Raw genomic sequence first — 144,179 nt, forward strand, 5'->3', positions numbered from 1 at the left:
AGAAGCTGGTTTAGCCAGCTTAATTAAGGACTGAACAAGGACAAGAGATTCCTTTTCCTGCCCCTTTTTGTGGTTTAAGGGAGTGAACAAAAAGACAGAGACAGAGACAGAGAGAGAGAGAGAGAGAGAGAGAGAGAGAGAGAGAGAGAGGGCATAGTAAGAGTAAGAGAATGGGCTCATAAATGTAGGTGCGGTTGTGTGTTAAGGGTTGGGGCGGTGGGAGGGCATGAATTTGGGGGGGCGTGGCATTTCTCTGCATAAAACACCGTCTGTTCCTTCACTTCCCACTCACTCGATCCTATTTTCTTTCACTACTAGCTCGCCGCGAACCCCAGAAACACCATGTCAGGTAAGAGAGTTTTTAGTTTTGTACTGAATTGTTTTACTGCTTAAAATGAACTAATGCATCTCACTGCTGCACTATAAAAGTTTGATTGCTTCAGAATTTGTAGATCGATGGCATTCTTTGAAGGGAAGTTTGGTTGATGTCGTATGCTTTTCGGCCATTAATTGAGTAGTAGAATAGTTAAAGTTTCTTTCTGTTTGAGAAGGCAGAGGCAGATAAAGGAGGCAGTTGATGGTGGACTTAATGACCAAAGACAAAATCGAGTAGATTTCTTTCTGTCTGTCTCTCTATTTTGACTTAATGAAAGGGTATGTTCAGGGTGTTGGCCATAATCCGATTGTGCTTAAATCAGACGGAGGGGGGGGGGGTACTTTTGACATCTCTTCTACTATCAATTTTGGATGTTGTAAACCATAAGTGTCGTTTGATTATTATTATTAATATTTTTATTTATGATACACCCACTTTGTATCACACTCATTTTACAGATATCCAGAAAGGAATGGCTTTGCTGATTGGAGCCTTCCACAAATACTCAGGAAAGGAGGGAGACAAACTCACCCTGAGCAAAGGCGAGCTCAAGGATCTGCTCACCGCAGAGCTGGGGGATCTCCTCGGGGTGAGAGGCACTGCAAAACTGTTTCATAAACTGACCAGTTGAAATATAATTTCTCTTTTCATTATGACATTTTAATTAAAAATGCTTAATTCTAAATTTAGTTATTAAAACTGTTCCATATATATATATGAGATAATATTGATGTAAGTATCTCTGATCACACTTTTCGTGTATGTTAAAGAAATCCCAGGACAAGGCGGCTCTGGACAAGATATTTAAGGATCTGGATTCAAATGCAGATGGCTCTGTGGACTTTCAGGAGTACATCACCTTGGTCGCCTGCATCACTATGCTTTGCAATGACTTTTTCGCAAAGAAATGATCTTGTCCTTACAGAAAGGGTTTATCTGTAAAGCTATGGTATATCTGAAACCAAGAATAATGTTTTGAATAAAATCTGTATTCTTACAATATGTGGTGGGAGTGTGTTCTTATTTGTAAATGTGTGTTTAGGGTGTTGGTATCTGCAGTTTACATACACATGAAAAAATATATTAGAATTATATGCTTCATTTTCATATGGAAACGTTCACCTACCATCACCATCCTCCTAACATAATGCTGACATACAGTGAATTGTCAAATTACACAGATTGCAGTACCTCATACTACAGTATACACATGCATATATGGACTGCAAGAAGCTTGAAAACAATACCACACTATTACCATATAAACCATACAATACTTACTGTGTATATATATATACATGAGGAAAATAAATACACATTTGCTGGCAATTTATCTGTTATAAGTTTTTCTGCTTCTGCAATTGCCGGTATTTTCATAAGTATAAAGTATATTTATGACGAAATGTTAAACAACTTCGCCTTTATAAGGGTATAGAATACTATATAAACACATCTTCTGCCTCAGTCTATGATAAGAAGCCACATCAGATCACAACAACTGTTATTGTCCCTCTATTGCAATATTAAGCTAACACCAAAGTTTATTCGTTTTAACAACTCCTTTCTCTATTTGATCAGCTTTCTTAACATATATTGTTTTTTGTTGTTGTTTTTGTTTTTTTTCTGGGTATTTCATAGATTTTTTTGATGTATTTATAAAACGCGCAAGGTCCACATTTTAGTGATAAGACAAACTGCAAATACCTACATTAATACTAATCTTTTGGAGCGCATAAAATGTAACATTTTCCATTAAATGTCTCCATCTTGTGGTGGCCCTAATAAGGGATCTTAGAACTGATACTTTGGCCATGGGCGTCAGTTTGGTTTGAAATGTGGTGGGGACAGAGACGCATTCAGAAGTGCATTTTCAGAAGTGGTGGGTACAATGATGCATTTTTTTTTTCTTTCGCGCAGGTCATGTTTTGAAATACGTCCTGTATCTTATTAATGTAAATAAATAAAAATGTATACAAAAATGTGATGATGTCCGACTTGTTTTATGAAGAAGAAAGCCGTACAAAGCATTAGACATATGATATATGACCCACTAATCTGCTTCATATCATCATATAAGTACCATGTTGACAATATGACATGGCCATGACGTGGTTTAATGTACCTAAACAATGATTACCAATTTTCTCTTTCATGTTGCTTTGTTATAACCACTGAAAACGGGGAAAAAAATCTAACCCAAAATCGGGCCTCGCTCTACATTATCCCGCTTATTACATGGCTACCCACCAAATAAATCAATAATTTGACACAAAATATTGATTTAAAAAAGAGTTTATTGATTTAAACACTTATTTGTATTGTATTGTATTGTATACAATTGTATTGCTTCCGCTAAAGAAAATAGTTCCGTCTCTACGATTAGAATCCTGCCGCGTCCACAGCAACGCTCTGTTTTTCATGGCAACGGTGTTATTATCAAGAAATAACAGACAACACAACTTAAGCACTACAAATTTTATCAAGATTGAAAAAGCAAAAATACGTGTAGCACATGAACACTATTGACTATCACACCATGATCTGAATGCTCTCAATTCACAACAACATGCATCCATCCAATCTACATCAGGCATTTTGACTAAAACTTGATCCATTCCTCATCATCATCATCATCATCATCATCATCACAACTATTTCAGAATTCAGCAATAGATTCAAGCAATAATTAAACAAGATACTGACTACTCAACAATCATCTCCCCCAACACTTGCTGTATGAACGCAAACCGTAACTAGCTAATTAAGTTGGTGGCTAAGGAAGTCCAACGTAACATTAATTGCAAGAGAAGAATTAAAACAGCCGATCCCTTGTGTGCAAATGCACAAGACCTAGCTATAATACCAGCAAATCTTAATAAATATAAGTTATCGCGTCTTACCTTTGTGTCAATGGTCTGCAGACCCATGCTGTGTGTACAACAACATCCATTTGTTCTACAGGTTATCACTTTGATATGTTATAGTCCATGGCACTAGGATGCAACCTTGTGATATTGTATGAAGGCTAAATGACTTGCTCGTCTATGATACATTCGCCAGAAATTCTGGCCAATCCCAACAAAGACTAGGTAGCCTCGTTCCCGCTCGTTCACTGTCCATTTCAAACTGTCAACTCATTTGAAAAACATTCTTTAAAAAAAAGAAGCGCGATAGTCATATAGACGGTTTTATCGGGCGCACGCGCCTGGACCTAAGTTAACTTCCGGTCTGTGTTGTGTATATCGGTCTGGCTGCAGTGCCTTCTACAAACGCGGTTAAAGTCAAGGCGATGAGTAGACTGAGGGCTCAGGTGGTTGTGCTGCGGGATGTGTTTCCCATACATTTATTTATTTTTGGAAACTCACCACAATTTTAAAACTGATCGATTTTCAAAAAGGCTTCGCTGAATAAACATGAGTAACGTTATGTACTGCACGTTTAATAATAATAATCCCTTACATTTATATGTTTAAATATCAAAACGAGGCACAGGTGTTTTTTATATCGCTGTATTTCTGAAGGAAGACTTGCATGTTATATGCCTGATAAAGCAGCGTGTGTGCGCGTACTTTGTTTACAGCTGTTACTGGGGAAACCTCCATTTCTCGCGCTTTATGTCTATGCTTTAAAACATCTCCTATTGGCAAAGAATGGATTTGCATTCTCATTAAGTCCGCCTGATCCATGCAGCAAACATATTTTGTTTGTTATCAAAAAATATCTACTCTAGAGGGACTTGGCTGTTGTTATTGATTCTATTTGGAAGTCTACCGGAAGTTAAGTTAGGTCCGCAAAAGCGCGCATGCGCAGTAACGTTTGTTTATGTTGTTGCCGTTGAAACCGTCTATAGAGAAAATAATAACAGTGACACGATGACTCCCCCTCCCCCAACCTAGAACGTATCCCAATGTTACAGTTGTTGCAGTTTTAATGAACAGAAAAGCGTGTAGCCATCGCAGCAGCAGAACTCGAGGTTTAAAAACCCTCGAGTTCTTTTACTTTAAAAAAAAAAAAAAAAAAAGTGGTGGGTACAAAATGACTCATGACGAAATCTGCCCCGTCCCCCCCGAAATCGACGCCTATGACTTTGGCCCTCCTAGCCAAAAATAATGAACTGTTATCTCAGGTTCATAGAAAGATCCATTTCAAACTTAATCTCACAGAATGAATTTGTTTTTATAGCATTCATAATTTTTATTAATTCCATTTTTTAGTCACTCACTTTTAACCAAATAAAAACTCTTTATTGTTTTAAAACTAATTTACTACAGTGCACAATGCCTAAATTGGTTTCCAGATTCTTATGGTTGGATTGTGATTTTTTTTTATAAGCAGTTTTAGAAAGACGTGTGTCCTCAAAACACCCCAGTAAACCAACCAAAGGAGATACTATACATTCCACTCCATATTAGTAATGGTCGTGTTGCAATTATATGCTGGATCATAATTATATTGTTAGGTAGAGACTTTTAGAGTAGAGAATTTTATTCATTGGTGCCAGGAGAATGCATCAAAAAATAAAGACTTTGTCTATGTTTCCAACGATGCATGATTTATATCCATTTAAGTTCAGATACTCCAAGGACACTTTTTTTTTTTTTTTGCGCATTTCTTTATTTGGTTGTGCTGTGAGCATTAAGATGGGTTCTTCATTTGCATGTATTTATTTTATTTTATTTATTTATTTCTTTATTTTGCCTTAATTTTTTTTTAACCAGATCCTTCATTATCTAACTAACTGTCAGGTCCTTAATCAAAAGTGTAATCAGAGACACAGTCAGAACAGTGATGTGAATTAAACACCACACATTAGCATCAATATTAGCTCACAATATATTTATTATGATAATTAATGCAAATTAATAAGGAAACATTTCATTGTTCCTGAAACACACAGCGAGAAGTTGGGGGGAATAAAAAACATTTATTTTACCCCATCTTCACATTTGTAACCCACCTACCCCTTAGTCTTCACCACAGTCACCATGTTTGCCTCACAGCATGTATTTTTTGAGAGCTGTCTTTGATTAGCGGTGCCTGATCAGACACAAACATGCTGGCATCAAGATAGATGGAATATGAATGTTTACTTTTACAGAACTGTGCACAAATCTTAGGCAATGTTAGATTTTTATTCAGTTATTCATATTAGCATTATTGTGCCAATCAGAAATATTATAAATATTAAATTTCCAAATGTTTATTTTGCCATTAATTGCATTATTATTATTATTATTATTATTATTATTATTCCTAACATCCCATTGAGATAAAACATATCATCTTCCAGGGAGTCCTGGCTAAAATGGCAGCAACAACAAATAAGTCAATGAAGTTTTTGTACACACAAGAAGTCTAACAGCAAACAGGATGACCTGCACACAGATTTCATCTCACCATCATCGAGTCCATATGGTGACTGCTGAAATAATTGTCTGGTTTGGTTCAGCTACAAAATCAGACATGAGAAGACTACAGAGAACGGTTTGGACTGCTGAAAGTATTATTGGTGCCCCCCACCCCCTTCAACAAAGTGAGGAAAAGGGCTTAGAAAATAACTTTTGGATCCCTCACATACAAGTTTTCCCCTTTTTGAACTTTGAACATCTTTTGAACATCTGGCAGGTGCTTCAGAGCCACAAATACCAGGACAGTCAGGCACAAGAACAGATTCTTCCCCCAGGCAATCTACCTCATGAGCAGTGAAATGTTCCACACTTATGCAATAAAAACGTGCAATAACATTAGATTTATTTTTTACCACCTCCACCCAGTACATCCCTGCATCTCACTCTGTTCTATTCAATTTTATCATCTATAGCACACTGTTCATACAATTTATTTATTTTTCGATAATTTTTTCAACATTTGTCTATTTATATGTACATATATGTATTTTTATTTAATTATTTGTTTTTCTTTTTTTTCTGTGTGTTGTTGTTGTATCCACCTTACCGTGACAACGACGTGGTCACCCAGAATTTATAGTTTACCCACCTCTGTTTTTTATACCACTACACCACTGGTAACAGCCACTGATTAGATAACCGGCTTTACTGACGAGATGCGCATTAATTATCGGACGATATTTATCGCGCACCCCTAGTCTATTGGCAATAAAGCTCTTTCTGATTTCTGATTCTGATTTCTGATTTATAGCCCTTTTAAGACCAAGTTAAAAATATATATAGGTATAATAATGTGAAGGGAATACTATGCCAGCATGTTTTCTAAATGTACATTTACACACAGTTAAAATCACTTCAAGATTTGAAAATACAATTTTGTGAGTGAGTAACAACTAATGGAATAAAATATTTTCATATGAATGTCTCCCTCTTGTGGGGGCCTACACAATGGATTTTTGGAAAGGTAGACTTGAGTATGTTAAAGAATTAACTTTATCTCATGTGTTGTTTTTATAGCATACACATTGTTTCAAAATATAATATAGGCTAATCTAAAATTAGGTTTAGAGTGTATTGCTTTTTTCAAAGTAAAAAATAAACATAAGGAATATTGAATGGATATTTGAAACATCTTTCTGCAATCTGCACCAGTTTGTTAAACATGAAAAAAACCCGGTCGTTCCTGTCCAAAAATAATACAGTGCATACAGACCTGTTGACCTATGATAGAGCTTAACGATTAATCGTTAAAATATCGCGATCTCGATTCAGACACCATCTCGATCTCATTTCTAAATGACAACGATTCTCCGAGTCTGTTAAACCTTTGACAAAGTTTTACCGGATTATTCAAATATGTGTTCGCACCAGGGCCGTATTAAGACAGTGTGGTGCCCCTTGAATTGCAGCTTAACGTCTAGCGTCCTTGTCTTTCTTTAACTTTCTTTTTCCAAAACCACTCAATTGATGTCTGTCCATTTTGATTCATTTTCTGTAGCAGTTAAAAAAATTACACATTTGCGCGTACTTGTTGTGGACCGACTCAACTCTGACAGATTGGGGACGGAAGGGGGGGGGGGGGGGGCTGATAGTGGTCATGTAGCCTAATCTTTATTTATTTAAAATTTATTATTATTATTATTGTTGTTAAATTAGTGTTCATAAACGAGTTATTTATGGTCTTTCAAGTTTATAATAAAACAATTTATGAAAAATATTTTTAAAGCTTGTGTCATGTGGTGCCCCCCTAGTTGTTGTGAATGGTTGGTGCCCCTGGGCACTGGCCCAAGTGCCCTTATGGATAATCCGGCTCTGGTTCGCACTGCCGCTGACACAGAGAGAGCAGTTAGCATGTTTAGTTAAAAAACATCTTCACAAATGGTCTTATCAACTACACAGTATTATTTCTGTCGTACAGTCATTTATATTATCACAGAAATACTGGGATAAAATTTATAGTTCAGATATAAACATTGATGTCTATATTATAGCGATCAAAATAGAGCAAATCCCCTTTTGAAAGTACTGCGCTTCAAATAACGTTCGTGTCGATTGCATTGTTTCACCACTAGGTGGCGACAAGTGTCTTAAAAAATGTATTTGTGAATTAATGAATTTTACAATCAAGAGAATCGTTCAAAAACGCTGATTCATCCAGTAATGGAACAAGTGAAGTAGGTTTATAAGTGAGTCGTTGAATCAGTGATTTAAACAACTTTTTCATCATTCTAATATAAAAAACTGGGGTTTTAAATGTATTATATATACACTACCAGTCAAAAGTTTTTGAACCATAAGATGTGTAATGTTTTTTAAAGTCTCTTCTGCTCACCAAACCTGCATTTATTTGATCCAAAGTACAGCAAAAACAGTAAAGTTTTGAAATATTTTTACAATTTAAAATAACCGCTTTCTACTTGAATGTATTTTAAACTGTAATTTCTGTGATGCACAGCTGTATTTTCAGCATCATTACTCCAGTCTTCAGTGTCACATGATCTTCAGAAATTATTTTAATATTCTGATTTTCTGTTCAAAAAAACATTTATTATTATTATTGTTATTATTTTTCAGGTTTCTTTGATAGAGTTCAGAAGAACAAAATTTATGTGAAATAGAAATATTTTGTTATAAATGTATTTGTCACACTTTATCAATTTAAAGAATCCTTGCAAAATAAAAGTATTAATTTATATACTTGTGATTATGATAATAGTAATAATAATAAAAAAATAATCGTAGGAGAATCGTGATCTCTATATGAGACCAAAAAAAATCGTGATTCTCAATTTATCCAGAATCGTGCAGCCTTAGTCTATGACTGGCTGTTAGTTCCGTCAGTGTTCTGCACTACATTTTCCATGGTGCACTGCTTTGTTGTTACATCTTTCAAGGCACGCACGCACGCACGCAGACGCAGCAGTGTCTCGTGATGGGGGCGTTTTGTCGTCAGTCTTTCCCGTCTGGAGTCTGACGCATTCCGACAGCCAATAAACTCATGTAGCACTTCGGCGCCGGAGCCCGCTACTGTGGAGGCAGGATTTCTTCAAATAAAAATGGCAGACGTTGTCGAAGGAGACGGCAGTCGGTCCTCTGGCCCTTCCATGCTTGCCTCGGCGGTTCGCAACGGCTCTGGCATGTGCTCGGTAACGTGCGCCGGGGGCCTGGTCGCGACCACGGTCACCTCCGGGCCTCGGTTGGTCCGCATCGTCAAGTCGGACTCGGGCTATGGCTTCAATGTCCGCGGGCAAGTAAGCGAAGGAGGGCAGCTGAGGAGCATCAACGGCGAACTTTACGCCCCGCTGCAGCACGTCAGCGCCGTGTTACCGGGCGGCGCGGCAGACCGAGCCGGAATCTCAAAGGGCGACCGTATTCTTGAAGTGTAAGTTTAATATGTAACAGTTAAATGAACTATGGACTATACCAATACGCCCACCTTCACCGTCATCCCTTGTTAGACAGAAAGCGGCCAGTTTGCTCTTAAACTACAGACGAAAGTCAACAGTGTGCTTTAAAGCCATTCGAAGACTTGTGAAGAGAGAAATGATGCCGTGATCCAGTGCAACTGCTAACGTGGCTGATAAGTGGGTTGATGTATATTGAAGTGAGAAGCTGAAAGTTAGCCAGCCTCATCACTGCAGCACTGCAAACCATCCGTTCAGGCATGAAAAATACGGGATATTAATAAAAATGTACGTCATTTAAATGCCACACTGATGTAATAGAGCTTTCCTAATAAGACACATTTGTCCGTTTGTCATGTTCACAGCAGGATTTGAAATTCTGAGCACATGCAGGCTCGTCATTCAGACATCTAGTATTACAATCACCCCATATCCTTTAGGTTTTACAATAAATCTCCTTGTTTTAAAAGCTGTCTTGATACATTCAATGACAGAACTGAATTTGTTTTCCAACATTTTCAGCCTCCTTGATCTTAAAAGATATGGTTACTCAGAAGTAAAAAATTATGTAATCATCTACCAGCCCTCAAGTTTTTCCAAACATTTATTTTGTGGACCATGACAGCCTAGCCAGTATGACATCCTCAATCAATTCACTTTCCTTGAATTAAAAAGAAAGCAGAAGTGAATAGAGACGGTTAGTCTAACATCTTTTATTACATTCTTTAGAAGTAAGTCATATACATTTGGAACAACATGAAGGCGAGTAAATGACACGCTTTTTCATTTCAGGCTGAACTTTCCCTTTAACGCATCTTTGCACACAGTGTCACTGCCTGTCATATGCATCGATGTATGTCTCTGCTTGAATGGCTGCTTCATTTCCACTAGATAAAGGAGGTTTGTGTTTGGACGCGTTTGTCTTCGTTGCTAATTCAGGTCACATACAGCACCGTGAACAGACAAGCTCTCTCATTCCTTCTCATCTTGCTGTAGCTGCCTGCGCACTGTTCTGAGCAATACTTGGTCGAAATAAAAAAAAAACTGCCCTGGACAATAGCACACACCTTCTGAATGATCTAAAAGATTTGTAGCACGATTATGTAAACACAGACTCGTTGTCTGTGGACTTCCGACTTCATAAGGGGATATCTGTTAGAAGGGAATGTCTCTTGTTTTATTTGGTATGCGATTTATTGCTTGTTGAGTTTGTGTCTCAATTTTCATTGGAGCGGTTTCGGTTGCATTTTAATATTCACAGGCTACCTCATTGATGCTGGCGTTGGTTGCCATGGTGTCCAGTGGTTTCCGTGGCGCTGAAGGCGACAGAGCTCAGCATCAGCATCAGTCAGTGTAAACTCAGGACAGAGAGTAGGGCATAGCAGGACGCATCCGTCTTATAAACACCAAGCCTTTCTATTTGTTGATGCTCCTAAAAACATTCTGCATGCACCGTTGGAATCAAATGCAACGTTTTGCAAAGCTCCCTTAGAGACGACTGAAAGGGCCGTTTAAAAAGATCAGTTTTCACATTAATTGCTTTCTTCATTTGACCAATCCTCATATTGAATTTTTTTTAAGTGTAAAGAGCAAACCATTACACTATGCTTATTTTCAGTGGCTGCATGAAAAAGTGCTGCAGGGTCCCCTGCGTTCTGCTGATCTAATCTATGCAACTGGACAGTTTGGGTCTTGTTATATTTTTTAATTAATAGTTTTGTAATATATATAGTTTGCCATCTGCATTTAATTGAATGCAACATAACAAAATATCAGCCTCAAAATATTGTTAACCGATATATGCTACGGTGCATAAACACATACAAATTTTCATAAAAAATACCTGACTGAATCAAAATCAAATCGAGTGATTTGGAATTGACAACACATTGAAGGAGGGCTGTGCCTTTACAGTTCATACCTCAGATGCTCTACTAAAAACATCTGTTTGGTTTTGATTATCATGTCTATCATGTTGAAATCATGCATTTTAAACCATATTAGTCTAAACTTCTGTTATATACGGTTTTCTGAACGCACACATCCGAAGAACAGAAAGTGAAAACTAAGTTCCCTTTCATGTCTTATTGCGCTTAAACTGACAAATACACACACGTTTATGTTAAAAAAAAACACAAGTTACAAAAACAGTTGTGTCTGTGAATCTAAACGGCTGGGAAGGAAATCGAATGTTTAAATAAGATCTGTGTCGCAGCAATGTAATATATGGTAAATAATCAATAAATCCACAGCTTTTGTTTTGTGTTCTCTGAGTCTGGGACTCTAAATGGTGTTCTGTGCACATCAGTGCAGTCATAGACAGAACAGTTGGCATGATTTGCTCAAACCTTCACCTTGGCATTTGAACTGATACACAGTTTTTGCTTGCGAAAACACAGTGGCGGTGACTTGGGTGGATACCTGCAGATCAAGGGGTTAAAATATTATTATACAGATCTGACGTGCTAATCTTTTCTCAAGCTTGCAGAGAAAGGCTTACCAAAAAAACTTTTTAACGTTTTCTGCATCGGTAGATGCATTTGGGACCCGATTATAGCACTTAAACATGGATAAAGTTATGATTTTTTTTTTCACCTTTCAATCGCTTGGTTCTCTGTGCTCCATTTTTGCCGTGTTATAAATATACTGTAGAATGTCATGACAAATATATAATGGAGGGCTCAGCTTTCAGAGAGTGGAAGTACATTTTGGGCTGTTTGGAAGCAGGTCATTCTGCTCTGTCTTGTGTTTAATGGAGCGTCAAAAGGAGGGAAATGGTGTGAGGACACATTGTAGGTTGGAGCTACAATCAAAATGTTTTCATTGGAAACATACAACTCTGATTTAGTGGCATGATTTTTTACACTCTTTTTTTCATGTACAGTAAGGAGGAAGAATGAGCATTTAGTAGACTGAGCTTTTCTTTGAGTGTCCATGAGAAACACGTGATGGAGAGAGTATGTGAGTGTGCTGCAGATTGCTGTTGAGTAACTCTTAAGTACTTTGTTCCATTGATCTTATCTTCCTGCAACGTATTTGCTGGAAACTCTTCAGTTCACATTGGATTGGATATTTAGACAGCGTTTGCTTTCTGCCCTGAGTAATCTCCAAAACCCACATAACAGCCAGAATGAAATGTATTAACCATATAAAACGCATACATATACCACATCCATCACACATTTTGAGGTCACACTCAGGTTTTCAGGGCAGGCAATGTGATACTTTGAGTAAGCGCTGTTCAGTCATCTCCTGAGAACTCTCTGCTGTAATAAAACCTGACGTTTAGTAGAGCTCAAAAATAAGGATTTTTTTTTTTCTACTAATCATTTGGGCCATTGTTTTGATTTTTACAAAAATATTAAATTTTTGCCTATGCATTTTAATATTTGATATATGAATTGTTACTGTAAAGAAGTCTGTAATATTGTGAAATATTATCACATTTTAAAACAACTATTTTGGTTTAAAATTAATTCCTGTGATGGCAAATCAGAATTTTCAGCATCATTACTCTTCAGTGTCACTTGATCCTTCATAAAACGTATAAAACATACTTGTATGCTTAGCCTATATGATTTTTTGCTCAAAAATATTTCTTATTTTTATCCTTTGATAACATGTGCTGCTTAATATGTTTGATGGAAATAATGAAATTATGAAATTTTATATATATATATATATATATATATATATATATATATATATATATATATATATATATATATATATATATATATATATATATATATATATATCGATGATAATTCTCGGATAAATGCAAAATTTGGGGATAAAACAGGGATAAATTTGGTTTGTAGTTTTCAACATTTTCTTACTGATTCTTTCCAGATTATCACTAGTAATTTTTGCAGTGGAAAGAGGAAAAACATATCCATGTTAACTAGTCACAGCAAGCCAACCAAATATTTCAATCTGCAATGCAAAAAAAAAAAAAAAGAAGAAGAAATTGTACAGGATCAGTAAATGTACAATTTTCAGTAGTTCCACAGCACTGGGATGAAGAGGCAAGTAACTGTTCTGTCTACTGGCCGAAACATGATCACACATGGATGTGGGCCATCCTTATAGTTGAGCACTGAAAAGATTAGACCAGAAAATAGAAGCTCCAGCAACTCTGCCTAAGTAGTGGTTCAGGATTAGTAGATATCTGAGCTGACATTAACCCTCAAAAAGTTCCCCGAAACACAAGGTTTATAGCTTTAATCGTTTAACGTCACTGTTATTTGCTGTGAGTACAAGTTTAATTCTGAAACCAGATCCTTTCTTCTTTCCTTCCTTCTGCAGAAATGGGGTGAATGTGGAAGGGGCCACTCATAAGCAGGTGGTAGATCTCATCCGAGCAGGAGAGAAAGAGTTAGTCTTGGCTGTCCTGTCGGTTCCTCAGCCAGAGACGGACAGTCTTGATCCCGGGGATGATAGCTCATCGCAATCCTGCTATGACTACAGTGACAAGCAGGCCGTGCCCATCTCCGTGCCCACCTACAAACATGTGGAACAGAATGGAGAGAAGTTTGTGGTGAGTGTTGTACCTGCTGTAGCCACTTATGCCTATGTTTGATTTGATACTTTTTCTGTTGATGGTTATTTCTGACTGCGTAGTGTGTTTGTGTCAGGTCTACAACGTGTACATGGCAGGCAGGCAGTTGTGCTCAAAGCGTTATCGGGAGTTTGCCATCTTGCATCAGAATCTGAAGAGGGAATTTGCCAACTTTGCATTTCCCAAGCTGCCAGGGAAATGGCCTTTCTCTCTGTCTGAGCAACAGCTAGACGCTCGCAGACGAGGGCTGGAGGAATACTTGGAGAAAGGTAAGAGAAGATGACACAGGAAGGGCCTGTGAGATGAAAATCTAGAAAATAAGTGTTTACGGATGTTTCCAACATTCACTCTCTGCCTTTGCCTCTTGATCTCATCAGTGTGTTCTGTTCGGGTGATTGGAGAGAGCGACATTGTGCAGGAGTTTTTGTCGGAGTCTGATGAGGTAAGGTTTTATGTATATATTAGGGCTGTCAAGATATCAGATTTACAATACATGATTATTGAAGGCAAAATTATTCTCAATCACTATATTATTGTGATATTTATAGTATATTCGGGAATTCTTTTGGCACTCTAGTGGTTAATGAACAGAACTGTGTGCATCTTCTCTTAGGGAGCTACTTCTCTCAGTTTATGTCTATGGCCTTCACGCAGGTACAGGGCTACTAAAATGTACCTACCCGAACCAGTCTAAATAGTCCAAATATAAACACTTATTATAGGTGTACCATAGTGATTCGTGACAAATCAAAAACACGGTTTAGAAAGTGGATTCCTGGTGTCCTCGCTTATTAAATAAATTATGTACATTTTGAACACAAAAAAAGTTACAGAGTGCAGCTTTAAAATAAGAGTGTAGGGGGAAAAAAAGAGCTACCTTAAAGTGGGGCTGCGCGATGTGGACAAAAAAAACCTATCATGATTTTTGTGATCAATTTTGCGATTTCGATTTAAATCACGATTTTGACACACACAGACATGCTTTACAGTCATAAATGCATTCAGTATAAATTTTTATATATTCAGTATTAAACATATTTCCAAAAGAAAACCAATCAGAGCTTTATCAAAATTGTGTAACATGTCTCTAGGACAGACTAGTTCATTTTTGGGTGAACTATCCTATACTACTTACAGTTTTAATAACTAAGTTATTAAATTAAAATAATCACTAAGTAAAGATGTCACACTAAATTTCTAGACAAATGGCAAAAAAATAAAACTGCATTTTATGGACAACCGTTTCGTGAACCTAGGAGAGGAGGTAATTCTGACTTTGCAATGACAGTCTGGCGCTTCTGAATCAGCTTCGGCAAGTATGTTTTATTAATATAAGTATTTACTATTGACTGTTCAATGCAGTTTTGCGTCGTGTGTGTGTGAGAGAGAGAGAGAGAGATTATTAACAGTCTTTACATTTATTTAGAAAGATAAAGCTTGCGTTTATGGAAAGGGACGTTACACTTCCGACTACTGCTTGCAGTGTTCGGCCAATCACAATGCACAGGGTCAGTTGGCCAATCAGAGCAGACTGCGCTTGTTGGAAGGAGGGACTTTGTAAAAAAGTGACTTTGAGAGAAGTTGGGCATAGAGGACCTACTAGTGTTGTCAAAAGACCCGGTACTTCGGTACCAAGTCCGTACTAAAAAAAATGAAAATTTCACAATACCAGGTTTCTTTAAGTACCGGTGGTACCGAGTACCCGGTCAACCTGCTTCTTGAAGTGCTATGATTTCCGCGAAGCAGAAAACGCGGACGGAATCTCAAAATCCAGACATGAAAATGAAACTTACATTTTACTATGGACAGTCACAGAATTTGTCAAAGTTAGCATAAATTAATCAAATCAAATCTGTAATTGTGTCTGTACTGTACAGTATCTGTAAATGTTAAGCCGCATAAGTTGGTTGCAATATGAATCCTGCATGTTCTGTGCATCTCTGTGTGAATGAATGAATGGCAGAGACCTGCGGGTTTGTTTACTACATAGACTGAAGCGCGTGACGTTGGCAGTAATTTCAGCATCTGCCGTCTCAATGGGGACATAAATGCATAAACAACATCACCAGAACTGTTCTGAGTCACTTCACAAGCATTTTACTGTTGCATTTGAGTAAAACCAGTGTCAAAATAAAAGTTTGTTTTTACATAAAGGCATTGTGCTAGAAATATTACTATTATTTAGTAGAATGTATGTGATACTGCTACAACTGTTGAAAAAATTTATAAAACTTTTTATTTTTTAAAGAAATAAATCACACAATATTTCTTCCATGCTTTAATTTTAATAGCAAATCCCCTTTATTTACCCAAAAATTAAATGTTTAAATTTAATTAATTAAGAGACAAATTAAATTTGGGTGAAACTTGTTTACTGTTTTTCATAATTATATTACTCGTAGAAAAACTTTAAACACAATTGTAAATAAGTATAAAGAATGGTATTGGTTTTATTTTTAGAGATAGTGTTTTTTTTTTTTTTATTAAAGCATGTCAACATATTCTGTTACACCAAAAACACAAAATAATGATCTTTTAAAAAAGCATCATATGAGCCCTTTAAACTGCATTTCCAAATGAATAATTTATGTTTTGATATTTAATAGTAAAAATAAAAAACTTGAATACTGGTATTTGGAATGATTTGGGGGGGGGGGGGGTACTGGGGAAAATATACTTTAAAGGGGTGGTTCGGGATTTTTGACATCGGACCTCATTTTTAGGTGAGCCTGGTTGTTATTCATCAGTGGAGACATTTTTTTTTTTAAATTATCCAGTCCTTATATTTGGATAGTTGGCCGATGCTAGGCTAGCGCGAGTCAATGGGTATATGTTAGCCAGCCATTAAAAACCGTTTTACCCACTCCACAGTGCACCAAACGCAAATCAATTATAACACTAGACTATCGATGCAAATGTCCGTTGAGAGAATAATTTTAGAAATCAAACTTACCTTTCATCTCAATGATCCTAAAGGAACTAGTTTCTCAGCCGCTGCGGAATTTTACTTTGCTCCGGTTAGTAATGATCAGTGTGCCAGCGGCAGGTAAATACACTTGCGTCATGTGTGGACCGGCTCACTCGGTTGCCTAGGTAATCAATATCACTCCGCTGCTGCTGTCGACAAGGCTTATGATTACAGGGAACAAATTATAACTAATGCAATGTGATGAAAGGTAAGTTTGATTTCTAACATTATTCTATCAACGGACATTTGCATCGATAGTCTAGTGTTATAATTGATTTGCGTTTGGTGCACTGTGGAGTGGGTAAAACGGTTTTTAATGGCTGGCTAACATATACCCATTGACTCGTGCTAGCCTAGCATCGGCTATCTATCCAAATATAAAGACTGGATCATTTTTTTTTTTTTAAATGTCTCCACTGATGAATAACAACCAGGCTGACTTAAAAATGAGGTCCGATGTCAAAAATCCCGAACCACCCCTTTAAATGTAAACCTAAAATTTCCAGTAGACATAAACAGGAACTTTTTTTTTTTCTCTAAAAGTCAATTAGTATTAACCTTTATTTATTGGACCTTTTTTTTTTTTTTTTTATCTTTTTCACATTTGCAGTTATTTAGAGAAAAATGGCAGTGCACAGATATTTGATATTTATCCACAGTATACCCAGTGATTCCTATTAGGGTCACATGATCTTAAAAAAATAGGAAGAAGGGTGGCTGGGCGGTTTACTATTATTTTTGTTGCACTCATTGATCCATTGCAAGCAAAAATGTACCATGGGCAATGTCTATGGCCATTCATTAGTAATCACATGACCGCTCTGTCCGGGCATGCAGGGTTTGTCCTCTGGGACAGAGTGGCCAGGCCTAATTTTAAACATATGAGGATGATAAAAATATTTAATGACCAGCTTGATTCTATTCCATTTATTTGTTGTTGACCAACAGAGTGCTGCAGTGATTACATATTTTTGTAGGCCACCCCAAAAGTTAGCATCACCCTGGTTCCCTCATCAAAAAACCTAATAGGATTTTTCCATTGACTTTGGGATATTTATAGAAAATAATCACAGTGACCAACAAAAATTTATGATCCTTCTACATCATGATGAGTTTTGCAAATGAACCTTTATGAATTTTAAAGCCTAAATATAATCAGCAGCACACATTAAAGCCATACAAGTACATGTAAATCTACTTGGACAAAGAGAAGGAGACTGTAGAACTGCAAACATTTGCTTTATCTGAATGATAACTGCAGCATTGCATTCTCACATGATTTAGAAAATGATTGAATCATGGACAATGGCCCCCTATCAAAGAATGTGACTGTGTCACAAAGACACATCAATGAAAATTGATTAAAAATATGCCTTTAACTCACAGTAGTAAAAACAAACTGATGAGTTGTCACAGAGAAGATGATATACATCACAGTCCATTCAACTAAAGACTGTTCAGCTCAATTTAGTTCAGCTGTTTTTATGTTCACCTTAAATGCAGTCTATTTATTCTATTAGTGTGAAAATTCACTATTATATGATGCTATGGGAAACACAAAGGGTCAGTCAATTATTAAGTGACCCTTAAAGGGATAGTTCACCCAAAAATGAAAATTGTAAGACATTTGTGTCACACTATAGTGCCATTTTAGAGAGTATTACATAAACAACATATGTACGCGAATAAGTTGTTTACTTTCAGATCAAAGCATAAAAAATGTAAACGGCGTATCTGCGTACAGTGCTGCCGACACAGAACAGCATATGTTTTTGACCTATGTGATACTCTCCAAAATGGCGCTATAGGGTGATGCGGAGGAGACAAATCCTTGAATAAAGTTGTAATATTTGTTTTCTTTCTTTTCAAAACAGATTGATTCTATGAAATTGTGTTTAATCAGTGTAAAGAAACCGCTTTTGAAAATGAGGCAGTCATGATGTTATTTGTATACCCATTTGTGTGATGCATTGCTCGGCTGTGAGTGTGAGTCTGTGCCTGTCAGGGTGCTTCTCAAGCACACGGTGGACAAGCAGCCTGAAGTCTGTTTGGACTGTATTTTTAGGTCTTTCTCTCATTCCTCCTAGAATTATAATGGTGTTTCTGATGTGGAGCTAAGGATAGCCATGCCAGACAAAACTACAGTTACCGTCCGAGTGCGAAAGAATTGCACAACAGACCAGGTCTACCAGGTACTGCATTTAATCATGCAACATTTTATATCAAACGCAGCAGATGCCAAAGCCATCCATTGCATTCTTCCTCCTGTCTTTTTCAGGCTGTGGTAACAAAAATTGGAATGGACAGCATTACTGCAAGTTATTTTGCCCTGTTTGAAGTCATTAACCACTCCTTTGGTAAGAGTTTCTCTTTTTCTAGTATAACAGTATTTTTATGCCTGTGCTGGTTCAGATTTCTTAATTTTGGTTTATACAAATATTTAAACACCATATTTCCAATCTGATTGTTGATATATTTTAAAGAGCACATTGTACCACACTTTTTTCCACAAAATGAAAATTCATTTACCCATAACCAAATAATTTCTGGTCCCGTTGACTTCCATACCATTTATAATTCATACTGCGCAAGTCAATGTGAACCAGGCTTTGTTACACATCTTTTGTGTTCAGCAGAAGAAATAAATTCATACAACTTTGAAACAACTAGAATGTGAGTAAATGATGACTGAATTTTCACTTTGGTGTAAACTTTCCCTTTAATGTTCATATTTTGAGACGCAGCCATAGACATGAGTTGACATTTAACTTCTGTCATTGAGTGAAATGACCGGGTATGTTCACGTTTTGCTGTTGTTGTTCTTCTGAATAGGATTTTTATGGAAACCAATTTTTCTAAATTCACACAATTGCAATTTTTTATTTCCTTTAATTTAAATGATGGTTCTTTTACACTTTTAAAATTTTACTTTTACCTTTTTATTGTGAAGTAGAAACAGCTTTTTATAGATTTGATATAAAACGATCACGGCCGATCGTGATCGGAGCAGCCTTAATTTACTGTTTAAAGCAATCAGTACTCCAGTCACATGATCCTTCAGAAATCATTCATATTTTCTGATTTGCAATTTTTATTATTATTATTATTATTATGTTGAAAACTGAGTAGAATTGTTTCAGGTTTCTTTGATGGATAGAACGTTCAGAAGAACAAAATTAATCTGAAATAGAAATCTTTTATAACTATATAAATATGCTTTATCACTTTTGAATAATTTAAAGCATAATTGCTGAATAAAATTATTTTATTTAGCAATTTTTTTTATATAATATATATATGTGTGTGTGTGTGTGTGTGTGTGTGTGTGTGTGTGTATCAGTGACGTGCGGGTTCATCCAAAATTAGTGGGTGCCTGCGGTTACCCGCGGTTACGAGTCATCCAAAAATATTTTTCATGATATTCGGGACGCGGTCGGGTCGTTTTAAATAAAGATGCCAATTAAACCTTTGTAATTTATATAGTACTAGACACAATTTTTAAATACATAGGCCTACACTTTATTGGCTGAACAACTGGCGCGAAGATGACGCACAAGCTCAGTCTGCAGGTAGAGATGGAGACGGCAAGAGAAAAGGTGAAGACTGGGGAGCAACAGCGCTGTTTTTGGTAAAACAGGATTTTGACGACTTCATTAAGTTTTGTTTTATAGAAAACTCTTTTTAAAAGATTTTAGTTTTGTATAAATTGTATCTTAATTTTGATCAATGTTTTATCAATCAGTTGCCCGTATTTAATAAATAAGAAGCAAATATATAGCAGACAATGTAATGAGGCGCCGGCACGATCACTTGCATTGCATGTGAACTGGAGGGCGCCTAAACTCAGCTTGTGTCTCACATATTTGAGAAATATAGGCTATATATTACAGAAAGCTTGAAATGTCTACTTTTAAACGAAAATATTCAAACCAAAATAAATAGGCTACTCTCTGATTATGTAATTCATATGAAATGTGCATTTCTCTCTGGCGTTCATGGCGAGTTTGCATCGTCAACTTCATCTTTGCAGCGACACAGAAAACACCAGTTTATTACTAAATTAAATGTCTCCTTGCTAATTTAGACACATTCATAATCATTACTTTAACCTGGTTCTTTGTTTCAAGCTTTATGCGTGCGGTCACAACGCTTATTATCCTGTAGGCTATAGCCTATTTAAGTAATTAAATTAATATAAAGGGGCGATTTGTCCACGAATGGCTTAAATGAACAACTACTAGTCGACTAGAAAAAAAAATTAGTCCGAGGCAGCACATATTTTCGAACCAGCATCTGGGTTGAGTGAGCGACCCCACGGAATGAGTGAGCAGAGTGGAATATTCAGAAATGCGCTCTTCCCCCATGAGTTATGATCGGAACAAACCCGAACCTCACTGTCTGCTGAACTTGCAGAAACATCAAAATAAACATGACATGACATAGACATTTATTGTTATCTTAGTACAAAGTATGAGCTTATTGGCGATTTTTGTATAATTTTTGACAAAAATAGAATATATTAAGGTTTTTTTTTTTGTGTGCCTAGTTCCTAATCTATGGCCCAATGACACAATGATGAGCATTTACTACTTTGAAAAAAATGTGGGTCAGGAAGCGGGTTGGGTACAATATTTTCTTTTTTTGCGGTCCGAGTTGCGGGCATTTTAGTTGAAAACGTCGGTCGGGTGCGGGTTGTTTATACATTGACCCGCACATCACTGGTGTATATACTATATACTATATATATATATATATATATATATATATATATATATATATATATATATATATATACACACACACACACACACACACACACACACACACACACACACACACACACACACACACACACACACACACACACACACACACAGTACGGACCAAAAGTTTGGAAACATTACTATTTGTAATGTTTTTGAAAGAAGTTTCTTCTGCTCATCAAGCCTGCATTTATTTGATCAAAAATACAGAATAAAATGTAATATTGTGATATATTATTACAATTTAAAATAATTGTTTTAAAATTTATTATACTTTAAATTATCATTTATTTCTGTGATGCAAAGCTGAATTTTTCGGATCATTATCACATGATCCTTTAGAAATTATTCTAATATGATGATTCATTATCAAAGTTGGAAACAGTTCTGCTGCTTAATATTTTTTCAGAACATGTGATACTTTTTTAGGATACTTTGATGTAGGGCTGCACGATGTGTCGTTTAAGCATCGATATCGCGATGTACGAATCCACGATAGTCACATCGCAGGATGTGCGATGTAGGCTGTCGTAGTTGATCCGTTATTCATTAACTGTATGGGCCAGCTACTCCCCTGCCCTTGACAGTGTGATTCGCGGATTAATTGCACAGCTTAACCATCATAGAGTGAAAGTTTATAATTGACAGGACTGAAAACCACATGCAAGTTTAACAGGGCAGAGAGAGAGGGAGCGCGAGAGAGACAGAGAGAGAGAGAGAGAGAGAGCGCGCGCGAGAGAGACAGACAGACAGACAGAGAGAGAGAGAGAGAGCGCGCGCGCGCGAGAGAGACAGAGAGAGAGAGAGAGAGCGCGTGCGTGCGAGAGACAGGGAGAGAGAGAGAGAGAGAGAGCGCACGTGCGCGAGAGACAGGGAGAGAGAGAGCGCACTAGAGAGACAGACAGACAGACAGAGAGAGAGAGAGAGAGAGAGAGAGAGAGAGAGAGAGAGAGAGAGAGAGAGAGAGAGAGAGAGAGAGAGAGAGAGAGAGAGAGAGAGAGAGAGAGAGAGAGAGAGAGAGAGAGAGCTCGCGCGAGAGAGACAGACAGACAGAGAGTACATTAGAAGTACCATCAATGTTTATTGAAATGTATATGGATTTATTTTGCATGTAATTTTTTTTTTCTTATGAATATATATATTTATTTTTGTTTTGTTTGTTTCTATTCTGCTATGTACAATGCTTTGGCAATATGTACCTTTGTATGTCATGCCAATAAAGCAATATGAATTGAATTGAGAGAGAGAGAGAGACCGAGAGAGAGCGAGCCGTTTTCAAACAACACGAAATGAGAATGTAAGTGTGCTCACCCCATTTTTGTTTGTAAGAAAAAATATCGCAATATATATCGCAGAAAAATAAAATATCGCAATGTCATTTTTTCCCAATATCGTGCAGCCCTACTTTGATGAATAAAAATAAAAAAAATTAAAAAAAAAGAAGCTATGTTTTTAAAATATAAATATTTTGTAATAACAATATACACTACTGGTCAGTAATTTGGGGTCAGTAATTTTTTTTTAAATAAAATCGATACTTTTATTCAGCAAGGATGTGTTAAATTGATAAAAAAGTGATAGTAAAGAAAGTATATTATTATTATTATTAGAATTTTTTTTTTTTTTTTGAATAAATGCAGTTATTTTTAACCTTTTATTCATCAAATATATTAGACCGCAGATCTGTTTCCAACACTCATAAAAAATCAGAATATTCGAATGATTTCTAAATGATCATGTGATAGACTGGATGTTACATGTGACACTGAAGGCTGGAGTAATGATGCTGAAAATTCAGCTTTACATCACAGGAATAAATTATTTTTTAAAAGTATATTCAAATAGAAAACTATTATTTAAAGTTGTAATAATATTTCACAATATTAAAGGAGTCATACCCTCATATTACCTTGGATACCTACTGCTGTATTATAGTCTTTTTCAGGCCCTTCTAATAAAGAAAAGTGGAAAAAAAAATAAACCCAGAGCTCCTCAGACCCTTATTTCTGTAGGCATTATTGTCTCGCTAGATCTGATGCGATATTTTGACGGTCATTATAATAATGCAAATGAGGGGTGCGTTGATTGGTTGCAGGAAGGGGGGGGGGGGGGTTGACAACGCAGGTAACGCTTTAGCATATCATTACAAACTGACATCATGGCGCAAGTTGTGAATGAACGCGACCGGCTTCCCGGCCAGTGTATAAGTATGAGGCGCCGTTTAGGGCTTAAATCAAACTTCATTCACGCACACATATGAAACACGCTTGCATATATACTAAGTGGTCACACATACATGTATATGAACTCACGCACATAAAGTTACTCATATGAGACACGAGCACAGCACACACACACAAATGTAAGACGAGCACAGCGCACACACACACAAACTAGACGGCGCCTCATATATGAGCGTTAGGCAACAAATAAACAATAACCGAATTCATGATGATCTCAGTCATTTGTTTTTTGCAAAGTACGTTAGCAGCCATTCCCCATACCTCGAAGCTAATACTCCTGCCAGTGTTGTGCCTGAACGCGTTCATTGAACGATAGTTCATGAACTCGTTCATATCTTGGGCGAACATGAACTGAACGTACCGCATTACTGCCTGATGAACGTTACTGTGAAGTCGTTCATTCTGGTGTCTGTGAACGCCACGCTCTCTCTCAGTTTAACTTCGTTCAGTAGGATGCCAGATTTCTATAAAGCCTTCTAGGCGAAAACACACCGTAAACCGGCCTTAATATGTAGCGGAAAAAACACCCAATCTGGCAACACCAGACTCTCTTGTTCAAACTCGTTCATCAAAATGAACAAATCTTTTCGATTCATTTCGTTCACTTAAGGGGCTTTAAATGTTACTATTAACTGGCAAATTCCCCGAACACATCAACCTACGCAATCTTGATCATATCCTGAATTAAGAAATCATTATAATGTAGTCAAAAGTCCGTTTTTGCTGTCAGTTTACAGGGAACATAAATAATTACTTCACCACGAGTCTTTCGTTTATTTGTCTAGTGACAGACGCAATAGCAGCATACAATAGCCGCATTAGCAGTTAGATGCTTGCAGTTAGCAGTTTGTTACACACAGTAGAGCAATAAAAACACAGTCTTACCGTTTCAATTGCAGGCAATTTTGTTGGAATGGCGCTTTTCCCGAGCTTCGATGCCAACTTCGCCTGATATTGCCCCAAATTTGTGAAGGATTTCGGCGTACAATGTTTAGCACAAACACGTAACGATAAGCCAGTGGGAAGGGTTGAAGGAATCGCGTCATTAAAAATGAATTTAATCCACTGGTCTCTGATAGGTAGGTCCGTTCTTGGTAGAGAAAACACATTTACATGTTGATTCTGGCAGTCAACCACAGAGCAACTCACGTGTGCACTTACGTTCCAGCATCTTTCGCGACTGAATATGAGGGGGAGAGGGGAAGGGCGAGCTTCCTGCTGCGGTGTCCATATATGGTATATCCTGCCGCGTCTTGACGTCAAGACGGGGAAGAAATCAAAATCTCGTATTTGAGTGCGCGTGCACGTGGGCTATTTTACAAACCCTGAGGTAAACAAACGCTTCACTTTTAAATATCGGCTTCCCGGCCAGTGTATAATCGTTAGGCAATCATAACATACATTGATTCTCGTGGAAAAGTGCAAATTGTGTGTCATGACTCCTTTTTCTGTATTTTTGATCAAATAAATGCAGGCTTGATGAGCAGAAGAAACTTCTTTCAAAAACATTACAAATAGTAATGTTTCCAAACTTTTGGTCTGTACTGTATATATATATATATATACATACATACATACATATACATACATACATATACATATATATACATATGTATGTGTGTGTGTGTGTATGTATGTGTATAATTTCTTGAATGGCAAATCAGCATAATTAGAATGATTTCAGAAGTATCATGAGACGCTGAAGACTGGAGTAATGATGCTGAAAATTCAGCTTTGATCTCAGGAATAAATTCCATTTTGAAAGTATTCAAATAGCAATTATTTTAAATAGTAAAAATATTTCACAATATTGATGCTTTTGCTGTACTTTGGATCAAATAAATGCAGGCTTGGTGAGCAGAAGATAATTTTTTTAAAACATTTAAAATCTTATTGTTCAAAAACTTTGACTGGAAGTATACATGTATGTACACACATACACAAGATGTGTTTATTTATTTCTCTGTTTGCTTTCATTTAATGTTATGGCAAAGCTCAGTTTTCATCAGCCATTTCTCCAGTCTTCAATGTCACCTGATCCTTCAAAAATCATTCTAATATGGTGATTTTGTGCTCAAGAAACATTGTGTTCTTTTTATCCATGTTGAAAAACTATAATTATTTTGAAAGCATGTAAATGTTTTTAATGTGATATTTGTTTAATTTAGTGCACCTCCTTGCTGAGAAAGTATTTATTTTCCTTACTATATACATTTTATATTTAATCTAAATATATATAATATTCATGATATAAAGTGATATATATAATGATGATAAAGTACATAATAAAGTCTTTCTATAAATACTCTGACTTCTCATCTTCTACACTTTGCCTATTTCTTGCTGCTTATCGACCTGTATATCTCTGTTTCTCTCGATCTCTTAGCACGCAAGCTGGCTCCTAATGAGTTTCCTCATAAGCTGTATGTACAGAACTATACGTCTGCCATCCCAGGCACCTGCCTCACGCTTCGCAAGTGGCTTTTCACCACAGAAGAAGAGATTCTGCTCAATGATAATGAGCTGGCCATCAGCTATTGCTTTCATCAGGTCTGCACTGTGTGTGTGTGTTTTCAAGTAAATTTGAGCTTGTGGCAGGGTGCTTTTAATCTGTAACTGCTGTATGTTTACTTGTGTCTTCTCTCAGGCTCTGGAGGATGTGAAAAGGGGATTCATCAAAGTGGGAGAGAAATCCTACCAGCTCCAAAAGCTCATTGAACAGAGGAAAATAACCATGGTCAGAAAACAAACAATGCAGTTTAACAGTTATAGCAAGTAGTGGAGCTCTAGGGGTAAAAAAAAAAAAAAAAACTTAATTTAATTAATTAAATAACCCTGCTTCCTTTCCAGTATTTAGGTATTCTGAGGACTTGTGAGGGCTACAGTGAGATCACTTTCCCGCACTGCTCCTGTGACTCGCGCAGGAAAGGTCATGTGGTCACTGCGATAAGCATCCACCACTTTAAACTCCATGCGTGCACAGAGGATGGCACTCTAGAGGTGATTGTGTTTGATCTGACTGTGTAAAAAGTTGCTTATTGATTTTATGAATTAGAGAAAGGTTCAGAAGATTTCTAAATGATCTGTCATTACAGAATCAGGTGATAGCTTTTGAATGGTCCGAGATGCAGAGATGGGACACGGATGAAGAGGGAATGGCTTTCTGTTTCAAGTATGCGCGAGGGGAGAAGAAACCTCGCTGGGTCAAAATCTTTACTCCATATGTGCGTTCCATACATCCATGTGATCTTACATCATGCACAAGACTGTGTTGCCATGAAAGTTTATCATTGGCATATGTGACCCTGGACAATAAAACCAGTCATGAGTGGCACAGTTATATTTGTAGCAATAGCCAACAATACATTGTATGGGTCAGAATGTTTTGATTTTTCTTTATGCCAAAAACCATTAGGATATTAAGTAAAGATAATGTTCCATGAAGATATTAACTTTCCTACTGTAAATATATCAGAACTTCATTTTCGATTAGTAATATGCATTGCTAAGAACATCATTTGGACAACTTTAAAGGCAATTTTATTAATATTTAGATTTTTTTGCACCCTCAGATTCCAGATTTTCAAAGAGTTGTATCTCAACCAAATATTATCATATCATAACATACATCAATGAAAAGCTTATTTATACAGCTTTCATATGACATATAAATCTCAATTTTTAAAAAAAAAAGTAACTCTTATGTCAGGTTTTGTGTCCAGCGTCACATATATATATATAATTTAAGCCTTGCCATTTTAAACATCCATAATTGGACATTTACAATTATATTGAGCACTGGCTCTAAAAATGCCTTTTTTTTTCTTTCCAGTTCAACTACATGCACGAGTGCTTCGAGAGAGTCTTCTGTGAGCTCAAATGGAGAAAAGAGGTTGGTACTTCAGTTTTGCATGAGAGTCTTCTTACTCTTCCTGCTCTTATTGTTTGATATATTTTTTTTTTCAGGTTGAAGAGGAGGCCACAGACAAGGACAATAAGAACTGCAGTAAAGATGGTATGTGCGGTAAGGTAAGGCTCTGCCTGCCTCTATCTTGTACACTGGATGTACTTGTGGCTGTGCTCTAAAAGACCATCTCTCTTTCACAGAATATCTTCCAACTGTTGAGACACAAAAGGGATGGAGGCACATAAATGAAGAGATCATCTCCTCTTGAATTTTCAAATACACTTACACTAAAAGTTGCATACAGAGACTCAGAAAACATTTCAGACCAGTCCCATATGCTTATCCACTGCTGATACACACCTACTGAATTAAGAAGATAACACGACCACAGTACAACGATCAAAATATGGAACTACATGAGACTTTTTAGAAACTTACACCATCATTTTACTGGACTGGACAGATTTATGTTGGACGTACTGACTGTCAGCTAGGGACGGGAGAGGTGAAAACGAAAGGCTACAATGCTCCAGGAGACAGATGTGGTGAAGTGATGTCTGATGAACACTCCCTGGACGTTGACATGGCACCAGCATTGTGACTAATACATGTCATGTGACTGGTCAGATGCAGACAACTAAAAGCCTGCAGAGTGCGTCAATTTAAAGACATGGAAACGTCGGCGGTCTGACTAATGCATCATCCTGACACTAACACATGCACCTGTGATGGCAGAGATGCTCTCTCAGAATGTATCTATTAAAAAAGAAAAGCAAAAACCATTAGTACATATTCCACTTGGACAATCAGAGTGAGAGAGGGAAAGAGAAAATGAGCCTAGAAACAAGGGCAAGAGAGGCAGATCAATTCTTTCCATGCTTTTCCACATTAATTTGTCTCTTACCTCACTATTGCCACTGTGTTGGTAGTAAGTTTGTACAGATTTTCAGCCATTTAGCTGAACTGAGGTTTTTAGTTTAATTTTTATTTTTTGTGCTCTCATCTGTCTTTTATTCTCCAAAGCAGTATTTGATTGCGTTAGCCATCGCCAGGCCCAGATGGAATTTCTGTACTGATTTTATTGGAAATTTCTGTTGGTTAAATTGGTTAGTAATGTGATGCTCTTTTAAAAAAAAAAATTATTTATTCAAAATACATAAAAAAAAATCACACTCATATATAAAGATATCAATACGACCTTATGAATTATGTTTTTAATTTCTATGCTAAAATATTTTTGGGGATTAAGGTTCCAAATCATTCGTTCCATACTACCTCATAATTGTAAAAACAAAACTTTTCATCTTGAAAGATATATTCTGAATATATATATGATTGAAAGTTGTTGTTTTTTTTCAGTGGTTATCAACATTTTTGCCATATTCAACACCATATTTAAAGGTCCCTAGAATTAGTTTTACTAGTATTACTAGTATTTTTATGTTGCTTTAACATAAACATTCATAATTGGACATTTTTAAACATTGATCCCTGGCACTAAAAATACCTTTTTTCTTTCCTGGTCAACTACATGCAGGAGGCTGCTATTACAAAGCTGCTTGTTTTATTAACTAGGAGTGTCAATATATTAAAGAAATTAGCCACAGTTGTTTTAATGATTTGAAAAAAATAATATTAAAAAATATTACTCAAATCATTGCTGAGAGGAAAAGGAAATGCACATCTTATTCTTTTTATTTTATTTAAAGTAAGCATTTTAATTAAGTTAGATTATTTTAATAGAACTATAACTGGAATTATTTTGAGGCCATGTTAGTGGGCACCAGACCCCTGCTTGAGAACCACCATATGAAATATATGAATCTAAAAATATAAAACTTTTTAATAGGCACTCTTGCATGTCAAAGACCCAAACACCGCTGAGAGTAATTTTATTAGTAGCTAATGATCAAATAGAATGTTTAAATTGAACACTAAAGGGACGAGGAATATGATGAATCTGCAGAGATTCTGTGTGGGTCTGGCCATGGCTGCAGAACACCTGCCCACTGATCATCTGTACCAATCTGTACCAGTGCTGTGTGGGTGTTCGCTCTGCTCATATATGACTTGAGTTGTATTAACAGTGTTATAAATGTGAAGCACTGACTTGGAAAGCCAGCAGTGTTAGTTATGTGTGCATATTGGGCCAAGTACACCCAGCTGCAGCCTGCAGATCTACTCTGATTGGTTCGATCGTCTTTCAAAGACATACATGATAGAAAAATGTGTGCGTAGTTGGTGTAGGACGGAGAATGCTGTTTAAAAAGCTAAAAACGCTGTACAGTTTTACAAAGCCTTTACTATAATGCAGTTTTTTTTTATTGTACTCGACTCACTATTTCTGATTTATTGAATCAAGAGATGTTAGCTGCTGCAAGTTTACTCTTCTTGACCAAATTAATTCACGAATTTGGTCTTTTAAAAACACTGTTTTAATGCATTAAGCCACATTAAACGTAGAATGTCCCGAATCATTCCAGCTGATTGAAAAGAATCGGCTCAATGGTCACAAAATGGATATCGGAGAAGATACCAATTTAATATAAATAGATTTTATAAAGTTTATCTCAATATTTGACAGTGGCTGTGAGACTGCACTAAAATAAGAGCACAATTATCATGAAATTGTGTTCGTTACTATAGCAACGGTTTACAGGTATGTCCTTTCAGAATCATCACTGGCTGATAGAAATAAAAGTTTATCGATTTCTTCACTTTCAAATAACGAGGAGCAGCATATTTTCCTGAAATAAAGGGGGGGGGGGGGGGGTCTTATGTTTTGCAATGTAGTAAAGAAAATTAAAAGTTTCATAAAAATTGAATTGGCAGACACATTAGACTATTGCAGTATCATTTATCAACTGCATGACGGATAATAATATGTAACAATAATTGTCTTGTCATGCTATATAAATTAAAACAGTAATGATACACCCCTTTCATTTTCCTTTCTCATACTCTGGTGATATGAAATAATCAAATTTTCTGAAATTATTTAATTCATAATTCATTCTATCTGATCGTCTTACTGTGGATAATCAACCCAATTAATTTACTATATTCGTATGTTAGTCTAAAGAGCAGCTTAATTTAACAAAACAATCATTTCAGCGACATGGCGAGTTACAGGGTAATGTTTGTTTCTTCTTCTTCTTTTGTGCATTATGAAGACTTTATAAAACTGTACAGCGTTTTTAGCTCAGCATTCTCCGTCCTACACCAACTACGCACACATTTCCTATCATGTAGGTCTATGAAAGACGATTGAACCAATCAGAGTAGTTATGGGGCGGGGCTGCACGTGCAACGTGCTTCTCTATTGGGCTGCTTTGTTTATGAGTTTTAGGATGTCTTGTCTTCATCCGGCAGTAGGTGGCTCTGACCGCACAGGAAGCCGTCTCCAACAAACCACGTGTGAGTGCGATTATGCGTTTGACACTTCACTTTTACTTCAGTGTTACTTTTATTGTAGCGCAGGCGCATACAAACCTGTCACTCCGGACCAGTCATGACATGTTTTGTACTTTTTAAAATGAAAAGACCGAGATGCAGTTTCTGTTATGTTTCTCTGTTATCAAATTCATTGACTTTAAAGTAATGTTTTGCTTTTAATACAAGCTCAACTGACAGCACTTTTGCCATAAAGAAGATTACCACGAAATCTAATGTAAAAAACAATTGGGTTACAGTGAGATAACTTAATAGTACAGACACAAGCAGTATATTGTCAAATTATGGGAAATTTCTGTTATTTCCAGTCCAGAATTTTCTGGACTGGAAATGACAGAAATTTCCCATAATTTGTTATCTGTTATTTCATATATAAGTTTCATATTTTTGCTTTTAAACCAAACGTTAGCCCCACATAACCTTTATTTGAACTTATTTTTCTTGTTTATATATATATATATATATATATATATATATATATATATATATATATATATTCATATAACTATGAAAAAAAACTTGTACTGAACCTGGAATATTCCTTTAATAGACAAACTGAGTGAGCGGGCGATTATGAACCGAACGATCAGCGGATGTGATTGTGTTGGATTACCATAGCTGTTCTATATAACAGTATGTTGGTTCTCATAGGATTCCACAGATTCATGCAAAGCCTCTGTACAAGCATATATGGTTCAAATCTCTCTTCTTCCTTTGTCAGATGGCCTAGACTTTAAGATGAGACCTTTATATTTGTCTGTTTCATCTTTTCCCCTCTCATTCTTAACTCCTCCATTATCTCCGTTCATTTGCTCTGGTGTAACTTTAATTTATTTGAATATGAAACTAATATCTCTGTGTACAGTATTTTCAGCAGTGTGAGTTTTTGAGTAACCTTTTCAAAAATAAGGCACAAATACATTTACCAAGTGACTCCGAGGTGTAGTTTAAACCAGAAATGCAATGTAGGGCACATACCGCATAGAAGAAAGAAAAAAAAAAGCAAGACAAACAGAATAGAGAAGGTTTTTAAAAATGAAAATTTCAAGTTGACACGACAATGTAAAAGCAAAATGTTGTGTCACAGCATTATAATTAAATGTAACATATTCTTTTAAATAAATTGATTTATTGACTCAATGGCTCTGTCTGTGTGCCTTTGTTTTACCCTTTTGGTGGCCTCTCAGTGAGATAAGGCCTGTCTGAACCAGTGACAGATGTTTTTAGAGGTGGAGGGGAATAATCCAAGTACATCAGAAAGATGTGGGCACGAGGTGCCAATGCGTAAATAATTTAGTAGCCGTATAAATTGTGAATGGGATTAGTAACAGTAGTGTTGCTCTCTGTGGGTCATGTCACTGACCTTCACCCTGGTGATTTTATCAGGCACTTAACAATTAAAGAACAAATGGGGCCTGAAACGCAAGCCGGCTTGTGTCACTTCAGCAGCAGCATGAGCATCAGGACTAGTATGGGTCGTTTTGACTTTGCCAGCTGAGGAAGTTCAACCTGTCACCCAAACCTATACCGGTCTATTAAGTAGTAACCAAGTCTGTCATGTACACCTTTGTAAATGTCTGGTTAGGGTTGCTCATCAAATCAGACTGAAGAAGTCAGTCAGGATAAACACCTCCAGAACAGGGGTTTTTAATCATTTAGATAACATGAACCCCTAAATATGATTGTTCTTCAGCAATGGATACCATCCTATTCAAAAGGCAGATATATAGACTCATTTATAAAGACCCAATTAATACTATGGAATAATTCATATTTATTTCCTGTAAAAATTCATTATTGTGTGTTTTAGTTCCTGCACACGTTTATTTATTTATTACCTGAATGTGTAGCCTATATAATTTTTTTTAATGTAGTTACTTGTTTGAACTAGTTGTATCTCATTTACTTATTTTTATCATTTTTATTTTGTTAAAAATTTCATTCATTTCAAAATCATATTATATGTATTTATTCAACTTCACAAATTGTTATACAAAATATATATATATATATATAAAACACTTGTCAGCAGAGTTTTGTCTGACATCTGAACATTATGTCATGCTGTGTTTTTATTATAAAACCATGTAACTGTTGCAATGCTACAAAATGATTACATTTTATTACACACAACAAGAATAGCAATCTACAGCGAAAGACCTGCAAAATTTAACAGTTAGTCATTAGCTAATAATTGTAATCGCGTTTAAAAAATATTTGACACGAAAATTCAAATATTCTATTTATCTGTAAGTCTGCATTGCTTGAACATCTGTTATTTCTTCAATTAAAAAAGGGAATCCCGCATTTATGAGAGGAATCTCCAGAAATAGCCCTTAGCTAAACGAAAAACAAAACTTTTATTCAAAATATGAGCGGATTATATTTAGCCTAGAAAGTGCGCAAAATAGCCCTTACTTACTTTACAATCACTAAAAATGAGTCTCACTCTGAATGTTTGAGTGTTGGCAGTCCTGCATAAATAAGTTTCAAGTCATGCATTACACAAATAACTATTTCATATTTCAAACAACCGATCGTGCTTTTAGGATCACTTTTTTTATTTATTTTTTTTTTATTAGCAAACAAACGTACATACAAAATAGGTACTGAATGAACAATATTAACAATTCTTCGAGGCAGACATAGTTGCAAATACAATATGTAATAGTTATGTAATACATTAAATGCACAATCACGAATAGAAAGAAGGAAAAAAAAAATAATAATAATAATAATAAAATAAAAATGCAATTATAGATAGCTAATTTCTTACAAGGGGTAGCAAGTAGTTATTGGGCACTTAGTTCACTGAAGAAGCTGGCAACTGCAGTAGCTTTTTCATTTGAGAGAGCATCAAGAGAAGCAGCAAAAAGTTTAAGTTCATTAGAAAAGTGAGGAAAGGATGGAGGGGTTTTTAGCAACATCAAAAAGGTTGTTAATCAAGTAATGTTGTGAATAGTCTTTCTTAAGCACACCAAACTTAATTTGTTTGTATTCAAGGGGATTTACCCATGTAATTACACATGACATTTTACTGCACAATTGAGCCCAAAACAACTTTGAGTAATTACAATTAAAAAATATATGTTCAGTGGTTTCAATATCACTATCACAGAATTGACAAGAGTTTTCTCCAATATCAAATTTTGATTTCAGAAGTTCCTTAGACGGGTATATATCATTTATTATTTTAAAATGAAGCTCTTTCACTTTAGGGAGACTTGGAAAGGTAAGATAATTCATTCTCATATCCTTCACCTCTTTAGGGTTAAATTCTTTGAAAACATAATATCGTTTAATTCTATTTGGATGAAGTTTATTAATGAAGACATTTCTAATATATTTGTTATTACATTTATGATCTCTAATAAGCAATTCACCCAGACAAGGAGATGGAAGAGAGAATGTTACAGAGTAATGTGAAAGAATGCTTTTAGGATCACATTGCGGGTTTATTGCGAAATGCTACGTCATCAGAGAGCGTCAAAAACACCGTCGCAGCGACGCGCCATATTTCATTGTCATTCACCAGCGCTCTGTTTTCTGCATGTGGCCTCTTGCTGGGACGTTTGCAGGACAGTGTACCTCGTCTGCGCATGTAAGTATATCTACTCCCTGAAATGTATATAGCTGTTAATTATTTGGGATTTTATTGCGTTTCCGGAACTGAATAGGAACTGTATTGTTCTCGAGTGAGAGAGACGCGTCAAAGCTTTCCAATCCCTGTTTTATCGCTGACTGTCGCGTTAAATACCAAATCCTTACTGTAAACGTTTTCCTTATTTAGGTTCTTGTAGTATTTTCCTGCTGCATGCTTGCAGATAAATTAAGCGAGTAGCAGGTTGTATTTTCTTAACGTTACTTGCCGCGATATATTAATGTAAGCTGATCAACCTCCGGTGTCCTTGCAAGTAGTTTTCCCTCTTTTTTTACTTAAAGGGCTTGTTTAAACTAGCTAAATAAGACTATGCACATGGCTACTTAATAAAGACATGTCTGTGTTGAGCAAAAACAAAACTATGAAATTACCATGTAACCATAATACCACAATGTTTTTTCTACGAGTGTTTTTAATTTAACGTTAACGTAACGTTACTCATTTTCATCGATTTATGTAAGTTAGTCTGCTATCTATTATGTCAGTGACTAACGTTAGATACATTTATTTATTGAAACTATTGATTTGTGTATTGTAATATTCAAATTCTGACAGAGATGCTGGACCGTAACAAAAAAGGACTGTAATATCACCGAATACAGTCACTTTACCGTAGTACCAACACAGTATAACGACACTAATTTCGAGATACGTTATTGGTACAAATTTTTTTCTTAATTTAACAATGCATCAAAACACACACACACACAAATGCAGTAACGGAACGTTAAAAAAACAAACATGCATATAATATTAATAATAGATTAAAATGAGCTTGAAAGAACACTGTTATAGATTATCTCCTGAATATGGTGATGAAAGCAGTGTCTTTGATGCTGTGTATCCTAAAGCCCTGAGCTACAGAAGTTGCAACTTTGCGTGACTGTGTGTTTTGGATGGATAAACCGGGCTGTTAAGCGCCCCTGGGGGACATTAGTTCGTACATGACCTGTATTATTTGGGACTTTTTCTTTTAGGGGAGCGAAGTCGAGGCACGTGCATCCTCAGAAGCGTTTCGCACTCACGCGCTTCTGAAGACGCTGTTTTGCTTTTCACGCTTCGGGAGGAGGTTATAAACTGCAGTGCAGTGTCATGTCGGTCACGCTACTGTAACCTCATGTATTATGCATCTGAGAGGGTCGCAGGTGGAGGCTTGCTTTCAGTCTGCTGGCTGGTGAAATCTGAAACGAAACCAATAGTTCAACGGCTATGATAAAATGAGTAGTGCGATGCAGTATTAATATGTCGTGCTGTTAACTGATATGCAGTAATATGAATTCAGTCGTCCCACGTGAGTTTTTTTCAGGTTTTATATTCACAGGGATGATTGCTTGGTCTATATAGATACATAATCGGACAAGTTTTACTCGGTTGTCTTAGAATTATAATAAATGGTGTAATTACAGTTTGTGAAGCTGAAATAACTTTCGAGTGCTTTTGACTAATAGCGCCCCCTGCTGTCAGTTTAGAGTAATGCGTGTTTTCCGTAAGTTGCTTGTAGCAGTATTAAAAGCTTGAAGAATGGAAAGCGAAACCTAATGTGATCTGTACCTAGTTCGCAACATTCCGGATTTACGCGCGTTTTCTTTTTTCCTTTCATTGCTGATATCACTTTCCAAACCCGCTCTCCAAAAGACATGTCTCGGGATCATCTCGTCTAGTGGAGTTTATTGACCCAAACACTTGCAAAAGGCGAACGGAGACAAGTTGCTGGAGTGTGGTCGGTCTGGTTCAAGTGCAGGTCTCACAGTGTTTAGTCAGTGCATGAGTTTGGGCCTCGTTTGGGAAGTCTGCGTCAAGTTTAATGATCTTTTATCTTCAGTTGTTTTTGAGGTATGTTAACTTTTTTTCATATGACCTCTTGTGTTGGGTTCTTCTGAACGGGATTTCACTAATGTAGGTTATATATTGTTCTAAGCTGTCAAAGTGACCGAACTGCAGTATCTGAACTAGAACTAGGAATTGTAAATCATTGTAAAGATTTAAAGGCTTTAGATACAAGAGTTTTGTAATAAACACCCTGCTGTTTTCATCTTTTTAGGTCCCACTTGTGCCTTTGGGTGATATAATATATCTGTTGCATACAGGGTTCTTCTGAACTTCCTATGGTCACAGAAGACCTGGAAATATGAAGGAATTGTAAGAGCAGACCAGTTTCAGTTTTCCAAAGTCATGGAAATGTTTAAAATCTTAAGAGGTTGTAGAAAAGTCATTTTGATTCATCAAGCTTTAATCTTTGGAGGATATGCAGTTGTTTTGTAGGTAAGAAATGGCTTATGCAATCGCTGTGCACATAAATGATTAAAAAAAAATTGAATCTTATTATGCTAATGTATAGAAATCACATCCATACTACTTTAAAATAAAATAAGTGATTTAAGTGCAATAACACATCTACTTCAGTGCACTTTTAAAGACTTAAAAAAAATTATACTCTAAACATTCTACAGGATCCTCCAAGCTAAACCATTTTAGATGTATTTGTTACTGTACCTTTTTTTGTTAGTGTGAGCTATGAGCAAGTGGTAAGATCATGGTGTTCTTGAAAATACCATGCAAGTATTATGATTTAATAGAATTACCTTCTGATGTATGTTAATAATAAAGTATATTTTTTAATGGATGGTCCCTTTAATATAGGAATATAAAGATAAAATATCTGATAAAAGAACACCAAAACTCCAGCATCCACAAGTATCCTCTCCTAATGCACATGGAGCAGCACGTGGAATGTGAGCGAGCTAAATCACTTTCTCTCTCTCTCTCTCTCTCTCTCTCTCTCTCTCTCTCTCTCTCTCTTCAGTTTATTTAGAGAGTAAGCTGTTATGTCTGAAGTTATGTTTGAAGCTGCATCAGGGTCACGGTAAGCCAGGCTCTGAGTGGAATTGCCTCTTGTCTGTCTTGGTATTTGGTGGAAGGCTGTGAGATAAGTTATGTGATTTTTATAATAAAAAGATTTTAATATTTAATTGTACACTTTAGGGGTGTAAAGATTATCTCTCTTAAAATAGGTCTACTTTATATTATGATATTCAATACAGTCCAGTGAGATCAAGCTTTAATCTTTGCACACATCACTAATGTAATATGTTTTGGATTTTTTGCATTCACTAATACATTTTTTTAACATTAGTAGTTCTACCCTGGTGAGCTGCTTTATAGCAGAAAATAGTTGTAATTTTAATTGAAATCTACACTGTCACTTTTTCATGGTTAATACTGTAAAGCTGCTTGCTTTAAAACAATCTATTGCGTAAAATGCTACACAAATTCTGTAAATGTGATTTGACATGAATTGACGTCATCTTTAATAAATTGGCCCTGGGTGTAGCAAAAGAATGCAGGTGTTTAAGTTAAAATTAGGGATGTCCCGATCAGGTTTTTTGTCCTCGAGTCCGAGTCATTTGATTTTGAGTATCTGCCGATACCGAGTCCCAATCCGATACTTCTATAATACATAAAAAAAGAATAAAGAAGAGCGAAAAAACAGATCCAGGATGTTCAATAAATTACATTTGGAAATATATTCAAATATAAAACGGCTATTTTAAATAGGCTAGTAAAAATATTTCAAAATCTTTCTGTTTTGCTGTACTTTGGATCAAATAAATGCAGGCTTGGTTAATAGAAGGGACTTCTTAAAAAAAAAAACTTAACAAGCTTACTGTTCAAAAACTTCTGACTGGTAGTATAGGCAACTTTATTTTTTCTCTAATTTCTAGCTTTTAATTGGCTTAGAAATCTATAAATGCTAGACAATAACAAATAATAATGATTTGTTTATATACTACAAACACTGTTTATCACATAATAATGCAGAATAGTTTCTATACTGTAATAAATACTATGTCAATCAGCACTGCATTGTTCATACTTTATTTATCACCTGCTGGAGATGACTTGAAGAACAATTTATTGTCGTGATCGTATATTAACGTCTTCGTGTTTGCATAAGTTTCTGTTTTCCTGTTCGCACCACAGCATAGCTGGACGCTTTTGTCCATATTAGGAATTTCCTGATATCAGCGCGAGAGCGCGCTCCGGCTTCGAGTATGAATGAAACACACACTGCATGAGAGTTTAGCGCTCTGTGATGTTCATCTCGCTGTATCCTGAGTCCGAATGAAATATCAGCAGAATAAAGCTCTTGAAAACAAAGTGATGTCATGCCGCACGCGTCGCTGTTTCTGTGTGGAGTCAAAAGGGTCTAACTCTGTGCCACCGCATAACAAAAGATGTTAAAAATTAATGAGAATATATATATATATATATATATATATCCGAGTCCTGATCGGGAGGTGAAACCACGCGATCGGGCCCGATTTCCGATCACGTGATCGGATCTGGACATCCCTAGTTAAAATGTTTATTTACAAATTAATATTCTTATGGAAATTTGTACTTTCACTTTAAGAATATTCCCTCTTAACTGGACTGTACCAGAATCGTTACTTCAAAACTGGAATATGCACCGAACCGAGAGAAACTTGAACCATTACACCCCAGCACACTGGTGTTCGAACAAATAGTAAAGTGGAAAAAGTATGTTTAGAAATGTAACGTTTTAGCTTTTTGCCTTATGTAATGTGTCATAACCTTGTTATTTTTCTGTGCTATTGTTGCCTGAAACCATTATAAAAAATGTATTTGCTGGCTAAGTGCTGCCCATTGACCTTTTTGTATTATGAGGACTGTATAGTCTTAATAAGCAACTTATTTTAAACTCTCAGTGATGTACACCAGACCTACACTAGGCTGCTGAGTACTGCATTTTCTAAACTAGTCTTAGGTTCACTGACATCTACTAAAGTTTGGCCAGTTTAGTAAAAAAAAAAAAAAGCCATACTCTCAATATATGTACTTTCCTCTAATACCCATGACCACTTTCTCTCACCATAAGGATCTGCAAATTACTCGATAAGCCAGAAATAAATTGGTTGTGTCACAATAAGCATGAATAATTAATCTGCAAGCCTTTTACAGAGTCCTCAAATTACAGTCTACTGGGTTGCCAAGAAATGTGCCGATGGGATTTAGGGCTGTCACTTTTGAAAAAATCTAATTCGAATGGATATCGAATATCATGCAATGTATTCAAATATATTCGAATATCTACTTCCCCGGCGCGCCACTGTCTCCTTCTCCAAAGCGCTCAGGCAGTTGCACTCCTGAGGCGTCTGCTGTTGCTAAGCCACCATGACCTACTCGCTCCATGAAGACGCGAAAATTTCAGCAAAGGATAAATGTATTTGCAGCACTGAAAATCGCTTGAAGTAGCTCTGCTACTAAATTTATTTCAAAATGGCAATCCATATATAGCTATTGTCAGCTGTTCCTTCATCTTGGCTGAGCTTTCAATGTTGTTACGGAAAGGATGAAGCTGAATGTTTAGTTCTTGTCACATGACCTGCGGTGCGCTTGCGGCTCTCTGAAAAGTTGAGATGTTTTAACTCGATGTGGTGCGGACGCGCCTGGAAAAAATGAGCGCGTCGCACCGCGTGCACGTCGCTTCCATTATGAGCGCGCATACCGCGCACCTACATTGAAAATAGCGAACATGAGCGTGCAAAAGACGTGATATGTGAACGGCCCCTAATGGAGATTCAATCACAAATGTTTAACAGTGAGTCATAAACAGGGCTATCTGGATTATTTTATTTTTTTTACTTAATGTTTGAAACAGCAGGTTATCAACTTAGAATATCAATTTATATGAAGTGCCACTATGCATATCCCACAACATTAGGCTAAATGAAAAAAAGAAAAGAAAAATCGATTCAGAACAGGCACAAACAATAACGTGACAACTTAAACATCAGCAGGAGTAAGGCATATAGCCTAGCCTAATTCATTTCTTAATACTGTTTGCAAGAAACACCAGTCTATCAACTTGATCTGGATCAAGTGCGGCTCTCTTTTTATTTACAATGTTCCCCGCGGTGGAGAACACGCGTTCGGAGCGCACAGACGTGCCTGCCTTAAAGCTTTTATTCGCTTGATTTGGTCATGGGCCTACACTACAATACGTCTAGAGTAGGGCTGCACGATGTGTCGTTTAAGCATTGATATCGCGATGTACGAATCCACGATAGTCACATTGCAGGATGTGCGATGTAGGCTGTCGTAGTTGATCCGTTATTCATTAACTGTACAGGCCAGCTGCTCCCTGGCCCTTGACGAATGTGATTCGCGGAGAGAGAGAGGGAGCGCACGAGAGAGAGAGGGCGTGAGAGAGAGAGAGACAGAGAGCGAGAGAGAGAGAGAGCGAGCGAGCCCCGGCCGCAAGCTCACCGTCTTCAAACAACAAGAGGGCTGTCTTGCTCTCTCTCCTTCGCGCATATTAATCAATTGACACGATGGTGTCGATGTTTAAATCATTTAAAATGAGAATGTAAGTGTGCTCACCCTATTTTTGTTTGCAAAAAAAATTAGATTAGATTTCATATTGCAATATATATCGCAGAAAAATAAAATATTGCAATGTCATTTTTTCCCAATATCATTCAGCCCTAGTCTAGAGTGCCCTCTACTGGATAAGATGGCAAAGAATAAAATAAAAAAACAAATGGTCTAATCATAGACTGTAAAAAATGCGATACACATGGCATTTTAAAAACCGGATATTTTATTTATAGTTCGATCACTGATATTTCACGTCATGTTCAAATGCATATTCGAATATCGAATAAAAAGTGACAGCCCTAATGGGATTTGTGTGTCTGTACTGTGACACTGCGACATCAGAAAGCCTGTTTCCCCTTTGCATTTTTTCATGGATTTCTCTGTTGTTCTCTATCTCTCTGCAGATGCAGTGCACAGACTAAGCCTTTGGTATTGTTGTGACGTTACATCCAGACAGCTGAGACTCATCCTAAAACGTGCACCCATCCCATTCACCAAGCCAGACGCTAGGCCCTTCTCACCTCCCACCCCTGCGCTATGAGCAGAGGTAGAGGAGGGTTTCACAAAGATTGTCAGCGATTCTATCTCCCTCCCCAACAGGGAAAACCTCGGTTTCATACCCACCAAACTACTAGTCACCTTCGTGTCCAAAGCCCAGACTGTGTATCTGACAGTTATCCTCACGCTTCCCTTTACTCCACCCGCCCAGCTGCTCCTCGCGTGCCTCCACGTGGTGGTCCTTTTCATCCTAGCCCCTCTGATCCACCCCTGTGGGCATCCCCTCAGCACGGCAGTGATCAGATCTTCGACTCAAATAGTCTAAGCTTCCGACAACACCAGGTGAAGTTCCTCAGGGGGCAGAGTGCACAGGCTCCGCAATTTAAAGCACCCCAGCAGCTTGGATCCCAAACCTCAAACCTAGGGGAAGAGGTCTCTACTGGGCCTACCCAGTACCAGGCAGGTTATCGTGACTTCAAATCAAGTGGTAGCAGTTTTGGAGGAAGAGAAGGCTACGGCAGAGGCCAAGGAAACTGGCAAAGGCAGCAGAACTTTGGAAATACACCTGGACCTAAAAGAAAGTCACACTGGAATCACTATCTCCAGAAGGGACAGTATTATCCCAATCAATACACTAAACACTACTGGAATACACAGGTAGATGATGTGTCCTCAGACCTTCATAATCTGAGTTTGGGTGACCGGGTAACAAGGGTAGACACCTCTGACACCTCGTCCTGCAGTAGCCTTGCCAGCAACGTTTCCATTTCTTCCAGCTCGGTCAGAGAGTCTCTGTATTTGACCCCTGAGATCCAGCAACAGGTCTTCACTTTTTTGACGTCACTTGGGCCAGACGAGACAGTTCAGGCCAGGGTCTTGGGTAAAAAGCTTGGGCTTCCCAAGAAGATTGTTAATAAGGCTTTATATGCCCTCTTAAGGACAAACCAAGCAGTAAAACAAGGTGAGATTCCTCCTCTGTGGAGACTCCGCAAGGAAAAGGACAGTGAGCCCATCAAAGAGAGAGACCAAACACAGTTTTCAAAGGATTCTGAGACAAAGCCAGGTCAGAAGTCATCCATAAACCAAGAGGCTACCGGGGATCTCATCAGCACCAGTGCTCCCTCTGCATCAAAGCTCCTTGTTGAGGCTGATAGCCATTCCACTGACCAGTCAGAGGACTCAGAAGGGGAAGATACCTGTGAAACGTTGCTTCCTGACCAGGTTCAAAAGACTCTTTTACCTTCTGTGCAGTCAGTAACCTTGCCAACAATGGCCGATACTAAAGATAGCAAAGAGAAGATCCTACAGTACCTCTACGAAGCAGGTACAAGCAATGCGCTTGTGATTGCCAAGAACCTTGGCCTGCGAAGTGCAAAGAAAGTAAATCCCACACTCTATGCAATGGAGAAACAAGGTGACGTAAGGCGTGACTCTGAAGTTACACCACATACCTGGTCACTTAGTGTACACCGGCAGGAAAAGATGGACCGCCAACGAAAAGTCGCTGCAAATGCAAAACAGGATGAAAACAGTGCAGAGATGTTAAACTTTGCAAAAGAAGCGATTGCAAGCGTAAATGATACACTTGAGTTTTTAAGTGGTACTGCAACGGAGCCGATGGATGGTGGTGAAAATCTATTGGATGAGATTTTAGGCAACAACACAGAGCTTGACATGCCTGGCCTTGAGGTGATGCCACCCAAACCCAGTGAACCTTCCTTTCCACCCCACTACTTCCAACCTCCTTCCCATCAGTTCTCCTACTATCAGGATATGGCCAGTAATGGAGGAGAACGTTCACAGTGGGCATCTGACGACATTCCAGAATTCCTGAACACGATTCGCTCTGAGGTTGCCGTTTCATTGGCTGCTCCTCTTCACCCAGCCCAGAGCCTGGAGTCAAGCAGATTGCATAAACTGAAAGAGGCCCGCAGTAAGAACCCAGTTAGCGGACTGATGGAGTTTGCTCAGCAATTTGGACACACTTGTGAATTCCTACTTCTGGACCAGTCTGGACCCTCACATGAGCCCAGGTTAGTTGACGAGAAGCTTGTTTACGGGTGCATTTGAGCATTCCTTTTTCTGTGTTTAAAGCCTCCAGCTTTTTTGGAAGAGAGTATGTTTGGAAATGGCTACACAGCAGTGATATTTAGGCTTTTTGGAGATGCTACAGAAATTCTCTTGCTAAGTGAATTTTGGTGAAATGGGGTTGCAGGATTAAGAATTAGTAAAAACACAGTGACCGTGTTTTCATGGATTTATAGCTTGAGGTTTTTCTTTTCGTCTCCAGGTTTCGGATGCAGGTCATGCTAGATGGTCGTATGTTTCCACCGACTGAGGGTCCAAACAAAAAAGTGGCCAAAAAAGATGCCGCAGCCATAACCCTGAAGATTCTTTGGAAGGAGACGGACGGAGCAGGTGATGGCGAAGAGGAAGAACAGAGTATTGAGAGTGCGGAGTCAAACACCTACCTGGCAGATGATATGCAAGTATGTTTGTTTTTGGTTTTCATTGTCAAAGTTGCATGAAACCTATTCATTTAATCTCTCATAGCAGTTTTGAGTGGTTACAAAATATTGTATATAAAAATACATTTAGTTTCTCTTTGTCTCATTTCTAAAGGGTGGTACGGATACTCCGCCCCAGGCTCTGGCTCGGTCTTTACCTGGAGGAAAGAACCCTGTATCTGTCCTAATGGAGCATAGCCAGCGCAGTGGGCATGCCATCCAGTTTATCAAGACAGGACAGGAAGGGCCACCCCATGATCCACGGTAAAACACATCCCACAGTAAAGGCCTTTAGGTTACATCTCTTTAATCCTGCTACAGAAAGTCACACGCTTTTTGTACTGATCTGTTTTCCCCTCTCACTCTTTCTTAAAGTCCTTTACTCTCCTTTTTTTTTTTATTTTATTTTTTTTTTTTTTATACAATTTCCCCTTTTTGCAGTTAATGAACCTACTGAGCTTTATGTTGTTGTTTTGGTAGTGCTATTCTTTTCTCTTCCCAGACTCTTTTTCTGTTCCCCTTTCCTGCTATCTGTGTTCTTCTGTGTCCTTAATTCCCTTTGCCCCTACGATGTGACTTTGCTGCCTATAAAATACAATGTCTGCTTTGAGTAATCCTCGCCCAAAATGTTATTTTATCAGTATATATGAAGAGTTTGGTTCCAAAATGCGATAAACGGCAATTTTGAAAAAAAAACGAGTTACCGCCAAAACAAGCTCCCCATTGACTCTCTATTCAAAGTTCGATAATCAGTTTTTAACAAAACGCGATATCCGCCGTGTTTCGCTGCCCTGTTTCTTCCCTTTTTTCTCAAACAGAGACAAACGCCAGTCCTGTTTTTCCGCAAAGCCTTACAGTTCCATTCGACCAATCACAGCGCACCATTCCATGACGCAAACTGTCATGGCAGCACCCTGTCAGTAGAGGCCAGTAAACACTCGCCTCAGACTTTTAAGTTTTTATATAGGCTACTAAAATGAATAACTTTGATGGTATTGAGGAGCCAGTGGTCGTGTCGTCTGTGGGAAAGAAGCAGAAGGTTTTTGTAAAGCCACAGAAGTCATTCAAGCTCAGTGATGCTAGAATGCTGGAACTCAGGAATGACAAACTTGGATTCAAGACTGTGTACAACAGTGACTTCTGCTATCACTCGGTTTTGAAGCGAGGACTGAACTGGGCAAACTTCAAGCCGAGTCAGCTCCCAAATGTAAGCACAGTGAAGGATGCAAAAAGAAAGGATGTGCTTAACTTGCTTGCTGAAATTGGTGCCAGTGACACTGTGCGTGCCTTCTATGATAGAGCACTCATTGTAAATGATGCCGACCGTGACAGCCCTGAAGAATAATTCTGCCGATTGTGCCTTTTGAGTTCACTGTTTCAGTGCATAATAAGTGTGTGTGAACACGTGTGTGTGAGAAAGACCTGAGCAAACAGGAGGAGGAGTTAAGTGAGTGCGGAGAAAGTCTGTGTTTGGTTGGGTGTGTCTAGATAATGGCACTTCACAATGGCACTGAATTGTAGTTGTCCATAATAAATAGATAAATAGATAGATAAATAAATAAATAAATAGATAAATAAATAAATAACATGCACTACAACATGATTAATGTATTTCATATATCTGTGTTCCACTATAAGAAATTTGTTCAAGTTGGCATTATGTAAATCGACTGTCATGGTTGCTTATAGCCTAGTTATGTTGCACAATCTCACACAGATGTATTGTTTATTTAAAGTTATATTTTGCACAGAAATATTATGTTTTTTAATGACACAGAAATATTGTTTTTATGAACATGTTTTTATAAAGCATTGTGATGGATGTATTTTTTTAGAAATCTGTTGTCCAATTTTGGGACTTGTATAGATAACTTTCTATTTAATACTATTTAACCTTATAATTGTACAGTTTCGTACATTCTTTTGAAAATTTAATGATTGTAGTGTACAGAATAACAAGATGAATGCAACAGAAACAAAATTTTGCTCTAATGTTACGTATGAGTTCAGGATGAATTTGAAATGTTGCTATTAACAGCATTAATATCAGACTGAAATGAATGCAATCTGAAAAAGGCAGCGAGATGAATGTACTTTTAAAAATTGGTTTAATGGCTTAATATAAGTGATGTTGTTCAAGTTTTGGGGTTTGTCATATGTATAGACAACCTTTCCTTGTTATTTATTGTTTGTCTTTGCTCAATTTCATACAGAAAGTGAGTTTTTGTTGATGAAATGGATTTGTAGCATTTTGGGGAAAAACGTGTTATGGATATATTGCATTTTGGAGAAAAAAAAATGTCTTCGTTTAATAAATGTTTAAAATCAAAATATGGATTTGATTTTTTTATGTTATTACAAACTCATAATGATATATTACAGTTTGAAACAGAAAATAACAGTTTTCATCCAAACAGTCTTTTGGGAAAGAAAATGCCTTTTATCTCAATATAACAATTTTGGATTTATAGCGTTTTGGAACCAAACTCTTCATATTTTTTAAAATTTATTTTTCTTTTGTTTATTTTACATCGTTTTCCTAAATTGGGTTCTCTTCTTATAAAAGTATGAAAATAATATTAAAATCATGATATGGTCTAGTAGGTTTACATATAATCTGTATGCATGCTTTAGAGTAGCTACGGTGACCTCGGAGCGTTTTGTGCAAAGTTAAGTTAAAAATTTTAAATTGAGCGCTTATTAAAAATTATATTGTTAGACACTCATAATTTTATTTCCCAATGTGATTTTCTGCCTTGTCTTTTTTACCCTGAATATCTTAGCAGCAGCAATATGAGATATCAAATGTGTTATTGAATTTCCAAAAGCAATATTATTTTATAGACAAATTTGCTCTTCCTAAAGGTTGTACCAACGCTCAGACCCTAATTTACAACACAAAACACATACAGATCAGTGAAACTTGATCTCTATTGAGAAAAAGCTTTTGTTTTACTTTATGCTCAGTAATTTACAGTTCTTAAGATGCGGTAGCTGTATTTTCTCAGATATTAGATATGTGAATAGCAGATTGAAAACAAAAGTGACAAATGTCCCAATGAGAAATCTTGGTATTGGATTTCATTCATACTAGAGTTCTCTCATGTCTCAGTGGATATTCATGGCCTTTAGTAAAAGAGTGGCTCTGATTACTGGCCTTGATGCAAATGTAGCACTGCCTGCCAAATTAGCATTACCAGACAAAAATATATTTTAGCTCCAGTAGGCAAAATCATGAAATGACAGCATGATTGTTTGCATAAGTTCATTTTTTTTAGTTGTCATTCTCAATGTTTCAGTGTGTTTTACTGCAGCAACAAATAAGTTATACATTTGAATAGTTGAAGAAGCAGACAACTGTGATTGTTCAGAAATCATTCTAATATGCTGATTTATTCAGTTTCATTGTGTTCTGTGTGAAACTATGATTGGAGGATTCAGTCTTTTCTTGCACCGTCTTTTTTTTTGTTTTTTTATTCACTTCCTGTGTCAGGTTTATGTTCCGCGTAAAGGTTGGGGAACGTATCTTCCAAGAAGCCTCAGCACCCAGTAAGAAAGCAGCGAAGCAGCTGGCAGCGGAGGAGGCCATGAAAGAGCTGATGGGAGATGGACTACTACATCTCAACAAGGTGAAGAGAAGTTTGGAGACAGTACAAGAATGAAAAGAGGACTTTTTGAAAGACAGGAAAAGGAGAATTTGTTGTGCTGGTAGATTAAACCCAGTCTTTCTCTTTTAGCCTCCAGGTACTTTCTGCCCTGTGGGAGACAATGAGTCTCAGCCAGCGATTCCCGCATGCCCCTCGCTACCCCCTCTGACGGCAGCTGAGCTCCAGGCGGCCCATGAAGCAGGTGTGGGTGACCTTATTAACTACCTGAACAACAACGCTGTGTCCGGCCTGCTCGAGTACGCCCGTGCTCGAGGCTTTGCTGCTGAGATCCGCCTGGTGGGCCAGTCTGGACCCTCGCACGAGCCCAAGTACATGCGCACTCTTACTCTCAGTCATGTTTTTGTGATCTTCATGTCCTTATTACAAAAGCAGCAGGATTCCCATCTCAGTGTGTCTGACTCCCTGCTGCACGCCACACATTAAAAAGATCAAATCAACTTACCTCTCTCTTTAAGGTTTACATACCAGGCTAAATTAGGAGGGCGGTGGTTTCCTGCAGTTTGTGCAAGAAATAAAAAGCAGGGGAAGCAGGAGGCAGCGGACGCTGCTCTACGAGTGCTCATTGGAGAAGCCGAAAAAGCAGCGCGTACTGGAGAGCTCACGCCAGAGGTATTAAACATGCAGCAACTTTAACAAAAGTCCATAATAAAACTAGCAGTAGCTTTTAACTATGCATTTAACTTCTTATTAACAAAGTGCTATTAAATATAAATAGGGGTCTTAATATTTGAAAGCATTTCCAAATGTAATTGTTGGGAAATTTTTGCTATATAGATAAGCTTCTGATGGAAAGACAGTGTTGCGTAACTTTTCTGCATGCAACATTTACATTGCTAAGTGGTGTTCCTGTTCTGTTTTCTGTGTAAGAAAACCCTGAATTCAAATTTGTTTGAATTTTTTCATTTTGTGTAATTCAGTCATATTTACTCGCCACAACAAATGTTAATTTTGGATCCTATTAAAAGTTTTTAACATGTACTTAACATACATTTATATGTAGCTAGGTCGGAAATTAAAAGGGGCATGTGTCAAAAGTGCCACCAAAATAAACAAAAATAAAATGTAACAAATGAAACCCTGCAAATTATAGATGAAAATTAAAGGGCACACTATAGCACCATTTTGTAGAGTATCACATAAGAATGCAACATATGTACGCGAATCATTTTTTTTTACATTCAGCTCAAAGCGTAAACAGCGTATCTGTACTGTGCTGCTTAAAAGAACAACATATGTTGTTTACATATGTAATACTCTCCAAATTGGCCTCTCCAAAAATGTGACCTTAAATTAAATGAAAAGTGTCTATTCATGGAATTATATTTTAATTCACACACACTGCAACAGGTGGTTTAATCTTTGTTTATTTTGTTTTTTTATTTTATATATTTTTTTTACACCTTTTTCATAAAGTACACACGTTTCTGTTGAGCTTAGGAATACAATCTCCAATCATACACCGTTAGATTAGTCAGCACTGAAAAATCCCTCCTACTGAACAACACAGTGCAGATGCGATGTAAATGAAAGATTAATTCTGTAGCTTCAGTGATTATAACAGGAATTTTTGCATAAGGTGCACTAAACTAGTTTCGCCTGTTAGCTCCTGTTTTTAAATGTGCAAGATACATCGTCATTTGTTATTTCCAACAGTTTAAAGTATTTTCATGGAAGTAATGGGTTAAATTTAAGTAATTTTTCAATTAAGAAAACACATACAATTATTAAAGTGGTGATAAAAAAAGAAATTGCCCTCAGGAATGTAAAAATGTTTCTGGAAATCAATTCCATGGGACCAAAAAATTGGCCCTTAATGGAAGTGTTCATTTCTGACCCTGATGTGTAGTTCTATCGCATATTTTATTGAGTGAATTTACATTTAATGATCCTTTTTAAAACATTTATAAATATATACTTTTAAATGAATGCCATAATGTGCATGCCTATTTATTAAAGTTATTTATTATATACAAAACCAGTTTGCTATTAGTGACCAGTTTTACATTATTTCTTGAGAAATCACACGTTTTCCAGAAAGATGTGTGACAATTATTAAAATCGATTTTTTTTATGTTTCAGCTGCCGGTGTCAGGCAGTACGATGCACGATCAGATCGCCATGCTAAGCCATCAGCGCTTTAATGCCCTCACATCACGCATCCAGCACAGCCTTCTGGGTAGAAAGATTCTTGCTACCATTGTGATGCGGAAAGGAACAGATACTCTTGGAACAGTTGTCAGCCTCGGGACAGGTACAGGCACACAAACACACAGACACAGCCAACATGATGTGTGTGCATTGTAATTAGAGAAGTGCTGTAATTGTTGTGGCCTTACGCCTGTAGGAAACCGCTGTGTGAAGGGAGAGGAGCTTAGCCTGCGAGGGGACACCGTTAATGACTGCCACGCAGAAATCATCTCCAGGAGAGGCTTTATCCGGTATCAGCTTGCAGCAGAACTCTCTCGCTCCCTCACTGGCAATTGCATAATTCATTTTTCCTCTCATTCTACAGCCTTTTCCGTCTCATTCTTCAAGATGAAGGAGTCTTATTTCACAGCAGCTCATAAATATATTGACTTTATATTTAGTGTTCTGCAGATGTTACTGTGAGACGGACAGAATGTCTGCTCGAATGCCTGCTGTCTTTCTCTTTCTGTCTTTCTCCATGATTATGGTACATTTGAGTTCTAAATCTAGAGAGAATATATATGAATATTATATATGAGAATATATAAGGTGGGAGAGATGTGTAAAAAGCATCATCTGTTAATTCTTACTACAAAAAATATATATATTCACCAACCACCCTAAAAGAAGAATAGCTTAAATCTATGCTAAATAACGGGTCTTGTTTGTAAAATCTGTATGGCTCAGGTTTTTATACGGGGAACTGATAAAGCATTGGGAAAGCCCTGGTGATGAGACTATTTTTGAGTTGGCAGACGATGGAAAGCTGAAGATCAAATCCGACGTCACCTTTCATCTATATATTAGGTGAGACCTGCACTTCCTCTCCTCCGAGCTAGTTTTAGAACCGAGATTCATCTGCAAACATGAATGACACCGCTTTCGTGTGCTCTTTTCTTTGTCACACAGCACTGCTCCATGTGGCGATGGCGCTCTGTTCGATAAGTCATGCAGCGAGGCCGCCGAATTAGACGGCTCTCAGCACATGCCTCTCTTTGAGAACGTTAAACAGGGCAAGCTCAGAACCAAGGTGGAGAATGGTAAGAGACCAAAAAAACTCTATGAACAACATCTGAGATAAAAAAAGATACACAAACAAAGGCTTTCAGATTAATCAAGATCTTCTGAATGAATAAAAATTCAATTCAAAGACCCCTCCAAATAACATGAATCTTTGGAATTCCTGATTTGAAATGGACCGCTACTGTACACACATGCTGTGGCGTAGTTCCAGGACCTCAGGTACATTGAGTCTGGTGTGTTAACTGTTGGCTTAACCAAGATGCACTCAGCAGTGTTCATCAGTGCCATCTGGTTATGGTTATCTCTGTAGCCACGTGAGTGTGGCCTTTTTCCAGGCAAAACTGCCATTGTCTAGTGGGATAGGAGAAAAGCTATTACGTGGCCAAACGGTTGGCAGGTAAGCTGATAAGCTGATGTATTCCTGTGGATTTAAGTTGACAGGTCGACACATGATGCTGGCAGTTGTGCTTGGGTAGCTGTTGTGTTGAGTCTAACACTGCTGACAAGGAAGATAAAAAACCAGCCTCATCATGTATTGTGACATACTTTTCTGTAACTCCAGCAATAAATAAGATTGTGCTTACAGCTAATGCCTAGTTTGCTAGAGCTTCTGTAGACGGTGTAAAAAGTTTATCTGCTTATCTGTCACTTCATATGTTCTTGAATATTATTTTGAATGATCTAAGATTCCCCACCCTTTCTTTTCTCAGGCGAAGGCACCATCCCAGTGGAGTCCAGTGATATTGTGCCCACCTGGGATGGCATTCAGCACGGTGAGCGCCTGAGGACCATGAGCTGCAGCGACAAGATCCTGCGCTGGAACGTGCTCGGCCTACAGGGGGCGCTCCTTAGCCACTTCATCCACCCCGTGTATTTGCGCTCGATCACTCTTGGTAAACACCATGCTTTGAGTTGTGAAGTGCAGTGTTTTCACCCCTGTCTTTTATGTGCATTTTTAGTTATATTTACAGTAAAGGCTTTACACCCAAGTCCTTAAGGTCAGTTTAATTTAAATAAATGTATAGGTCAGGTAAAAATAGCTAATTAAATTATATAAACATGTCTAATAATTATATCAAATTCATTATAAAATGTATTTTTATTATTGGTATTTATTTGATATATAGTACTATTAGAATTATAAAACAAATACAAAATACATTGGTATATTATATAAAATGTACATCTATAACAATATGTTATATATGTGTACATGATGTGTACATTATCATTTTAAAACTCATAATGTATTACTACAATTGTTTAAAATTATATAAAGAAATTATTGAAATTATAATGTTTTAAATTTTTTTTTAAATAATAACATTAGATCATGCATTATAATAAATGATAGGTAAAAGATCATTTTAAAATTAATTGTTGTCATATTACGGTTTAAATCTGATCTATTTTATTCAATCTCTATTAAAATAATGTTTATTATTGATAACAGGGTTCCCACTGGTCCTTGAAAGTTTGTGAATTTAAATTTTTTTTTTTTTTTCAAGGGCCTGAAAAGTTTTTAAAAATAAACATACATTGATGCAGGTCCTTGAAAGTGCTTGAATTTATTTTGTGCAAGTTTTCTGGAAAGAAAATAAACATAATTCCATCTGGTCAACAATTCGTGGCCTATGCATAGAAGCTTGCTTGATTTACATTAGTTATGCGCAAGTTAAGTGTTTCGCGCATGAGGTACTTTGTGTTGTATGTTGCCATGAGTGACCATATTTCCTCTTTTTCCCGGAAATATCTTTTTTTTTTTGTTACCTAAAAAAAATTTCTGAAACACCCAAAATGACATAACCGTGACTGTAAAATATGTATTTTACGTACGAAAATGACATTTTCAGTATTGATATTTGGGATATGGTTATTCGCTAATTTGGGCACTACTTTAACCATCAACCAACCACAACCACGGTCATCCTACATGGGATTCATGCATGCACAAAACTACTAGGATGGTACTGCTATGTTTCACAGACACACCCGGAAATTAATGATGAATCGCTTTGCTTGTTAAGATAATGTAAACCCATGAGGCCAGAAAAACTTACAAGCATAATTATATAACCTAAAACGTCTGGTTACATGAGCCTAAGCTCTTTTGAATAAAATCCATACAAAAGTTAATATTCGATCGTTTTAGAATACAGTATAGGATGTACCGAATATTCTTCAGTTTTATGGAAAACAGAAATACAACAAATAAAATATCAGATCTGTCATATTGCCAAAAAATATTGAAAAAAAGCTCTTTTGCTTAACATGATGTAACCAAGATGTGTCCCCACATTAAGTCCTTGAATTTGAGGGGATTGGACCTGGAGGGTCCTTGAATCTGAAGTTATTCAAGGTGTGGGAACCCTGTAATAAGTATTATAAAATGTTTATAATTATTATTATTAAAATGTCTCAATGTTAGAGCTTTATTCCTAAACTATTTTTTATATGTTTGTTCAGGGTATCTCTACAGCCATGGTCACCTGACTCGAGCGGTATGCTGCCGATTGGCTAGAGATGGGGACGTGTTCAAAAAGAGTTTACCAGCAAACTTTACTCTTAACCACCCTGAGGTACGCTCACACAAAAAACACTGCGTTTAGTTCTGTGAAACTTTAGTTTTTACTTGGGTTTCACTTCATTTCCATATTGTTTGCAGGTGGGCAGGGTGAGTGTGTATGACTCAACACGCCACACAGGTAAGACCAAAGAGTCCAGCGTTAACTGGAGTCAGCCGGACCAGTTTACTGTGGAGGTGCTGGATGGCACCAAGGGCAAGGTGGACAGGTGAGAGACCGACCCATCCGTCACTTATCACCGTGATAAAAAGGAAATCCAGCTAATATTTTTCCAACCACTTCACCCTTGAACACCTAGATTTCTCTTCTCTTTTCATGCCAGTCCCAAGATGGAGATATCGCGGGTTTCCAAGTCCAATCTGTTCCGTCTCTTCCAAGCTTTGTGCCAGCATGCAGGCCGGGCCGATCTGTTGGCACAACCGTCCTACGCCCACGCTAAGATGGCCGCCACTTCATTCCAGGATGCCAAGAGGCTGTTCTTCCTGGCCCTGAGCCAACATGGATATGGAGCCTGGATCGGGAAGCCCTTGGAAGAAAAAAGTTTTGAGGGAGAAGACACAAGAGGAGGAAGCGGGGACAGACAGGCACCCGGCCCACCAGGTTGCGCTGTTGACCCCAATAGCGGCTCAGGCTCAAATAACAATTTTAACCCCGCGGCACAGGGCTTTTAGGGATAGAGAGAACAAATGAAGGGCTGAAGGGAATAGAAGAGTGGCCAGCAGCAACAGAGAAAGAATTGGAGGTTTGTCTTGTAGAGAGGGAGTACCAGGGTAAGCCTGTGGCTTTGGGATTTGAACTTTAACCATCATGACAAAGCAGAAACAGATGCTGCCATGGCAACAGAGCTATAAACCCAAGGCAGATTGGACTTGATGAGACATGAAGAAGTAGTTTGTTTTTTGTTTGTTTTTAGAAGGCTATAACTACAGGGTTGCAATTGTTTTAGTGGGTTTCCCTCTCATTTTTTCCCATTTGCTAGCATCACAATACTGTGTTAGGTGAATGCGTGGCCACATTGCTGTAGGGAAGTTCTGTTTCTTTTTGTCTCATCTGTTTTATTCATGATACATTTAGGTGTTTCTCAATAAAATTAATCAATAAAAAGATTAATGATAGGTGATGCTGGTCAGGTCATGTATTTAGAGACATTCAATTGAAGTGGTTTAAAGAGTTAGTTCACTCAAAAAAAGAAAAGAAAATTGTCATCAGTTATTCAGTCATGTTGTTCCAATTCTGCTTGATTTTATTTATTTTTTTCTTCTTCTTTGGAACATGAAAGAAGATCTTTTGCGAAATGTCTGTTGTTTTTGTATGTACAGAAGAAGTCAATGTTCACCAGGTTTTGGTTATCAGCATTATTAAAAATATCTTCTGTCGTGTTCTTGAGATATAAAGAAATGTATACATGTTTAGAATGACATGACCGTGAGCAAATAATGACAGATTTAACTTTTTTGGGTGATCTTTCACTCTTTAATTTGATCATCATACACTATAAATTCTCTAATCCCTTTCGTGAACTTCTGTATTTAAATACATTTTAATTTTTTTGTTTTATTTTGTTTTTTTGCAGTATGTGATGTTCCAAATCCAACCTGGAGTAGATTGCTTGAAATGTATACATAATGTACATACAGATACATATGCACACAGATGTATATATAAGGTCTGCTGAACGAGTTTATATATATGGGTGTGTGTTTATGTATGTGTGTATATTGTATGTATATATTTTGTACTGATTCGTAACTTTGAAATAACATTATTTTCTATCTTTTAATTTTTAGGATGTCTTTTTATATGAGGTGTGTATGCTCGGTTTTCACTCTTGTGTGTTGTTTGAGAGGCTTATGGTAGGTATTGCATGCAGTCAAATAGTCTACATTCTGATTCGTGATCGCTATAGTGGGCAGATAAATGGCACAAATCAATCATTTGCACATTTGTATGTGTGTGTACCTGCATCTTTGTGGATATAAATTGTTACTTGGAATATTATTTGCCCTGCTAATGTTTAATGCGTTCAGACACCTTTAATTGATGCACTGCTTCAAGTATAAAGCAATACTGACATTTCTTTCTTTTCAGCAAATGTGAATCTGTATGCCTCCAACATCTGTATGCCTACTCAAACGTTATTTTAAGATTGGTTCTGTTCTGTTGAAAGTAAAGAATATTTTCTTTTCATGTGCTGCAGATTAATATCTTATTTTCACAGCAAAGTTTGAACTTGTTCTGTTTTATAGTGGAACCGTAATGGCATGCGTTTTCCAGCATATTTGGAAGAGGATATTTAAGGGAGAGTGAGCTAAGTTGTGTCTCCGTTTACTTTATCCAAAGAAGATAAAACTAATCCACCTAATTATATTCAGATATCTACTAAAATAAAAATAAAATAATCTTGGAAATACGGCCAGAAAATGAGCAGGGAGAAACTGCTCCATTACATTTTTAAACAGCTTTTAAGACATTCAGGTTTATTAATCTGAATTTAAAGTTACATTTATAGAAAAAAAATAGCAGAATGGAAATATCTTATTGGACTGAAAATGAAGAAAATTACGTCACATTCCAACCCTCAATATTGCAGTGCAATATTATTGTTCCCTACTTGCAGTTTCTGAGTACATTACTTTGTGGGAACTATCCTTGATCGTTTTCTTGGAATGATTTCTTTTTCAGATCTTCTCCTTTTATGTATAGGCCCCAATATACATTTAGTTTAAAATATATACCTAATGAATATATTATACAAGGTGTGCTTATTTTCTGTATAGAATAGGCTTCTATAAAGATTGGACACCAACAACTATACAATATTTCCCAGTACAATACTACGAACAACTATACAATATTTACCAGAATTTCACAAAAATCAAAATCTACAAAAATATTGATAAATGTACGAGGTATTTAAAAATTGTAGACAATTAATGTATTTTCTAAATCATGCTATAAAGTAACATCTGAAAATGTGACAGTCTGTCATGGCCAATTTATATAAGCAAAATTAACTTCATAACATAGTAAAACTGAGCTTCATAACATAGTAGTTGTTTGCTTGAACGTATGCCAGTGACTTTTTACTGTGCTCAGTTGTTTAAACAACTATAGCACGTGTATGATATTGAAAGTGCTGTTTGGAGGCTTAAATTCACGAAAACAATAGATATTTTTAAGCTAGTTTATTACCGCTGGGTGGCGACCTTTCGCTGTCGCGTGTAGTTCACAGACGACAGGTTTGAGAATGATCAAACCCCTGAATGAGATTACAGCAAACGAGAAAGAACATTAGTATGATTATTCATTTTCCCTCACTAATTTCACTGGCAAGTCTGCTGATTCGGTCTGAGGGTATTTTTATAGGCAGGGTAAGGCGTAATATACCACCAGCTGTGGTAGTGAACTTTATTGCTAATTTCACACACTACTAAAAAACGTATAGTGTAGTCTCGCTATTAGCCTGCGTTATAAACGCAGATTATTGACAGCTGTCACGTCCACATCAAGGGTTCATCTACCGTCTGTGTCTGTCAGACTCCAAAAAAGTAGCTGATTCGGAACTGAGCGAATATTTCGAACGATATGTCGAACAGGCGTACAGCAGGAATATGAAATATTAGTCTGGTCTATAATGTGATCGATGCCCCAGAGATGAGGGAGTTCTTGAAGAAGTAGTGTGGGTAGCAGGAAAGGCCTCGGGAAAAAGAAACGGTGGGGAACACGGATCTGAAGCTGACTGCAGTTGCCTAATGAGTTCCCAAAGTAAAGGTCACTAAACGCCAGTACTGTGTTCATGGATGTTGCTCCCAGAGCTTGTGGCATCCTAGTGATGCATCATAACAGCTGACTCTGTTCTGAGCCCTGAAACAAAACAGTTAAGACTGCTCACACATAATAAGGTCGTCACATAGCTTTTACCCTCCCGTGAAAAGCACACAGTCTTCCACCAGCTGACTCAGTAGAATCAAAGTTGTTGCAGGTCTGCCTAGGCTAGAATGACAAATGCACTAATGTAATGTGAAATGTGTGTGTCTGTCGAGAGTGTGTTAGAGAGAGAAAGATCAACCTCTGAGGGCTTTCCCTTCTAACTTCAACCTACACACCAACTGTCGCAGCACAAGTGTTATTACTGTATTTAGAATTCTGTGCACATCTGAGGCTTACATAATGAGGTTATAATGTGCTGCTATACACAGTGCGTGCCAAATCTATGGAGTTTCTTTCATAAATTAACCAATTTTATATTGGACCGCTTGTGACCTTACCTCAAAGGACATCTTTTGTCTTTGTCACAGAAACGGCGAAAGATTTGATGGTAACACTGCACAATATAACAAGAGTTAATGCGTTAGGTTTCATGAACTAATAATGAACAGAGTTCTTTTTGGGACCCTCAGTGACTTTCACTGTATGCATAAAAACAATGCAAAATCCAAAAGAAAGTCATACAGGTTTGGAAAAATATGTGCGTGAGTAAATGACAATTTAGATTTTTGTGTCAACTACTGTAACCTTTATTAAACATCTTGTTAATTGTTGATATGTAATGCACAACTGATGTTGAGGACTTAAATCTTATAATACAATGTCAGTAATGTTTTAATGTAACTACAAGAAAGGTGCATGGTGAGAAAAGAGATTGAGTTTGCAATTTAGGCTCTATGAAATAACTAGAATTAGAACAGAGAATGTGTGCTAATGAAGAAATATGATCCGTAGGCATAATGCAGCAGCAAATGAAAACAGGCAACACTTAACAGAAGTTGAAAGCATTGGCTGGAAAAGGGGAGAGCTAAAATGGAGAGAGCAGGGAATGAAAAGGTGAGTGTAAGGTGAGAGTAAAGGGCAGGGATGATGGACTAGTAATCTGTTTATAGTAGGCTAACCCTGACCGCGTCACCTTTAGTTTAAGGAATTTTCCAGGGGCTGCAGGTGGTACGTGTGCAATGAAAAAGCTTTAAAGGTTTCCAGCTCTTACATAAGCCAGAGAGAGAATAGAGTAAATGTCCTGACATGTCAAAAAACAGCTGGCAGTAGTCGAATTGTGGCAAGGAGTCCCTGGTTTTTCTTTTAACCCGTGAAGGGTGCCACGGATTGTGACAGGTCTTTTATTTTTTTTTATTTATTTTTTTTTTGTCTAACGCATGTTTGTCTGCTTCAGTATAAAGTAAACCAAGTAAAAATTCTTATCAAGACTGTGTTTTTCTGCATTGAAACCCACCCATAAAGTAAAGTGGTTTAGCCTCAAAGCTGCCATTTTTACAAGACTACAGTAACGAGCAGAAAACAATTGTTAAAGATTTAAAAATTGGATTTTCATTGCAGTTATTACTTTCGGTTAGTGTCTGAACATCCTGATAGATATTTTACAACTAACACAATTTGTTACCCATATAAACCAATTTAATCCAGTGGTAGTAATGTACATTCATTTAGAATGTCTGTAATATTTAATTAGAGTGAAGAATAACAGTCAAGCTCAGCCCTGAGCCTCAAGCACAACATTTGCCATATATTCTAATCTGAGACCCAAAATGCAGTCATAGAGCTTTCATACATCTGTTTTTCTAAATCATGCAGGTTCTCTGGTGCCATGTAAACATGTTTGGGTTTAAGATTTAATTTAGAAAAAGGATTTGTTATATATCTGATTTAACAATATTTATAGATATAATTTATAATCATGGATTATATATTACATAGTGTTTAGTTTTAGCGATTAAATGTGAATATACAGAGATACTAATTAGCAGTAATTATAGTATTTCATTTAGAATTCAGAGTAATGTTAAATAGCATTTTCTTTGTATTTCTATATAAAGATGGTACAAAATTATCCGATTTAAATCAATATAAAACAAGTTAGGTCAAAAGGAATCTAAAAGTAGTCTGATTACCTAAAATGTAATATATTGGATTACGTCATTTAACTACAATTTCTGTCATGTAATTTGGAATCAGTAACAGATTACAATTTTACATAGTGTCAATTAAATTGGATTTAACTGAGAATGTGAATGAGATATTAATTAATTATTGTTACATCACAAGCATTTTAAACAAAACTTACAACAAAAAACTTGAACAACAAAATAGAAAAAAACTAATCTTATAGCAGTCATAGATCAAAGAGAACCTGTATTTTCACTCTTATAAGACAAGGATCTAGCATCATTTGTTACAAAACAAAACAAACCTTAGAACTTGAAATAAACTTCAACAGCAAAAAAAAATATATATATACATATATATATTCACAGATGAATAGTATGCGCTGTGTGTTTACAAACTTTCACAGCACACATTTGTTTAGAATTCTCTAATGAAAAAGTTAGATCACTTTTTTTTGTGGGGGAGAAATGGACAAAGTCAAGTTTGTCATTATTTAGACAGAAAAGTCTATAGAGCTGGTACAGGGACAACAAAAGCGATTGTCCTCAAAGATGCCAATGATCATCAATCATGCAGTAAGTGCGTCACAGATTGAGAGAATCTTTATAATGCCAGATATCGATCGAATTCTCCAGTACCACATAGCCATGTCCCCAAATTCTACTCTTTTGTTACTCTGTCAATTCAAAATTGTCTTCCAAAACAAACCAAGTTGGAACTTGGAACGATAGAGGAACATTGACCAAACCCGGCTAGAACATTAGGGCTGGACGGGATGGTTGCACTGAATGCTAGCACTGTGTAGCACTGTGTGGGTAGTAAGGAAGTCCATTAGTGAACATGAAGAACACTTCTCTCTGTGATTGCGTTGCACTTATCTGTGTGGATTATTTAGGCTGTTTTGAAACCTGCTGTTTCTTTATTTATTTTTTGTCTATGTAGCTATATTTTTAGACCGTGTGTGTGTTTTCTCCATGTTTTTCAGTTAAAGGTTATAGCTATTTGTTTGATAAAGGGATATATGTTTGTGTGTGTGTGTGTTCATACTTGAATGGGATCTAAAGCAAAGCATCACGCCAGACTGTTACTGTGGCACCCCTCTCTCTTTCTGTTTACTTGTATCTGTTTGTCCATCTGTCTCTCCTTCTCTTTCTCCCTCTGCCCCCTATCACTCACACTCTCTACTGCCTGTCATTTCTTCTCCTTATCTTCTTCCATTCTCTTATTATTCCTAGTTTCTTTCCTCGCGTCCTCCGGCTCCCGCTCTCACCCCTTTTATCTCACTCTCAAATTTCTCTACCTCCGTCAGTTCTGCGAACCCTTTTGTTCATTACCATTAAACAGTGTGGAAGCATGTGACTAAGGGATGGATGGAGTTGAATGGCTGGAAGGAGGAAAGACTGTGGGCCATGACTCAATTTGATAGATCGTTTCATGAGTTTAGCATGTCCACTGAATCATAGGGGTCACCAACGCCACCCACTGACTTCAAGAACACGGTGTATTTTCAACGGCCCGGCGGATGATGCATAGCTCAAGTGTAGTATTGCTGAGTTCACATTAGCAGTAAATAAGGTGGGTTTGTTTTCGCTTCGCTGCCCACTGAGTGATGCTGTTCTGCTATTGATTAGCACCCATGGGTGTGTGTGAGTGTGTTTCGGTCAAGGTGGAGATGATGTGTATTTTACGGCCTGTTTAAGATGCGTGGATGTGGTCATCCCCTTCGCACATACGTGAATCAAACATGCTGGACATTTATGTCTATTAGCAAGAAGAGCAATTTAAAATAAAAACAAGATGAAGGCGAGATGAAGAGCTCCTCCTCCCATGCCGATGTGGATTGTTTGGCATTTAGACAGAATGGTTTCATCCAACGGGAAAAAGAGAAGACAACTGTCTGTGTACTCTGGTGTTGGCATGGTAACCACTCTGCCTGTGATCATTCTGTTGTTCGGTCATATATATTTATCCAACCAGTGTTTTTCCAGCATTTATCATTCTCTCTCGAAATTTCTCGCTGTAATACAGCACTTCATAGATGTCCTTCAGGAAAGAGCTGACCTTTTCTCTTCACAAAATGACCAAAAGCACTTGTTTGGTGTCACTATCTCCCCATCTCTGTGTATCCATAACCTTCCCTGCCAGAGAGACTGAAAGCGGCATGACGGATTTCTTCATTTCTTTTTCGTGTCCTCTGAGCTGTGCTCTTAGCTGTCATCCGTCGTCTTCTTCAGCTAGAACGGGACAGATGTGTCCCATTATGTCACTGTCCTCACATCTTTGTCGCCTTTGACCTGTCCAGTGGGTTGCTGGCTTACTGCTGTAACTCCTTTCTCTGTCATTCCCTGTTTGTTTTATATCCCAAGTTTTCCTCTCTGTATCGTTGTTTTACTGTGGGTGGGTTTTGGACACTAGGGAATTCTGCATCTGTGTCAGTCACATGTGCAGGAATCGCTAGGAACGATGACTCTGTGTGTTCGCAGTGATGTCACCAGGGTGCCATATGGCTTGTCCTGTAACAGTCCCTAAAATCCAGGAAATCTTCTCTCCTGGTGAGATCTGTATTTAATTTATTCATACCTGTCAAGTGAAATAATCTCTCTCTTCACTGATGGAGCGTCATCCTGCTATATCCGGTTTAGGGAGCCTGACATTTTTTTGGATTTGACGTGGTAATTACTGGAGCCAGAACATAATGGCATGATGGAGAGGACACTGCTGCCGTGAGATAGCAAAGTAATGGGCTACTTTCACCTGTAAACTCATTTAAACAGTTTTATTTCTTTGTATCCCCCCTTTTTAAGTATCTAGCATGCATTAGCAAGGGTAAGCTTCCTGTGTGGTGAACATATAGGCGGCTGTGGTTTGTGCTCATCGTAAAAAGCGAATGTTAACATTGGCAATGTGGTCACATAAAGGTTTGCCTGAAAGGATTTGTTAAAGGGATTGTTCTTTCAATTTAGAAAATTCACAAAATAGGTATTTTGAAGAATGTTGTTAAGCAAGCGGTTTTAGTTACGACTGACTTAAGTTGTTTTTATGTGGATTTTGACCTGTTGTGGCAGCTGTGTGTTTATGCACATATGCTGATGAGACATTGAGAATATATATGTCATGATTTGTTGACCTGAAACAACCAAGCAGACTACAGCATGTAAGCTGACAGCGCACTGAAACTGAAATCTTTTAATTGCTGTCTTTGCTAACTTTTATGTCAAATCAAAGTGGTGCCAAAGTGACAGCCTGCAGTGAAAAGTTAATCGTAAATTATTATTATTTTTTGACAACTTTATCTTTAATGACTGACGAAGAAACCAAGCTGAAATTCTCTAAAAAATAAATAAATAAATGAATACATACATAAAAACACACACACATAAAATAAAGTAGAAATTACAAATTAATTATGAAAAGTTAGTTATTGACAACAGTTATTGTAACCTTGTGACTTGGAATTATACGTTCCATTATTACATAAATGCAAAATCTTATTTATTTATTTGGCTGCTTCTATTTAATAATACATTATTCTTTATCAACATTTATTTTAAAATAATAATAATTTAATTAATATCAATCATTATTTTCGTTATTATAATTGACATCAACTATATAATAATAATAATAATAAAAAAATCATAATGATTTATTTGTTTGTTTTTTTGTTTATTTGTCCGCTTTTATTTAATTATTATTATGCTTTATTAACATTTAATTGTTAAATAATAAATGTAATTAATATTAATAATCATCATTATCGTTATTATAATTAACAAAAACTAAAATAATAATAATAATAATAATTTATTTGTTTATTTGTTTGGCGTTTTTATTTAATTATTATTATTCTTTATCAACATTTAATTATAAAATAATAAATGTAATTGATATTAATCATCGTCATTATCGTTATTATAATTCACAACAACTATAATAATAATAATAATAAATAATAAGTGTTTTATTTATTTCAAACGTTTTTTTTTTTTTTTTTTTTTTACTATTTTTCCCAAAAATCTTTGTGCTAGGAAAGCAGGAATAGCAGTGGAGGAGACAGGTGTTTTATTTCTAAATTAAATGTTCTTTTCCAGATTATTTCAGAGATCATTCGTTTGGTTCAACGATGTGTGTCCAATGAGAGGAGCAGAGAGGAGGGACCAGGGCGGAGAGACGGAGCCCAGAAGAGAAGTTGAGAGAGAGAGAATGAGAGAGAATGAGAGACGTGCTGTCAGAGTGCGAGCTGGAAGACATGCATCCATTTCTACATAATATCACGCTATCGCTGCTTTCACCTTTACTCATATTCAGATGCTACTTTCAGGCGCTTTTCTTCACAGGAGGCTAATGATGCTACTTAACACAACGGGTGGATGAATTTCCTGAAATATTAAACAGCGCTCTAAATCCCTTTTCTCGATATTTTTTTCCGCTTTTATTTCGATCCTTGTTCAGGTGTTAATCGCAACAGCTTTCGTCTGTAGGAGTCTCATTTTAGGTAATAGCGGTTTATAGGCTACTTCTGTCATTAAAAACCTTCAATCTGGAATCACTGCTTGAAAACGGGGCGAAGAAATCCTGGCATGATTTTAACAACATGAAAAAGAAAAAGTGTGGAGGAATATTGTTGCACTGCTTTTGAAATCACCATATGAAGGTGGAGATAGACTGACAGGAGAGAGGTAAGAGAGACCGTTTGATTTTCATTTCATTAAACAACTTTCTTTGTCATCTATATCTGAAGTCTGACTATTTCTACATGATTATAAACGTACTGAATTACTAAAATTATGCTTTCTAGTGTGTATTTTAGATGCAACTCAAATGTCCAAATAATGCAGAACAGTGATGTTAATACGTTGAGTCTTGCATTTGTCACGGTCAGTCCAGAGGCCACGATTCAACCATTGCTTAAGTTTCTTAAAAAATAAAGAGACTCTCGCTTGCATTTATGTGACAGATTTTACTGGAAGGAGCGAGAGGAGGGGGGTGTCAGACAGAGGGAGAAAGAGAGAAGGCAATAGAGAGAGAGAGAAAGAGCTCTGAGTGATTAGTAGATGTGGATGGGTTCATAGGTTCATCAGTTGTCTCTTTTTGCACTCAAACATCTTCCACATGAACTCCTCAAGCACATTGCAACAACTCCGTGTCACCCAACACTTTCAGTCCATCCTTGGTTTATTAATATGAGGGGCGTCCCCCATTTAATCCAGCCTCCCTTTCACCTGTTAATTTTATTCAGTTATAAATAACATAATGCCTTCTTCCCTCTCTCTTCCTATCTCTCCCTCCAACTAAACTCCAGAGTTGAGGAGCAGAGCACAAACAAACCTGCTGGAGACTGGTTGCCATGGATCCCCCTCCCTCTCTGAGTCTGGCCCTTCTCAGCGGGAGCGAAGACGAAGAGCAACGTCTGCCCCTCCCTCTTGGTGGTCTCTCCCATGCCTCCCTCTCTGGCAGCTACCCTGGGACCAACCATTCAAATCACACAGTAGGCAACAGCAGCCTGGAGCGTCTCAATGGTACTCCGTCGCCCACCACGCCAAACCTTGTCCCGGCATCGCTGCCCAAGTTGCCCCTGTCCACAACACCCCAGCTGTCCACGCCAATCCCCAATGCACTCCACCCCACCAGCACGCCGCTCTCCTCCTGCCTGGGCAGCCAACATAGCCTGAGCGGGGAGACCTCGCCCGTCTACAATGCGCTGTTCTACTCCTCTCATTCACCTTCCACTGAGCGAGAGCAGAGGGAGAGGGAGCGAGAGAGGGCATGTAAGCACAGGCAAGCCAGTCCCCTGGTGCACAGGCGGGACAGTAACCCCTTTACCGAGATTGCCATGAGCTCATGCAAGTACAGCGGTGGTGTGATGAAGCCACTTAGCCGCCTCAGTGCCTCCCGCCGGAACCTCATTGAGTCCGACAGTGGAAGTGACACCAAAGAGGGTGGGGCAAATGCTAGCCAGGTGACCGCGGCCTCCTCTCAACACAGTCAATCCCAATCCCAGAACCCCCCAGAGATCATCATCTCCTCAAAAGAGGATCCGCCTTATGGACACGCCTATGAACTTGAGGCCTCGGCCAATCAAATGTCCATCTACCACCAGAACCACGCCCTCTCTGAGAGCAGGGGTGTTCTGGGCGGCGTGGCAGGGGGCGGGACTAATGGAAGGAGGGGTGGTGCTGTCGTGGGAGGCCCGGGGAGGACTGTTTCCAAAGCCACTAAACGTAAGAATCAGAACATTGGCTACAAACTAGGACACAGGAGGGCGCTGTTCGAAAAGAGGAAGAGACTTAGTGACTATGCGCTCATATTCGGCATGTTTGGCATTGTAGTCATGGTGATTGAGACCGAGCTGTCCTGGGGTGTCTACAGTAAGGTGAGGACTTTGTGTTCTGGGGACTGGGGTGAATATTCGGGCACAAGGACACATCCTGCTGGTCCTGCTGTCCTGTGTGAATGAGAATGAGAGAATGTTGTGTGTGCTTCCCATATTATATTCCTATAATAACAATGGTAAAACTTGGATACAGCCATACACAGTGTAGTGCAGCCTGTAAGGTGGTACACAAGTTTACAATGAACCATAATGTGCAAGAGCAGACGTTTGACCAGATGAAAATCACTTCACAGGAATAGTTCATCCAAAAAGGGAACTCATCTGTCATCATTTACTCACCCCACATGTTGTAAAAAAATGTTCCATCCATTGAAAGTCCATGCAACCAGAACTTGCATGCATGTAAAAGTAATTCCTATGAATTCAATCCAAGTCTTCTAATCACACAGTGTTGCTTTGATTTGATTTAGGCTCTTATTCATATAAAAATATTGATCTACCCACATGCTTACAAACCTAATTGATTCTTGAATGTCAAATTTCGGTGCTTCCATGTTTACCCTTATAACAACTACTCAATTTGTAAAGATGTGGTCACATTCACCATTATTCAAGGAATTTTCACGGACGAAACCCAGTCTTTTCAGTGGGAATTTCATAGGAGAGTGAAAGATTTTGCTTTGGGTTTGAACTGGGCATGTGGATTCTCCATGGATTGAGTGGTGCCTCAGACATCACTACACTATTGCCAATAGGCATTTTTTCCCCCACAAAATTTGAATGTGACCATACCTCAAGATAATATAGTGTCATCATTTCTATTTAATTTTTTTTCTAAATCCAGCAAATTTGCAACTAACTTTCACAGCCAATGATCAGTTGCATTTTTATTTTATGGAACATAGCAGCTGTGACCATTATTATAGTAACTGCTTATGTGTTCTACTGGAAAAAGTCACAGGTTTTAAGCGAGGTGAGGGTGGATAGATGATGACAGAATTTTCTGTTTAAAGCAAATGATCTGCGAAAAGTGTGACTCAGTTGGAGTTACCAAATTTAGACGTGCGATGCGAATGCGTGATTTTTGCCACAAACACCAACAATAATCAAGCAACTTAATCATCAGAGATATAAATAAATGTTTTTCGGAAGTTGCATTCATAAGCTGCCTCAGTTTGAATTGGCACAAAGTGTCTGATCACAGGAACTTCTGTTATTCAGAGGGTGTAAGGCTATATCATGTTACACAAGCGGAGTTGAAAATCAGCTCTCAAAACAAACATCCATGGAGAATTGGTATGGCATTTGTCACCTTTTTGGAAGTGAGGGTAATAATGATGCAACTGTGTATCTGGCATGAGCATGAATGTTTTAAATAGCTGTCTATCTTAGTAAACATACACATGTGCAGTAAATATTGAAGGATAGTAATCCTGCTGCTGTCAGACGACTGCTGACAGGATCAGATGTCTGTAAGCTCAGAAAGAATTTTGGACAGCTGTCTAGGAGATTTCTTAAGTGGGGAAGGGATCAGTAATATTTGTGTGATTTAATAAATGTTTGGAAACTTAATAAACTAATATTCTGGATCCAAAACAAGCCCTCAGAAGAACATTTTGAAACATCCCTCATTTTGAAAAACAAGCAAAATATTTATGTACAGAGCCCAACACATAACCTGTGGATAAAAACTGGATATTGTGATCATGAATTCAGAATATGTTTTCTTTGACTTGTTCATTTTTCGCAACATTCATTCATAATTCAGTCATGGCCATGTTTCCTCACTTTAATTCAATTGTTACCACATATACTCATTTGTTCTACCATTTGAATTTAGTTTAGCTGTTGCCCACTATTGAACTAAAATCAGGCAACAAAATTAATAAGTTGTGGGAAAAAAATATTAGTTAATGGCCATGATATCATATGTGGGGGTCTGTATTTATGGTTTGTCTCTTACAATTGAAGAATATGAACGTTTATATGTATCACCATGAAACTAATGTGAATCACTTCACATCCTTGTCTGTGCAGTTATGTCTGATCTTTATCTTCATGTTATAACCACTTAATAACCAATAAACCATGATAATTTTTACACGGTACATGCAAGGCTACCAGAAACGTATTGTTTACATTGAGTCTTGTAACACATAACCAGAAGTTCACCCTTCGAAAACAGTATTACAGTGCGAAAAATAAGATTAAGACAACATTACAGTTCAAATGCCAAACACTTATGTACAGAATAAATAATATAATTGGTTTAACCAAACTTGAGGTACACATTTCTGCTTTTAAACCCTCCATACTCTCTAGACTTCCATTGTAACAGGTTTACGGTAAATAACTCAAAATTGTTTGTGGAAATCAGAAGGATGCTGTCAGTAGAGCATACAAAAGCCAAAACATTTGTTTTATATTGAAAGTGGTGTAGATTTAGTAGTGTGGTATGAGTGTATGTGTTTAGTTTTACTAATACAAATTTATACATTTTGGAGGAGTATACAGTACACTCTCTTTATTTATGCATGACAAACCCCCGTTTTGCTCTGCATAAGTTTTGAACTCATGGGAGGCGAGAACACACATCCTCGCAGTCGGCTCTTGAGCTAAAAATCAAGTGTTGCTTGATTGATGATCAAAGTGGATGTAACTGCCATTACAGCCTACGTAGTGTTACTCAAGAACTGGCTTTGACTTCAGCTGAATTACAGACTAGTACATTTTATACAAAGCCAAAGTCTCCAAATAACAAAACTGTGAGGCTGAAGTTAGGTAAGTGACTGATTCTTGTGCTGTTACATTAAAGGGATAGAATGTAACTGACACATCATGTCAAGGTGAAATATTTTCCACTCTAATAGGCACAGTCTCAGATTGAAGGCAGAATGTATGTGTGCTAGAAAGGAAAGGGACGCACAGAGCTGAGCTCATTGTCAATTTATGTTACTTTGGTGGCAGTTAATTTTTGTTGGTGACAGGAAGCTTATATAGTAATGTAAGCTAATATAACCATTATGGAACATTATAAGTGACTGATTTGGGACTTAGCTCAGCAATTTATGGATTGAAAATTTGATTATAGCATGTTTCTAAAGGCTGGGATACACTACACGACTTTTAAAATAGGATAGCTTAAAAAACTTTTGTGTAAAAAAACCCACTAACGCACATAAATATTTGGTCATTTGTATGTGATTTGGGCCACTTTATGCAGGCATACTCAACCCTCAATTGATTTCAATAGAGTTTGACATTATCATGTTGCTAAGCTAACAGCTGGGTACTTTTGATACACATAAAAACACATGCTGCACATAAATACTGGATAATATCATACAAGATTTAGGATGCTATACGTAGGTGTAATCCACCCTCAATTGACCCTTCGCAGGGAGTTTTATTGACAGGCGATCTGACCAATTATAATGTCGAATCTGCCATTTTGTCAGAGAAACAAACCAAACAGGAGAGTAGATTAACTTCGGTGGACTAAAACATGGTGTGGATTGAAAAAAAATGGTGTGGATTGATGTCTTTCCGTGGATGAAATATAATATCTTCTGATGTTAATTCATGTTTATTTTGTGCTTTACCTAGTGAATATGAAAAGATGATCGGTTCATGTTCTCCATTAACTAAGGTGCTATAGCGATCAGTCACGATATAATAAAGAGCCACAAAACAGTATTGTTTGAATTTATTTAAAAAAAATTAATTGTGTGAGAACATGTTGTGTAGTGTGGGAATGGCATGGCTTGTCAGACATAGCTACAGTAACTAAGGAGGGCGGGTCTTTGCGAAGGGTCAGTTGATTCCAGTAGAGTATTTTTGATGGTCTTGTACTGTTTTACTTATTATCATTGCTGAATGAATGTTTATTAGAATCAACAGTTATCTTGCATCATCGGCCATACTGGATTTTTTATTTTCTTTCTCTGTGCTCAACACAAAGAATTCTGGGATTGCATTTCTTTGTTGAAGGCGTAGAAATTTGTCTTAAAAAAAGGGAATCTTAGAAGACAGTATGACTATGTTGCATTTTTCTCATGAAAATCCTTTGTGTTGCTTAAAATGCTCAGTGGGTTTTGGAACAGTACAGCCTTCTGAAGTGTGTCTGCGCGCGAGTGGGTTTGTGTGAGTGTTATGAGGTTTTCTCTTGCATGGGGCACTGTTCTGAATGAATCGGTCTCTGCATGTCTAGAATCACTTCTATGTGTAGCTGTGGTCCTTGTTCTGCAGGTGCTTCTGGTATGGCAGACATATAGGAAATTTGTTCTGTCTCAGTATCTCTCTTTCGCTGCCTGTCTTCCCAGTGGCTTTCTTTTTCGGGCTCTCCATCTTTCCCACTTACGTGTTATTTCTCTTTTTCTCTCAGTCTCACCCACTCATGTTTTTATCTTCTTTTCTCATTCTTTCACTCTTTCTTGTACTTGCACTCTTTTTCCTTTTCCTCTCTCTGACAGTTCCTTTCCTCTTCTCTCCTGGTAATTATTCTTGGTCTGGATATCTTTCTCTTTCTTTCTCGTACTCACTATGCTTAGTTCTCTATCTCTTTCTCTCTCCAGATCTCTCTCTTTTTCTCTCTGTTATTGTAGTGGGCGGTGAACGGGGGAGTGTTATTGGAGAGGGAGAGAAAAGCGAGTGAGTGTTAGGAGAGATGAAATGAAAGGCTGTAATAAAATCTCTTTATTTAAGATGGAAAACGGGTGAGTGAGTCAAGTTTGTACATGAATAATGGCCATGCTGATTGTATACCATTATAGCAATCATAAAACGGCACAATAGAAACCTGTTAGTGCTGCATCGCCCCTCAGAGTAATTAAAGGGCTTTTCTCTCAGTGCATTACTGCTGAAAGTCCAGAGACATGTGAGATACTGATGCTCTTCCACATCCTCCAAACTGCTTCGATTTGACTCGACTCATCTAATGGGGAATTACCTCTCCTTAAACCCCCAGTATTGTAAGTCCCATATGAAACAAGTTTTTCAATGTACGATGGAGCATCTAGAGCAGGGTACCTCAATTTGTGTTAGCCTGGGGCCGAATTCTGCCAACGATACCAAGCCAAGGTCCACTGACCTATTTATATATTATATTAAATTATTATTATTAAAATTATTATATTGTTGCTTTTGTTAAAATAATAAAAGATGGACACAAGATAAATATTCAGATTTTTCCTCCCAGTAGTCTGTTTTATTGAAAAAAATCATGAACATTTTTGAATTTAGATTCAGAAGAACTTTGACTGTGACGCGATGCGGTAAAAAGTATGTTTTCCATGTAGTTTTTGTCCTAACCACCAACGACAGCGACACATGACAATAAGCGACAAGGAATTCTCTTTTAGAAATTCATTTTATTTTCTGCAACATTGCGGCAGGAAAAACATACAAAATATGACAGTGATAATCTTAGATAATGATTGTGTGCTTTATTCAGTGTTAAAAGTGTATAATGTTAGTTTAAATATTATTTTTGCGTGATCTTTATAGCCATAGTGAAAGCAACAATAGATATTTTACCTCAATCTCGAAAATAAATTATGCTAAAGCAAACTTACCTTAAAACTGTGAGCTCGCTGTGAACCAACATCTATAACAAAGAGGGTAACTTATCACTCACTCAAAACTGTTCAGTCCATTCGCATTTGAATCATCTATTTTCAGTGTCCACTTTTCTTTACATAATACTCACCATGTTTTTGCTGTCACGTCGTATATTTAGACTGGACGCGACACAGCATTGCAAATCATTTGAACGTTGTGTCAGCACATCATAAATAGAACGAGTCAGCAGTTTTCTCTTGAGGATTTGTTGCGTCGTGCTGCGCCACATCGAGTGTAAACAGCATCACTGATTATAATTAGCTCTGTTGTATTTTGTTACGTTGCACTGCGCCGATCACGTCCGGTGTAGACACGATGTAAGTTAAAATCGCTTTCAGATGCTGCGTTTAAATTTTCATGCCACTTTATTTGAAATTAGTGTGGGCCAAACATGTTTCTCTCACGGGCCGGATATGGCCCGCGTGCCACCTATTGAGGAACCCTGATCGAGAGTGATTGGGGAGGAAATGAATAAGGAAAGTGACTGCTTAGATGCTGGCAAACGCTCACATCTCTTGAGAGACCGGCTCTATCGATTATTGATAATCACCTTTGCACACCATCATGCACCTATTGATGGCTTTACTGCACTGCTTGAGCTGTGTGTGTGTGTGCGTGCGTGTGTGACAGCTGGTTTTGAAAGGATGAAACAAACAGGAAATTCCTGATGAGGCATCATTATGTCCAAAACATTTTCCTAACCTCTTAAAGCTCTATTCTCATTTGAAATGGCAGTCGTGTGTGCACATTAAAGCAAAGAAGCTGGAAAATGCTGTCTTTGTTTGAGGACACGAAAATGAAGAGTAGTTTATTAAGTGAGTATGTTGGTCTGGATGGGAATGTGCACATATGGCTATCAATTTAATGCACTGATTTAGTGTGACACTAATTATTAAAAAAATTATGGAATAAAAATTAACAATTCATTTAAACTCCTGAACCATCCACAAAATCCCTAGATTAGGGATATAACTACCATCAGAGATTCCTTATAATCGGTGAAATAAGATCACTTTTTGCTTATTCATTTTATTCATTACAATGAATGAATTGTAATTGTAATGCTTATTCATTCATTATTTATTCATCTGCCACAATTATTCTATGTGATTAATTGCAGTTATTTAATTAATTAATATGCATATCATTTCTGTAGTCTTTTACTAAAGGGCTGTTGAAAGCTTGATTCTGATTGGTTGGTGAATGTTCTAACACTGTGTCCTAACCAGATGTGATCCAATGAAACGTGATAAGGTATCACAAAGGTATCTTTTCCACGTTATTCAGAGTTCTGTCCTAACCAGCTGTAATAGCCAGTTCAATTTTAGAAACTGTTTCCATTTCTGTGACGTCATGGCTGGAACAACATACAAACTATTACAAAAATAATCTCAGGTGCTGATTATTTGCTTTGTTTAATGTTAAAAGGATCTAATGTGAGCTAGAATATCATTTTGCTTGACATTTTGTAGCCATACTGAAAGCAACAATGGATAATTTACCTCAGATCTTGAAAATAACTAAAGGAAACAAATGATAAAACTGAGCTCAGTGTGAACCAACAAAAGTGTGCAATGACCAAGATTGTATCAATCCCTCAGTATGTATTTTGGATCATTTTAAAATGGTTTCATATTTATGAATTAGGCTAGATTTCAGTATGTAATCATCTGTTTCGTTGTGCGCACTACACTTGGGGAAGAGCCTGCCCATATGCTCTTCTGATTGGCTGTGATTTTTGATTGATTTTGTCATGTTTTGCATCTGGTGTGGACAAACAAATTGCTTGCCTCTTATTGCATTCCATCTGGTTAGGACATGATGTAAGATGTGCAATCTTTTTTGTTCAGGAAATGCACAGCTGAAGTAGTTAATTCCATATGTCTTGACTGCATTACAGTTCCATATCACTTCACCAAATTATTCCAGTTATTTCAAAGGTCCTTCTCTCTTTCAAATAACTGCATTAGACTACATATCATTGGCTCAAGCCTCTTTTACTAGCTTTAAAATCATGTTTAGAATTGGCAACAGAGACTTGGGATGAGATTAGTCCTACACACAAGAGCTATTTAAGGACAAATATCAGACAAGTGTCTGGAAGTAAAACATTTGAACAATGTCTCGAGCTGTAAGTATAGGTATCATAGTATAAGCGGAATTCTGGACGAATTATTAGAAAAAAATAAAATAATTCAATGGCCCATTATCAGTTTTCCTTACGTGTCTCATTTATATAACTGTGTGAATGCATTGTGTTTATAGGTGTTTGTATGTGGGAAGATGTGTGTGCCTTATATGCTCACCTGCGAATCCTCAGGAGATGTCTGGTCTATTCACACTCCGTACACATCCTTCCTTCCATAAATAGACAGGTAAAAAGAACAGGAGAGAGCTGATAAGAACAGCATGAAAGAGTGCAGTGTGAAATCGGAGACTTTGTGTGTTACTATCATTGGTTTCAAATTTAGTCAAATATTAGCTTTTTCATATACACTTTTTATTTGCCATCTATGGGAACTAGTTCGTCATATTACATGAGCTAGCTGCAAAATAATTGCATTGTTGTCCTAAACACGTTGAACACTGGGGTCCGAAAGTCTGAGACCACTAATGAAAATGCTTCTACTTAGCCTTTTCTGATTTAATGCGCTTCTTTTTCATTTTAAATAATATTGCTAGCATAAAAATGGGTGTAAGATTGTCTTCGTATTTGTTTTTCCTCCTTTGCTTCTATCACAGCAGCACTCAAGCTGCTGCATAAGCTGCATAAACTCCTGATGAAAACCTAATGATCATATTCTCCAGCATGATATGAGATGATGCAAAGAGCATCTTGAGCTTCAGTGGAAGCAAATAATCTCAAATTGTTTTGATTAGAAATAATGCAAAATTTTGTGCCTTTAAATCACATTTTAACCCCTTAACTGTCACTCACGTTTTTGAAGATAGACTTAAATGTGCATGATACAAACCTAAATTTTTATAATTCATGACTGAAAACATTTTGTAACATGGACCATTTATATGGTAATGCAATGTCTGATTTTAAAATTAGTTTTAAAGGATGAATTTTTAGATTTTAAGTTTTCAGTCGATATATAATTTCTGATGATTTCTAAAATGTGATAGAGAAAAAGGCAACGAAGAAGTCGTGCACTTTTGTCATAAATTAATCTATGACTTTTCCTACATCATTTTTAACAAAAAAATTGGTAAAATATATATTTGGGAGTCTTAAGGGCCCGTTCACACCAAGCACGATAACTATAAAGATAATGATAAAGATATAGTTCTAAAAATCGTTCTCAATATTAAAGAATAGCAGAGTCCACACTACAACTATAATGATAAAGGCATAAAGAAACAGTATCGTTGGAATCATTTTCAGAACGATTTTTTTCCAGCTGATGAACGATACAAATATTGACATCCAATCAGAATCCATCCTGCTATAACGAGCTCGAGGATTTAAAGCGGCAGACGCACGTGCGCTCAGAATAAACAGACGATATCGTTCGCTGGTTGGTGTGGACGCTAATATAGTTATCTTTATAGTTATCTTTATATTTATCATTCTTGGTGTGAATGGGGCTTTAGACCTTTCGAACGATATATAGTTTGTCAAGATTAGATTAGATTTGATTGTAATATAGTGAAGTAAACCTAGGCGTCCCGTATTTGGGACGGGGTGACAGTTAAGGGTAAGGCATTTTGAGTTTTTTTTTATGTGGTAAGATATTTCAGTCCCATTGTATAAAAAGGTAATTTTAGGTCTGGATGAAACTGTTCAATGGCATGTACACTTGCCAAGCAAGTTGCCTTGAATACATCCTCCTCCTGCTCCTCACACATCTGCCCGACCCTTAGAGTCCTAACAGCCCTAAATACCTGGAAGAAGTCACTGTCAAATCAATACTTAATTTTCACACCCTCCTCGCTCTGTCATGCATACCTGGGGAACATCTCATCTTAGAATTGTTTAGTAGATGTGATTAAGCATGCAGATGCCACTGTTGATCAACCTATTGCCTGTGCACAAGGTTACAGCGCTGTGTCTATAAATGTGTTTTTATGCAGGTAAATAAATTAGAAATAATAAGACATGTTCTTGCGTATTAGAATGATTTCTGAAGGATCATGTGACACTGAATACTGGATTAATTCAGCTTTGAAATCATAGGAAATTACACTTTAAAATTGAATGGAAAGCCCCTACCTGTGTTTGTGTGTAATCCATCTCTAAGACACATATATAAGGGGTGATCCAGTGGGCTGCGGGACCCTAATCCCACTCCTGCCACACTAACTCTTTTACAGCACTCTCACGGGAGCAATAATCATCAGTACATAGAGAAAAAGAGGCCGCGAGAGGGAGAAGGAGAGGAAACAGGAGAGATGGACAGCCAGAGGAAGGGTCAGTGATGGAGAGTGGGGGCAATAGTGCACTGAACTTAAAAGACCCCCGAATGGCCATTAATGTTAAGATTAATGTATGTATGTGTACTGTATAACTGTGCATGTAGCTGATGCTGTGAGTGTTTCCTTTTTTTTCCCCTTGGCCTCTGAGTGTGTAATTGGGTTTTCAGGGGTGTAATGGTGTATGTCAGCGTGTAATCAAGTGTGTGTGTGTGCCAGTCCTGGTATAATTGGGCTTATCTGTGTGTGTGTGTGTTTTTCATTAAGTGAGATGCATTACTGTTTTGGTAACATTTGATTTTGGTGGAGGTGTGTGTTTTTGCAGCTTTTTTGTTTTGTGGTTTCATAAAACCCATTGATGGGTAACTCATAGGAATATGGCAAGCTGTTTTTACATTTATTCATTCGCAGGACACATTAGTGGGAATTGAATTGTAAATATTTATAGATACAGTTATAATTATTGATATAATAAATTGAAAAATTTACAAGTAACAATGGTAATTCTTAACATCTGGAATTACATGTTCACTGCATGTTCATGTTCAAATGATACCTCATATAGCAATCTTTTAGTTTTCTGTGTTATAAAAATATCCCGTTACTATTTCATAAGAGAAACCCCTGCAAAAGGAGGAACTGTGAGGAACTGTCCTAATGAATAAAAGTAAATCATGAACAACTTTTTTGCAAAACCTGTTTGAACAATTAAATAAAAAGTGATAAATCCTTGAATCTGGCATCACTAGTTTTGTTTCTAATTAGCTGATTTTGAAAAAGTAACTTGGTACAATGAAGGGTATAATGAAAATTTAAATTACTATACATAGTAAGATATCATTTATTCAGTTTGGATTCAAAAGATTAATTGTTTTAAAACTTAACATCCAACAGAGAATACATGTGTTTATTGCTGAAATGCTGAAGCGTTTTCACAATGCTACACCTGTTTCATGAAAAGCTGCATGATTTTGGGTTGGTGTTGGCGCAGTGGATAAGACACATGCCTTTGGTGTGAAAGACCCGGGTTCGAATCTACTGTGAGACACCAATGTGTCCCTGAGCAAGACACTTAACCCCTAGTTGCTCCAGAGGCGTGCGACCTCTGACATATTTAGCAATTGTAAGTCGCTTTGGATAAAAGCGTCAGCTAAATGAATAAATATAAATTTAAAAATTAGCGATGCTAACACCAGCTGAGAAATGTATTTAAACTAAACGCTTCACTACTTTTACCTACATCTTCACAGATTTATGTCAATCTCATTTATGTGGAATTTTAGAACAAACCAGTTCATACTTGAAACAGAACTAAGAACTCCAAGTCAACTAAGCTATGAATGAGCAACCACCGAGCAATACATTTTCTCTTGTAAAGGTGAAACAGATCATGTTCTCATATTTCCAGCTGGGGTTGGGTATGTGTGTTTGTGCTGATGATGTATTTATTGTCTTGTGTGTGTGTCTTATGTATAGAGGTTGATTGTGGTTTATTTGCTGTGTATTTCTGTATGGGGTGAGTGTAGGGCTCAGGGTGAATGATAAAGTGTGGCGGGTGTGTGATTGGTTTGGCCAGAGGGTTCACATCATTAAACTGCTTGACTTAGACAGAGTGCTCTGAATAAAGGGGAAAACACACAACACAACACATACAGGGATATTAATCATCTGCAAATCTATCTTTGCCCTGGACAAAGCACCTTTAAGGGTCGGTGGCCATCTTGGTAGTAGCCCTGGCAGCTATTTTCTCTGTCGGAAATAGAGTTATAAGTACATTTTCTAATGAAATTGCGGAAGAACTAAAATCTGTATAACTGTTTGATACAATTACATTTAAATAACACATTTCAAATCAGCAATGACATTTGACACTGATATTATCTTACATCTTCTTCAGCTCAAATCATGCAAAAAAGGGCGCGAATCAGCAATGACATTTGACACTGATATTATCTTACATACATCTTCTTCAGCTCAAATCATGCAAAAAATTCTATTTCTTAAAGGGTTAGTTCACCCAAAAATGAAAATTAGCTTGTGTTTTACTCACCCTTGAGGCATCCTAGGTGTATATGACTTTATTCTTTCAGACGAATCCAGTCAGAGCTATATCAAAAATTGTCCTTGCTATTCCAAGCTTTATCATTGCAGTCAGCGGGTGTTGCAGTTGAACAGTCCACAAGTCGTTAAATAAAGCTTGCGCATACATAATAAAATGTCCCTTACACGGCTTCGGTGGGTGAATAAAGGCCTCCAGTAGTAAATCTATTTTTTTTTTTACATTTACAAAGAAAAATGTCGGAGGATTTCAAAATAAACCAAGAGGAGACTGGTTTTTCTTTGCTAAAGTAAGGAAACTTTGCTTCCTTTACTCCTATAAACACGCTCACAGGACTGGCATATCTCAGAGGCGCGCGTGCTGCGCATATTAGTGCCGTGTCATCCGCCGGAAAAGCTTCCGCTTATGACATTTACCGAATGTGAGAGAAAAGTGTTTATTAATATTATTATTTATTTAAGGCTAGCTTGTCTAGCTATTGTATATAAACAAACCAGCCGCCATATTAAACATTCTTATTTTTTCACGTTAATTTTTATTAGTGGTCCATCTCTTCCCCCTTATATTTTCTCTAGTCTTGAATATAAGAATATTCCTGAAGGATTTTTGTGTCATGCTTGTTTTATCTTAGAGCTTTTTTGTGTGAACACACGCCATACTTCCTCTTGTATTTATGCTGTGTGTGTTGTTTTTGTGTCAGGATCTGAAAAAATCTATTGTCCCGTGTGTGTGCACGTTGTACGGTATGTGGCTTGTATTTTAGATTTTTCAAGAGAGTCACTTCACCCAACATCAGCTGTAAATTAAGAAATTGAAACAAGAGGAAGTAATTACATTAGAATCACAGATGACTGTGCATTTGTGGAGGTACATTCAACTGCGAATGTGTGTGTGCGTTTGTGTGTCAGTTGAGTGTGTTCGTGACAGACAGAAGGCTCAAAGATGACTGTATTTAGACGTCAGAGCCGGTTTGTTCAGTGTTTATGAAAGGACCAGGGAAAAGTAAAGAGAGAATGCTGAATAGATGGAGGAGAAATGAAAGGAAGATTTTGAGCGTGCGGGAGAATGCTGATGGAGTTAATGGAGCTCAGAAAGCCTATTAGCTCTGCATGGTGTCCATCATGACCTGGATCGATAACTGCTAATCTAGCCATGAGTCTGGTCGTCATACTCTCCGTTCACACACTTGTATATAACATGAGCTATGATAGTCATGTCACAGACAAGGAGGACTCACTCAGTTTGATTGTAACACATCATCAAAAAAAGAAGAAGAAGAAAAAAAACTCAGTCACACAGGGAGAGTGAGAAGATAGGCTGGGGGAGAGTGAGAGGAGAGCGAGATTGAAATTCTGACCTTCATAACCGTATATACATTAAATATAGTTAGCATTCTCAACTTTAAGCCTCCAATAAAGATCTCTCTCAAATTTGTGTGATGTCTGACATGACATGTTTTAATTTCAAGGCTCACATTTTTAAGGGTCTTAAAGGTCTAGAAATTTCCTTTTAATTTAGTAATTAATTCACAGTAGTGCTCATTACAAAAGGACCAGGCCAGGGTCTCTCTCCCTTTCCTATTAAATGTCCACTGTATCCAAAGAAGGTGAAACTGTTTGTAATAAATATAATATAATATAATATAATATAATATAATATAATATAATATAATATAATATAATATAATATAATATAATATAATATAATATAATAATTATTTTGCATTATTATATTATATATCATTATAGAAATCATATATATTATTTATAAAATTATTTGTAATTTAACATATTACATTATATTATACTGTAGCATGTTATTAAATATATAAATAATTTAATTTTAGTCCATTTTATTTTTACTGAACTGGTATATCATTTTAGTAAGAGATAAAATGTGTTGAAAATTACATAAATGTGTCAAATTGTGAAATACCAATTTTGAAAAATGTATCAGACGTATATAATAGTTATCTACATAAAACAATAAAAGGTCCATATTGCTCTTGAAGTAATGATCATATTAAAGTATCCAATTTTTTGTATTACTATTTAGTTTTAGCATTAGTATTTTTATAGCTATATGATTTATATAACTATACAAATTTATATAATTTATGATACGTTTCTGAGTGGTAGGGTTTTGAGCACTTGTATCATGTATTATGTTATTGTTATTTTGTGATATTCTATGTTTTTATGTGTTTTGAAATGCTTGTCAAGTAATGGATGCCATTCATTTTAATGCAAAACAAATTTACCTGCAGCTATAAATAAAGTAACCTAACTTACTTACTTTTTAGAAGTTAGTGTTGTGAATTCTTTATGCATGTTATTTTCTTTATTTCAGAGGCTTCATTATATGTGGTTTGTTGTTACAGAAATGGCTTATTCACAATGTGAGTTATGCATTCTGACTAGCCTGTACCTTAGTTCAAGTTCACCTGTTTTTGTATGTTTTTTTATGCATTAAAGTTAGTTTCTGGACAGTCATAGCTGTAACAATAACAATAACCAACACGGCCAGAATCCCTGATGTTGTTTCAGGACCAACAGTGATGCTGAAAAAGGAACATGTCCTGTTCGGATAAATCATGTTGAGCTTATAGCCAATCAAGCTTTCCACCCATTAGAGAAAATCATCTCTAAGACTCGTTTGGAAGCCTGACAGAGACTCAAACACAGCAGTTTCTGTATTGATAAGCTGTAAGACCCTGGATGGGTACAGTGTGTATGTGCTCCAGTTAGGAGCCCTGTGTATTTATATATATTTGTGTGGGTGTGTGTCAGTGTGAGAATGAGAGACTGTTTGAGGAGCCGTGGGTCCCCCAGACACCACTGTCTGTCTGTTTGTGTAGAATAATGCTTCCAGTACAGAGCCTTAAATTAGACCCACGGGTGGTCAATCTAATAATGTGTGTGGTTCAGCTGGACATCATCGAGGCTCAGGGTGGAAACAATTTAAAACTGGGGAGAGTTTAAGCAAGCTGTGTGTGTATGCATGTATGTGTGTGTGAGTGTTAAATGAAAACTGTGATGAGTGCAGCAGGTGTATTTCTAGGTGTCAAGTTGAGATCCCTGCAATCACAAAACAGGCAGACACACATTTGAGTAACCATGACATTGTGTGTGTATGGTGTGATTGGAAGTGATGTGCATGTAATCCATAGATTATAAAAAGACACTAAAAATGTCTTGGCAGACTATATGGCACAGATGCACATGCTGTGATTGTGCTCTTCATTTCTTATTTAAAGAGATAGTTGACCTAAAATGGAACATTCTGTCATCATTTACTTGTCCTCATGTCGTTTCAAAGCAGTTGGATTAATTGTCTTATGTAGAACACAAAAGGTTATCACATTTCTTATAAAATAAAGATATTGAATGAGGAGTGGGGCTGTCAAACTTTGAAGAGGTTGGTAAAGGCCCATTATTTTTTGTTTTTGAAAGAAGTGTCTTATTCTATATATATATATATATATATATATATATATATATATACACACACAATTTAAATGTATTGTTTTCCTGTGATGGCAAAGCTGAATTTTTTTTTTCAGAGTCTTTTTGTTGAAACCATGATGCCTTTTTTCAAGACTGATAGAAAGTAGAAAGAATTTTTTTTTTATTACAAATTTTGTAACATTTTAAATGTATTTACAGTAGTCACATTTAATCAGTTTAATGCATACTTGCTAAATAAGTTTTCCTTTTCTTTTGTTGTTACAGAATTTGGAACGACATAATGTAAGACATTTAATTTTTGACTGAACGACCTCTATTTTCATTTGGAACATTAAGGATTAGCACCTGAAAATAAATATTTCTCTGGAAAATAATAATGGTGAGTATGCTAATAACATTATTTGCATATGTTTTACAGAGCTCCATGTATTCACTGGCGTTGAAGTGTCTTATCAGCCTTTCCACCGTCATTCTTCTTGGACTAATCATCGCTTACCATGCTCGAGAGGTGCAGGTAAACACATATAATAATCTCACATTAGTGTCTATTTTCAAGATGCAAACAAATTTACCATTGTTCTGCAAAAAAATCCCTTTTGAGTCAAAATCCAATTATTGCAATACTTAGAGAATAAGAAGAAAGAAATTGGTTTTGACCAGATTTGACCATGCAGATTTCATAACGGGAATAGATATATGCCTGGTTTGAAAATGACTTTTGTGTGAGCTGTGCTTCATACTCTGTATAACTAAACTATTGACTTTTTAACCACAAAAGTTTGCTGAACTTTAGCTAATGCAACCATAACTTTAGGCTGATCTGAAAGTACTGTAAATTAGGTATTGCAATGCTTTTTGGAAACATAGAGTACAACAGTAATACTGTGGTATTCAACAAAATAATTAAATACGATAATTATTTAGTACAGTGGTATATACAAATCCTGTTATCATCTGGTATACCACTATACCATGGCGACTCCACAGTGCTTTACTAAGCACAAATTTAACTGAAATAACCATTCAGTAGGCCTATTTAAAGAATAATGCCACTAGTTACTTACACATCATCACATGTGTAAATCAAAACACTCTCGCCTCTGTCTATCACATCAGTCAGCTTGTGTTACACTGTGATGGTGTCAATGAAAGAAGTACAGAAAATCAGGAGGAAAAATCACATTCAACATTTCAGTTTTTTTTGTTTTGTTTACATCCTCCCCTGCTTTAATGTGGCATGCAGAACAGATGAGTAATGTTGTTTTAGGCTGTTGCCCTCATCAAGGGGACCTGAACTCAAGCGTTCATTAGCATTATGCTAATAGGAAGGTTAGCAGTAGCCATAAACACACTGTGGCACTTTCTATTCCTTTTAAGCTCTCTGTCTTTCTTTCATACACACAAACTTCTTTGAGACGTTTAGTATTTATGATATTTTTGGGTCTGTTTGTTCCTGAGAGTGACTCAATTTGTGACTGTTTGACAAGAAAGAATAATCAGCTGCATTTACAGTATTGGCATAAACAGACATGCACACATTTGTACTGTATACAGTATCTACCATGGTGAGAACTTTCCATTGATTTGTGTTATTCAATAAATGTTTTAAATTTCACTTGAAGCACTTTGACTTGTTTTATATACTGTTCCATTAAAAGGTTTTGGGTCAGTAAGATTTTTTTCATCAAGAACCCATTAATTTGATCAAATGGGACAATAAGGATATTATAGAGTATATACCTTTTCCAGAATAGGGCTGTGCCTTTACAGCTCGTACCTCAGATACTCTGATAAAAAAAATATCATTATATATTATTTGATTATCATATCCATCTTGCTGAAATCATGCATTTCAAACCATATTAGTTTAAACTTCTGATACACAGTTTTCTGAGTGCACATATCCGAAACACATGCACTGAAAGTGGATGTCACATGGCATGTTAGTATTAAACTCTTTCATGTCTTATTGCACTTAAACTGTCAAATACACACAAGTTTATATTAAAATCACACAAGTTACAAAAACAGTTATGTACAGTATGTGAAGGTAAACAGCTTGGAAAGAAATCACATAGGGATGTAACCATATTATCATGCGATGTCTCAATATTATGGTGATCACATGATGATATGAACCAATAGGTTCGGTGATAGGTGATAGCTCCGCAGCAGAATTCTACCTGACAGTCAAAGCAGCATTACGTCATGAAAAGTGCCGGCTTAGAGGAAGACCATGCGGGTTTAGGGTGCCATTTGCACCCAAAAACCATAGGGGGCCAATGTGAATCGCACAAATTGTTGAGGAGATCAGCTCGTGATCCAGTGTTTTCCGTGCCTTAGAACAGCTCAGTTCACAGTGAATGAACTTGTTTATTTCATGTGCTGTGAGTTTAGCGTGTGTTTGCAAAATAAAAAGAGGGTTGGCAAGTCAATTCACTGACTTTTTTCTGATTGTGAGATTTTGATATTGTTACATCCCTAAAATTGCATGTTTATATTAGATCTGTGTGGTAGCAGCGTAATATACGGTAAAAAAAAAAATCAATAAATCCACTGCGCTCTTGTCTCCTCTGAGGCTGGGACTCTAAACAGTGTTCTGTGCTCATCTTTGCAGCCAAAGACAGAACAGTTAGTATGCTCAGAGGTGGAAAGTAACAAATTACATGTATTTCCGTTACTGTAATTGAGTAATTTTTTTATGTACTTCTACTTTTTAAAGTATTTTTAAAAATCTGTAATTTTACTTTTACTTAAGTATATTTTGTTTGATGTATTTTACATCACTACATTAAAAAAAATAATTACTGAGGTAAAAAAAATTGCTCCTTGAAAACTACTGCAGTAAATACTGGGCAGGCGGGCAAACTGGCACTATAATCAGCCATCACAGGCATGTAGAGGTAAGCTTAATACTTGCATGATTGCATTGGTGGTTAAAATGAAGCTTTGACAGTTTAGCAAAAGGTTTTCCACAACAGGTTTAGCCAAAAAGACAGTGGTGCAGGGTGCGTGATATATATCGTCTGCGATAATATCGTAATTGTAGTTTTAAAAATGTGCGATTTGACACTATCAGTATTCTGCCAAAAAACAAACAAAACACTCCTGCAGAGTGCCGTGAAGTCTAGTATATAGACTACTGCGCGCGCGCATTTATACTGCGTTCTTTTACTGCGTGATTCAATCTGTTAAATGCATTTAGACTGATCACTAAATTTAAGATATAGGTGCAGAAAATGTATATATTTATATAAATCCATATAGTAAATCAATATCACACAAAGAGTGATTTTTCCTCCAAAAATCAGCATGATTACATATAACAAAATCACCCCACTCCACTCCTTGCTCTGCTCCCCCTCCACTCTGCTCACATACTCTGACAACCACAAAATACAACTGCATTATAAAATGAGTAGTTAATAATTAAAATATTCGCTTTGAGCAGTGTTGATTCATGGAACATGGGCATTTGAGGGCACTACTGTGCCCACTACTTGTTTGCTGGCTCTCATCATTAAGGACGAGCTGTGACATTGTGGGAAATATTTTCAGAGTGCTATCCTGTGCTTTTACTTTGCGTCATCTCATCTGACTCACTTCAGCTGCTATCTGTCTGCACCATAGGAATAAGATAAGCGTCTGCCCATGAAAAAGTCTCCTTATCTTCTATAGGCCAAAAATGAAGGATGAATGATATTAGTGGTGTACAGATATAGGTCAATTTAATCAGATTTAATCAAATATACACTACTGTTAAAAAGTTTTGGGTTAGTAAGATTTTATTTAGTTATTTATTTTAAAGTAATTTCTCAGCAAGGGTACATTAATTAATTGATCTTAAGTGACAGTTAAATTGTTTAAATTGTTTACATTTATAAAAATCTTTCTATTTCAGATACAAGCAATGTATTATGTTTTCTACAAAATATTAAGCAGCACAGCTATTTACAACATATTTTAAATTATTATAATAAGAAATGTTCAAGAAGCAAATCAGTATATTAGGATGACTCCTGATGTATCATGTGACACTGAAGACTGGATTAATGACTGCTGAAAATTCAGCTTTCCAATCATAGGAATGAATTGCATTTTAAAATATATTTAAACAGTTATTTTACAGTATTACTGTGTATGTATGTGCATTGGTAGCCCGGAGGTCTTGTTTTTAGGTTGGGGTCAGTTGGGCTGCCATCTCCACTTCCACAGGCTCTTGGCAGAGGACTTGGCATGACAGTGAGGAAAGCAAACATCGTTCTGGTTTATACCACTTCTTGATTAAATTCACATGATAAACCTGGTGGATCTGGCACCAACAGAGCTGCCTTATCTTATAGTTCACTGGACCCACTCATTCAGCCACTTTATACGGCCCATGCCACTTGGCGAGATATGCCAATTTCATACAGCGAAAAACTTGCATACATGAATAGGGACCAACACCATAACTTTTTCTCCTGGTTGAAGATCTCTTGGCTGGGCCGCTCTGTTCTAGACTCGTGCCTGGGCCTTTTGTGCCTGTTTCATGTGCTCTCAAACAATTGGCCACACCTGAGTCATCTGTTGGTGCATCTGTTCCACATGTTCAACCACAGAGTGATGTGGCGATGGTTGGTTGTCCCAGCCCTCTTTGGCAATATCTATCATCCCTCTTGGCCTTCTCCCATAGAGGAGTTCAAATGGGGAACATCCAGTGGAGCTCTGTGGTACTTCCCATATGGAGAACAGCACATAAAGAAGCCACTGATCACAGTTTTTCCCATCCACCTCAATCACTTTTTATCAACATTTGCTTTAAGGTCTGATTAAACCTCTCGACCAACCTTTCAATCTGAGGATGATAAACAGAGGTTCCAATCTGTCTCACCTTCAAGAGTTTACATATCTCTTTCAGGACTTTGGACATGAAGCGGGTACCCTGGTCTGTTAGAATGTCTTCCACAGAGTCCACTCTGCTGAAAAACAGGAATGTCTCTCTTTCTCTCTTTCCACTGCTTTAGCAGTTGCTGCCCATAGGGGTGTGACTCTGAATACCAAGTGGCATTATCCAGAATTACCCAAATGTATCAATGGCTCTGGCTGGATTTGGGCAGTGGTCTAATAATGTCCATCACAATTATGTGGAAGGGAGTCTCAATAATGGTCTAAGGAACCAATGGGTAGCGATAGATTACCTTGAGGCTGGTCTTCTGGCTAGTTGTACACTGTCGGCAGTAATCTTTGACTGCTCGCTTAACTCCTGACCAGTAAAACCTCCTCAGTATGCATTCGTATGTCTTCTCTGTTCCCCAGTAGGCACCCAAGAGATCGGAGTGAGACAAAAACAAGAGTCTGGAGATATAGGGTTTAGGTACCAGGAGCTGTTCAACAACCACTCCATCTTAATGACTGGGTACAATACGTTATTTTTAACAGTAAAATGTAGATAATTTAGTTCAATCACACACTCAAGTAACTGGTCATCCAGGGCTGTTACTGTGTTACTCCCCTCTTTCTCCTCTGGTACTGGGACGGCCAAATCTCTACAAATCCTGCCGATTCACTTTCATTATTTTTTTTTCCTATATGGCTCTCAGAGGTTTGACATCAGGACTGGTTTGTACAGTATAACGCTTTGCCTCAGCTGGCAGGGAGTGAATGCAACACAATTCTTTCCACCACTGGGGGACCTTTCCCTGTAGTGAGCCAGGCCTTTGTCAGCTGGGTCAGTCTGAATATCTGAGGTCTCACTGGCAGAGTCGGATCAAAAGTCCATGCATGAAAACATTGGGAACGAGCAGGGAGGCGATGCCCATAGTAGGACAAGATGGCCCCCTTTAACTTCACTGCATCTGCATCAGCTGCATCTTTAGACTAGATCTTAACTAGGGTTGAGTATCGATTGGGGTTTTTACGATACCAGTGCCATTTCTATACTTTTAAAATGGTACTGGTGCTTAAATGGTGCCTGAACCGATACTTTAAAAAAAAAGAGCCACAAAAAAACTATGGATAACATTAAAGAAATTAAAATGGGACTGACTCTGAGGCGGTTGTGAATTTGTGTACAGTTTATTGAGCTTAATGCTATAGCCCCGCTAAAAAAGCCTAGCGACGCCCTTGCTTCTTGCGTACATTTCGGAGAACCAGGGGAAACATTTATATCAATCGTTCAGGCATTTAAAAGGCACCAAAATCTGCATTCTTATTCGCTTCAATGCATATCGGTTCCATATTGGCACCGGGTTTCGGTACCCAACCCTAATCTTAACAGGCTCTTCTTTTGTCAAAAAAGGTGAACACTGGGTTCCCCAGTCTCCTTCAGGCCATTTCTTTCTGATTGCATTTCTGTCAAATACCTCCAAGTAAGCTTCAACATCTATCATCTGGAGTCTACTTAGTGAGGACCCTCCCTGCATCTAATGTGTCCTTGGTTTTGGACAGGACTTGACACATTGTGGTAACTGCCTCCCTGAGGGCATATAGCTCCTCCCTCTGTTTGGCATGACTGGTCAGCAAGGCATTAATGGCAGCTTCCAGTCTGTGCTTATTTGGGTATAGTTTTTGTGGCCACTTAAGTGCTGACATCTTTGCCCCCATTCTCCACCAACTGTGATATCCTAGGGCAAAAATAGGTTTTAGTTGACACAAAATATAACCACAAGAGAGGCTGATGCAGAGTTAACAAAAACTGATGTTTTTATTCAACCAAGAAAATAGGAGGGTCAACAAGAAATGGAAACTGCAACCTATGTTCTTCCCGGTCTGGGGCATCTTTGTTGTCTTCATTGGCTGTGTTCCCTATGTCTGTTTCAGCACATTGACAGCTTCAGAAGGGAGAAAATGGTCTCTCAGTTTGGTTTACTAGGCTACACAATCATGGGGAAGACTGCTGATTTGACAGTTGTCCATAAAACAATCATTGACACCCTTCACAAGGAGAGTAAGCCACAAACATTCATTGCCAAAGAAGCTGGCTGTTCTAAGAGTGCTGTATCCAAGCATGTTAACAGAAAGTTGAGTGAAAGGAAAAAGTGTGAAAGAAAAAGATGCACAACCAACTGAGATTACCACAGCATTATGAGGATTGTCAAGCAAAATGGATTCAAGAATGTTAGTGAACTTTACAAGGAATGGACTGAGGCTGGGCTCAAGGCATCAAGAGCCACCACACACAGACATGTCAGGGAATTCGCTAAACCACAGACAACATCAGAGGTGTCTTACCTGGGCTAAGGAAAAGAAGAACTGGGCTATTGCCCAGTGGTCCAAAGTCCTCTTTTCAGATAAGAGCACGTTTTGTATTTCATTTGGAAACCAAGGTCCTAGAGTCTGGAGGAAGGGTGGAGAAGCTCATAGCCCAAGTTGACTGAAGTCCAGTGTTAAGTTTCCACAGTCTGTGATGATTTGGGGTGCAATGTCATCTTCTGGTGTTGGTCCATTGTTTTTTTTGAAAACCAAAGTCACTGCACCTGTTTACCAAGAAATTTTAGAGCATTTCATGCTTCCTTCTGCTGACCAGCTTTTTGAAGATGCTGATTTCATTTTCCAACCCACACTGCCAAAAGCACCAAAAGTTGGTTAAATGACCATGTTTTTGGTGTGCTTGACTGGCCAGCAAACTCACCAGACCTGGACCCCATATGGTATTGTCAAGAGGAAAATGAGAAACAAGAGACCAAAAAATGCAGATGAGCTGAAGGCCACTGTCAAAGAAACCTCACACAAGCAAACAGCATGTTCTCCCTTGTTTTCACTTCATCTCTGTGTATTCCTCCCACTTTGTAATTTACGCCACCACTCTTTCTCTCTCTAGCACTCCCTCCTCTATCAAATTATGCTCATTCTTTTCTCTCTTTGTTAAAATCAGTTCATTGTGTGCTTTCTCTTACTCCAGGTTATGCTTTTTTATCTCCTAGTTTTTCTCTATCTTCCCTCTTTAGATGCATGTTGAGTTGTTTGTTCTCTTTCTCTGCTTGTATTTTTACCTTCATTCAACCTTCCCTTGCCCCCTGTCTGTGAGTGTGTGAATTATTTGTCTACTTCAAGTTCTTTTAAGCTGCTGCTGTCGAGCTCTCACACAGATATACAGTGTCTGCATTAGTTTTGCTTTCAGTTTCAGGCCAATATGTGTGTGGTTGTGTAAAGGTGCAGACTGTGTTTCATTCATTTCGCTGGATTGAGAAGTTTCTCATGTATGCTCAGTGTTATGCAAGTGTTTCCGTGGTGATGAGACTCTCTTCCTGTGTGTGAGTCAGACTTCGGCAGCACTTTCCTGGACAGAGATTGTCTGTGTGTGTGTGTTTGTGTGTGTTTTTTGTGTATCAGCATGGTTTAAAGGAGATAAAAACATGATGTGAGTAGGTGTTGATTAGGGATGTTTCTGAGGAGAGAGACAGAGAGGAATGAGACTGGAATGACTGTTCCTACTTCATTCCCAAATTCAAGAGGGCGAGTAAATGATGACACATTTTTTTTATTTTGGGTGAACTATCCTTTCAAGTCCTGTGAATCTCTCGATGGAACCAATTTTTATTTTCGGTTCAGTCAAAATCCAATTTTCCCGTATGGTTGAAAGTGCCTCTAAGGTAACGTCTGAACTCAGGTGTACGTGTTAATGTGATTGCATCTCTTCCTGAGAGCCAAAAAGCTTCATCCTTGGCTAAAGTTTGTGAACTGCTTGGCTCCTGTAGAGCCATATTAAAATGATTCATGGCTGTACAGCTTTAGCTAAGACCCATTAAAGAATTTGGTGAATCACCATTACTTGGAGCCAATTTTATAATTATCTTTAGTTCAAGGTTGAACTGATTCTAGAAATGTTTTGCTTGAGTGGTTTTTATGATGAGCTTTTTGAAGCTGTTTGGCTCTTGGAGACTTAACATGCAGTGCATTTGAGTTTATGTATTAGGTAAGTGACACAACATGAGACTATTTAAAAGAATAAATTATTGATGAGAAATTCCACAGCAAGTTGCATTGGTTAGCCAATGGAAATTTTCCATGGAAATTATAGTTTTGTCAGTATTGGACTGTCTTTGTTGTGTTTCTCACCCTTTTGTGCCCTAATTTGGTCATTTCTGTTCCTGTCCTTCTTGTCTCGTATTTAGTCATCCTGTTCACCAGTGTTTCTCCCAATTGCCTTGTTAAGTCATGTATTTAATTCCAGTATGTGCGTTCCTCCTTTGTCGGGTCTACCAGTTGTTCACATGTGTCTTCCTTCCATTCCAAGTGTGGATTTACCCTGTGTGTTGTATTTAATAAATGACAGTTTTGTTTATCCACGGCTCCTTTGTTCCTTCCGGCAGTGTATTATGACAAGTTTACACCAAAATATTGTAAAAAAAATTAAATAAAAACCTATTTACAGTTATTTGTTGCCACAATAAATCTGTGGTAGAAAGTGGGAAGTCGTGGGAAGTCTGAAGGGGAAGTCGTGGCCTAGTGGTTAGAGAGTTTGACTCCTAACCCTAGGGTTCTGGGTTTGAGTCTTGGGCCAGCAATACCACAACTTGAGCAAGGCACCGAACCCCAAACTGCTCCCCGGGCGCCGCAGCATTAATGGCTGCCCACTGCTCTGTGTGTGTGTGTGTTCACTGCTGTGTGTGTGCACTTTGCATGGGTTAAATGTAGAGCACAAATTCTGAGTATGGTTCACCATACTTGGCTGAATGTCACTTTTTTTTTTTAACTGCATAATATCATCCCTCTATTATTATCAAATAGGAGAAGTTAAGCAGTATGGCATGATAAAAGTTCTAAAGTATTTTTTTGTACAGTATTTGAAATATAATGTGTTTTTTGAACATTAAAGCTGGTCAACCTATTCTGTTGCACTAAATACACTAAATAATGATCTTTCAAAAAGCACCATATGACCCCTTTAATGTGACAGCCCTTTCTTAATAATAATCAAACAGCAACAACAAAGAAATCACTCACTGCTCTTGCTTGAATAGATTTGTAACTTTAATAAATATTCATCTTTAATTTATAGTCAGATATCAAATTTGTATGTTTACTCTATTGTATTTATTTGTGCTGTTGCTTGTAGTTAGATTATTCTTATTTTCATTTGACTGTATAGTTTTCCACTATACATAGCACATACTGAACCACACCGAAACCGTGACTCTAAAACCATGATACAAACCAAAGCGTAAGATGAACTATTCCACCCCTAGTTTATATAATGTGACAACATGCCCCAATAACACTATGCTATATGGGCTAAGTTGTAACAAGGGAACCTGCCAATAAACTGGCTATTAGAAATATTCAGTAAACTAAACCATACTTTAACATTTAAAAATACAATTTAACATTTTATTCAATGAAATTTACATAACTTAAAAACATGTCCTGATTTAACATTTATGACGTTAAAATCATTTTGACATGAAACAAAAAAACTTAGGTTAGCAAAGTGTTAGCAGAATGCTAATGTAGAGGAGATCACCTCAGGGTTCTGGAGAAGGAATGAGGTGTCAGTGATAGTCCTGTACTTAGAGCTGAGTTGTTACCGTAGTATTAACCAAGCAGTACAGGTCCTCTGCTCTGACATGAAGGAGCTAATGCACAGGTAAAGCTTTTAACTGACAGCCTGGGTGGTGCTGACAATGAAAGGACAGAGGAATGTTTCCAGAACATTGCGAAAGCACTCTGACAGCACATCCCATCTCTCAGGTTCACTGTGTGAGAGTTGTAACTTGGTGGAAACTGCAGGGCTTTCCTTCTTTTATTGCTACTGGCTACACACATGGGAGGTTGTGTGTATGTGTGAGAGAGAGAGTGCGTGTATAAATGTATTTATTTTAAACAGAGGGAATTCCAAACTGCTTTTAAAAGCACCGCAGGCAGATTTCCCCGTTTATATTGCCTGTGTGTCTGTATCCTGCAGTGTGGGGTATTTTGGGCCTGCCTCAGTGGTAATCTGAGTTGATTGGAGTTACCTGCTGTTTTCTTGAGTTTTCCTAGGTTGTCTTAAGCTGGTTGATTTTTTGCCACAGTTTCGTTCTGCAACAGATTTCAGGGATCATACAAAGGCTCTTCGCTGTAGGACAAAATTGACAGTCTCGAATTGTTTAGCGTGACATGCTTACCGACGGGTGATTAATTGCCTTTACGATGAATTTCAGCCTCTGATGAAGTTCTGAGTCCGACACTGAGCTTGATATTTTGGATCACAGTCCCGCAGTGTGACTTCTGCTTAGACACCTGGTGACATTTTCTTACCTGTGGGGGTATTTACACCTGGTTTTTTACCCAGATCATGTACTTGGTGTGAGGTGTGTCTGTGTGTATATGTATGTATGTATTGTTTTAATGTTTTTAGCAAAGCAGTTTCTCTGGTGCATAGGGTAAATAGGTAAAAAAAACAAAAAAAACTTTTTAACAGGAAATTTAGCTGCCTGGTGTTTGCATCATCACAGAAGTTATTAAAGGTGATCTAACACACAGTTTCACCCAATCCCATGCTCATTTTGAGTATCCATAAAGTAGTACTACATGCTTTCTATCTCCAAAAAGTCTTCAGTTTTTTTCATATTTATAACAAAAAGATACAGCTTTCCGATTCTCTGGTGGTGTGGTGTGGGTGGAGCTAAAGAGTGACGAGCACTTGAGCGCTGATTGCCAAAAAAACAGAGACATTTGATGCCATTTCACTTACTGTCTGCAGTTCCGAATCATGACTTGGATCTTTTATAGCTGGGACCGCTCCATCTTTCAGTATCAAACGATGTGCAAATCCAGTGTCGAACTGGGCCTTGTTTATAAAACGTTTAACAAAAACATTTGCGAAACTCTGTTGCTGCCCCCCAAAAAAACAAACTGGATCTACTGTTTACATAAAGCTGGGTTCTTCGGGAAGCAGAACAAGGTTATCTTTCCCTTACAAACAAAAACACACTTCTCTGGAGACATTCTTCCTGAGTGAGTCCTGTGCAGTGCTGTTGAATGAGGCTCGTTGATGGGCGTGCTCTTGCTCTCACTCTGGTCGATGTGTGTGTGCAGCCCTCGCATGAGAATCCAACTCTTTAACAGTGTAAATAACTCTGAATGCATGAAACCGCATTAGACCTCCCCTTTAATGCAGTTCTTGCATGTTTGGAATAACATGAGAGTTAGTAATTAATGACAGAATTTGAATTATTTTGGGTGAACTATCCCATTAACATTTTTTCAGTTTTGGTTTTAGTCATTGTAGTACTTCAGCTTGAACTTAATTCAGTTAGTTGTATTTCAGTTATTTTCATCTTTTATTTACATTTTTCAGTTTTATACATCATGTATGGTTTATTAGGATAGGACAATATTTGGAATCTGGAATCTGAGGGAAAATCGCCTTTAAAGTCATCCAAATGAAGCCCTTAGCAGTGCATATTACTTATCAAAAATTAAGCTTTGATGCACTTAGGGTAGGAAATGTACAAAATATCTTCATGGAGCATAATCCTCACTTAATATCCTAATGATTTTTGGCGTAAAAGAAAATTCTATTATTTTGGCCCATACGATGTATTTTTGCCACTGTGCAACTTATCACTGGTTTTGTTGTCCAGGGTCATATTTTATTTTATTTAAGCATTATTTATATTATTTTTTTTTAAATAGTTTTAGTTTTAGGGTAACAACAAATAATTGTTAATAAACATTCCCCTCACATTATGACACTGATATCATACACCTATGATAGTGTATCATACAATCAAAACCTTGATTTTGATAAGGATGTCAGAAAGGACTGAAACTCCCCAGTCAACGCTGTTAGTAGTGACAAAAGTATGCAGAACTGTACATTTGATGTCTGCCTTCACTTCACATCTCACTGGAGTCATATCATACAATCTGACAAGCAATAATGATAAAAGACGGAAAAATAGCACAATGTTTGCCTGGACTTGAGATTATGAGGAAGTGAGGTGATCTGAATTAGTATGTACGTAAGCGTTTGTTTGTGAGCGGTGTGTATGTGTGTGACTTGTAATTCCATTATCATAGCAGAGGTGTTCATCTCTGACAGGGCAAAACAACAAAACAGACACTATTATTCTCGCTCTGCTTCACTCTTCCCCTCTCTTTCCTCTTTTAACCGCTGTCACCCTCTTGGACTGTCTCGTTTTTCCTAACCTCTGCATTTTCCTCCTTCTCTCGTCTTTCATTTTGCTGTCTGCTCCCCTACTCATCCTTCCTCCCCTTCCTCATTTGTCATAATTGGCTCTGGCCCTCATTTATTGGGATGTTCTGGGTTTCTCTCTCTCTCTGATGGGTTTAGGGAGGCAGCTCGGTTCAGTCACTCATGTTGACAGATTACCTTCACTAATGGAATTTAATTATTCAGTGTATCCTGGTGGTGATTTGGCCCGAAAAAGAACGACAGGATGGGTGGGGGGGGGGGGGGGGTAGCGGAGAGATGAATTAGTAACGTGTGGAGGAGGAAAGAAAAGGATGATGAGAGGAAAAAAGTAAGATTTGAATGCTTTTAATGTCTTTTTTTTGTCCTCAAAGTTACATGGAACATTCCCACGATTACTCATAAATGCACAGCTCACAGAAATAAGAACCATTTTATGCTAATGTGATGATTTTCAGGAAATATTTGAAATTATAGAAACAGCCATAAGTAGTAATAGATAGCTGTAGATTGGCTGTTTTGAGCAAATATGTGGTTATATTTGGACAAATTATGTAATGACTAGTAACATGACTAAACATTGGTTTATTTATTAATTATATATTATCCATTTAATGTTTAAACATTTTAACATTTAATAAACATTATCTGTCTGAAATATTTTTTGTGCATTTTGAGAAAATATTCAGTGTTGATTTGAACAATTTTAGGTACATAAAATTGTAACATTTAATAATTATGATTTTTTTACATGCATTTTTAGAGATTTTGTTTAAATATTATGTAAAATGTGTTTTATTTAGTTTAATCAATTTAATGTTAGATTTAATTAAGAATTCATTAATTGAAAAAAAAGTTGAATAAACATTCTAATAATATTATTATATTATTATTTAATATATTATTTAAATTAATATATTATTTAAAAATAGGGTTTAGTTGATTTTGAGTAAAAATTGTGTGAATTAGGTGTCTCATCAATTAAATGTTTGTTAAATGTGTATGCATTAAAAACCCTAATAGTAATATTTTCAAATACCTATTGTGAATTTTGCAAAAATATTCTAAAAATGTTTTGAATGATTTGATTAATTTAATATTTATAAAATGTTTAAACATTTAACTTTTAATAACTATCTTATCTGTCTTCATATATATATATATATATATGGATATATGTTTTAATACAGACTAAAATAAGTGTTTATTTAATTTCATCAGTATTACCATCTCATTATTCTGGGTTATTTACAATAAATCAACATTGAATCAGCCACAGTCCTCTGTAGATGTTAATGGTATCAGACATTACAACCCATATCGGTCAACCATTATTCACAATTCATACACCCATCCATACAAGCCTCTCACAGATTCACATGCTCTTTCATACACACACTCACACATTCTTTCATTCTCCTTCCACCCACCCACACATGCGTATTTTTCCCGCACATTCATTCCCTTTCTCGGCTTCTTTCCCTCCCTTCCACCTCCTTTCTATGTTGCTCCCTCTCGCTTTCCTCACGCTCTTTCTCTTTTGCGCTCGCATACACACACAAACACACAGTCATTCTCTCCCTCTCTCACCAGGGGACCCTAATTAAGCTTGGCTGGTCTTTGATGTTGTCGCCTAGGCAACAGTCACCATGACGAGGCTGGCTTTTCCAGAAAAAAAAAAAACATGCGCATTTTACAGCCGTACGACATGCACCTTGCCCTTCGCACACACTGAGTCAGACATGCACGAGCAATTAGACAAACAAAGCAATTTCATTGGATTCCAAGGAAAACCTGTTGCGCAACTCATGACAAATTTAGGCGTTCGCGATATATCGCCATTCATGAGTTCTCAGGATTCCCGTATAATCATTTTCAGCCCTCCTGTGGGTGTTCGAGTGTGTGTGGATGTGTGTATGTCTCAGTGGGGAAAACCCTGCTTGCCTTCTGCTTATCAATTAAACAAACCTCGCCAATCTAACACTTACAATTAACATTAAACACATCTAACGCCGCCAGCCAGCACAATTAGCTTCCCATTCCGCCGTTAGGCTCTGCTGATGTACCGCCTGACATGAAGTTGCAATGGGAGAGGGAATGAGAAAAAGAGAGAGAGAGTCATATAACTGTCAGTGAACATTATGCCAGCGGAATTCTGTTTGCTTATTGCTCTGTTTGGCGTTCCTGGCAGGATAAAATGACAATCTGAGTGTGTTCTCATTCTGGCGCTCATCAATCTGTTTCCCTCTAATTTTGCCTACTGCGCTGCATCTGAGAACACACTTTAGTCATTCAGTTAGTCAAACGGCAGCTCTATTTATTAGTTGTTCTAATGAGCTAATCTGAATTATTAATTTGCAATAGAAGTTTTTGATTAAATGGGTGATGAATGGTTGGTATTGAGTCGTGGCACAACTGGACTTTGTTTTTTGTCTCTCTTCCATTTGCTGTGAGGCACTCGTGTGTTTTAAGAGGCTTGATGTGACAAGCAATTTGTCTGTCCATACTGAAAGCAAAAATACTGTTCAAAGCAATACTGTTTTAGCCAATCAGAATGTATTTAAAATTTAATAGAGATGTTTGGTCGTAAAATCTGGAAGAGAATTTGCATTATTTGGGCCTTGGGTTCTCTCTGGAATTTCTAATGGGTTTTTAAAATAGTGCTTTTTGATTTACGAATATATTTATGATTTGAAATGATTGATTATGAGTAATTTTCTGTTTTGTTCAGTATAAATTACACACAGGCATGCCTGAAATTGGAAAAAAAAGTTATAAATTCTCAAGGGAACAAATTAGTGATGAAAATTAGTTTTCTGGTTTTAGGATTATAAGATAATAAGCTCTACATACAGGTACAATTTGTCATCATAAAATCTAGAAGATAATTAGCATTTTTAGACATTTAGACATGGGTTCTGTTGGGTTTTAAGAATAGTGATTCTTGATTTATAAATACATTTGATTTAACAGTACAATTTATGAGTACATTATTATTTTGTTCAACATATATTGCACACAGCCATACCTCAAATGAAAAATGAATTAGAAATTCCTATGGGAACACAAACTCAAGCTAATTCACTATAGGTTTCTGGATTTTAGTAGAATTTTCAACCAATGAAATGTAACTTTTTATTTTATTTTTCTATCAGCAGGTTTTTCACACTTGTGTAAAATGAATGAATAAATGTTGGAACGAAGTTGCATGTACTTTTTTATGGCTTTTCACAATTGCATCTAATTTGCACATGGTGTTAGATTAAATGAACAGTTAATAAAGCTTTTATGGTGACTTGGTTTTATTTCTTTGTGTTATGTCATTGTTGCAGCTAGGGACTGCCATGTTCCCTCAAGCACTTTTAAAAATATAATTTAGCAATTTGAATGCAGTTTTGATATCCATTATGTTAATTTTGAAACTTCGCTCAATTTGCATCGTTTAACATTCCCATTATGACTTTTCCACTTCAGCTCTTCGTCATTGACAATGGTGCGGACGACTGGCGGATCGCCATGACCATGGAGCGAGTGCTGCTGATCGCTCTGGAGCTGATTGTTTCAGCGGTTCACCCGGTGCCAGGGGACTTCAAGTTCATGTGGCGGGCACGGCTGGCCTTCTCCTACGCTCCCTCGCAGGCGGAGGCAGATCTAGACATGGTGCTGTCTGTACCCATGTTCCTTAGACTCTACCTCATCGCCCGAGTCATGCTGCTACATAGCAAGCTCTTCACCGACGCCTCCTCCCGCAGCATAGGGGCACTCAACAAGGTCAGATATCAACCCAACAACTCAAAGACTGAGAATTTAGGGTGTGAATTATTATTTCTAGCATTTGTTTGTAAATGTGGCTTTCCTTTCTTCCCATTTCTTTTCTTTTAGCTATTCAGCATGGCCTCATTAGCCCCTGCTGGTTGACAACATGTTTTTTGCAAGAAGCACATAACATGATTTCTGTTCAGAGGTCTCTTAAAAGTGTAAAATCGCATACATCTTGAAGGTTCTGCACTAGCCAAGCCACTTCCATTGAGATGAATGGGAATGCTAATGGCTAGCTTTCTTCAGGTATTATAGACAACCTAGTCCAAAGCTCATCAGCTTGCCAGCTTTTCCCTTTCTGTCAGGCTTCATTGGCACACTTGTGCCTGGATTCAATAAACAAATCCTTTCAGGAGAATATGCCTTTGTTCCAAATGTGACTGCATCTCTTCAGCTGCGAAAAACGCAGCACATGGTATAGCTGAGGGCAGTAAAGTTTGGTTTTATGAGGACAATCATGAGACCTGTGGTTTTCAGTGCTGGAGGAAGAGGTTTTGTGTGTGTTTGTGGTTTGTTCGGTCTCTTGAGAAGGATGAACCTGCCAGGTTTACTGATGGTTTAAAGATTGTACATTTATAGGCTGGTTCACACTGACCCAAAAAACAGCAGCAGGGTTCACACTGATCCAAGCGAGCTACTTTAAAACTGCTTCAAGCTACAAAATAATACAACTAGTTAAACTACACTGAAACTGTCAGGGTTTTAAACTTGTTGATTTCTTGGACCCCCAAATATGATGAAACCTTTTCTAGGGGCTTGTAAAGAGAAACTAACATGGGGCTTACTATCATCCTTACAAAGCATAATAAAAGCAGAGTTCTGTCAAGTTCTTGAAATGTTTGCTTATTTGAGAATTTATTTATTATTTGTTTGTTCATTTTTACACAATTTTCTTTCAAGCAGGTTTATCCCGGCTCTCCTTTAGATGGCTGATTGATGTCTCTGACTCTGAATATTATGTATCTCTTCATTATGTATTCTCTTCTTTGTGCTTACGAGAGACTGAAAGAATGACTGCTGTGGCTGTCAAGTGTTTGATAATACAAAGTTTGAGTTTTGTCCTTGGGTGCCATTAAAAACCCCAAAACAGATGAAAAGAGTCCCGCTGTACTTTAATTTGATTGACTGATTGGAGAGGGTAATCACTTTGTCCTTTGAGAAGAGCTCTTGTTTCAAAGAGATGTAAATGCAAATTCTCTTTCCTCTCATGTGCTGTTTTATCATTAATGATCGTGGGGTCTATCTTAGCTCAGAGATCTCCGCCTTCCCTCTGGAGAGCTGCCCTTTATGTGACTTTTAAATAACACAAATCAATAGTAATGACAATGATTATGAATATTATTGTTTTCAGTCAAGTATAGATGGAATAAGTACAAACAAACAGTGGCAGCTCTCCTTGTTCTTCAAACATTAGATTCAAACTGAGCTGAAAATGAAAAAGAAAAACCGTTGAGGTGCAATTTTGGCTTCTCGTAGATTTCCGCCAGAGCACACCTAGCATTTCACATTAATTATAATAGTTAGTCACAGTGAATAGTTTTGCAAGAAGACTTTGCACAACTTTTGATTTCAGTCAGCTGTTTACATTTCCAAATGCATCTGCTTCAACAAATATAAGGCCAAATGTGTGCTTTTGATGGTGTTGATATGAATAAGACCACCATAAAGAACAAATAGGACCCCATCTCCACCACTTCAGTATCTTATTCTGCCTTTTTGGAGATGAAAATATATCTTCTCATTTATTTTGGATTTATTTTGTAATCTGTAGAAAGTAAATTGGCTTTAAAACTTTCAACCAGTCAACTTTTTTTCAGATCAGTTTGTATTAATATAATATTATTTTACTTCTCTTTTCATATAATACAGATTTTAGGCTTTATAAGTGTGCTGTAGGTGTTTACTGTAAATGTTTGATGTGCTTTCAACAACCTGTTTCATGTCTGAAAAATGAATATATGATTCGTTCAACTTTATTATTAAGTTGATGTTTTGCTGGTAGTTCAAGAAGAACTTGCATACATGTCTTTGCTGTAAACTAGGGATTCACAAATTGGTGTTTACAAACCCCTTGGAGTTTGTGAGGGAACTGCAGGTTGCTAATAACTATCTATCCATCCATTTTCCAAAGTTTGTCTTTGATAGGGTCACAGGAATAGCTAATAATTAATTAAATATAAAATTTTTAAAAATGGATGTCAATCGACCCCAATGTGTTTATTGAAGGGTTATTAAAACCAACACTAAAAAAACAAAACCTTTCATTGTGTGAAATAAAAAACAAACATAAGGTAAAATAACTTTTTTCAGCTAATTTGCCATGGTCAACATTTCTTATCTTCATTTAGTTAAATTTGATGTACTAAAATAACATACTTTAATGTACAGTACATTAATAAAAACTGTAAAGGCATATTTAAAAAACATGTTGTAAATATGCTTATAAAATTGCAAAACAATAAATAAAAATAAAATAACATTTTCACTAAAATTATAAAAAAAAATAGTGAACATATCAAAATAAACAACATGGCAAAATAACAAACAATAATTCAAAATATTATTAAAAACTATAGTAGTATCTCTGTGATAGTATCTTTATAATCGTTATACTGGTAAAATGACACTATTTTTTCTAGATATTAACTGCAAGTATTTTTGGGGCTGACAAAACTAACAAATACAATTTAGAATTACTCTTATAAACCATAGGTATCATTTTTCATGTTCATGATATAATGTTTAAACAGTTTAGAAGCATTATAAGCCACTTCTGTCCATCAGTAAAAGCTTCTTGCAACTTGTTGTAAGTCGTGTAACCTCATCTAGTGTGACAGTGATTTTCGACATCTTAAGCTGAAAGGAATCACTAACATGTGACTGTTTCTTTGCAGGTGCACTTTAACACACGCTTTGTGATGAAGACCCTGATGACCATATGCCCGGGCACGGTGCTGCTGGTCTTCAGTATCTCCCTGTGGATCATCGCTGCCTGGACCGTAAGAGTGTGTGAGAGGTGAGAGAGAGAACGAGCGTGAGGAAGAATGAACAAATGAATCATTGTGTTTCCAACTGCACCTTTCGGTCTAGACGCTGTCAAGTTTCTTATGCTTAATGAGGACTCACCTGAATCCTCACCAATAAGTGGCACTGCCTAGAAGATAACACACCGCTTGAGGTGTGCAAACACTCACTCTACACATCAGCTCTTCTATGGGGAGGAAAAGAGACCAGAGAGAAAGAGATAGAAAAGGGGCACTTTCATTCACACCATTGTTTCCAGAAGACCTGTCAATCTAAACAGCATTCCTCCTTTTCCAGACACTCATGCACTCGGGGCAGCAGCCAATCACGACGTGCATCAACAGATTTCCCATGTTGCGTCTTAAAAGGGTCTTGGGATAAACTAGGCCCTCAGGCCACTGAGTGGGTGTTTCCGACTCTACCAGGCGTGTTGTCATGGTTACAAACTCTAAATGTGTGTTAGTCTCGGGAAAGATGCTTTATAATATTGAGGGTTCCCCAGATTGGGGACCTGAGGTTTGATGAATATTTTGATAGCGGCAGGCTCGAGCAGCATGATATGAATGACGGTTTCCACATTTGAATTGCCAAATCTGATCAAGGCAGCGTTGTTGTGAGATGAGCCTACAGGGATCTGCTCTATTTTTATGCACTGCACTCAAAGTCATCATGTTAAAGGCCCTTTCCAGAGAAGGAGTCTCCCTGCAGGCTGTGTGCTGCTCTTACTCAGTGGACTTTAGACTTCCTCCTAACTGGATGAACTTATTTTACCTACATTCTTGTGAGACTGATATGATGCTTTAAAGGGTTACTTCACCCAAAAATGAAAACCTCACCCTCATGTCAGTCCAAGACCTTCATTCATCGCTCTGTTCGCTCTGCAAGATATAGCTTCAGTTGCTGTTGTTTGTAATAGCAAATGAAAACATGTAACCTGTGAGGTTTTTCTTAAATAGGCTAGGCATATAGAATAAAATGAGTATGCTATCGTACTCCATGTCGTTGTAGATCACATACAGTTAAATTCAAATACCATTGAATAAAGTCATTTCTGTTTTGTCAATAACATGCAGCCGTGAATTTTTTTATTTATTTTTTGTATTTTTTATCTTGTAAGCAAAGAATTCGCAGGATTAATAATGTCGGCTCGCCTGCTGCTTCTCTCTTGCTGAAAATGAACTGAGCTTGCGGTTGCCGCTTTTCGTGCAGTGGGATTGAAGCGCCGCCCACACATTCAAAACAAATATTAAAGCAAAATCTCATTTTATACCCATGAACAAAAATACAAAAAAAATCAACAAAATTTTCATTTTCCGTTTCTTAAATAAAACGAATAAACAAAAATCAAACCGTTTCTCATTTCTCTTTATTTATTTTTAAGTAGAAAATCAAATTACCAAAAGGTACATGGACCGTGTACACACACACACACACACACACACACACCTCACATCAAGTACATGATCTGGGTAAAAAAACAGTTGTAAATAGCCCCATAGATTAGAAAATGTCACCAGGCATCTTAGCAGCAGTTGAACTGCAGGACTGTGATCCAAAATATCTGACCATGTCAGACTCAGATCTTCATCAGAGCCTGAAAATAAGAGGACTTTAAACTTCTGTTGAGGTCAACTTCTAATTGGCCCTATTTACTTTTTTCTAATACACATTCTTGGTCTACACAAATTATTAGGTATTATATATATATATCCCCAAACAAACAAAAAATATTTGTCTTCATTTTAAAATTAATTGTTTTAATTCATCATCAAAATAGTCTCAAATGACAATACATTTTTTAATGATTTTACCTTCGCTGAATGTATACATATGTGAGCTGGATGGGGGATTTTTATTTTATTTTATTTTATTTTATTTTATTTTATTTTATTTTATTTTATTTTTGTGTTTTATGCTGAAACAAAGGTATAGCAAACATTTATGAAGTTTCTCGAAAAGCCTGTGGGCAAACAGTTTGATTTTCCTTCTGATTGCTTTGCAGATCAGATTAAGGAATGGAAACGTATGAAAGTATTTGATGCAAAAACTTTGATGTGATATTTGTGCCTATTTCACATCCAGTTATTGCTTCTCCATACCTTCCACAGGCAGAACATGTTCAAAGTCTCCTTCAATAATCAAATATTTTCCAACTGAACCTAAGCTTCTCTCTCTCTCTCTCTCTCTCTCTCTCTCTCTCTCTCTCTCTCTCTCTCTCTCTCTCTCAGGTACCATGATGCTCAGGATGTGACCAGTAATTTTTTGGGTGCAATGTGGCTCATCTCCATCACCTTTCTCTCCATTGGATATGGAGACATGGTGCCTCACACCTACTGTGGCAAGGGAGTGTGTCTTCTCACAGGAATTATGGTATAAACAGACACACACACACACACACACACACACACACACACACACACACAGCACAGCGGTTTCACACCAGCTGCAGCAAGGGACAGTCTAAAGATATGTTTTCCTGCTCGTTATCTTTTTCCAGGAACCCAAAACTGCATACCTGCATACACAGTCTGATCAACCTTGTCTGTTAGCAAACACCAGGACACACCAGCGTGCAAACATTGAGTGTTTTTAGGATGAATCCTTTTGTGTATTCTGGGATGGCACATTTGTTCAGCTTTGAGGCTGTTGTGGGCTGGCATTGTTCTGCCTGATTAGCTTGCAGTGCAATGACATTAGCTTAATGTAAGCCCCAGGTATTTCTCTCTCTCAGAGCCTTTACTGTATGTATCTGTGCTTGAGGAAATTTTGACAGGTGGTGTAAAGCAACGGATTAGAAGTGTTTATTTTGATGTCGAGTTTGCAGATTGTAAATATCTGTTAGAGGTCACTTTCTCTCAGAGAGGTCTCCTCTCTGTTGTTATGTTTGGAGTATTTGTTTTTCCTGTTCACGTACTGTCAGTTTCAGTGTCTCTAAATATCCTCACAGAGAGACTACAGAGGAAAAGCTTGGTTAACGCGACGTGACGGATCTTTTTCTGTTTGTTTTCATTTTAGGAGTTTTTTGTGATAATCTTTCCCTCTTGATTACACAGCAACAACACACACACATGCGCACACACACACACACACACACACACACGGGCGCACACACAAACACACACTCTCTCTCACACACACAATCAATCACATAGCAGGTGGGTCAATAAATATCCATTATAAAGAAAAGAAAACATCTTTTAAAACTCTAATTTAAAACACATTTGACAGTGGTTTTGAAAAAAAAAAAACATTTAGTAACATTTCAGTATAGGGACCAATTCTCACTATTAACTAGTTGCTTATTAGCATGCCTATTATTAATTATTGGCTGCTTATTAGTGCTTATAAAGCACAGACTCTGAATGACCATATTCTAATCATTCTAATCTAATGACCCTAATCATACTCAATACCTAAACATAACAACCACCTTACTAACACTTAATGAGCAGCAAAGTAGTTTATTGAGGCAAAAGTCATAGTTAATGGTTTGTTAATAGTGAGAATTGGATGTTAACATAAAGTGGGACGAAACATTTTTTTAATTTTTTAAGAATAATTGAAATTTCATGACACTAAAATGTAATGTGGTGTAAAAATCAAGTAAATAGCACAAAAATACTTCCTTATACCTTAAAAACATGAATGTACACAGTCGTTATTTAATAATAATAATAATAATAATATTTTAAATAGAAATATATATATAAAATGAAATGTATTTTTTTTACAAGTATATTATTAAATGATAAATATAATTCAACAAAATCAATATCAAGTTTTTTGTGGGTGACATTTTTATAACCTAAACAAATCATGTCATATTATCTGATATTTCTTGAGACTTATGGATCTAGACACACAGTGAAGCGAGTCACTTCTCTATGATATCATTTCTAGTTTTGCATGTTGGTTACACCACATGACTATTTTTTTATACATTTGTTAAAAAAACACAGTATACTGCATGACTATATATAAGAATAATAATATAAACATATATAAGAATTAATAATGCTAACAAAAGATTGTTAAACTGCAGAATTTAATTTTAATTAGGCAGTTTTGTTCCTGATATCAGGACAGTTGTATCATCTTGACATTTTTAGCTTTATGCTCCCCTAAAACAATTTTTTTTACAAAACACATGCTTATCGTAAAACAGACTTATTCAAGTCATTGTATATATGACGTCTATTTGTTTAATGCATTTTGAATCAATTATCAGACCTGGCATTAAAAAAACCCAGCGATGTGTCATTGACCCAGATAACACTGACATATCTTAATTGTTTGAAAGGGCAGCTAATGTTTCAATCTACTTGTGTTCCTTGCATTTTTAAATGTCAGCTGCTAAAGAGATGAAACGCTACAGAATAGGTATTAGAGAAGGAGAGAGAGAGAGAAAGAGTTTTGGATGTGATTTCTTTTACTGTTGAGAGTGATTATAATGACTTTCTATAGGCAGAATTATGGGACTTGTTGCTATGACAACATCGAAGGCCGACTCTGTTAGACTGTACCACTGCCCTGCGGGAACGGGAGTGTTTGGGCAGGGCTTTAGTTTGCCAGTCTCATGGTGCTGCTCGAGGATTTAGGGATGCAATGAGCACCTGTCTATCCTGTCTGCAAATGTAGATGTGGAATTGAGGACATTATATATTATATATCAATATAGCATCTAACAACTCACTTCCTCATTCAAAGTTGTTATAGTTGAGTATTAGCATTTCTCTAGCATCATGGCTGAAGATTCAGAATTGCCAGCTCATTGTCTGAGGGCAGGTGGTTTTTCTTTTTTTGTCATGATATTAATAACCTTTAGATCTGGAAAGAGGTGAAATATAAAGTGCGATGTGGATAAATGGATCTTTCTAACACTCTTTTGTCACTTTAAGAGATTTTTTTCTGGGAATGGTTTTATACAAGCTGCCATATGGAAACACATATACACACTTTGACGAAGTCCTAGAGGGGTTTTCTGTGGATAGTCGTCATCTTTTATTAAGTGCTGAATATGGGCAGCATAAGTGCTCCTTGAAAAATGGGCTTTTTGTTTTATATTTATGTCTTGTGAAATGGGTGTAGAGTATTTTTGGATTGACGTTTCTCTTCTGTATGACCTACAAGTGGGTTTGAAAACATTCCATTAGCATCACACACGCTGTACACATATATGCCATACACAGTCATAGGAAGCACATGCACTTTAATTAGTCACTTTTCACATTTCTTATTAGTAGTTCTGCGACCTCATTAACACCTCCCCTCCTCTTCTCGTAGCTTTACTCTTCATCTTTTTTCCCAGACCTCTTTCTGTGCTGAACTACTGTTTCTCTCTTCTTGAACTAAAATTGTATTCCTCTCCCCCTGTCTGCATCACTCCATCTCTTCACCTCTAAATGGTTTTTTTTTTTCTTATTTTCCCGCAACCTTTCTTAGTCTCTTTTTTTGTCTGTGTGCACTTTGGTGTAGTCGTTGGTGATATCTTCAGTTTACACCTTTGTGATGTGTAAATGGGAATAAACCTCTCTTTGTGTGTGTGTGTTGTCTTTTTTTTTTTTTACTATATATATATATATATATATATATATATTCATTCATTTTTTTCACATTATGGTAAAGAGAATTAAGGGTACATGTGTGGTACTATCCTAAAAGATATCAAATATCATCAAATATTTGAGCAAAGTGGTTTATATACTGTATATAAGTGTCTGTGTATCTGTCTATATTACAATTCAAAAGTTTGGGATCAGTAAAAAAAAAAGAGAGAAATGAATACTTTATTTAGTAAGGATGTAATTCAGATGATCAAGACATTTACAGTAAAGACATTTATCATTTTGTGAAATGTTATTTCAGATAACCAGAAAAATTAAAAATTTCAAAGAAATATTAAGCAACACAGCAGTTTTTAACTTTGATAATAAGAAGAAATGTTTCTTGAGCATTAGAATGATTTCTGAAGGATCATGTGACACTGAAAACTGGACCAATGACTGCTAACAATTCAACTTTTTCATGACAAATTACATTAGAACACAAATATTTATTGTGAATTGTAATAGTATTTTACAGTTATACTGTTTATTGTATATTTGACCAATAAATGCGGCCGGTTGAGCATAAGACACTTCTTTCCAAATCATTAAAAATAATAACAGACCCCAAACATTTAAACAATATCTAAAAAGGAGAATTTAAACATCCAATTTGTTATATGTTAAGTTAAAATTCAAAACTTTTTTGTTTATGTGTGTGTTCTCTCACCTTGACCTCGTCTCTTGTCTCTCGCAGGGAGCAGGATGCACTGCATTGGTTGTTGCCGTGGTGGCCAGGAAGCTTGAATTGACAAAAGCAGAGAAGCATGTGCACAACTTTATGATGGACACACAGCTCACCAAACGGGTAAACACACACACACACACACACACACACACACACACACACACACACACACACATGTTTCACAGACGCAGCTTTATACTCAAAAACAGCATGTGCATGAACCAGTTTTCTCTCTTTGGTCCTTTTAAATTTTTGATGTACTTGAAGGACTCAGAAATAGCTCCCTGTATCAAATATGTAGGCAACATCATGGTCGACATCAGTGACTAGAAGGCTGGTGATCAATAATTGCAACGCAGATTAAAAAAGAAATCACTTTAGCAGTGAAGTGCTGCTTCAGATGAGCAGCTACAGTAAATGCCTTCTTCAAGTTAGGGAGGAAGAAAGAGGATGGAAAACAAGCCTGTTTTTTTTAAGTTTATTACCTCATGCTCCCCCAGTTGCCTGAGTTTAACAGTCTGTCGGGGGAAGAGAGAAAGAAAGATCGATAAATGCTGTAACATTATTGTGGCAATCATCCTGCACTGGGTTTGCAGCTACTATGGTTACAAACCTCTACTAAAAGATAAAAATGCACTCACAACTTTGACCTCACAAACCTGTTGCTGTGGAGACATGGCATACCTTTAACTGGATGACAGTCTCGCTGTCAGGAGGAACTGACAGTACGGTGAAGACAGACAGGCTTCTCGGGCCAGAATTGTTTACCACAAACTACCTTTAATTAGAAATGCTAATGTGCTCTTTATAAAGTGTTCTGATTTTCTTCCCAAATTATCACACTTGTAAATAAATAAATATTTATGCAATTATTGTTTTTAAAGGTTATTATGTGATGAACACACAATAGATTAATCTTTCAATTTAGCTATTTTTAACTACCTGTTTATTCAGTACACTCTTAAAAACAAAGGATCTTAATAGGCATCTATGCTCCCATGAAACACATTTAACATCTGTAGATACTTTGCGTTGTACAAAATATTTTTATAGTGGAAAATGATTCTTAGATTAAAAAGCTCTTCACAAATGGTAAATGTATAGAATATAATGCAAGATGCAAGTTTTAAATCATTTTACATTACCTACCATGGTGAAAAATAAATATACTAAAATGTATCTGAAATAAATTTGTCATGTCAAGTATACTACAAATACATTTACATATTTTTGTACTTAAAAATACCCTGCAAATGTAAATATGTTAATGTTGTAATGTTAAGATATCTGCAGTGTACACGAGTAGAACTACAAATAAAGTTAAATTCTATCAGTAAGTCTTGAGAGATATGTCAGTAAATATGTTATTATATTTGAAATATACTTTTACCAGGGTAATCAAATTTACAAAATCCATAATGCTTTAAATATCTTTCCAGTGTTTAATCTAAGGTGTGATGAATGAAGAAGTGATACAGTGCCAATTCTGAGAGCAGGTCAGAGATTATGATCAATAATAGAGTGAAATAACGCCATTAACTCTATTGTAAAAGTGTAGTGCATTTCCTGTACGCTTACTTATTTCTTGGAGAAATGCTCTATGATTGATTGGCAGTTGTAGATTGAGGTGAGCTGGTCTGGCAGCTGCTGTAATGGTAAGGCTTTTATTTACCACAGTCAACAATGATGGCCTGGCCTTCATTACAGTTCCCTGCCCTTTGCCTCCTTCTGTCTGATATCCACTTGCAACTGCTTTGACCTCTCTGACAGTCTCTCTCTTGGTCTCTTCTCTTTGATTGATTTTACTGTACTTAGTAGTAATTGCAAAGTGAAAAACCTATAAAGCAATACTGTATGAAGGGGTCATTATGGCTGGTTAAGATGTTGACTCTCAAATACACATAATAATCAATTAAACATGCTGAAACTGCTGGTGGAGCAAATGGTTTTAGATCAGTTTTGATTAAATCGGTGGTTCTCCAACAGTGGTTGTCAGCAAACTTCGGAAAGGGCCTCAAAATGAAAATTATTTAAAATAAGACTAAACAAACATTAAAATAGGCTAAATTTACCAAAAATGTTTCTCTTTTCTATCATGATTTTGGGAAACATGTATATGTAAGGTAGCCTTATTTTTAAAATGTGATTTTAGGACTTGGAAAAGTCATGAAAAAAGTTTTTGTTTAAATATTATTTTTTTTGTAATTTTTGTAAGAATATTATTTTTGTAGTTATGTCGAGCTCTGAAATATTTTGTCATGTAGGTAAATATTTAGGAAATGTAAAAACAAAACCTTTTTTTTATCTTTATCCTTTCTCTTCTTTCACTAAATCACAAACATCTGGAAAAAGTATTGGGGCCTTTGAATATTGTTGGAGAATATTGTTGGAGTCAAAAAATTGAGAATTGCTTTATTAAATAATGGTCAGATGTTTAAAAATGACAAGCAAATAAAATAATATCATGGGTAATACAATTTTTAAGCGAAATGTGTTTTTAAAATAAAGAGTGATTAGTACTTAAAATTTAGAAAATGTACCAATTGTGAAAAAAAAAATAATAATAATAATATATATATATATATTGAAACAATGTATACTTGTTTTTTTATTATTATTTAATGCATTTTAAATAAGTTTTATGCATTCTTTAAGATTTAAATTTATGTGGGGAATGAAATAGACCGTCCAATAAATTTTGTGTTGGTATATCTAGTCTATACCATCAATTTGCATGATGATTTTTCCTGAAATGTGATTTTTACACGTGTGGCCACTTCTAGGCATAGGTCTTCTAGACTGAACAATGTGCTTATAAACGTGGTAGGACAATGTGGATCTTGCCTAAATAGTCAGTAATGGTCGTATGTATGTGAATATGTCAATATATTGTATGATCTAGTTTGTATATTTAAGAGATATAAGAGAGCTGTTCTGAATTATGTTCGTATATTTGAAGTAACATTATTTGTAATCACTATAATACTGCTTCAATGTCATTTGAAGTCCAGATTCCAGAAAGCTCCACTTGTAGACTGCCAAGAACATCCCTGCCTAAATTATATCTCCGTTTCTCATTCTCTAACTTGCCCTGTCTCTGGCTCTTTTCATAAATGAGACCTGCATTGAGCTTGGGCCAGAGCTCCTACTTTTGTATTATTAAATTCACTGACCACTATTAATTAATCACAGTTGCGCAGTGCTAAATCCAGACACAGTGAAAAAAAGGAAAAGCCTGGTGATGCCCTATGGGTGGAGGAATACTGTCAAATCGGGAGCTTATTAAAAGTGGGGAGGTTCTATCGTCTCTCCGTTGCCCACCGAGGATGTAATTGTTCTTTTCTCCGAAGCGGCGCCCCTTTGAAGTCCCCTCATTCATTTTTCTTCAAAAGATTTTCTTTTTCAATTTTGTCCTTTATTTGCTCTCCATCTCCCTTTTCTGGTGCCATATGTGAGATTTAGATAGCATTCATTGCTTCAGGACATCACAAACAAATCTTTCAATGCACGAGGAGGTCTTCTAGGAAAAGAGCCTGTAGAGTTAAAAGTACTGTAATATTTGAACCTCAAAACCAGGGCTTAAAATATATATATATATACACACACACACACATATATATATATATATATATATATATATATATATATATATATATATATATATATATATATATATATATGTGTTCGGATCCAAATGCAGCGCTTTATTAAAGAATGGTCAAACAGGCAGGAATCAGGAATGGCGTCAGGTGTGTCAGGGATAACCAGAGTCGAAACCAGAAACGAGCAGAGATCGGGGCAGGCAGCAGAGAATCAGAGTCGGAGTAATCAGTCCAAAGATCAAACACGGGAATGACAAACACAGGGAGAAACGCTCGGAAATGTTAGACAGGCTAAACAAGACTTCGCAGTGAGAGTGAGAGTGATTGTGCTGCTTTTATGTGTGTGTAAATGAGGTGCAGGTGTGGCAAGGAAATTGGCTGATGAATGAGGTGCAGGTGTGGCAAGGTAATTGTGATGCAGTGTCTCATGGGGAATGTAGTTCGGGTGTGGTGCAACAGTATGAGAGTTGCTAGTGTCTAAGTGACATCTGGTGGTTGATGGGTTGAATGGTCCTGAGTGGAGTGCCCTCTACTGAAGTTCATGGGCACTCCATCTAATGATTGTGATATATATATATATATATTTTTTGTAATTGGTTCGCTCCAAGCAGAATCGATATTTTGACGTTTCTGTTCCTCTGTTCCTCTTTATTATTATCATTCTGAAACTGGTTCGAGAAGAAGAAATACTGGTTAGTAAAAAAAAAAAATTTGCCTATAATAGACTAATAATAAAATAATAATAGTAATAAAGTACAGCATTTTCTTTACTTAAAAAGAAAAAGAAAAAAATCTGCATAGTCATTGCCAATACAGCATCATCTTTTCTAGATTTTGGCCAAATGTAGGCTACAAAACAAAAGAGAAAAAACTATTAACACTTTGAAGACATTAAAGTATTTTTTTAAATTAAAAATATTTGCTGCATTTTTTCAAAAACACTACTTGTAGCTTATAAGATTTCATTTTGAGAGTAAAAAAAAAAAAAAAAGCTTAAGTTGCGTAGGCTAGGCTCACATCACATTATTTTGATAGTGAAGAGGCTGCAATGTCGCAAAAATATGTTGTGTCTGTGTGTGTGTATGAGGCGCCAGCCATGGTCATACAAACAAGACATCATTCAAAACTTTTGCAAAATAAACAGTAAAATAACTAAAACTTTAAAACTTTAGTTTTCCTTTTCGAGAACTTTGGATCGTGTCAGTGAACTGAAATTCAACACATTTGTTTATTTTGTTCTTTTAATCTGTCAATGATTTAAGTGAAATATATTCTGTGCATATGTCTATATGTTCCTTTTTATGTAAGCCTATGATTTTATTTAATTTTCTCTGTTCTCAGAAGTGCTGCGGGTGCGTGATTTGTTAAATCCATCTTACACTATCCTCGGATAAACTCCAATGAGAGTGCATTGCCATTAAAACTTACCTATGATGAGTTCACAGCTGCGCGAGTATTTCACACGCTGGATGCATCAACATCACATTTGCAGGCCATAGCCTACTACTTCAATTCCTGATTGGTTAACAGCACATTTCAAATAATAAATAGAACAATAAAATAATGTTATAAACTGGTTAATGTCCATTTTTAATTTTTTATTATGTTCGGAACTATAAAATTTGATTTCATTTCTGTTTCTGTCAAAAAATTGTTTGTTTCTGGTTGTCGTTCCTTGAACCAGTTCAGAGCCCTGCTCGAAACATTATATTGTGCCCTTTCACACATTGTATTACAGTCCAAAAATCTGCATCTTATTCATTAACCACCTGCAATCCCGTTTAACCAGATGCTAAATGCACTAGCATTGTGCTACACTATGTTAAAATAGGTGCATATAGTGAATCAAGTTTAAAAAAATGCAGACTGTGTACAAAAAAAATGCTAAATGAATTTACCATTACACTTATTGATATAACAGTAAAGGAACTGAGATTAAAGTCACCTTTCCACTCCGAAATGTGCGCAAAATTGTTGCATTTTGCCCCTAGTGGCAAATTATTATGAAGCAGTTGTCACTCATTTACCATGGTAATGTGAATAATAAATGCATGAATATACAGAATACACACAAATATAAATGACCAGCAAAATCATTTTTGAATATTTTAAATAATTAATTTAGTTTTATTTTTATGGTAAAATTATTATGTGTAAATAAATATGTAATATTTATTTACAGTCATAATGCTGAATCCGCCATCTTATCTGACAACCAAATTAGACAGGAGAGTAGATTAACTTCAATGGGCTTAAACTTGAAAAATATTGTAGTGTGTAGTGTGAGAGTGGCATGGGTTATTGGAGATAACAATAGTAACTAAGGTGGGCAGGTTTTTGCGAAGGGTCAATTGGATCCAAAAATTCCAAATATGCATATGATTGAAACTCCATGCAACTCCATTGGAAATGAATGAATGTCTGTTGTTTGTGAGAATGGAAGAATCGGCTTTGCTTTTGTCCTTCAAAACTTCACCACAAAGATATAAAGATATCTTGTAATAGCTTTAGAGTTGACCCTGTTTTATTGAACATTGCTGGTCTGGGGCCAAAATTGTGAATTGACCGGATGACAGAATTATGCGCTACAAAATCTGTTGTAAGATCACTCTGGAATATCTCCCAAGAGGATCTTTAATTTGGCAGACGTCTGGGGTTGTGTGCATGAACTGGCAAAGCAGCGCTTATGCTTGTGATTACTTTCTCCTGAGGTGCTTTTCCTGTTGCTAATATTGTTGTTATGGTGACATGTCCCCTCAGATAAAGAACGCAGCGGCGAATGTTCTACGAGAGACTTGGCTGATATACAAGCACACCAAGCTGATGAAGAAAATTGACCACTCCCGCGTACGCAAGCATCAAAGGAAGTTTCTCCAAGCCATTCACCAGTGAGAAAAACAACCTCCCATCACAGACACACAGCTTTTCACAACAAACTTACTTCTCATCGCTCATCTATGCACTTTATATTCTCATACTGATTGCACAGATAGACCAGTAAACAACAAAAATGCAAGCTTTAGCAGTGTAAGCTAAAACCACATAAAAAGCCTTTGAAGTGTTTTGCATTTGGGCTGGGAGTAGTGGTTGGCATCTCTGACCTGTCCACGGACATGGTATCTGAGAAAAAACAAGACAAATATATTTTTCAAGTGTGGTGATGGTTTTCTCTACCATTCATCTCTACAGACCTGTTTTTGGGATTACATCTTGAACTGTGAAACATTGCCTCGAGATTTATGATGTAATTCACACAATGGTTTACTACAAAAAAAAAAAAACCTGTGGTTACTATTGTTAAACCATGGTAGACATAAATTAACCATGGTTTTGCTACATTAGCCATATAGTTTAACCATTTTTTGTAGTAAAACTGTGGTTATACAAATGGTAATCAATACGCCAAAAAACATGGTTACTGCACTTTTACTGCAATAAAAACCATGGTTAATTTTCGTAAGGGTTATAAAGAGACATTCATACAAACAATAACTATAAAAAAGTTTTAATAATCTTTAATAAAAACATCCAATCAGAATCCATCTGACTTGACTAAAGAGCTTGAACATTTAAAGTGGCAGCCTGCAGTGTGCACTTATAATAAACACATTATTGTCCATTGCTATACTGATTGTTGTAGTTATCATCCATCTGAATGGTCCTTAAAGGGATAGTTCACCCAAAAATGACAATTCTGGCATTAATTACTCACCCTCATGTCATACCAAACCCACAAGACCTTCATCTTCGGAACACAAATCAAGATATATTTTGATGAATTCCGAGAGTTCTCCCTCCCCCTCCCATAGACAACAAGCATACTACCACGGTCAAGGTCCAGAAATGTGGCAAGGACATCGCCAAAATGGGTGATTCACCATTTTTGTTTTTTTTATATGCTTGATTGTGTTTATGGGATGCAGGCTAAAATGTCTTAATGCTTCTTAAAAAAAACCCACATTATTTCTCACATTATTTACCTTTATTCCACACTGCTCTGTTCCTTCTCTGAGAAACACATCGATCATTTCCTGCTTTTATGAAGCTCCTCCTCCCTCAAAAATAGGCGATGGGCTGTGGTTGGTTAGCTAGCCCAGTGTGTTGGCTAAACCGCCTCTAGCGCGTGTCTAAAGGTCCCGCCCATCACCTCAGTGGCATGTGCTCTGGTTGTATTGCAAACAACGGCATCGTTAATATTGTTAATATCAGTCTGAGCCCGATTGAGAAGCAGAGGATATTATTGAAGAGAAGATCGTGCAGAACCTGTGCAAGCACAGCTTTTATTGGTAGGACTTTGTTTTTAGTTTTTTGTTGTTTAATACTTTTAGATACGCTGTTGTAAATGCTTCTGCTTATGTTAGCTTTTAATATATGGTTTTAACCTGATTAAAGCTTTAATACAGTACAGAAACTATACACGCATCCATGTTTAACCTTTATCATAGCTATGTGAAAATAAGTACTATACTATACTATAAATACTAAATTGAGCTCTGTTCTGCTTTTTTGTGCATGGATGAATAAATACAGACAAAATGCACATTTTGGCGAATATCCTAGTGAACACAGTTGGTAAGGCATATGTCTTAACGTAAACAGTTGAGAAAAAAGCATTGTGTATCAGTAGTTGTGCTTTCGTTCTTAAAGTGAAAGCAAACTAATAATAAATCAAATTCTGTTAAATAAAAATACTCACTGCTCCTGACTAAATAACCTTTGTAACATAAAAAAATTATTCATCTATATTTAATTTATACATTGAAGACTATGCACTTATTTTTCAGTTGATTATAACATTTCTGTAGCATACGGTACCTGAAAATTGATTTAGACTGAGCTGAAAACCCTGAAAAGCACTGTTTATTGAACTTGTGTCTTTGTGTTTATTTTCTGATATTGCTTGTAATTTGGTTATCTGTAGAAAAGATTTTTAGCACTGAGCCCATAGTAGCAGCCAGAATTGTTTCTTCCAATTTTTTATTTTCTTTTTTATAAAAAAAAAAAAAAAAAAAATGTGTAGGTCTATTTTTTTGGTTGTGAATGTCCCAATTGTCACAATTCAAATCTGATAAATGTTCATAATATATATTTGGGCTGCATTTGTGAGTTAATAGAAATGTAGATGGTAGTTTAAAATAGGTATATAATAGCATAATATCGCAATATATTGATCGATATACTCCTAATCTAATCGTAATCATATCGTCAGATTTTTTGAGGTATCAGCTATTATGATATCGCTGGGTATGAGAATCCTAGCGGATACGTTGTCTACGTTGTCTACATTGTTTATGTTTTGATCAGATCGAATGAAAACAACATATCTAAATGAAAAATGTTCATGTTTGAAAATATTTTCATTGTTATTTTTACATTTCATAATAATCAAGTTCAATAGAGATAGTTCACTCAAAATGAAAATTCTATCATCGTTTACTCACCCTCATGTCCCAAACTTTTTATGTTTGGGTGAACATTCACTTTAAGACCAAACAGAAGCCTCTGTCAAGCCGGTCGCTTTGGTTTTAGACTGGATTATTAAACAAGAACTAATGCTAATATGGATAGAGCTAGCTTGATGCATTGATATTATGATTCGATATAGCTAAGCGAATATTACATCACCTCATTAATATTCATAAGTCCATCCAATTTGTTAAAAACATGTCCCTCTGGTTTTTCAGATTGTCATTACACTACTATAGTAACTATCTGTGACTGTTCATTGGCTGTATTAGCTTATTTGAAGGTTAGCTTGCTGATGCTAATGCTATGTGTGTGGGTGCCCACCGCTCCACACACATACTCATCATCTGAAGAACTATAATCCTTCTGTCACTGTTTTGTTGTGGCCCTGTCCGCCAATTTTAAGGACTCATTTCAAAGCAAAGACTTTCTTTTAAAGAAATCCCACACTTGTGGAATCCTTTTACTTCTAATGCTTTTAGGATTTACGCCGTAATTGCATATTCATCTTGGGGGATTCTCATCAACAACAAACAAATAAAGAAAACAAGATGATTAAGTTAATTAGCTATTTGAGGTTTACAATTTAGGGCCGTTGGTGCTCGAGAGAATAGAAGGAGGTCTAATGGGTTGTGTGTGTGTGTGTGTGTGTGTGTGTGTGTGTGTGTGTGTGTGTGTCCCTGTTTTTTAGATTACGAAGTGTTAAAATGGAGCAGAGAAAACTCAGTGATCAAGCCAATACTTTGGTGGACTTATCAAAGGTAAGAGTACTGTACATCCACACATCAATACAAGTCTCAGACATGGTCGCACATCAGAGCCCACGCATATGCACGTTACATCTGTTAGGAAACAGTAGACACCCACACACACTTTCAATGACATTGTGTTCCCTTTTCCTGCAATTTTACCATGCCCACACACACACACACACACACACACACACACACACACACTCACACTTTGTAACGCCCAAGGCTGCAGGCACATTGACTGCAACACTTGTATAATGCCCAGTGACACACCTTTGCTTTCCCAAATATATCTCAGCATTCAACTGTTTCCATGCTGACCCATTTGTTTCTGTGGCTTTGTGTCTCCTAGCAACCTGAACAAGTGTTAAAGCAGGGATGACAGTGGGAGCGAAGAGACGGGGAGAGGGTGGGAGGGGAGAGAGACAGGAAGCTGAAGAATGACAGAGAATGTGTGCAATTCAAGATATTTTTCATGATGGCTGTGTGTGTGTGTTTGGGCATTTTTTTCTGAATGTATCTAGTGTTTTATTTCTTTTATGTGCTTGTTTTCTGAAAGAGAGTGAGTTGTATATTCCTAGAATTTGTAGCATTTTCTTTTTAGATATTTGAAGCTGTAGCACAGTGAGCCGTGAGTCTGCCTTTAGTTTTTTTGTGTGTGTGCTTTGTATGAGACTCAATAAATATGGGTTGCTCAAGGTACATTTTATTGCATGCTCTGTCAGTCCACTTTTGAAGCTTTTATTTTCTCTAAATGTTTTTTTATTTAACAAAACTTTTTTCCTTCCCAATAATAATATGTAAAGATCCATAAAGCAAGATAATTTTTTTTCGAGACATTGGAAAAAACAATTGTTAAAGGTACAGGTTGTAGGACCTGCCACTAGAGGGCACACTATCAAAACAATAACAATCGCGTGGTTTGATGACGCTAAGAAGGAGTGTGGAATGATGGGATTTGTTGTCTTCTACCCAACCGCTGACTGCCATCAATCAGACGGAAAGATAAATCATGGATTTAACGCGAGTTCAACAATTTGCGTGAGTAGATTACATACAAAGTCAATGCAAAGACGCGATCAGACTATGGATCAGATGCGTCCTCTTGAGGGTCTAGAGAATCGATGCCCCGCGTTTGGCGTTTATGCCCCATAATAATAATCTTGTTAATCGTTATAATAGCATACGTTTTCTGTAAAGATATGAATCAAAACAACTCACCTGTCGAGTAAAACACAAGCGAGATCGGCATCTCTTTCTAGTTGAAGTTTGTCGCGAAGCTACTTCCACATTTGTCCACGACACTGTTGTCATGTGGTTTCTACATCAGTAAAGGTGGTAACAAAGGGTAACTAACGTCATTGACAGGCGACTGCACTGCTCCGTGTCACTGTTTAAAATGGGAATTTTCTCATGATTGTTAGTAATCAGCGGGACAAAATATTTAACACTAGCCTAGTGGTTTTTTAATATTTTACTGCAAATATCTTACAAATTGTAAATTTAATATCCTCTGCAACTTTGCTTCTCATGTTTCTTGCCTGACTGGATTTTTTGGGGTTTTTCAATTTTGAGCATAAACCTCACTAAATTTTATTATAGCCATGCTTAAAGCCCTAATATTTACCAGTGGTGGAAGAAAAATAAACTACATTCAATATATGTTCTGTGGTAACAAATAATATTATCTCAAATAGTTCCCTTTTAATGTCCTTTTAAATGTTAAAGACAGTTTTATTGTAAAAACAATCCAAAAATAGACTACTGTACGTTATTTACCAGTTATTCTCACCCAGAGGACCATTTTATTGCTCAGCTGGTACCCTTTCTATGCTTTGGAGACTTGTTGGAGATCTTAGTTACATTTCATTCAAGTATCATCTTTGTTTCAGATGTTTGTCTTAAACGTTATGAGAATAAACAAAAAGAGACAATTGACATACTATAAATTGAATATGGACTGCATAGTTTAGATGACTTCTTACCGAGAACCTCAAAGGGATAAGCATGGAGATTACTGGAGTATTTTTCTCATATGAAAAATTTAAGAAGCTGGAGACTCTCCATTCAATCTCTGTTTAATTTTATTTGGCTGTCTAGCCAAACCAACTGAGATATTTAAGTCAAGATCAGATCTAAATGGACATCTTGGTCCTATTACGAACTGTGCATAAATGCATGTAAAAAATATTGTCATCATAATCTTTCATCAAAATATTATAACTTACTCTTCCTCTGCTTTTCTTGTCACTATTGAATATTGCTAACCAACAGCCAAAGCTACTTGTTTTAGCAAGCTTCATAATGGCACATACCGCCCACTGTTCGAAACCCAATCATTTCCTCAGAGATAATTCCCATCAAGTCCCATCCAATACTTTTTATTAGTGAAAATCCCGTTTTCCTCAGAAACATATCACATTAACAAGCAAATGGATTGTGAACACCATGTTGACTTTAAAGAGATCTCATTTGAGATGCTTTATTTCCTCCGGCTATTTATTGCGCCATTTATCTCTGCTCTTTCTATTTAATCTTTCTTCTGTTCATGTACAGTACGTGTACTCCTTTTCCTTTCTTTGACTGCTCTGAATCCCTCGCTTTATTTTACCACAGTATTTCTGTCTAACTCCACTCTCATTCTTTCTCCACATAGATGCAGAGTGTCATGTATGAGCTGATGTCTGAGCTGAACGACCGCAGTGAGGATCTGGAGAGACAGATGTTAAGTCTGGAGCAGCGGGTGGAGCAGCTGACAGCCGGCTTTAACGTTCTGCCCGCTCATTTGTTGGCCACGCTCAGCGCCCAGCACACCGCGCTTGTTCAACTGCTGCGTGAGCGTGATGCCAAGGTCCTGAGCACTACTGCGCCCTCTGCACTCTCACCCACCGCTGCCAGCCTGCCTCTAGCCAACCCCTCCTCCAGCGCCGGCTCTGTCCCCATCCCGACTCAGCCCACTGAGGACAGTCCCAACACCAGCAGCTCCAGCAGCTGAGACCCTGATGTGGGAAGTTCCCCTCCGGGGCGGAGAGATGGATGATTAGTCGAAACGAAGAGATGACCATACACATACACATTCACATACGAAGCACTGTAACTACGAGCATTACGCAGCTTAACGCCACAGAATATAATGATGGAGAGGCTAACATTTGCACAAAAACCCTATGACGAAACTGCCATATTCCACGTAGTCCACAAGACGAACGTACTTTACTGTTACCATGAATGTATACATTTTAGAAAACACTGATTCAGACATGTTAACATGCATGGATGCTCACTCACTCACACACACACACACTTTTTCTGATTCCGTCTTTGCTACCAAAGTGCTCTGTTTATAGTTGATTGAAATGGACTGGAGTTGTATAATTGAATCGAAATGGAGTTGTTTATTGCAAAGCAAGGAACTGGGTTGGTTGGTATTAGAGAGAGGATAAATAATCAACAGCTGAGAATGTTGTGAAATCTGAAAGGCACTTTTTACTGTCTGCAAGAGACTAACAGCCATTTGAGCAAAGCATTATTTCAAAGAGCGGCGCTGAAGCCAGTCGATACATTATAAAAACCACCATCAAGGTGGAACAGCTGCTCACACAGAAATAACTAGAATGAGTGATTATAGTCATTTTCTTAGTGGAATTGCTTCTATTACAATGGTGTTGGAATAAGAGACTATTTTACTTCTGACCCCGTTTCAATGGAGAGACCATTTTGAAAAGTGACTAATAGGGACATCCTGTGGCCGGAATACTGAATTACATCCGCTTGGAATATTGTACAGTATGCTATTACTGAAACTTAGCTTTGTATCGCTCCGTTTTTTACCATTAATAATTACTAACGCAGTTATAGCTCATATTTATTATAATTATACGATAGCATTCTTCTCATTCGTCATGAAAATTATGATTGCTGTATAAAAACGATTTTACTAATATTAATAGATAAGGGAGGTGCCGTTTGAGGTTGAAATTATTTTGTAATTTTATTTTACCAGAGAGAATTAATAAAGTATATATCTATACATGACTGTGTCTGTGTGTGTGCGCGTATCATTGTGTGACTGACAAGACAAAGTAAGTCTGTATGTTGCAGTGCAGCCTTAAACGCTTGTAGAGTATAGCTTTTATATTGAATTATAATTTTATTTTTATATTCATAAGGAATAACGCCATGAACATATAGGCCTAAGTTACGTTTGCTAGATATGACAACGACCGCGGTTCGAGCGAGTTCTTTTGCGATTTCGTAGAGTATAGCTTTTATGGTTTTATATTTAATTATAATTTTATTTTTATATTCATAAAGCATAACGCCATGAACATAGGTCAGTTACGTTCGCTAGATATGACAACGACCGCGGTTCGAGCAAATTCTTTTGCGATTTCGTACGGTATGTCTATAAAGCAAGACAAGAACCTTCTTTGTGGTTTTATTTTAGATTTATATATTACAAACATATCACAAGAAGAAGAAAAGTTCTTAGTTTTTTTCTTTAGACGTAATTATACGGTATTTTGGCTCGCGTGCGAACGTTGACAGGGTGGGTCGCGAAAATCACCTTTTTACATACCATTCAATAATCCAGAGGACGTTTAAAATTTATTCATTTATCAGTTATAATAATCTACCTCTTGTTGATTTAATAATCCGCAATATTTATGTTTTTATTGCCTTAAAACCGTATGTTTGGTTTTAAAAAAAAATGACTACAGGTCGATAATCGTTTTGCGTCCATTAAAAATAGAACACGATCCTGGTAATGACAATCAAATCATACATTGTTTCAAAAATCAACAGCGACAGGTGTCATATTGTAACGACCAGTGTTGTTTAGCAGCGCCTAGCATAACTCTACATTTATCTTCGTTGAAATTAACTAGTTTGCGGTTTCTGCTCGTGTCTTTGCTTCGAACACGCTGTTGTTCAGTCACCAGCAGCAGCAGTATTCAGTTGGGTGTTGTATTCGATTGTAGAGCAGCCGTTTAAACATGCTTGTGATAGAGAAAGCAGTTTGGGGGGTTTTGCTAATGAGCTCATTGATTACACTCAGTAAGTCGACTAAACTGAACGTTCCCAAGCTGCTGTTACCTCTCAGCACTCGTGTGCCTGTGAACATCACACTGACAGCACAGAGAGGATGCTACAAATGGTGAGTGACAGAGGCTGTGGAGCATAGTCAGCTTAACATGCCATTCTGTCTCATTACGCGCTGTCATGTCTGAAAAGTTATTAATTCAATCAGTTCGTTGCTCCTCACCGAACGACAAAATAAATAAAAAATCTTGTAATGACATCATCTCCAGGATGAAAACAGTTTGGTTTGCATACAGTATAAAAACGGTAAATATAATGCACTACTGTTTAGAATGCAGTTCATAATTAAAATATATTACAATGCGTATACACCTGAAGCTGCATTTGATTTTGAATACATCACTTATTCTTGAGACATGAGACCAAACATATCCCACAACTTTAATATTATTTGTTTATTTAGAAAAATAGCATTTAGTTTTTTATTGTGAAATGAATCAATGATCTCTAGAATATTCTTAATGCAAATGTGCTGATTCTTTTTATCAAAATTATGACAAAACATACACCATTCAAAAGTTTGAGGTTAGGAAGATTTAAAAAATGTTCTTAGAAGTCAAAAATGCTCAAAAAAGCAGATATTATTAATATAAAATATTATTACAATTTGTATTTTAATTATTACAATTTGTATTTTAATATATTGTAAAATATAATGTATTCCCTATATGGACAAATTACATTTTCATCAGCCTTCTGTGTTCAGTCAGTGTCACATCACATGATCCCTCAGAAACACTTGTGATATACTGTGGGGCTTTTTCAATGTCGAGGACATTTGTTCTGTGTAATATTTTGGTGAAAACAGTGGTACGTTTATTTCAGGATTCTTTGATAAATAGAAAGATCACGAGAACAGAATTTATTTGAAATATAATTATTTTGTAACAGCCTAAAAGTTTCATATTGCATTGCTGTGGGTTAACAATATTACGAAGGCTAGTGTTAGTTATAATTTTTGTGCTTATATTTTCTTCATTCAAAGTGATTTATTGATACATCAACTTCAGTTTTGTAGCCTCATAATGTCAAGAATCAGTCTTATTATATTCTTATTGTAACTACAATATTCTTTACATTTCAAAAGTCTATAAAAACAAACACATGCCTGAATTGCACTGCAGAAAAGTACGAATCAAATAATACAATACAGTGCTTGTCTTGTGATCATGTGTCTGACTCTGACTTTAGGGTGTCCTCTAAGCCTGAGACTGTCAGGGTGTATCCGCTCTCCGCTCTCAGCCCTCCGGCTCTGCTGCCCCTTTCCTCCTGCAGTCAGCAGTGCTTGGTGTCAGCTCTGTCCTCTCCCCAGGCTGTCCCTCTCCGTACTGTGGTCCAGGCGCAAGACCCCGGTGAGGGGGAGGAGGGGACAGTAATAAATAGACATGCTTGCTCTTTCTACAGAAGGACATATGGCACCATTACAGCAGTATAGGTTCTTTTTTCATGGGCAATTCAAATGAAATGTATGAATCATGTTTTCTATATGAAATTAACCATCATTTTAATTAACAAATAAACCCTGAATGCATTCACCCAGCTCACTCCTTGCCTCACTGACTGCTTGAATGAAAATACAGTGCACACCATTTAAATCTCATTATGATTGTTCTTGTTTATCTATTAAAGGCATAGTCCACCCAAAAAACAAAAAAATCTGTCATTATTTACTCACCCTCACGTTGTTCCAAGCCTGTGTGACTCTCTTTCTTTGGTGGAACATAAAAGAAGATATTTTGAAGAATATCTCAACATTCTTTATAATATCTTCTTTTGTGTTCCCTGTGTACAGGTTTGGAACATGAGGGTTAATAAATGATGACAAGAAATTCATTTTTGGGTGTTCTAACCCTTATGTTCTTTTGAAAATTATGTTACCATTTTTATGTTTGGTTTCCTGAACAGAACATGAGGGTTCAAAAGTATGACCTTCCCCATTCCTCTTTTAGTGACCGGTCACATTCTGCGCTGTGATGTCACCATTAATCGGATTGAAAGTATTCAGGTTGTCACAACCGTTCGGCAGATTTTTACCGATGACCCTCCCCTGCAGTTATCGGTCCGGGCATTTGACTCAGAAGGTACAGGACATTTTATTATCCAAATTTATCTGGGACACTGTATGTTTATTTTGCTAAATGGTTTATTTTTTTAAATAAGATGGTAATGACTGTGCTCTGTTCTTGGCCTAATCCACAGGAAATACTTTTAGCTGTCTGGCTGGCTTGAAATTTAATTGGTGGCTGGCAGAGGAGTCTGATGCAGAACAGGCAGTGAGGTGAACAAGGTTCTTTAAGTGAAGAGAGAGGGAGAGAGAAAGAAAAAGGCATTAACCTAAAGCATGTCTTGTTTTCTGTGATTGTAGGTTTGTGCGTCACCATGATGCAGGGTACGCTCCCCCACCTCATATCCTGTCTCTAGAAGATGCTGGTCAACGCGGGGACAGTGTCTTGTTGTATGGGATTCACAGTGGCTCAGCACTTATAAAAGTGTCTTTTCTACACCCTGAACATAAGGCATGAAAGTATAAACAAAAGAATTCTTAAATATTACAATTCTGGCAGATGTCAGGAGGCTTATATTTATTTATTTTTAAAGTAAGTAATGGGCATTAACTATTTAATGGGCAGTGCTAAAAATCTATACTATATTGTCTAAAGAATTTTAATTAACCTTTTCGACTTGAAGGCCCCCATAATCCAAATAGATATTCAAGAGCCCTCAACTATATATTTTATGGCATTTTAATAATGTGAGTATATTATAAAATAATTATAATATATTGATATACATTTTATTTTTAATAATACATTTATTTTAAGTCATCCTCTTCCCCTCTTGGGACTTTTTTTGAGGCCCCTAGTGGGCCTTGGCCCCTTGGTTGAGAACCACTGGCAATTTATTATTATGATAGTATCAAATGTTATGATAGTAATGATATATATGCTAATGTGTGTGTGTGTGTGTGTGTGTTCAGCACGTAGAAGCAGCCAGTGTGACTTTGTTTGTGATAGACAGACTGCATCTGAGTCCAGTGGGAGATACATACCTGCTACAGGGATCCACCATCAGATACACTCTGTGGAAAACAGAGCAAGAAGGAGAGATGGGTACAAATGACATGTATATACATCCTGTTTTTCTATGCTAGTTTAGTGCTGGTTTAGCTGGTGGAGCAGCATAGTCATATTTTTCACAAGCGAAAAGTGCTGATCAACCAACATGGTGAATATACTTGACCAAGGGCAGCTTTAAGCTAGCTAAGAGAACTAGTATGGACTAGAGACAGACCAGTAAGAAACTGTTTAGCTGTTTTTTTTATTTTATTTTTTTACTGATATTGGTCATTTGAGGGGCCTATCAACAGCATTCACCGGTGAAGTACCATTTTAAAAGTATTTCTGATAATGAATCAGCCATTCATAAAGATTCGTTTATATATGAAAAAGGCCCATTCACATTAAAGACGATAACAATAACTATAAAGTTTTAATAATCTGTCTAATTCTATGAGAAGTCCATGCTTGAATTATAACGATGAAGACAGAAAAATATATTGTTGGAATCACTCTCTGAACTTTTATTTTTCAGCTGATTATAGAATTTTAGAAGCATTGACAGCCAGTCAGGATCCACTCGACTTTTAAGAGCTTAAGAATTTACTGCAGCAGACAACATAACTTTGTCTAATATAATTATAATTATCTTTATAGTTTTTTTTTAAATCTTTATAGTATATATATATATATATATATATATATATAAATATATATATATATATAAGTAATAAATAGAACCATCTAGACTGTGAAAAACATAATAAAAAAAACAATAAAATAACAAAATAAAAATCATCATTGAGGTATTTTGTAGCAATATTTAATCTAGACACCTAAACATGTAAAAATAGTCATGAAAAGCTATCCAGCAGTGCTGGTCTTTTTAACACAATTTAGATGCAATGTTCTGCTTAAGCACTTCTATTTATAATGCTTTGTCAGACTTGATATTAAAGTCACTGTGTCACTGACAGGAGAAACGTTAAAAATGTATGCATGGTGTTTATTATTCAAGCGCTGTGGGATTGTTGGAAAGATCATTGAAAGGTTAAGCTCTGGGCTGCGTTAAACTTTCCCATAAAACCAAATGAATGCCAGAATCTCATTTGACAAATAAACACACACCTGAGATTACTTATATACCAACTGTAATGGCCCTTAAACTGCATGTTAACACTTTAACCCCCTAATCACATACTTTGACACAGTCTCATAAACACATTATTGCATATGTCAGGAGAGATATGCTACATTTTAACACCTGCATCTAATTGCTCACTCTATTGTTTGTTTGTAGAGGTCACTCTGTCTGAGGAGGGATACGGTCTAGATGTGGACGGATACAAGGGCAGAATGTACGATCATGACATCATATCTGTTGAGCAGGAAACAGCTACTGTCACCGCCCTCAAGCTGGGTCATGCGACACTAAGGGTTACACACAACAGTATCCGACACAACTGTGTTCTTCATTGAAACGTTATGTTGTGGGGCTTATATGAGTGTATTGTTATGATTCCAAGCTCAGTTGTGATTCAGATCTGCCCCCTCAAATAACGTCCCAACTTCCTCGGACTTCTGTGTATGTGGTAAAGCCCAGCTATATGAGTGAGTCGCACACATAACACAGACAATATCCTAAACCACACACCTGTACGAGGGTTTACGTTTATCTGTGTGTTTCAGCGTTGGGTATTGAAGAGGAAGAGGACAGATGGGTGTTGGAGACGGGGCGGCAGTATTGTTTGACTGTTCATATCCATGACAACAAGGGCCATGTAGTTCACCTGTCACAGGTTGTGCTTCATAGTCATTGGTTTGCTTCACCGCGTCTCTTGACAGGAGCATAACGGCTGAACTTTAACCCTGTGCAGAATGTGGTGATTGTTGTGGAGGAGACTGAGGGGTTAGTGACACTCGAGTCTTTGTCTGATCCCGACTGCCATCTCCTGAAGACCATCAAGAAAGGGAAGACTTTAATACAGGCCTCGCTTTATAGCATCGTCTCTGAGGTAGTACAAGATTTGATAAGTAATTGGTGTGGAAAAAAATAGAAAGTTCAAAATAACAGCATTTATTGAAAATCTGAAAAGTCTTTACTTTTACGTCACTTTTGATGAATTCTTAGTTTTTTTGACCATTTTTAGCTTTTAATCTTGAGAAGTACACGCTGTGGATTAGCTTCATCGTTTTTATTTCTTTACTGCATAGTTTAAGAAATTATAAAAAAATAAATAAAGGCAGATCAAAATGCTTAACAAAGTCTCACATCATTCCAGACCATGGAATATTAATATATCTTATGTTTTTGACATGCATTACATTACATTTACATTTACGGTATGCATTTAGCATTTACAAGTGCATTCAGGGTATACATTTTTTTAACAGTATGTACAAAGGTGTACATGCATCTCCAGTTCATTCCCTGGAGATGTTCTGCGAAGATTGACTGACCAAGCAACAGTCATTATGGAAGATAAAGTTTAGCCAATGGTCAATTTGTCATCAGTGAGACAGTTATACTTTCACAAAGACCTCAATATCATTGTTTACTGTATTGTAAGAATCATATAAAATGGTTTTACTGAAACCATTATTTTTGTGCTGGTCCTTGTTCTCTGTTGGCCCATGGGTTTAATTACATGATACATGATGTCATCAGTAACATAACATGTCAAGTACCCTGCTTCTGGGCTTTTGTTCAGTTCATTGCTCAGTTTGAAGGGTTCAGTAGTTTATTTCACAAAAGTGAAGTTCATTTTTATTGGAGTAAATTGCACAAGCTGTTTGCACATCTAGAGGGGAGCCCCATCTGAGGGGGTATGATAAGACAGCGAGCAGGAAATGAGGACACACACAGTGTGCAGTGTAAAGAGAGCCATGGGGTGTGATGGGAAACCCATTGTTTAAAAAGAGAAAGACAGCATGGTCCATCTGCAGGAGACATTGTGGTGGCAGAAGATGAAACGCATCTTAGAGGGGGGCAGTTTTATCCGGTCTTCATGCAGGCATTATGGTTCTGGAAGATGAGCTCCAGGGGGAACGTTACTCATTAGTTTCGGTCTGCAACTTCCTGTCGATCTGTGCTCACTTATAAGGATCATCCATTAGATTAATGGGACAAAAAAGGGGGAAAACCTTCCAAACTGCCTCCGAGGGAAATCATCCTTTAGGCAGGCGTATATTCTCCAGTCAGACCTTCACGATTAACCATGTGGTGCTGCATTTTGGTTTGACTGGCTATTGAGCTGATTAGCTATATCAGTTTGGGATTTCCCAGCCTTCTTAAAATGATATTTACCTAGAGTTTGTGTCTGTAACATATCTATCCATCCATCCATCCATATTCCCATTCGTCGATTCATTAATGGATGAAGTCCCATTTATACAATTAAATAAAATATTAATAAAATATTGCCTGTAAAATATTTGGTTACACTTTATTTTACGACGTCCTCATTACAGTGTAATTATACATTTAATTACTGAGTTATATTAATTAACTACATGTACTTGCTATATGGTTAGGGTTAGGATTAGGGTTACTTGCATGTATTTATGCGTAATTAATTGTTATTATACTAGTAGGTACATGTAACATATATAACAAGAACACCTTAAAATAAAGTATTAGCAAATGTTTTCTTTTTTCGACCTGTTATTATAGAGCAATCTTAGATATATGATCCTGAAAAGAATTATAAAACTACAGCTCCTAATATAATTAAATTATTGTGATTAGTCTTTTTATTTCTGAGCATAATGAAACTGTTTTTCTTTTCTTTTCTTTTTTTTTGACAACCCCTGTGTAACAGGATGGTGAATACTGGCCTGTTGTCCCACCAATCCGAGTGCAACAGGAAGTGGAAATCTACAAGCCTCTTACTCTTCAGCCCTCTGTCATTGTTTTTCCATGGCAACCCCACAATAAGCTGTACCAGCACAATATTCAGGTGCAGTTAAAATCAGTATTGCTATCTTCATATGTTGAAGCATGATGACCATTTTCTATAATAGAATCTGTGTTTCCCAGGTGGAAGGAGGAAGTGGCTCTGTGACGTGGGAAGTGTCTGATAGCGAAATTGCCACAGTTACAGTAAAAGGGTTGGTCATAGCAGGAAAGAGGAAGGGCCAGGCTGAAATCCAGGTTTCAGATTCCAGAAACATCCTGCACAAAGTAGTCGGGAAGGTAAAATTTGCCCACACTATCACACACATATATAAAACCTGAATTCCAGAAAAGTTGGGACGTTTTTTAAATTTTAATAAAATGAAAACTAAAAGACTTTCAAATCACATGAGCCAATATTTTATTCACAATAGAACATAGATAACATAGCAAATGTTTAAACTGAGAAAGTTTACAATTTTATGCACAAAATGAGCTCATTTCAATTTTGATTTCTGCTACAGGTCTCAAAATAGTTGGGACGGGGCATGTTTACCATGGTGTAGCATCTCCTTTTCTTTTCAAAACAGTTTGAAGACGTCTGGGCATTGAGGCTATGAGTTGCTGGAGTTTTGCTGTTGGAATTTGGTCCCATTCTTGCCTTATATAGATTTCCAGCTGCTGAAGAGTTCGTGGTCGTCTTTGACGTATTTTTCGTTTAATGATGCGCCAAATGTTCTCTATAGGTGAAAGATCTGGACTGCAGGCAGGCCAGGTTAGCACCCGGACTCTTCTACGACGAAGCCATGCTGTTGTTATAGCTGCAGTATGTGGTTTGGCATTGTCCTGCTGAAATGAACAAGGCCTTCCCTGAAATAGACGTTGTTTGGAGGGAAGCATATGTTGCTCTAAAACCTTTATATACCTTTCAGCATTCACAGAGCCTTCCAAAACATGCAAGCTGCCCATACCGTATGCACTTATGCACCCCCATACCATCAGAGATGCTGGCTTTTGAACTGAACGCTGATAACATGCTGGAAGGTCTCCCTCCTCTTTAGCCCGGAGGACACGGCGTCCGTGATTTCCAACAAGAATGTCAAATTTGGACTCGTCTGACCATAAAACACTATTCCACTTTGAAATAGTCCATTTTAAATGAGCCTTGGCCCACAGGACACGATGGCACTTCTGGACCATGTTCACATATGGCTTCCTTTTTGCATGATAGAGCTTTAGTTGGCATCTGCTGATGGCACGGCGGATTGTGTTTACCGACAGTGGTTTCTGAAAGTATTCCTGGGCCCATTTAGTAATGTCATTGACACAATCATGCCGATGAGTGATGCAGTGTCGTCTGAGAGCCCGAAGACCACGGGCATCCAATAAAGGTCTCCGGCCTTGTCCCTTACGCACAGAGATTTCTCCAGTTTCTCTGAATCTTTTGATGATGTTATGCACTGTAGATGATGAGATTTGCAAAGCCTTTGCAATTTGACGTTGAGGAACATTGTTTTTAAAGTTTTCCACAATTTTTTTATGCAGTCTTTCACAGATTGGAGAGCCTCTGCCCATCTTTACTTCTGAGAGACTCTGCTTCTCTAAGACAAAGCTTTTATAGCTAATAATGTTACAGACCTGATATCAATTAACTTAATTAATCACTAGATGTTCTCCCAGCTGAATCTTTTCAAAACTGCTTGCTTTTTTAGCCATTTGTTGCCCCCGTGCCAACTTTTTTGAGACCTGTAGCAGGCATTAAATTTTAAATGAGCTAATTAAGTGGATAAAAGTGTAAAATTTCTCAGTTTAAACATTTGCTACGTTATCTATGTTCTATTGTGAATAAAATATTGGCACATGTGATTTGAAATTCCTTTAGTTTTCATTTTATTAAAATTTAAAAAACGTCCCAACTTTTCCGGAATTCGGGTTGTATAAATGCTCTAAATTCTCATATATTTCTTGCACTGTGTGTGTACAGGTAATGGTTGTGAGGCCTGCCCGGTTGCAGCTGATTACCCAGAGGGGCGATTGTCGTGTGGGGGACAGGATAGACATTCCCTTTGCTCTCTGGGGCATTCAGGACCCACCAAACATTTGTTCTCAGAACTCAATCTTGTTCTCCGAGACTCTCAATCTTCAATGCGGAGAGTCTCTTCTGGAGGACAGAAAGCTTGTGTTTGTCACAGACTGCTCTCAGCTCTCTCTACACGTCCAGACTGAACCTGCTGGCATCTTCACACACATGTCAGGTGCAGCAACTTCACCCTCTCTGTTTCTGCCATTCTACCATTTACACTTCACTGGTTCCTTCAATATTCTGTTTCTCTGATGGCACCTTCATTAATCCGCATGCTCTAATTGTTTATCTCAGGGCATATTGAACATGAGGGATAAGTGATCTACTCCCAGTCTCCCACAGAGACCCCCTCCCCGCTCTCTTTCTCTCTCAGCCCCCTCCCTTGTTTAGGACTTCCTCTCCACTGCATGCACATATTAAAATAGGATTAATTAGTTCATTTCTCCTACTTCAATTTAAAGCACGGGGAAAATCAATATGCTCTCTCTCTCTCGGTTCATACATTAGCCCTTAAACATCAAGTTGATGGAGTGTATGCGTGTTTGTGTTTGACAGAGGATTTATGTACCAATAACTTGCACAGATGTCCAGCACGTGAAGCCAGCACTTGGATTGCAAAAATGTGAATCCCAGCGAATGTTACTTGAGGAAACTTTAGTTTATATTCACAACAGAGATTGCTTTTTCTTCCACTAGAATAATAATTATCATCAGTATCAGAAATTACTAACTGAGATGTATTCTGAATGTTGCCTCTATTTTATTTATTTTCTAATCTTTTTTTTTTTTGCTTTCAGTCATTAGTATAGCTGTATACTGTATATAGCTGTATAGTATGGCTATAAAAATATATTAAATAAAAAATAGTTAATTTTCTAAGGCTCATCCAAAAATGTATGTAAAATAATGTTGTTATAGTATTATTTATAAAGTATTATAGTATTTATTACTATTTTTCATTTATTTAAATTTGTCTTTTTAAATTTAGTAATTGTGTTGCATGCTTTTGTCATTTTTAATCTATTTAATTTTAATGTTTTTTTTTTCAGTTAGTTTCCAGTAAAACATTTATAATTAATTTTCAAGTTTAAGTTTTTCATCTAATATTTTTTTTTTTTTATTCAAATACAATGGCAATTAAAGACAAGTGGTATTTTTGATATTTTTTTTCTACTAAAGTATCTAAACGTAGTAGTAATAATAATAATAATATAAGGTGAGAGAATAATAAAAATAAATGTTTACTTGAAAAGCAAAATTGCATGAAATATTGTGTTTTTGGGTAATGTATCTTGAATTAAGCAAATTTTTATAATAAGTTTATTTTACAAGTTTATCTTTTCTTAAATCATTATGCTTTTCCTTAACCATAGTATAAACCAGACGACTATTTCCTTTCTGTTTCTACATTTCTACCTCCTTATCTCTCTCATCCTGCAGGATCTCTGTCTCCAGGTGCTGGATTCTGTGGAGGGGTCCATATGGAGGCTCTTTCTCGGGGTCACGCTGTTGTGACCATCACAGTGGAATTAGAGGGATGCAACATCAGTGAAACGACAACACTAGTGGCCTACAGTCCTCTCAAAGTATGCTGTTTCTCTGTGTGTGTGTGTGTGTGTGTGTGTCTGTGCACAATTGTATGTGTGTGCGTTTGATTTGTGGTATGTGTCATGTCTGTATAAAGCATAATTTATCAGCCCTTTGGTGGCTATTTATTAAGATAATGAACTGCTTGGGAGTAGCAGAAGATTAATGTGAAACTGAGAGCTCCTGATCACTGATGTATGACTCTGTAGCATGTCAGGGACACAGAGAGCAGTGGAGCGCTCTGGTCCAGGGAAAACGCTGCCAAGCACTCTCATGGGAGTTCAACAGGACAATGTGATGGATCGGTGCTTTGCCTTTTGTCCGTCAGACGCTAATGAAAGACAGCAACAACTTTAACAAGGACATTTTTGTGAGCTTTGTACTCCATTTAGCCTCTCAGTGACATTGTTCTCTCTTTCTTTCGCTCAGTCTCTTGTGTCTGAGGTTCTTCTCTCGGTGGGTTCATCTCATGTGGTTATATTCGAGGGGGGGCCTCAGCCCTGGGCCGCGGCTCCCTTACGTTTCTTTAGTGACGTTGAGGTGCAGCCGGAGAGGGGTGTTACCGTGGAGGCATTGAGTCCAGCCGAAGCAATGCCAGCTCGATATGCATACCAAGTCACGTGCACCGCCGTGGGACAACAGGTTTGAAATGTCCTCAACTGCAATGTGACTAAAGTTTCAAACGTACTGCATTTTTACAGTTAACTCAGTGTAATCATTAATACTAATAGATTGTATTATATTTTTATTTTATACAGAAACAAAAGATAAAAAAAATTAGTTTGAATAAACAATAATCAATAATAAGTAAAGTTCTCGTAAAAATCTCACCTACAGAGTGTACAATTTGTACTTTTTATTATTTTTCATTTTTTAATATTTCATTATATTTAATAAATATATTAACTGCTACTTTTTTCAGCAAGGATGCATTAAGTTGACCAAAAGTGACTTTTACAGTTTAGAAAAAAGATATATTTTCCAATAAATGCTTTTCACATAAATACTAAACAGCACAACCAGTTTTAACACTGATACATAAAAATAAATGTTTATTGAGCTGCAAATTATGATTTCTTAAGGCTCGTATGACACTGAAGATGCTGAAAAATGCAGCTTTGCCATCACACGAAAAAATTACATTTTAAAATATATTAAAATATAAAACAGTTCTTTTAATATTAATCATATTTCACAATATTATTAATTTGACTGTATTTTGATTAGATAAATGCAGACTAGTGAGCATAAGAGATTCATTTCAAACATATACAAAATCTTACTGACTCCAAACTTTGAAACGTTGGCGTTTATATATAAAAGAAAAGTTTACAAAAGTTACAGACATGTATTTTTGAAAGACATTTTGTGGTTTTGTATAAATTTTTTTAAATCGAACTAGTTGAGATAAATTCTGTATATTACAGAAATAAGAATGAGTAATTAATTCAGAATTTGAAGGATCTCTGCATAAGTTCTTTGAGTGGGTGAAGTGCTGTAGCTTTGCAGTCATGTATGTTTTTTACATATGTGTGTTTATGCAGTGGTTGGTCTTCAGGTGTGGTAATACTCCAGGTCCGTTAAGCGAGATTCCCACAGTGGAGGAGAGCAGAGTTCAGGTGGCGTGTGGCGTCCCCGCTAGCCTGTCTCTCTCTCTTCTCTCCTCCCCATTCTCACCTTCATTGGTTCACTATTCCTGCACTCAGCCTCACTACCCCTGTGGACTGGTGAGTAATGCCCACTCTGTCTTCTCTTACTCTTTTTGCCCCCTCCTGCTGTTACATCCTCTCATAAACTCTTTTATGATTCACTCATTTTCCTCTTTTCCCTTCACCTGCTCAGACCTCTCTTTTTTCTTTCCATTTTTTCATTTTCTCGCCCTCCAGGTGTTTCTTTTTCGCTCTAGTTTCACCCCAACACCCACACCAGACCTCTAACTCTCTCCATCCCTCTTTCCGCTGCTCTCATTTGCCATGCAATTATGTGTGATATGCAGGGTGAAGTGTTATGGCAGTTTCCATAGTAACCACATGCATGGGCTCTCAGTGTGTGTGTGTGTGCGTGTATTAGGGTTCTGTGAGGGCTTTTCCTCTCCTGACACCGATGCTCTAGAATCCAAGTCTTTGATCAATGTCAAACTCTCTTAATCAATATACCGTCTCTAATATACTACAACAATCTCTGAGAATGAAACATCACATCATATCTGTAATTGAATTTGAAGATCACCAGTGAGTCATGAAGAAAACTTCATAAATGTTTCTTTTTGGTCACAGCACACTGAATTTAATGAAGCAAATCATTAGTCAAGGCAAAACACACTCACAATGGAAAGAATAATCACACAAACAAGGTGCTGGTCATATAATTAGAATATCATCAAAAAGTTTATTTATTTCACTAATTCCATTCAAAAAGTGAAACTTGTATATTATATTCATTCATTACACACAGACTGATATATATCAAATGTTTATTTCTTTTAATTTTGATGATTATAACTGACCACTAAGGCATCTGTGGTGCTCTTCCTCGGCATGAAACCATACTGTTGCTCACAGATGGTCACCTCTTCTCTCAGCCTGGCTTCCACTACTCTTTCCCATAACTTCATGGTGTGACTGATCAACTTAATTCCCCTGTAGTTACTGCAGTTCTGCACATCTCCCTTATGCTTAAAGATCGGTACCAGCACACTCCTTCTCCATTCCTCAGGCATCCTCTCACCTTCCAAAATCTTGTTAAACAATCTGGTTAAAAACTCCACTGCCATCTCTCCTAAACATCTCCATGCTTCTACCGGTATGTCATCTGGTCCAACTGACTTTCCACTCTTCATCCTCTTAATTGCTGCTCTCACTTCCTCCTTACTAATCCTATCCACTTCCTGCTTTACTAACACCACATCATCCAACCTTCTCTCTCTCTCATTTTCCTCGTTCATCAGCTGCTCAAAATACTCCCTCCATCTTCTCAACAAACTCTCCTCACTAGTCAACACATTTCCATCTCCATCCTTTATTGCTCTAACTTGCAACACATCCTTCCCAGCTCGATCTCTCTGCCTGGCCAATCGGTACAAATCCTTTTCTCCTTCCTTAGTGTTCAACCTCTCATACAGCTCCTCGTATGCCTTTTCCTTGGCTTTCGCCACATCCCTCTTTACCTGTTGCCGCATCTCCTTGTACTCCTGCCTACTTTTCTCATCACCCTGTCGATCCCACTTCTGTTTTGCTAACCTCTTTCCCCTTATGCTCCCCTGCACTTCCTCATTCCACCACCACGTCTCCTTGTCTTCCTTTCTAATTCCAGATGTCACACCAAGTACCTTTCTAGCTGCCTCCCTCATCACTCCTGCGGAAGTTTCCCAATCATCCAGCACCTCTTCACCACCACCTAGCCTCTGTCTGACCTCTTCCCTGAACCTCACACTACAGTCTTCCTCCTTCAGTTTCCACCATCTTATTCTTCTTTCAGTCCTTACTCTCCTCCTCTTCTTCTTCGTCTCTAAAACCATCCTACAGACCACCATCCGATGCTGTCTAGCTACACTGTCCCCTGCCAACACCTTACAGTCTCCAATCTCCTTCAGGTTGCATCTCCTACATAGAACATAGTCCACCTGTGTGCACCTTCCTCCACTCTTATAGGTCACCCTATGATCCTCCTTCTTCTTAAAATACGTATTCACCACTGCCATTTCCATCCTTTTAGCAAAATCTACCACCATCTGCCCTTCCACATTTCTCTCCTTTAGGCCATACCTACCCATAACCTTCTCATCACCTCTGTTCCCCTCACCTACATGTCCATTAAAGTCTGCCCCAATCACCAATCGTTCATTTCTAGGTACACCATCTACCACTTCATCTAATTCACTCCAGAATCTTTCCTTCTCCTCCATCTCACAGCCGACTTGTGGAGCATAGGCACTGATGACATTTATCATCATCCCTTCAACTTCCACCTTCACGATCATCACCCTATCAGAAACTCTCTTCACCTCCACTACACTCTTACTGTACTCTTCCTTCATAATCACCCCTACACCATTTCTCTTTCCATCCACACCATGATAGAACAGTTTAAACCCACCTCCAATGTTTCTGGCCTTACTCCCTTTCCACTTGGTCTCCTGAACACACAACATATCTACCCTTCTCCTCTCCATCATATCAGCTAACTCTCTCCCTTTACCAGTCATAGTGCCAACATTTAAAGTACCAACCCGAACCTCCACTCTCCTACACATCTCAGTCTAGAGGAAGAGCACCACAGATGCCATATTTGCTTTGAGAACGTTGATGGAGAAGTATAGAGAAGGACAGAAGGAGCTGCATTGTGTATTTGTGGATCTAGAGAAAGCGTACGACAGAGTGCCAAGAGAGGAGTTGTGGTATTGTATGAGGAAGTCAGGTGTGTCAGAGAAGTATGTGAGGGTGGTGCAGGACATGTATGAGGACAGTGTGACTGCAGTGAAGTGTGCAGTAGGAACGACAGACTGGTTCAAGGTGAAGGTTGGACTGCATCAAGGATCGGCCCTGAGCCCTTTCCTGTTTGCAGTGGTGATGGACAGGTTGACGGACGAGGTCAGACAAGAGTCTCCCTGGACTATGATGTTTGCGGATGATATTGTGATTTGTGGTGAGAGTAGTGAGCGGGTTGAGAAGAGCCTGGAGAGGTGGAGGTACGTGCTGGAGAGGAGGGGAATGAAAGTCAGTAGGAGTAAGACAGAGTACATGTGCGTAAATGAGAGGGAGGGCAGTGGAGTGGTGCGGTTACAGGGTGAAGAGGTGAAGAAGGTGGAGGAGTTCAGGTACCTGGGGTCAACAGTGCAAAGTAATGGAGAGTGTGTTAGGGAAGTGAAGAAAAGAGTGCAGGCAGGGTGGAGTGGGTGGAGAAGAGTGACAGGAGTGATTTGTGATAGTAAAGTATCTGCAAGAATGAAAGGAAAAGTTTATAGGACTGTGGTGAGACCTGCGATGTTGTATGGGTTAGAGACAGTGGCATTGAGTAAAAGGCAGGAGGCGGAGCTGGAGGTAGCAGAGCTGAAGATGTTAAGGTTTTCGTTGGGAGTGACGAGGATGGACAAGATTAGAAATGAGTTTATTAGAGGGACAGCGCATGTTGGACGTTTTGGTGACAAGGTGAGGGAGGCGAGATTGAGATGGTTTGGACATGTGCAGAGGAGGGACATGAATTATATTGGTAGGAGAATGCTGAGGATGGAGCCACCAGGAAGGAGGAAAAGAGGAAGACCAAGGAGGAGGTTCATGGATGTGGTGAGGGAAGACATGCAGGTAGTTGGTGTAAAAGAGGCAGATGTAGAGGACAAGGTGGTATGGAGACGGATGATCCGCTGTGGCGACCCCTAATGGGAGCAGCCGAAAGAAAAAGAAGAAGAAGATAACTGACCACTAAGGAAAACCCCAAATTCAGTATCTCAGAAAATTAGAATATTGTGAAAAGGTTCAGTATTGAAGACACCTGGTGCCACACTCAAATCAGCTAATTAACTCAAAACACCTGCAAAAGCCTTTAAATGGTCTCTCAGTCTAGTTCTGTAGGCTACACAATCATGGGGAAGACTGCTGACTTGACAGTTATCCAAAAGACGACCATTGACACATTGCACAAGGAGGGCAAGACACAAAAGGTCATTGCAAAAGAGGCTGGCTGTTCACAGAGCTCTATGTCCAAGCACATTAATAGAGAAGCGAAGGGAAGAAAAAGATGTGGTAGAAAAAAAGAGTACAAGCAATAGGGATAACCGCACCCTGGAGAGGATTGTGAAACAAAACCCATTTAAAAAATGTGGGGGAGATTCACAAAGAGTTCAAGAACCACTACACACAGACGTATGCAAGACATGGGTTTTAGCTGTCGCATTCCTTGTGTCAAGCCACTCTTGAACAACAGACAGCATCAGAAGCGTCTCGCTTCAAAAAGGACAGGACTGCTGCTGAGTGGTCCAAAGTTATGTTCTCTGATGAAAGTAAATTTAGCATTTCCTTTGGAAATCAGGGTCCCAGAGTCTGGAGGAAGAGAGGAGAGGCACACAATCCATGTTGCTTGAGCTCCAGTGTAAAGTTTCCACAGTCAGTGATGGTTTGAGGTGCCATGTCATCTGCTGGTGTTGGTCCACTGTGTTTTCTGAGGTCCAAGGTCAACGCAGACGTATACCAGGATGTTTAAGAGCACTTCATGCTTCCTGCTGCTGACCAACTTTATGGAGATGCAGATTTCATTTTCCAACAGGACTTGGCACCTGCACACAGTGCCAAAGCTACCAGTACCTGGTTTAAGGACCATGGTATCCCTGTTCTTAATTGGCCAGCAAACTCGCCTGACCTTAACCCCATAGAAAATCCATGCCACGCCGCATTGCTGCAGTAATTCAGGCAAAAGGAGCCCAACTAAGTATTGAGTGCTGTACATGCTCATACTTTTCATGCTCATACTTTTCAGATGGCCAAGATTTCTAAAAATCCTTTCTTTGTATTGGTCTTAAGTAATATTAAAATTTTCTGAGATACTGAATTTGGGATTTTCCTTAGTTGTCAATTATAATCATCATTATTCATTATTCTAATTATATGACCAGCACCTATATATATATATATATATATATATATATATATATATATATATATATACACACATATATACACATATATATATCCAGTCTTCAGTGCCACCACATTCATCCTATACATTTTGAAAACAGCTTAATATTTTTGTGAAAACCATGATACATATTTTCAGGATTCTTTGTTGAATAGACAGTTTGATGAAAAGAGAGAAAACAGAAATCTTATCTGGTGACAATATAAAAGTTTTTACTGTCTTTTTCGATCAACCTAAGCATAAAAGTATTTTTATTCACCATGCTGAATAAAAGTATTTTCTTTCAAACAAAAACTCTTAACATAAACAAACACTCACCTAAAGGATTATTAGGAACACCATACTAATACTGTGTTTGACCCCCTTTCGCCTTCAGAACTTTCGCCTTAATTCTACGTGGTATTGATTCAACAAGGTGCTAAAAAGCATTCTTTAGAAATGTTGGCCCATATTGATAGGATAGCATCTTGCAGTTGATGGAGATTTGTGGGATGCACATCCAGGGCACGAAGCTCACGTTCCACCACATCCCAAAGATGCTCTATTGGGTTGAGATCTGGTGACTGTGGGGGCCATTTTAGTACAGTGAACTCATTGTCATGTTCAAGAAACCAGTTTGAAATGATTCAAGCTTTGTGACATGGTGCATTATCCTGCTGGAAGTAGGCATCAGAGGATGGGTACATGGTGGTCATAAAGGGATGGACATGGTCAGAAACAATGCTCAGGTAGGCCGTGGCATTTAAATGATGCCCAATTGGCACTAAGGGGCCTAAAGTGTGCCAAGAAAACATCGCCCACACCATTACACCACCACCACCAGCCTGCACAGTGGTAACAAGGCATGATGGATCCATGTTCTCATTCGGTTTACGCCAAATTCTGACTCTACCATCTGAATGTCTCAACAGAAATTGAGACTCATCAGACCAGGCAACATTTTTCCAGTCTTACACTGTCCAATTTTGGTGAGCTTGTGCAAATTTTAGCCTCTTTTTGCTATTTGTAGTGGAGATGAGTGGTACCCGGTGGGGTCTTCTGCTGTTGTAGCTCATCCGCCTCAAGGTTGTGCGTGTTGTGGCTTCACAAATGCTGTGCTGCATAACTCGGTTGTAACGAGTGGTTATTTTAGTCAAAGTTGCTCTTCTATCAGCTTTAATCAGTCGGCCCATTCTCCTCTGACCTCTAGCATCAACAAGGCATTTTTGACCACAGGACTGCCGCATACTGGATGTTTTTCCCTTTTCACACCATTCTTTGTAAACCCTAGAAATGGTTGTGTGTGAAAATCCCAGTAATTTAGCAGATTGTGAAATACTCAGACCGGCCCGTCTGGCACAACCAACCATGCCACGCTCAAAATTGCTTAAATCACCTTTCTTTCCCATTCTGACATTCAGTTTGGAGTTCAGGAGATTGTCTTGACCAGGACCACACCCCTAAATGCATTGAAGCAACTGCCATGTGATTGGTTTATTAGATAATTGCATTAATGAGAAATTGGACAGCTGTTCCTAATAATCCTTTAGGTGAGTGTAAATCTGACATAATGTGAGTTATGGTCATGAACTGCTGGATGGCAAAGGACTATTACTGCACATGCTTGCCCCATTTTCATCTAAGTGTGACTGATATCCCTGCCAGCTTATGTTCAAAGATTAATTTACACATTAACTAGATTTCATTCTCATTATTATACTGCTCCAAATCAATAGATTATTGCTTTCCTGCTATAATTGAAACATTTTTCCGGCATGCCTCCTGTAGTGATATAGGTTAAGCATGATTCTGCCATTATTTATTTAACGAGGTCACACTTTATCTCTTTCAGTGTTTGGACCTTTTTTTCTCCTAGAATTGCTCTGATGTAAATAAATATCTCATTACCATATTCTTTCATGTCATTCCTTTCTTTCTCTCTCTCAGTTATCTGTGTCCAGCACTAGGGATGCAACATTGCAGTTGTCTGTATTTGACCAAAAGGGGGTGCAGTTTGATAATTACACTTCCTGTTCAGTGAGGTGGACCTCCTCTGACCCTGGTCTTCTCTCACTGAGCCCTCAGTTCACAATAAAAGAGGCTGACAGACTAACCGAGATGCGATACAAACTGCATGGTGTGTTTGGGTTTGCTTTGCATCATCTATTATTATTTTGGCATTTTAAGTTATCACAATATTGTGTAAAATAGGTCAATGACATGATACTTAATTTATTAGTCTGAATCTATAATTTCTTTACAAAATAGATTGAAAATAGTAGTAGTAATAGTAGATATATTAGTAGATTTCTAAGATCTTGAGACAGGGTTTAAGATAGATTTTTGCTTTGGACTTATTTGTCACTGACCCAAATCTAATCAGTTTTTCAGGCCCACGGACAGACAGGAGCCGTGACTGTCAATGTCACTCTTACGTGTCCAGAGGTGTGTGTTATGTGTTTATTTTTGTGTCCGTATTTATGTATGTAGGCCTGGGTAACGTGTGAACTATGTGTCCTGTATAAGATGTTGACAGCTCCAGTGTCTCAGTGTGTGAATCTGCGTTTGGTAGATGACGTACAGTGGACCAGACACTCTGTCACATTATTTAACCATCCAAAAGTCACAGTGAGTGAGTTCATCACTTTCTAACATTTCTCAACTGATCATTTTTGTTTTGAATGACGTCTTAGTCAATATATTCATCTCTTTAGGAAATTCTGACTTTGATCCATGGCTCGGGTCTCTTTCATGTCCATCTACAAGACAACCAGTTAGCCAGCATCAACCAGGAGAACAGCAATGTAATACAGGTGAGAGTATAGTCATCAAATATTTCACCGAGTGAGTGCAGAACTAGATAAACTATTTGACAATACAAAAAAACTAGTTCACTTCTAATCTTTCTATCCCAGGTGTCTCCACTTCAGACTGGATCTTCAGTTCTGATGGCACATGACCTCTGTCTGACCTCTGATCCTGCTGTGGCCTCCTTTCTTGTCTCTGATATCAAAGATTTCCAGATTGACTTCATCAGTACTGTACGCTGTAGACCGAAGCTTATCTCTTTCATCTTCTTAGATTTTACTACACTATTTTTTTTCTTCATTTTTATGTTCACTGTATCTTTGTCTCCTATGTTGATGCTTTTTAGATTGAGGTCAAACATTCTTTTGTAGTGCGAGTGCGTGTTCTGGACTCAAATAATCAACCATTTCTTCAGCACTACCTGTTGCTCATGAACCTCATGTTTATCCCTTCTTCATCCATCATTTCTGTGGAGTGAGTCTATGCCATGTGTCTTTGCCAAGTACTACATTCTACATTCACAAACTGAATGAAATTTTTAAGAAATACATATAACTTGATAGGAGTAATTTTCAGGAGGTATTTCCACAAACAATCAATTATACTGGTAATCAAATGTATTAAATTAATATATATTTCTGTATAATATACAGTCAAACTAACATTTATTCAGACATCCTCACTTACATAAAATGATTGAACTATAGTGTCCTGCACCTACTAGCAAAAATATATATACAATTATATCTGGTGTCTGGGTAATTTTTGGTTTGACTGTTTATGTATTTAATTAATTATACTTGTACATATTTTATATATTTATTAAGAATTAATAATCATTTCATTTATTCTTTCAAAGAAAATGTAGTTTAAAAATTCTAGTTAAAAATCAGGTCGCTTTTGAGTCATATTTTACTCTTGCTTGAGTATTGTTATTGAGTACATATGCTTACAGGGACATGGGGCCAGTGGACAAGTACAGTGTGGGATTCCGTGTGACTGGGCTGACAGTGGGCGTGGTCAGTCTCTTCCTCTCAGCAGTGGATGGACATGGGCGTGTTATAAGCTCCTCCCACAAGAATGTGCAAGTTTACCCTCCGTTTAATTTGCAGCCCCATAAACTTACTCTGGCAGTTGGAAGTGTGCGACAGGTTGGCATGACAGGACACAGCAAATCTGTTGTTGATTTCAATATAAACATATTTTTTTTACTATAAACATTCTGGTGTTCAGGTGAAATGGGAGGGAGGGCCTCATCCTCAGTATGGTGTCAAGTTCTCAGTGAGTGACAGCTCTATCGCCGTGGTAACTGAGATAGGACTGGTCAGAGGCGTGGCAGTGGGTGTGGTCAAACTCAGAGCAGCTCTTCAGACACAAAATACAGAAGCATCACCTACCTTTTTACAGGTAGCCCACATAGTTTACCTTTGGTAAACCAGGATTAATCATTTTTTTAATAATAATAAATTACAACATTTTAATAATAATATAGATTTTTTAAATTGTTAATTAATTAATTATTTTGCTGCCTTGTAGAGCTTATAGTCCATAAAAAAATAT

General features: G+C 37.2%; 5 protein-coding genes across 10 annotated transcripts in view; all 5 read left to right on the top strand.

The window, feature by feature from the left end:
* The first annotated feature begins 232 nt into the window (after positions 1-232).
* On the top strand, positions 233-1,378 carry LOC132157757 (ictacalcin-like). The gene is made up of 3 exons (XM_059567044.1): positions 233-349; positions 835-965; positions 1,147-1,378. The coding sequence occupies exons 1-3, from the start codon at positions 343-345 to the stop codon at positions 1,285-1,287; spliced, it is 279 nt and encodes a 92-aa protein (XP_059423027.1). The 5' UTR covers positions 233-342; the 3' UTR covers positions 1,288-1,378.
* Positions 1,379-8,695: 7,317 nt separating this feature from the next.
* On the top strand, positions 8,696-28,718 carry snx27b (sorting nexin 27b). Of its 3 annotated transcripts, none has more exons than XM_059567763.1 (13): positions 8,696-9,166; positions 13,497-13,728; positions 13,826-14,018; positions 14,127-14,191; positions 18,805-18,909; positions 18,996-19,074; positions 26,110-26,273; positions 26,371-26,460; positions 26,574-26,723; positions 26,819-26,947; positions 27,556-27,615; positions 27,690-27,752; positions 27,831-28,718. In XM_059567763.1, exons 1-13 carry the CDS (start codon positions 8,841-8,843, stop codon positions 27,873-27,875), a joined length of 1,701 nt encoding a protein of 566 aa, XP_059423746.1. In that variant the 5' UTR covers positions 8,696-8,840; the 3' UTR covers positions 27,876-28,718. The 3 variants fall into 3 exon arrangements, with proteins under 3 accessions (XP_059423746.1, XP_059423744.1, XP_059423745.1); XM_059567761.1 differs by having other exon boundaries at positions 27,690-27,747; XM_059567762.1 differs by having other exon boundaries at positions 27,690-27,738.
* A 5,831-nt stretch (positions 28,719-34,549) lies between these two features.
* On the top strand, positions 34,550-55,799 carry adar (adenosine deaminase RNA specific). Of its 3 annotated transcripts, XM_059567766.1 has the most exons (16): positions 34,569-34,684; positions 35,722-36,035; positions 41,551-43,677; positions 43,935-44,133; positions 44,267-44,415; positions 47,645-47,780; positions 47,889-48,127; positions 48,275-48,428; positions 49,899-50,070; positions 50,164-50,257; positions 50,694-50,813; positions 50,916-51,046; positions 51,740-51,922; positions 53,496-53,608; positions 53,695-53,822; positions 53,937-55,799. In XM_059567766.1, the coding sequence occupies exons 3-16, from the start codon at positions 41,684-41,686 to the stop codon at positions 54,283-54,285; spliced, it is 4,161 nt and encodes a 1,386-aa protein (XP_059423749.1). In that variant the 5' UTR covers positions 34,569-34,684; positions 35,722-36,035; positions 41,551-41,683; the 3' UTR covers positions 54,286-55,799. The 3 variants fall into 3 exon arrangements, with proteins under 3 accessions (XP_059423747.1, XP_059423749.1, XP_059423748.1); XM_059567764.1 differs by lacking the exon at positions 35,722-36,035 and having other exon boundaries at positions 34,550-34,684; XM_059567765.1 differs by lacking the exons at positions 34,569-34,684; positions 35,722-36,035 and adding an exon at positions 36,268-36,577.
* Positions 55,800-63,708: 7,909 nt separating this feature from the next.
* On the top strand, positions 63,709-120,821 carry kcnn3 (potassium intermediate/small conductance calcium-activated channel, subfamily N, member 3). Of its 2 annotated transcripts, XM_059567767.1 has the most exons (11): positions 63,709-64,188; positions 64,812-65,882; positions 81,672-81,689; positions 81,826-81,921; positions 98,002-98,298; positions 101,241-101,362; positions 103,599-103,740; positions 107,671-107,781; positions 114,024-114,151; positions 117,421-117,490; positions 120,138-120,818. In XM_059567767.1, the coding sequence occupies exons 2-11, from the start codon at positions 64,857-64,859 to the stop codon at positions 120,474-120,476; spliced, it is 2,349 nt and encodes a 782-aa protein (XP_059423750.1). In that variant the 5' UTR covers positions 63,709-64,188; positions 64,812-64,856; the 3' UTR covers positions 120,477-120,818. The 2 variants fall into 2 exon arrangements, with proteins under 2 accessions (XP_059423750.1, XP_059423751.1); XM_059567768.1 differs by lacking the exon at positions 81,672-81,689 and having other exon boundaries at positions 120,138-120,821.
* Positions 120,822-122,167: 1,346 nt separating this feature from the next.
* LOC132157917 (nuclear pore membrane glycoprotein 210-like) overlaps positions 122,168-144,179 on the top strand; it is a 30,973-nt gene continuing 8,961 nt past the window's right edge. Inside the window, exons 1-24 of the mRNA XM_059567174.1 lie at positions 122,168-122,639; positions 123,776-123,936; positions 124,534-124,665; positions 124,784-124,862; positions 124,950-125,100; positions 125,562-125,694; positions 126,941-127,090; positions 127,183-127,251; positions 127,330-127,439; positions 127,518-127,655; positions 129,462-129,599; positions 129,680-129,835; positions 131,520-131,790; positions 133,059-133,204; positions 133,635-133,847; positions 134,750-134,932; positions 141,759-141,948; positions 142,195-142,256; positions 142,338-142,439; positions 142,526-142,624; positions 142,727-142,852; positions 142,966-143,093; positions 143,575-143,770; positions 143,853-144,026. Of these exons, the coding sequence (XP_059423157.1) occupies positions 122,479-122,639; positions 123,776-123,936; positions 124,534-124,665; positions 124,784-124,862; positions 124,950-125,100; positions 125,562-125,694; positions 126,941-127,090; positions 127,183-127,251; positions 127,330-127,439; positions 127,518-127,655; positions 129,462-129,599; positions 129,680-129,835; positions 131,520-131,790; positions 133,059-133,204; positions 133,635-133,847; positions 134,750-134,932; positions 141,759-141,948; positions 142,195-142,256; positions 142,338-142,439; positions 142,526-142,624; positions 142,727-142,852; positions 142,966-143,093; positions 143,575-143,770; positions 143,853-144,026 (3,468 nt within the window). The 5' untranslated portion in view covers positions 122,168-122,478. The remainder of the gene's footprint in view (positions 122,640-123,775; positions 123,937-124,533; positions 124,666-124,783; positions 124,863-124,949; positions 125,101-125,561; positions 125,695-126,940; positions 127,091-127,182; positions 127,252-127,329; positions 127,440-127,517; positions 127,656-129,461; positions 129,600-129,679; positions 129,836-131,519; positions 131,791-133,058; positions 133,205-133,634; positions 133,848-134,749; positions 134,933-141,758; positions 141,949-142,194; positions 142,257-142,337; positions 142,440-142,525; positions 142,625-142,726; positions 142,853-142,965; positions 143,094-143,574; positions 143,771-143,852; positions 144,027-144,179) is intronic.

The sequence above is a fragment of the Carassius carassius genome, chromosome 15 (genome assembly GCF_963082965.1).
Source record: "Carassius carassius chromosome 15, fCarCar2.1, whole genome shotgun sequence".
Taxonomy (NCBI): Eukaryota; Metazoa; Chordata; class Actinopteri; order Cypriniformes; family Cyprinidae; genus Carassius; species Carassius carassius.

Excerpts from the sequence above, each read along its gene's own strand:
- LOC132157757 (XM_059567044.1), top strand. Across the intron at positions 966-1,146 it reads AGCTGGGGGATCTCCTCGGG|AAATCCCAGGACAAGGCGGC; the intron begins GTGAGAGGCACT and ends TGTATGTTAAAG.
- snx27b (XM_059567761.1), top strand. The coding sequence starts at position 8,841 with ATGGCAGACGTTGTCGAAGGAGACGGCAGTCGGTCCTCTGGCCCTTCC. Across the intron at positions 26,274-26,370 it reads TCAGCTATTGCTTTCATCAG|GCTCTGGAGGATGTGAAAAG; the intron begins GTCTGCACTGTG and ends GTCTTCTCTCAG. Across the intron at positions 27,616-27,689 it reads AGCTCAAATGGAGAAAAGAG|GTTGAAGAGGAGGCCACAGA; the intron begins GTTGGTACTTCA and ends TTTTTTTTTCAG.
- adar (XM_059567764.1), top strand. The coding sequence starts at position 41,684 with ATGAGCAGAGGTAGAGGAGGGTTTCACAAAGATTGTCAGCGATTCTAT. Across the intron at positions 47,781-47,888 it reads GACTACTACATCTCAACAAG|CCTCCAGGTACTTTCTGCCC; the intron begins GTGAAGAGAAGT and ends TTTCTCTTTTAG. Across the intron at positions 51,047-51,739 it reads CAGAACCAAGGTGGAGAATG|GCGAAGGCACCATCCCAGTG; the intron begins GTAAGAGACCAA and ends TTCTTTTCTCAG.
- kcnn3 (XM_059567767.1), top strand. The coding sequence starts at position 64,857 with ATGGATCCCCCTCCCTCTCTGAGTCTGGCCCTTCTCAGCGGGAGCGAA. Across the intron at positions 103,741-107,670 it reads GTCTTCTCACAGGAATTATG|GGAGCAGGATGCACTGCATT; the intron begins GTATAAACAGAC and ends TGTCTCTCGCAG. Across the intron at positions 117,491-120,137 it reads CTTTGGTGGACTTATCAAAG|ATGCAGAGTGTCATGTATGA; the intron begins GTAAGAGTACTG and ends TTCTCCACATAG.